Raw genomic sequence first — 111,402 nt, 5'->3', positions numbered from 1 at the left:
ATGTCAATATTGGGTGATAAGTTTCGAAGTCTAGTAGACACAAACAGGCTAAAGCAGCTGCCACACAGTACAAATACAAACACTATGAAAGACGAGAAGAAATATGACCCCAACCAAAAGAAAAACATAGACACATATCCACACACATGCAGAGGGCGCAGAGACTTGTTTTTGCGAGGCTATATGGAAAAACACATTTATCACACACACAAGTAGGGACCGAGTAAATATACACACACATAATTACAAAAACAGACAGATAGGCAAACACACAAAGAAACCCAGAAGCAGTCACCCAGCCATACACACCACACACCTAACCACTGATAATCCCCTAGACACAGGAACACACACACTCACACACACACTGAGCATCATTATGTTTATCACTGTGAACCAGCCCACCGACACCCATCACTCTAATTCCATTTGTCTGTTTAGATTCGTTTTGCTTTAATCCTCCCTTGTTTGTGCACATCTGCAAGCACTGCAATAGTACAACCACAGCAAGAGCGGGAAATGAGAGGGAGAGAGACAGAAGGAAAGAGACAGAGTAAAAGAGAGAAAGAGAGAGAGAGAGAAGGGGAGAGAGAGAGAGAGCTCACAGGGAGCAGTCTCCCTCCTGACATCCTGGTCCCTGTAGCTCCAGCAGAAGGGGCAGACAGGCGTATCTCCTTGCCCAGGGAGAAGCTCCCTGTCCCAGCCACGGAGCCGCCGCCAGGCCCGCAGGCCCCTGTAATCACTGCAAACAGTCAAACATCCAGTCACACAGGCTCTTACACCAACACAACATTACAGGCTTTTTACACAGTATTACACCACATCTTATTATCCCATTCAAGTCCCTCTATTAGCTCAATTGGATGGTGGGATTTTCATTTGTAAATTGGGGGATTTTAGATTAGCTTGTCTGTCAGCGATGAAATGCCCCCTGAGACTGTGAATTATGTGACCAATCACATATGAATCAACGCTTACGCATGCTGTAGTGCATGAATGGATGTGTCAGCAAGAGGAAATGAAACAACTTTAGCCTACATTATTTACTGTATGTATTTGGGATCACAGATTGTATCAGTGTAAGAATCACAATTGTATTGCTACATGGTCACAGATTAGATCCACCATGGTCTTAAACTCCTAAAGATGTTAAATAAGGACGTGAATTAGTCCTAATGTATCAACAAAATGGGAATGACACCGTTTCTGAATAGCCTACAATAAGCAGTGTTAGCTTTTATATGGCAAATAATATTCAGGTCTAATAGAGAATTATTAAGGAGATAAATATTAGCTGCTATACACACCTAGAAGCAACATTATGCAGAACTGAAGCGGGTTGGTTGAAAGGAGGCGAATGAATTACCCCTCTTCCTCCCCAGGCCTTCCATTCAGACACGGAGTGAGAGAGAGAGGGAGGAGAGAGAAGAAAAAAGGCACCCCGAGCTAGTCGAGAGACCCGGCAAATTATGAAAATGCCTCTCTGTGTCCTAAATGGAGGCCGAGCTCTTTAATGTGGCACAAAATTAGAACCTGGGGGAGGAAGTGTGGCCCGCTTGATTGGCGAAACCCCTCCTGGCCCCCCCCACCCGCCAAAGCACACAGAGATATTATCCTATGCCTGGTGGCGCTCTCTTGTATTGGGGAAACTCAAGGACCCCAGAGAGAGCCCAGGGGCGTCCATAAAGGTGCCTAATTTGTCAGTTTACTCCTCAATTATTTAAATAGATCTAAGAAGGGAGCGGAGAATGGGGCTTTTTCTGCCTCTTCGCAGTCAAGCAGAGAGAGACCTTTCTCCACGGTAGCCATTTTCAATTACGCTCTGCACTGCTGTCTTTGATATACAGAAGTGCTGTAGTGGAGAGGGGCTGTATCAAATAAACAAATGTGTGTACACAAGATAACAACGGGAACTTGGGGATAATATTCAGTTTGCTCTGAAGAACTCAAAGTTATTTCACATTTACAAATTTACAGATTAAAACTAACTTTACGGATGTGCGCGCACACAAAGTACACATGCAAACATCAACAATAACTACTAAGTCATACATGTGCAAATATACACAGACACACACACGCGCACACACATCTATCACTGCGGATTACAGAGTGAGGACTCATTGTTACCTGTCCCTCTGCTCTTCCATACATCCAGAATATCAGATTATAACCCCCTACCCCCTGCATTCACACTTTACTATCAGCACCCCACACCCAGCAGCAACACCAGCTCACACCGCCTGGCAATGCCAGCTCTCATCCAGAAAGACCACTGGAGGTATGCGGGGCCTGGGGCCAGAGATTACCAACTGGGTAAAGATTGATCCTGGAAATGGAGATGTCACATTCCCCAACCCTCTGACCTCTAATCCTCACATATCTATCTCTATTGTTTGGTTTGCTTTACTAGAGGGGTGAGGCTGTAGGGGGCTGAGGAGGATGAGGATGCTGTGAAGATGAAGGGGGTCCACACAGGGTCCTAAGGTGACCTTATCTCATGCAGGCGGCTGGTGGAGGCAGGTAAAAGGCCCACTCTATGTCTGAATGCTTTGCTGCAGACCCCTGTTGAGATGAACTCTCATCTGTGCAAGAACAATCACTTGCAGTAAGCTCCATATCAGCAGCAATGCCAGCGTTGGGTCCAGTGGTAGTACAATAGTCTGGGTACGCCTACACAAAGATGTGAGCTCCAAGACAATGGCGTAGTCCTTTAAATAAAGGAAAGACACTTCCAAACAGCAAAAACACTTTGTCCATTTTGGCACAATTGACGCAAAGCAACACAAACACGAACACAATGGAGAGCACTACAAACACCTGTACAAATACACTCAGTAAACATACTGTAACTACACGACACACACAAACAGTGGCCGCCACACACTGAGAAACACACACATCAAGAGTGATGACAAACAAAAACATGAGACAAGTCAATCATGACATCCTGTCAACACAGACTGACATTAATGGGCCTAATTCTACCCAATACACATGAGTTAAGAGGGAAATATTTAAGTTAGCCAAAATAACAACAGCTTTAAAAATGCTACGAAACAGTTAAGACACCACTGGGAAGTGAATTTACTGCTATCTAAGAGGTTACAGTCAACCAACTGACAAGAGTTACCCGTTTCAGATAAACCTGCAACTTAGTACACTACAATAACAACAATCCCAAGCTAAAAATATGTGTGGAGTTCGGTACAAGGCATTGGCAACCTTGACAAAGATGGGTGGCACCTCGTAAACATCCTTGAAACAGGTTTCTCATGCTTAGGAAAGGGATCTGCAGGCAAAGTTTTTCAGAGTGTAAGATTCTGCAAAATCTGTGGCCAGCTCAGTATATCATGCCTCTCACACCCTCTATTCTCTTCCCAAACACTAACCAACACACCCCAACCCTCCGCCTCCCTCCACTCCAAGCTTCCATCCAGCCAGAGAGAGGAGAGGAGATAGGCCCAGTTGCTAAAGCTGTCTTTTCAGCCCCTGCTCCCGCTCGGTCTATCTGAGATACACAGCAAGCGGAGGTGTCGCTTTTCCGCTGGCATTTCGGACAGTATCTACTTATAGACGGGAGAAAAAGAGAAAAGAAAAACAGAAGGGGTATTATCAGGGAGGGATGAGAGCAGCAAAGGCATTTTGTCTTTTTATTCCCCTCCTAAGCCCTGGGCTTTGCTCCCAATCCGATTGGTCGATACGGCCAGGGATGTAAATGAAATGCAAAGAGGAATAAGGCTGGCTTCCCATCTCCAGTGTGTGCCCCCCTAAGTCCCCCACCCCTTTCTCTGTCTCACTCTGTCTTGCTATCTGGCTGTTTATGGTGTTGTGTTTCTGTCTCCCCATTCACAGACTTGATGCTCTCCCTGTTTCCGTCTCACCCTCACTCTGCCTCGTCCTCTTACACCACCACACACCCCAAGCTCCCCCCCTCCCTCCCTCCCGCCTCTCCTCTCTCGCTCCATCCCTCCCCTCTCCCTGGCTGGGCTCACAGCTCTTATCTCCTCAGACGCCCCACATTCCAGCGTTGCCGTGGCTCCCTGCCTGCATCCCTGGTCACGGCGATTCCATGGGTTCCCACAATCCTCGCAGCTTGCTGATTTAGGGTGGGCAACTGACTCTCAGAGACAGGGGAGAGGAGAGGAACAGAGGGGTTAGGGGAAGACAGGGTGAGAGGGGATGAGAGGCAGAGAGGGTGAGAGACAAGAGGGGGATGACAAAGGGGAGGACAGGAAGAAAGTAAAGTAGAAACATAAAGAGGGCACGAGACAAGAGACTGAAAACGACTGATGTAAACATGCAAATAGCAACATATGTAACTTAAAACAAAAATGCTTTAATAACAAGGAACTGTGACAGAAACTATTCTGTTATTAAATTTGTGACAGAGAATACTTTGTTTACTTTGAAAACAATGGTCCAAAATGTTTTTAAAAAACCCAGAATCTTTTATTGAAGTATTTAAATGGTAGAAAGCAGAGTGACAGTTCTTCCCTTTCTTTTCTAAGAAACTGAACCATCTGTATTACAGGTCGACTCTCATCATCCAGCCAGCTGACAGCCACTAACCAGGCCTGCAAACAGAGGGCAGATTACATTCTGAGAAAACTAGACATGCACTTACTGTCCTCTGCTTTCTAGCATCTCGAACAGCCGGCTCCTCCACCAGTGCTTCATAAAGCTTTTGACATCACACTGATTTGACCTCTGATTAATACATTTCATGGCACAACGCTCAATAAAATCAGCACTTTGTAACTGAGCTGTCAGATCCTGAGAACATGTCAGACATAAAAGGTAGTGTTCAAGTAACTCTGGTGTCACATTGTCTTTCCAGAAACCCTCACATGGCTAAAAGTCCATTTTCCTGGAAGCTGGTGGTTTCGTGTGTCCCTGCAGTTTGCATGACTTTGTGCTTGTCTGATGATCAAAGCACTTTGCTTTTCCGTGTGCCAATCTGTTTATTGACTATGTTTATATGTGGTTCCGGCAGGGCTTGGGAAGAGATTTAAGCATGTTCACACACACGCGCGCGCAGACATGCAAACACAAATCAACACACATGCACACAGAAACGAACCTCTAAAAGGGTCTCTGGCATTGTGACATTTCACATTTCATTTAAATCCATGAGGGATTACAGCCCTCCCGTTAGGAAGGAAGAGAGAGAGAGAGAGAAAAAACACTCATGAATCCATTAGTTTTAAACATTTAAAGGACTATCTAAGATAGACTGATGGATGGATAGAGTGGTGGGTGTGTAGTGCTGGTGATGTGGAGTGAGGACTGTGTGGCACAGCACAAGTCTGTCCTAGATTAAACGACGGCTCTAATCCCCCATTTCGGCCCCCTAAATTGGGTTTCCCTCAATCTCTGCCTTGCCAACCTAATGTGAGAAAAAGAGAACTAGAGCAGCGGCTGAGGCAAAATAATCAGCACGTTAAAGCTGTGAGAGCAGAAGAGGACAAAAAAAAAAGGAAAAGAAAGAGATGTAATGATAAAGCAATCGAATGGCTGAGTTTAAGGGGAGCACGCACAGCTTGATTGGGGTCAGTCAAGGCTTCCTGAAGTCAAGCTCTGTCCCTGGTCAACTGTAAACATTCATCCACTGAAGCATGGCTCAGTACTTTTAACTCCATCCTTAGCGCAGAGTTCTGTACAGACCAGTACTTCTGCATCTGATTTCCCCCTTCAGTCAAACTCCCAACTCGGAAGTCAAATTTGGCTAGTTAGCCAAAACCTTAAAGACCACTCCATCATTCCGCATTGTTCTGGAGCACCACCTTCTAAGCCTCAAAAGAGGCCTTAGACTTCGTCCCCTTCACCTCACACTTCGACTGAGCTCGTGGCACACTCTCAGGGTGCCAGCTCCCTGTAGGTCTCCCTGGATGTTGTCACGGGGTTTGCCTCCGGCCCTGGCGGAGCTTGTCTCTCTCTTTGAGCAGGTGAGTAACAGCCAAGCGTATGGCATCTGCCTGGGGATCCGTGGGTTCCTTCTCTAAGTAGAGACTAAAGTGCTGGGTGCTGCAGGTCAGCAGGCTGTCTGGACTGTAGCCCCGGTGACCTGAGCGGAGCAGCCTCTCACAGGCCAGTGCCAAGTTCTTGTCCCAGTTTGTAGGGTAGTCTGAGTGGGCCTCCACAATCTCCTTATACAGCTGCCCAGCAAACACACACAGACACATGCACAAAGACAGATAAAGACACACAATTATAAAAGCAGATGTTACCAAAAATAACATCAATAAAGCCGCTGAATATGCCATACTTTGCCTTGTGCTGCACTTTAATCTGCCCCATTATTATAAATGACAGTATTGCTGCATGTTTGTTAAGGTCAGACTCACAGTGTAAGACAGCTCAAAAAGGCGAGCTTTCCCCTCTCCCTGCATCCCTTCTGCCAGGTCAAACAGAAAGAAAGCCGTCTTCATCCTAAAACAAAGCACGCAGGCTCAGGGCTAAGTGCTGGATGGATGAGCCATGCAGATCCACACTCTCAGACGCACCACTCCAATGGAGTGATTTATGTAGATGCTGCCACCAAATAGAATGTACATGTAGATGCTCTACCACACAAGACTGGTTTATGGAGATGTTCTAGCGGGCTAGTATGCATCGTGACGCAGCTTTTATCTGCAAAGTACACAACCTCTCAAAAGAAGAAACCAGTGTCTCCTGTAAAAAGTTTACTGTACCTGGCTTGCCACATCTCCTCATTAGCCACATGCTCCCAGGATGCAGGATGGAAACTGTTCACACATGGGGGGAAAAAAACATTTCTTTATCTAAACAGCTTCAGGCATTCGCTTGTGCACAGCTACACTAACTATAAATGATTATTTATGTGAATATATTGTTCCACTCAACTGTGCAGGTTTTTGATACACTAAACATCAATGTTTGCTGCATAAACAGTAAATGACTGAGCAACAATACCAGCTAGCACATTAGACATGGAATAAAACCACATCTCCCTTTTTTCACTTTGTTGACTGTAAACACTTGACCTCTTCTTCAAAAGAATATTTTAGCAGGGTTCCCGAGCTAATATTTGGCTTGTGGGCATCGGCGGACACGCTTGTCGTGAGGGTGCGGGAAATAATGTCACAGTATTCAAGCCGTGGATATCTGAGTGAATGAAGGGCTGTTGGCAACAGCAACAGAATATGGAGCTTTGACTAATTCCACTTTTGACACAGTTATTGACAAAACGCAATAAGAAACTCATTATTTTTCATCTTCAGTCTCATTTCAAATGGCTGAGAGCCTAATGTCTTGCTCTGGTTGAATTCACAAAGAGCTGGATCACAGCATGGAGAACAGAGGACAACCTCACTGAGGGGAGCAATGTGAAGTCTGTGGAAGGACGACTGAAGCCTACAGAGAGAAGCGGCAGCAAGAAGATCTTTTCTGCTTTTGGTGATAAAATAACGCAGCTAGGACTCACTGGTTGGGGTTTATCATCTTTCTGTGTCAATATTTGTAGTTTTCATGCAAAGATCATGAATTGTTATAAATAAGTTGCCAAAGGATTTCATCTATTTTCTTAGCCAAAAGAAAAATCACATCTTGCCAATTTTTAACCCATTAAAATTCACTAACAGATTACAAACTCATGCTGTGCATTGTTCAAACCTCCAAGACTTCATTTCAAATTCTAGCTAAGATAATATCAATTACGATTGGCTGAAACTGAGGAAATGTTTATAAAATGATGGCCAAGACATCTACAATATTTCCATTTGAATGATTGGTGCAGCCATTTTTTTAAAGGTCAGAGTTGTGAATAATCTGACAATTCTGGTGAATAGTGGGGCATATGATTTTTAAGCCTTAAAGCTGTTTGACAGGAGAAAAATTGTTGTTTATGTGTGCACCTGTTGTGTGGCTCACTCCAGTTGTAAATGTTGCGAGTGTGTTGGGCCCACTTTTCAGGATGAAACTGCCTCTGAATGGGCACTAAGTAGTCACACACACCCAGGGGCCAGCGGGAAAAGCTACGTCCCCAGCTTGGGTCTCCATCAGACAGCCCAATGCAGGCAAACACCTCCCTCCTACAGAGAAACACAAACAAACAATCAGAGACATGCTTCATAAAGCTCCCTTTCTACAACTACCTCCCTTCCCTCTCTCACCCCTGATAACTGCTGCTGCTGAAACACATGTAGGCTAACTAAAATATATTTCCTCATCCAAACACCTTCGAGCATCCTTCAAACCATGTGCTGCTCACCAAAGGCTCAGGCCCTGAGGGTTAATCCCACAGGTCAGTGTTGCCCCGCTGAGAGACAGGCATGTTGGCCTGGCAAACACTGCCCCCTGGTGGGCTTGGTATTAACAGGTCTCCTGCCAGACTCGGTTCCTCCTGGAGGAGTGAGTGATGGGAGCAGGGAGCAGCAACGAGTGCGCTGGAGACTATTTAACCAAATCAAGCAGATTAGTCGACTTCTGTAGTTCATCAAACTCATTTTATGGCCTCAACAGTTCTATGGGCTTATCTTCTCCCTGCACTCACCGCAGTGTCGACCATTTCACTGATTTCACCTCATTAGATCACCCATTTGTTCATTTGGACCATTGTAGCTCTCTCAATTCATTCTTTCTCTCCATTTGATACCGTTTTATTTATCTGTTCAGACCATCCCTTTATTCTCTCACTGCTCTCTCCCCCTGACTCACTGTCTGTTGTGGGACAGAAACTGCTCCAGACTGAAGGTGTCTTTCCCCTCAGGGTGGAGCGGATCCCACCAGCGGCCAGGAAAGTAGACCCCAGAGTGGTGCTGCCCCAGCTTGGCCACATACCAAGTGTATGTCATCATCTAGAAAGAAGAAAGAGAACCACCAACTCCATTCAAGCCTTTGTATCCAGTGTGATTAGCAATTAGAGAATTACCACACAGTGAACAATCCAGTTAAAGAGAAGGATTTATTGACTATCTTACTAGCTTTCACACCATGTTTGACATTATAAGGGGGGTTCTGTCCTTACTTTTAAATGATTGTTTATTTTATTATTTATTACATTGATGTTGTAAAGCCTTGACACTTTGACACTTATTGTTTGCCAAACAACATGTATCATTTCCAAATTTCAGCAGGTCTTTCTTAGTTGACAAATTTCAGAGCTTATAACGTGAAAGATAAACAACATACGATTGTAATACATAGAGTACAATAATTTCACTTTAATTCTGTTTTTCTGGTTGTCCATTGATGATTCCTGGTTTTATTTTATTTTTTCATTATTTTCTTTTACTATTATTCTTTTGGCATTTAATTTCCTTTATCTGGTAGTTGAAGTAGTCAGTCATGCGTCTTTATAGGCGATTGGGCCCATTTAAACCTTTAGTTTTTACTGCTTGATCTTAACATGTTCAGAGAAAACCTTTCCTTGTAAGTAGGTTTTTGGTTCTGAAATGAACATGTTTTAATAGAGCTGGGCGATATGGACAAAATCAAATATGACAATGTTTTTGACCAAATACCTCGATATATCGATATTGCAGGGAAGACTATTGGTGCTTTCACAAAATATTTACATAATGAGAGTTTAATATAATGACTAAGTGGGTTAAAGGCAAATAATAGAACAGCTATAACAGTCTTGTTAGTTCAGAAAATAATATGACTTTACTGTAAAGCAGCCTATAAAACCAGTAAAAGACAACACCTATGTAATATCATGATATTAAGATATCCAATATCTAAGACGATATCTAGTCCCATATCACGATATCGATATAATATTGGTATATTGCCCAGCCCTATGTTCTAAACAAGACATCATTCTTAGATTTGCTTTCTAGTAACATCAAAACCTAACCACCACTGTTCTGAACCCAACATAACAAGACATCAGAGAAATCAAAGCTCTGACCTCCTGATCGACCAGGCATACATCGGGCCTCATATCCTGGCAGTAGTGTAGGTAGCGGAGGGAGTTTCCTGGCAGATCTCCTCTGGTCAGGATGATCGAGTCTTTTGGGATCGAAGCTAAAAGCTCACTGCCGAACCTCTCCACCACACTGTTTTTGCTCTGATCACATTCCCTAGGATCATCAGCACACACACTGTCACACTGTGCAGCATCATCAAAACAGCAGTTGTGTTTACTTGCTTTTAGAAGGGGTTGAGTGGATCCTTACCTTTGCTCAGAAGTGTGTGTGATGTGTTTAACTGTGCACATGTAAGTGTGTCCCTGTTTGTAGGTATGCTTTCAAGGTGCTCTGAGGCTAAGTTGTCAGTGCCCCCACTCCTTCCCCTCTGCAGAGCGCTCTGGCTGCCTATCTAATCGTGGGGAGACAGGTGTGATGGGTCTGACAGCACAGGCCATGCTCTCTCCTTGATCAAAGCTGCTCAGTGATGGCTGTCTGGCACTCCCTGGCACTACGCTGGTGTAATCTGCCTTCTCGGACAGCTAACATCTCAGACTGAGCTCTGTGAGTGGAATCTATGTGCTAACCGTGCCTCTCTTTAGCCCCTACCATGGGGTGAGCAGAGTAAAAACCTGACATGTGGAGTTCAGACCTGCGGTATGAAGCGCAGAGGAGAAACAAATCGGGTTGACTCAGGGAATACTTATGCATGGGGATTTGAGAGGGAACTAGAATGAGAAGAGTTTTTATTTCACTTTAACTTTTCTACACTGAAGTAACTTGGAATATAGGAGTACTGTAAAGTAAATGTTGATCAAATTCATAATCAACTAACCTCCAGCAAGTATTTACACTGTTTGTACACAAAGTGGCAGCTTTTTTGAGAGGGCCACCACAAAAAACACAAAACAAACAAAACAAAATCTACAAAAGATTAATTTGAGTTGAGAAACTGATGATAAACATGTTTTGCATGTTTCCTCTGCCAGGCTGAGTGTTCTGTGATTACAGTCTGATGTTGTTGCATCTCTCTGCTTGGTGTTACAAAACTAAAGTTATGTTTTTTAACTTTTAACTCAATTTACTGACTCAACTTCATGATTTTTTAAAAATCACATCCTAAACCAAGTACACTAACTTTGTGTGTTGCCCACCTGTGATTGGTGTGCACCATATGCGCCAACAGAGTCATGGTGAGGACCCAGCCTGTGGTCTTCCACAGCCTCCCGTGGCCCAGCCTCCTCTCCAGCCCAGTGTGTGTCCTGCTCAAGCCGAGGCCTGCCAGCACACACACTGCAGCATCACTCTGGAGCCAGAAACGCTCAACCTGCAGGAAGTGAGCACACACACACAAGTGATTCCTGCAGCTTTTTTCTCAACCCAGTCCCAGGTTCACTCATGGATCCATTCCAGGATTAGCTACAGTAGGTACTAGTGATTAAGTACTCTAATTTCTGAAGGTCTGTTCTGCCTGTATGGATGTCTCATAAACAGAAAATTGTGCTGCGATTGCATCTATAACTCAGTCTATAAACACATGTTTACATGACTACAGGTAAATGAAAACAACAAAGCAGAGAGAAAATGGCAAAAAGAGTTAAATTTAATAATCTCACCACTCCAAGCAGTAGAGGTCTATTGATGTCCAGGTTGGCTCTCCAAGCAAAAAATAGTGAGTAGACCAACATCATGGCGGTGAACAGCCAGGACACTGAGCAACACGTCCTGGGACAGGAAAGTTATTCACATACTGCATTAAAATAATACAGTACTTTCATTATCAGCATACAAATATTGTAGATAGTTATGTCCATAATGTTAGTCTCTATCTGGTAACTTAAAAACATAAAAAATATTTGTTCAGCATACAAATATAAACGCAGGGATGGAGATCACAAGCCTGAGAGCAAATGTATACAGGAGCCAGCTAAGAGGTGCATGATTGATTTTCTAATGCAGACTGAGTCATTATGAGCTGGTGCCAAGCACTGAATCACGTACTCATTACAGTACAGCTGTAAAATGTACTTATACACTAAAAAGAAAACACGCTACCCTTGTGGCAATAACAAATCATCATCTGAACCTGAAGAGACACTTCCAAGTCAGAGAAAAATACTTTAGATTTTCCTGCCAACAGATTGATCTGCTGGCTGGCCACTGACGCTCTGTCAAGCTTCCCTTTATTTTTGTTCCTCTCACATTAAGCACAATAGCTTAAAAGGAAATGCTTTCATTTTGGCATCCTATAAAATGACCTTGCTCTTTTTCATCTGTGTGTTTTTATAGCCACGTTTATCAAAGTGTGCCCCAGGAGAGGAGGGAAGCGGGGGGTGGCCGATGCCCATACAGAGCCCCAGGGTTTCACTAGGCTTTATCAACTCCACCCCACAGACCCCAGCAAAGGTACCAGTGTAATGAATGACTGGATCACACTGCCACATGCAGATACATACAAGAAGCGATTTACTTGTACACACAAACATGTTTTTGAAAATCCAAAATACACATCAGCCCTTCTTGATTTGACTGTGGAGCGTCACGACAGCTTGACAGTAAGGTGCCTCAGTGTTTTTTTGTATTTTTTTTTCTAAGATCAGCATTTTGTCAGTGGTTTTGTTCGCTGTCTTTTACTGCAGGGGATTAGATTTGTGGTTGCTGAGATGTGAGTGTGACAGAGTTTTGATGTGTTGCATCCTCATCCTACCTATCCCAAGAAGAGAGGAGGAGGCCTGTTCCTGCCAGCACCAGAACAGGAAGGGAAAGGTCTGCCAGGCAGTGGTCCAACTGGGCCCTGCGCAGACACAAGCACACATATAAATATATATGATGGACACCAAAGACAAGCTCAATTACTCTCCCTGCTACTGAACTCAAGGACACCAATTATTAAATGCCCTCCATCCCTTATCAAAACAAACTCCTTGGACTCTGCGCTCCTCCTTTCAATCGGATTGACAGATACGAATGACTGTGTCATCCACCCCCCGCTGCCCCATCCTCCCCTAACAGCGCCTGTCAGTCACAGAGCACTTGCTCAGAGCACAGAGATAGTTTCCTGCCTCTTCCTTAATACCCATCTCTATTTGACAGCTTATTGAGTCTCTATATCTCCCAATGTACACTATGTGTGAATGTGCTCGCGAGTGTGTGTTTGTGAGTGTGTGCGTCAGCTTCTCCAGCGGGTTTACGTCTCCAGTGCGACATGCCTGTCATGTTCGCCTCTCTTCCCGATCTTGAAGGTGTGCTTGTCCATCAAGCAGCAGGGGTGATGGGAAGTGGTGGGTGCCAGGCGGAGGGGGGGCTGGTAGTGGGGGGTCTTAAGACGCACATGCACCCCCCATCCCGTCAGCTGGTGAAAGATACCACGAGTGGGATGACTGCAGTGGTGGTGGTAGCGGGGAAGCAGGGGAGAGAATCGGGTGGAGGAAGTGGGTGGGTGGGGTGCTGGAGTGGAAAAATACAATTTCTCCAGCTCTATTGCAGTGTCTGTCATCACAGCTTGTCACGCTTAAACACCAGAGCTGAGTGATCATTTCAAACTGCTGGAGAAACAGAACACAGCGATTTGGCCCTCTAAGCAGGTTCAGTTCTGCTTTGATGGGAGAGTGGAATGGGTAGAACAAAAGCTGCTGGAGAGAGAGGGGAGAGAGAGAGAGAGAGAGGGAGACAGAGAGGGAGAGAGAGAGAGAGAGTGAGAGTGAGAGTGAGAGTGAGAGTGAGAGTGAGAGTGAGAGTGAGAGTGAGAGTGAGAGTGAGAGTGAGAATGAGAGAGAGAGAGAGGGAGAGAGAGAGGGAGAGAGAGTGAGAGTGAGAGTGAGAGTGAGAGTGAGAGTGAGAGTGAGAGTGAGAGAGAGAGACACAGACACAGACACAGACACAGATTGGTGTCTTTGGTTAAACTGGCTGTGTAAAACACCAGAACCAGCATGAAGAGTGGGTTGGGTCCTCCATCTCTCTAACCACATGCTCTCACTACACCTCAGATCAAACCCCAACATTTGTCTCCAGTGTTTCGTACTACTTACTGTTTCTATTACATCTTAGAATCAACAGTCTTCATAGTTACAAAACACCACCAAGGGCAAATAAAATGCCCAAAATCAATCATGCTAGTGCTAAAACAAGGAATCAATTAATTGATGAGTCAACCAACTTACAGACATTGAAAATGAATCAACAATTTTGATAATCAATTAATTGTATAAAAAGTTGTATAAAAAGTCATACATCAAGCAAAATTTAAACACATGCTATTTTCAGGTTCTTAGATGTGGTTTATATTATAATTATATTGTGTTTATCTCTAGGTTTTGGACTGCAAAACAAGCAATTTGAAGACTTTACTTTGGACTATAGCAAACTGTAATGGCCTTTTTTTAATTTAATTTAATTTTGATAGACTAAACAAATTGATAACTTCAATAAATAGTCAAAAGATAAATCAATAATTTAATTATTGTTGCAGTTCTAAAAAACAAAGACAGTTTTATTCTCAAATTCAATGTGGGATATGCAGACCAAGGAGATGAAATTCAACTTCAAAGAAATGTGATTCAATTATAAATACAGCAAAGTATCAACTAAGTACATGCAATGAAAAAGTTTTGTTCAGTATTTCAAAGTTCAGTGTTCAGTTAAAAAGACAGATAAAAAAAAACAGAAAGAAGGCCTCACAAACTCACTTTAACATTGTGGTCAGGTTCACAGAGATATCCGTCTTGGCCTGCAAACACAAAAAGAGAAGACAGAAAGGAATGAATATTAATGACATATTACAAAGAACTACCGAGTGTTTACATAGTAGTAAGCGGCACGTACCAGACTGAACGTGCCATATTCAGCCCTCAGCAGGTGGGTCAGCAGGCCTGACAGGGTGGTTTGGTCCCCCCAGCTCCAGCGAGCTGTGTTGAGGTAGGAGGAGATGGGCAGGTAGATGTACGGCAGAAAACCCAGCAGGAAACACACTCCCAGAGACACAAGGCTACGCAAAGACAGCTCCTGTTGAGATAACACGGATTACACTTTCCCCAAATTTATGTAACATTGATCAACATTCAACAAAGCTGCATCTTCTTTGAACATATCTCTGTCAGACACTACTCCCAGGTTTCATTTTCTTGGACAAACCATTTTCGTTCATACAGGTACACATGTATCTAGAAGTATTTCTACTTTACAGTCTGTAAAGTCATGTGTCAAAATGAATACATGGAATCTGTGATTATTGATTGTATGTAGCTGAGCTTACGATTGATAAATGCCAGTTTTATTGCCTTTAAAATGTGTGTCTATTTGAGCTTCTATAAATAAAGCCCTAGTACTTACCCTGTGAGAGTGGAGTCTGTGAAGGACCCAGGGAATGACGACCAACACATACAACACTAGGGTGTGCTGGTTACATAGGCCCAAACCACAGCACAGCGCCCCCCAATGTGAAATCTGACAAGGGCAAACAGTCCAGTACAGCACTGTGAGTTCAATCTGAAGTTATCTTAGCGAATCATATGAGGAACAATCAGAGGAAAAATGAAATGATACAAGTCCCTAGTTACCTTCCTCCTCTGAGTGGTGTTTTCAGCAGAGTGAAAGCTGGCCGTCAAGAAGAAGAGCAGACTAACAAAAAGGTTGTTGAGAGTGAAAACCTCCGCAACCATGGACCACTGCCAGCTCAGCCTGGACACAGCAAAGAGTCCTCCAGCCAGTACTGCGCCAGGGCCTGGACCTGCCAATCTGACAGTGATGGAGGAGAAGACCACATTATTATATTATCATAAAGATCTGTGGCTTTGCACACAAATCCTGCAGTATCCTAAGTTTATTTTAAATCACATATCTGGTTCTAACCAAACTACAGATTCAGGCACAGCCTGGTCACCTGAAAGGCTGTTTTACTTTAACAACTCAACAATATTCTGTCTAAGAGGTCACTGCCATCATCAAAATCATTTGAGCTAAAATGAATCGGGAAAACATTTTAAAATATTGAAATATACAGATCCTAGTCTAATTTTTGTTTTGTTTTTAGTAGATTTTAAAGTGTTTTTTTCAGCATTGTATTTGGCCTAACTTAAACTGCAGTGACACAAAAAACAACAAAGTCAGCAGCTTCACACAAAATTAAAATACTGCAGTCAAAAAAGCCACCGCTTCCCCCAGACTAATTTGGGGACCCATTATAATCTCCCTGCAACCCAAGTTTACTTCCCGGACAAGACCTTGAAAAACACTCTCGGTGAATTGGGCCATTCACATATCATGAGAAGTCCCTCCCCAGCAGCCGGTTGATCTCGAGCAGACTGGCACAGAAACCATCATGGTAGAGATAGCACTTTATCCTCAGCTTCTTAAATATAATGTGTGCACAAAAGTTTTCCCCCTTCCTCCTCTCCTGTACTGTCTCCATCTCCTTTGCGGTAATTGAAGCAAACTTGGGATAATCTGTCATACGCTAAGACCCACCACTTACTAAAATGAGAGACAGAGGGGGAGAGAGAGAGAGAGGCGACAAATGATGGGGAGAAGGGAAAGAAAAGAAAAATAGTGCAGAGAAGTGTGCGTTAAAGGGGTGAGACAGTGTGCGGGATGAAGGATGAAATATAGAAAAGGGAAGAAAAAAGTTCAAGAAGAGAGAGGGGAAAAAAGAGAAAAGGGAGAAAAAAAGCAGCCCAGTCCCCGGCATGCTGGCTCTGAAATATGAGCAGGCTCGACAATTAGGGAAGTCAGGCAGTATGGCCCTTTCCGCCATTGTGTGGAGTGGCTTAGAGTCCTCATCAGCCTATCAGCTAACTGACAGGCAGAGAGCTGCTCTATTCAGCACCGCAGATACAAGCTGCAGGCCAAACGGCTGCCAGGTCCCTTATGACCCCACAATCCCTTGCCGGTGACAGCTTCAAGCTCCATAGCAAATTAGGCGCTCTCACATTACAATCGCAGAAGACAGATTCCATTAACGGTATCTGAAATTGAGTAGAGAGCAGGCCCGTTATCAGACCTGACTCATAAGCACCACCATTAATCACAAGGCATGATACCATTTATACATTTCCAGCTCTCTGCCTGCCGCTGTGATAGTCAGCCACAAAAGGCCTGATGAGACTTAGGCTAGGGGAACAATGGAGCTTTCTGAGGAAAGCGCGGTAAATCAGGAAAAAAAGGAGAGGGAGAGCGAGAGGAGGGTAGAAAAAAAACTCTTGCTTGCTGACTACTTCCCCCTTTTTTTCTTGGGTTTTCTCTCTCCTTCTCTCCACTATTTTTCCTCTGTGTTCACTGTAAGGCGAGCTTGGTGAATGAGTATGTATATAAGTGTGTGCGTACACTTAAAAGAGGGGGGCGGAGTGGGGCGGCTGTGTTGATGGGGCGTCTAGGAGTGGGTCTTAATAAGAGATAGCAGCGTCTTTCTCGCTGCACCGCTCCAGGAATTAGTTGTAACTTGAAGGAGGGATGAAGAAGGGTGGGGGCAAATGGGGACTTTTGTTGAGGTGCAGAGACCCCCCGCACCCATAATTTTACCTCCCTGCATGACAATTAACCCATAGCTCACACACCTAGCAGGGGGGCTGGTTTTGAGGTAGCACAGGGAGCAGAGCAGTCATGGGGGTCCACGGACAGGGTTATTACACCAAGTCTGTTCTGCCTTCTGAAGCCCCGCCTGATAGTCAGGCAGCACTAGTCACATATTCAGACACACACACACACACACTCTTCTTCTCTGACTTCTTTATTCTCCCTGAGTGGCTGACAAATCTCTCTGTTAGAGCTTGTCAGTCCGTAAGAGCCCAGTGATGTGTGTACAGTGCGGCTGTAAATGACCTGTCTGTCTGCATGGGACCACCTGGGTCCTAGTCAGCCTCTCTCAGCCTCTCCGCAGCTCATTCTCCTGGCTGGCTGCTCCCAGGGCGCACAGATAAAGCAGGACACATTCTGACACCAGTGTGGCCGTGTTCCCTCTTATCACCACTCAATGCGGGTGCAGGATGCTGCTGTGCTGAAATGTTGTGGCTCAGCGACAATGGCCCGGTTGAGACGTGGTAGGAGTGTAACACAGCTGACAACGAAACTATTCTACCCTGAACTGATACAACCCTGCCAAAATGTCTATGTCATCACTTGGGTAATTAACTGAATGACAAATATTACACATAAAGTCTGAAATGAGGCACAAACTTGGAAATACTGTGACTTAGAAAATTACCAATGAGTCAACTTTTTTTTCTTAGCTAAAAGTATACATAAGGAAGAAAAATTTGAAATTAGTAAAAAAAAAAATAAAAAAAATAGAACATTTTAAAACAATGTTACACACAGGTTGAAAGGGAAAGATTAAAGGTAAAAAAAGTATAAATGACAATGATACAACAGGCTCTGGTAAGCAGTGTCCCATTCAAGGACACAACAAAAGCTCAGTACAATCACTTTGAAGTGTCAAAATGGGACCTGCCTCATTTACACTCTCAGCTCTACAGTACAGGCCAGAGACGTGCCAGCACCAGTCGCCTGTGCTAAATAACAGCACACAAAAAGCCTACACCAGCACTCTGCACTGAATGAGGCTTCACAATGGCGCTGGCCAAGGGAGCCACTGTCACACACCACCCCGGGGACTAGACAATACCACAGCTGTGCCATCGCGGATCAGCACTGTACTGTTTTCTAACCGAGTGGTGGTTTGGGGGAGCTGCGTTGGAAGAGAATCACACATTCCTGAAGAGGGTAGAGAGCCCGTAGAGGAGGTGGCCTGCTCGAGCTGAGGCTGAGGTTTCCAGCTGGCCCTCGATGACACCCTAGGGCTCTCCTCTGGCCAGGACACCAGGCAGGGTACTTAGTAGCTATTATACGACAGTGGTAACTCTCTGATGCATTGCTTTGAAATTTCAAAGCCAAGCAGCAATTGATATACAAATTCAAGCATTTAAATTATACAAGATGTACAGTATGCCAGGAAATCATAAAACCTGCTAAATCAAATACTTCAACAGGTTTTAAAGTTAGTTAATGTGGATTTACAGCTGTGCAAATATTTTTTTATTATTGTTTATCAACTTTTGGTGGAAATATATCATCACAATACAATCATGTTGTGTTATTATTTTAAAGAATGCTTTAATAAGTGGCACTTCGAAAAATGTAGTTCAGGATAGTTCAGTTCACAGTTATATAATGTAGTCTGAAACAAACTGGAGGCATGCAGTTGGAAGTTGGAAACTGATATTTACTAGACAGGAAAGACTTAACAAAAGCTGCTATTGAGTTGCATTATGGGAAATGTAGGATGCAGTGTACACTTGACACTAAAAGTCAGGATATCGCTACCTTAGCTGCTTTGATTTCGATGGTTCTTTATGTATGCATGTATCCTGTGTGAGTCCCCAATGTTGTGTAGCTGCATTACTAAATACCTGAAGTGTTCCTTTAAATCAGTTATTTCTAGCAAATATCAATTAAAGACTAACATCATTATACTACGTTATCAAGGTTTTTATTATAAAGTGAAGAGCACAACAGTGAAACATAATTTCAATGATATTGATTTCAGCCATATCACCCATCCTTTTAATGGATATATTACTAATATCAGATCATATAGATCATATGATCTTGAACTTTTTAGGGTGATCAGTAAATCGAATTCCTTTTTTTTTTTCGTGTGTGTGTGTGTGAAATAATCCTCAGAAAGAACCAACAATAATCACTAAATTAATATTGCATTATCAATATTAAAGGTAAAACAAATATAAAATAACCTTTGATTGTTTTCAGTATTGAATCAGCATCTTTTTTTAACTAACTGACTTTCAAAAACTATACATCTGAACCTGGGATGCCACAGCCTAATTTTAGCCCAATCACATAACCAGGCACTTCACCGTCTTCCCCGCCTTATCCGGAATGTGTAGAAGGATACTGTCAGTACGAACAGAGAGGAGGGTAATAAGGGTCCCAGCTCTGCTGCTTAGACACCCCTCCTCCAGGAAGCGCTCCAGTGCTCCAAGTGCGTGTAAAATTAATCACCACAATTCTGCTCAAACAATGCAGCCACTGACATGACAATTTCTCCCAGAATGCCATCTTAATCTCCACCCAACACACAAAAAATTACAGGAAGAGGAAAAAAAAAAAAACAATTTACAAAAACCCTGTGTTTATGCAATTCACTGAATGCCATTTTTATTGCTGCTTTTTCCAACAAAGTCATTAGGCACACACCAGTGATACATAAATGTTGCTGTATAGATTCCATTAACTAATTCTGGCTGAATTGTAATTGCCGAGTCTGATCCGTCTCTGTGCCTGGTGCCTTATTAAGACTGCCTGTGGTGGGTGAGGAATGTAATATTGACGTCCGAGGCAGACACAATCTCAGGCCCACGGGCGAAAGGAATATTAAACTGGTACTGTATTCTGCTGTCTATCTAGCCCTCCTCCCTCCTCCTCTCTATCCACATCCCGTAGCCAGTAATGAAGAAATAACATCTTCATTAGACATCTGTTTAACTGTATTAGAGGATGAGTCCTGGGGGAACCATTGGTCATGCTGAGAATGGGGGAAGTAAAAGGGGTCTGTTGGACTACAATATGACGGGTGAGATACTGCGGAAATGGAACAAAAAGTCCAGAGATTGGGGCCTTTTAAATAGACAACCCTAAAATTGTCTTCTGCATTTTCAGAAGAAAACAGCAATGGGTGCATTCTTTATTGCCACTTAGGAGGAAGATTTTATCTGACCATAGCAGATGTGAAAGGGAGGGGCAGTCTTGCCACCTGCAGGGAGAGGCGAGTACATTATCCAACAAAACTGCTCACCTGTTTCCAAGATCACAAATCATGCTAAAAAAAAACCATGCAAGTGGCTGCAAAAAAGCAATCCACCCCACACATTGCTCCTGCCATGACCCCAAAAAGATAAATGCAACCCCACCCCTGTGGAAAAACAACCCGCCTGAATGGGCAGAGTGAGGAGGAAGAGGGAAAGTGCCATCAGCACCATATGGTGGAGGTCCTTATAAGGAGCTGAAGACACAGCACAAGGCAGGGGATGGCACCATGCCCACCCTCCGGTAAACTGAGGTATCAGTAGACCACAAGGGCCAGCTCCTGATGGGGGAGCCTCTCGCAGGTGTGTATTTTGTTTCGAAGGCCGCCAGAGAAAGGGGAGGCCAGACACGTTTGGTGTGATTCAACTGTCCCGTTATGTTATCATGTGATCAAACTAAAAGTGCTGATGACTGAGCGTTGTGCAGATGTTTTTCTGCTCTGATAGCTGTCATCACGCTAACGTGTCTGTTCCTGGTTTCTTGGGATAAGCTCGGAAATAGAGAGAGATTCCTCTCAGGTAGCAGAGATTCAGAGCAGCTTTAGTAGATAAACTGAAACGAGAGAGCACAGAATACCGAGCTGTCTGGATTATCCTGCTATGAAGGGTGCCTTCCTGTAGAGACTCATGGCTGAGGCCTTTAGCATTCCACGGGCCAAACGTTTCTTTCTGACAACCTCCAAGTGCAATCGATAGTAATTATCATTACGTCCACCATCCTCAAAGGCTTGTCAGGCCATGGTGTGAAAACATAACAAGACATGCAATTTGGCCATCAAACCATATGATCAAGCCAAGAGAACTGTAATCGACAAATCAAAGGGAGGCCAAGTGCTACATTTAAACTTATGCAAGAGAGAGAAGTGGCTTCCAAGCCTATCAACTTACATTCCCCCACATTAAACACGGCAATCTGGCCGACTAATTTAAATTGATACATCAAAGGCTTGCCATGTTGGGTATATTCCAGATGAATTTCAAGGTCTTACAATTTACTATTTGAGAGAAACTGCCTTCAAGTACCCGTATTAACTTCAATATATTTTATCATCTGAAAATAATGATACAAAGCGATGATTTGTTTGGGGGGAAAAAGTCTACTTCTTAGCTGACGCAAACCTCCAAATAAGAAGTAGCGAAAAAGTTTATGTGGGCCTCAAAGCGACACAAGTTTTTAAAAAAGACATTAATTATGTTTGGGAAAAGACGGCAAACTGGTGTCACTGCAAGGGTAGAGCAGGTATGAATATGTGTTAAATGGTCAGTTTTGGCATTTCATCTGAGGGACTGGCCTACTCAGAGAATCCCTGCCAGGTTCTTGGTGTGGTAAAAGCACCCAATGTCATCCATGCCATAGCTGAGAAGGAGGTCTTGACATCTGGAAACCATCTACCCCTGTCCTCATCTTTTAGCTCTCTCCACTCACTGGGCCAACTCTGCCAGCTGATCCAACAGCTACAGGCTCATTCCAAACTAGGCCCTGTACCGATAATAACAAAAACCTTTTATGCTTATTTTTCAAATTGAAAGCATAGATTATACATTTATACTTAAGAGCTTATGTGGTGTGACTGTGTACTCTGGCTGAAGTCCTTGCTACCCATCAGACCTTGTTGGTTGGATGGGTGGGGCTGGAGGTCCTCATAATGACTTTTGATTTGACCATAATCCAAAATTGGATCTAAATCCCCAGAGATTACAAACAGGGCTACAGTTAACATGCACACTGTGAGCCAAATATCACCCAGACTGCATGGATATTTTCTGGCCTCAAAATAGCTGTCTGTATATGTCTGGCCAAGAGCTGAGTCCAATCCTCCAATTGCAAATGCATTAGGACCAGAGGGGGTCAAAAGGGAGATAAAACGCTTTCTTCCACTCCTCTCTTTATTCTTTTCCTCTCCACTGTCCTGTCCTTTTCTGGGCAGTGTGGTGGTAGCTGGCAGGTTTTGATTCACTTCTGAGGATCAGTAAGGTAGGGTATGGTCTAAGGCTGATGAAGTCTGGGCTTAAGGCCAGTCCCCAGGGGAGCCCTTCCTGCACAGTCCCTGCCCTACTCCAGCAGAGCTGACCCTGTACCCTGACCTTCTCTGGACCACCTGCCACCTAGTACAAACTGGCCAAGCACAGGAAGTAGGCCCTGTACTGTGCACCTGGGAACACACACACACACACGTAACTCCTTTTTCACCTGTTTCCCTCATCACTATCAATGAGTCCACATAGCCTGCCAAAGAGTACAGCAGGAAGAAATTACATCATATTCAACAATTCCTATTCTAGGAGAGTAAATTCGAAATGCCCCAGTATGCATAAACAGTGACAAAGAGAAAAAATGTTGACACTAAGCTGCCACCAACAAAGCCATGTGGAAAATTACTAAGATCAGCAAAAGGGTGATGTAAGGTAGTCCAGCCATCCACGCGAGATAAACACACACAAAGAGGAAAGGGGTAAAATACTCCTTACATGATGGGGTCAGCAGCAGGCAAAACTGCAGGGTGGTACACAGCAATGCAGAGACCGTAACCTGTGCTCATGACTGAGCGAGGGGAGAGGTGGTTGAAGAGAGGAGAGAGGGAGGAGCGGAGTTAGTGATCCTGTTCCCCTCAGACCCAGGAGGCAAGAAGGGGGAGATTAGAAATCGTGCTATGTCAGGATTGGGAGCATGCTGGGCAATGGGGGGGCCGGGGGAACGGGGATGTCGGGGTGGGGGTTGGAGGGTGCGATAATTGTGATATACATACACACACACGCGCACTCACAACGGGTGGCTGATGGGTAAACAGGCAGGGCAGGGTGGTGGGAGGGAGGACGGCTGCTAGGCTCTGCTCCTGAATACTGAATAGAGGATCAGGGACGCCACTGCCAATCAGTCAGGACCCAAAAATACCATCCTCTGTTCCAGACAGCATCAAGATGCAAAAAGTCAGTAGGGGAATTTTGAAAGACCTCCTCCACTTAAAAAATGTCTCCTAATATTACTCCACTTGGATGATCGACTTTTACTACACAAATTGATTAGAGTGTGCTCACGAGAAATTTTTTCATTTCATTTTCTATTCAAGCATGTTCCCTAAAGTCAAAGCACAGTGATGGCAGAGCAGAAGAATTACACAAATACTCTACATGGCAATATTTTCATGTGCATACCTGCAGACAGTAAAGCAGAGGGCACCACAAGCTGCAGCCCCCAGCAGGCTACTCATCAAGTTGGCGCTGTGGGCTGGCGAGAGTGAGGGCAGAAGACACATAACCAGCCGAGCTAGTAGTGTGAAGAGGGGGTATCCTGGAGGATGGGCCACCTAAACACACAATGACAAAGAAATAAATCTAAATCCAAAGACACAGTAAGAGATCAATCACAGCACGTAAACCAGGTATGATTCACTGAAAATGTGCTTCAGCAGGCAGCAAGCAAAGAGGGCAGAAAGTGCAGATGTTGTACTTATTTTTTAAACGATATAGTGAGCGTATAGAGAGTGTAAGGAACTTGGGACAAATCCAAGACAGACTTTATATGAGGTGACCACTGAGCGAGAGTGAAACACATGGTGTAAGGGTGTGTTATTTTCACTCGTCCTCAGTGACTGAGTGGCAAATCTAGCTGCTATTCTGCCTTCAGTGAGTACCAGTAGTGGTGTGCTATAGACCTGCAGTAATGGAGGAGAGTCAGACACATCCGCCTGGTCTGACCGCAAACTGACTCTGCTATGATACAAGAGCCCTCTTCCCTCTTATTCTCTGTCTCTCTTCGTCTTCTCACTACTTTTCCTCTGGCCTCTTCCCAAGGACAGTGCAGCTCCCTAGAGTCTGTGTTAGATCACGTGGTGCTCGCCAGCCCCAACCCCCAAACCACCTCCGAGCCACAGTCATTCTCGCCTGGGGGATCTCGGCAATCACAGCAATTAGCCGCTAAGTCTCCTTCACCCAGATAAGGGCTCAGTCATTAAACACAGACTCATTCCCTGGCACTGATAACACGAGCCATGCAAGCAGGGAGAAGGGGCAGCTCTTCAAATGAAGACAGAGCTGAAAGGTGAGTGTGTGACTACCTCACCGGTCACCTCAAATGCAGCAAATGCTCCTTGGCTACATTCAAACACACAAAAAACTTATCTGAGGGAGGGGTTTTGGAGTAGAACATGTAGGTCAGGAGAGGCTGAGGAGTAAAAGAGAAGAAGCAGAGAATAAGAGAAAGAATAAAAAGCTCAGCAGGCAGCTTGGTGAACTCGGTGGTAGCATCAGATTGGCAGGTAACTCCACCAACATAAGAATGAGTTATAAGTGCATGCAGGACGGACTGTATGGCTGACAAGAGTGGACAGACACACAACTAAAGGACAGCTGAGGGACAACGGCCAAAGGGAGGAAAGGGAGGCAAAACTCTAGAGCTCTGGGGATCAGAAAGGGGGGGCCAGCAGCCTGGGGCCCAGGGACGGCCTGCAAGGCCCTGGGGAGGCCTGAAAGGCAGACGGGTAGGCCACACGGACTGCAGCACTAACGGCAGGATTACTGGCATAGTGACACCGACACAGCCTCCCTAAAAGGATCACAGCGGCGTAATAAACTTTATTAAATAATAAAACTTATTATAACTGTTAACCCGATTTAGTTCATTCTTCGCGGCTTACACACACACACAAAAAAGAGGGGTGGATATAATAAGCCTTATACCGTACATAAGGCAAAGCCTACAAAAGCCATCGCCTTACCATTGACTTTAATTGGATTTGAAAAACGGGTTGCAAATTATAGCATTCTCTACTTGCAACTTAGTAAAATAAGTGTATAGAAAAGAAGGGGAAAAAACCTGTGGACTGAAAGTAAATTAATCTGCTTTCTGCCCATGCTTAATTAAACTTCCTTAATGCTTATAAGAGTTAATGAGTGAATTGATTAAACAATACAGCTAATACTTACCCCCAGCTCACAAGCAGTGGTGATCAGTTCTCCTGTGGAAGAGAATAGGGCAGGAAATTAATGTAAACCCAATAATTATTATTAAGAGACAAGTCTGCTCCCAAAGTTTTCCCAAATCAAATACTTGCACTGGGGTTTTGCATTAATTTGCCAGGATCAAAACCTGCAAATCTTCCCAGTGTGACATTTCCTAAGCGGCACGCTCATTCTCTTCATCTCTCGCTTCTCCCCTGATGCCTCCCTCCCCTTCTCCAGCACATACACACAGATATAAACACACGCACACAAACCATTAGACTCCCCTTCCAATGCTCTGTCACACAAAGACACACATATGCTGATCTGAGAATAATGCTCCCAGTCCCATCCTCCCCATGCATCAGGGTCCTTTCCCTTCCTCTTTCTTCTGCCGCTCTACGTGCCTCTCGCCTGCTCCCACACTCCCAGTGTCTCAGTGTCTCGTTTAGTCCGTTGGGCACAAACAGAAAGGCAACGTTGGTGACAGTCACAGAATGAGGTAAGCTGTAAAAATAAGAGCCGGTTGCACAATTTCTTGACAAGCTCTGTGTGAGGCGCAGCACAAAGTGAAAAGAAAACCCCTAAAAGCTGTTTGAAGAAGCTTTAATGTATCTGGGCACAAACCCATTTGTGCCAGAATACACCCAGAGCGTTTCAAATTATACTGATTTCTCACCCAATGTTTGCATCTCCCACTCATGAAAATTGGAATTTGGTTCAGATTAAAAGACATTGATAAATGTTTGGGTTCAAGACAGCTCCCTCTACTGGTAGTAGGTGGGTAGTCCTACATCTCCTCCATCCAACAGAGCCAGAGGAACAGTGGCCTCGTTTCCTGCATCGACACGGACAAAGATACAGTCTATTACTTTACCACCAAACAAGCTAAGCAAGATACACTACATGCAGGCAAGGAAACTAATTACATTAAATAGATAAGTAAAAGGTTTTTAAATTAACCTTTTTAGAAGCTTTGGATTAAAATAGATGGCTCTCTAGGGTTACACATCACACTGGTTCACAGCAAATCAAACATTAAAAACAGCAACTAAGTATAGCTGTTAAAATAACGAGCTGTTAGTTATTTTAGTCAGTGAGCCAGTGACTGTGAGTGTTTTCACAAATTCAGAATATACAAAGAAAAACTTACATCTGAACAGCAGGAATGCCAGGACACCAAACATTACAGAACAGAACGGCAGAGTTTCTGATGGCATTGGCTGTCTCACGTATTTTGCAACCTTGCCGATACACTGAATTATGATGCCTAAATTTCTGCCACATGAGGAGCCCTAACTCTTATCAGTTTAATGGACCATGAAGTCAGAACTCCTCCACCTGCACAGCTTAAATGTTTTCACAGCTCCATTTCACCTGGCATGAGCCGCCAGCTACCTGCCATCATTTTACATCACACTTTCTCATCCTTCATCGGTTTCTCAATTTCACTCATTTTCCCTCAGTAGTGGCACACTTTTACACCATTCAACACAGAAACTCAAACTAATACTGAGCCAAAACATCCATCTCGGTGCCACATAGATGCAGTTTCTGCAGCCCCAATACTAAAAAGGGAAAATATTGACTCAACGGGGTAGCAGCAAGGGTGCCAAGACTCTTTGTGATAGTGGAGCATGGGCACCCACACCAGTCTTCCCATAATCCCCATCATTTCCACACTCCACATTCCTAGACAACAGCGTACCCGCGGGGCTGCGCTCAAGCCTCTCCAGGGCACATCACACCTAAAGAGATTAGGACACAGAGATGGAGACCTGGAGAATTCGGAGGGTGTTCAGCTGGCACTATCAGAGCGGGCATCCTGCACCGTCCCTAAACACTGTGGAGAAGGGGCTGGCCATTTTTTCAAAAGCCTCGTTCGCTAGACAGCAGCACAAGCAGCCGGGCTACTCAGCGCTCCAATTGCCTGCTCTCTCCTCATCTCTGCTAGCTCATATCTGGCCGAGCTTTTCATACGCTCTCATTCTGCAAATGTGCATTCCCTTTTCGCAGCTCGTATGCCAGAGTAGTGCAAACCTAACAAGCAGAGCCTTCATGCCCTCAAGTCCACATTTACAAGTTTGTAACCTAGCTATCACTTCTAAACACTGTTTGTAATTGAGCAAGGCATTCCTTCATAAACTGCATTACAAGACTGTTGGAAAACACATTGGCCCACACATGTAAAGGTACTGAGTGACATGTTAGTCCACTGTTAAAACTCCTTAAAGAACAGTGAAAACTTAATTTATACAGACACACATAAAACGTTGTTTTGCATTACAAATGCATTACAAATGGTGTTTACATTGGCCCCTATGGCAGCGCAGTGAGTAAAAACAATGTGTTGGCATTTACAGTTTTACTGTTCTGTTTACAGCTTCTGAAAAGAGTGAGACTTTAGACAATGTAAATGTTCTAACAACTATATAAATGCACTTTCAATGCAGGTAAGATGCAATGCAGACTGATCATATGGACAAAATTGTCATTGTGATCATTCTCATAGCACAATCTACAATGATATGTCCTGATGTCTTTCAAACGAAGTATGTATTCGTATGTATTCGTTATAAATATTTGATCATATTTAATCCTGAAACAACAGTTTAACATTTCAAAGAAATCCATGGTCACATACTTCATGCCATGACAAGTAACACCAAATTACATCTGAAAACCTATATCTACAACATAGAAAATGAACTATAAAGTCCCATCAGGACAGAACTGGCAGAAAAGTGTCATTCTTTCAGTGAAGACATTAAACACAGTAAAAAAAATAAAGAGAGATCAAACAAATCACAAATTATTAACAATAATAACAACAAAATGTCAAAATCTCATGCTATGGTGATAGCTGTTTGTTCATTACGCATTGCACATATTCAAAAAAGACCTCTTGTATGACTTCCTGTTCACCTGATGTATTCTACAGTGTCAACAAATGTCTATTATCTCGGATGAATGTACTCTCCAGGGTAAATGCAATGCCTTTAACATATAATTCTGCCTTTGACATTTTGTCTTCTGCATTAACTAGACGGGCACACTTTCATTCACTTCATCAAACTTAATAGTTATAAACTAAATTTAAAATTATCAACATCTGACCTCAACTCACTATGAAGCTGCCTTTCCTTTAATCATTTGAAAATTGAATTTTAAAAGCTAAAGTTTGTGGGTGTTAGAGTTGTATTTCTCTGAAAGCTTAATGCTTGTCAGGTTTGCACAATTGGAGTCCTTTTTTAAAGCTGATTTACCTGCATGGCTCACAGATGTATTGAACACCAGCAGCACCACGGACAGCTACACCAGCAAGGCTCCATATGATTGGTTGTCCAGCAACACAACAAAACCACGTGACATAACGATAGCATTAGCAGGTTAGCACCAACCTGAGTCTCCACCGGGGACGGTCCTCTGCACACAGGGCACATACAGAGCGGCGACACAAGCAACCGTAGCGCCTGTCAGTATCCAGCTTTCCCTCTGCTCCGCAGACATCGTCCTTTCAAGATAAAATGAGATTTGTTTTAACACATAAGTTATGTCGACTAACTAGCGAGCTAACGTTAGCATCCATACATGTCAAGCACTGGAGAATGTAAATGTGACTCTAATCTATCACTTACCTGAAGACCGGTGTCAGACTACAGCTGAAGTGAAACTCATATGACACCAATTAATAATATAATATCCTAGAGGTTTTGTTTATGCCGGCATCACTTGAAACGCTTCTGTTCCCCCAGAAGTAATGTAAGTAACCTGATTCACGCCTACCAGCTAATCTCGCGATACTACCAAGCGCGCCGTTCTGAAGCAGCGGTTTTATATCATGGGTTCTGTTTAGTGACACTTGGTGGCATTGGTTTTTGGGATTACTTATACCCATTAAGATTTATCATTTAAATGAGACCAGGGTTATGACTAATCTAAATGGTTGAAGAACAGTAACCTTCTTTTTCGGTTATTTTCTGTTTATTTGTTCCATTTTTGTTTCTCACTATAGGCCTACAGTATTTGTACATAGTGAATGATTTATAATGCAAGTTTTACCAACTGCTGTTTCCACAGACAAAAATAAACTTTCAGTTTTAACTTTAACGTTTCAGAAGGATAATGGAGAAATGGAAATGTGATCTTTTTTATAACAGCAGCTCATTCTGCTGAGGAAAATCATGTAATCATAATTTAATCAATTATATTATGATTGTGCATTAGTGCACTGAATTGTGAAAGAACACTGTGCAATAACAATGAAGCACTATAATACCCACTGCCCCGAAAAATAATAGTTTTTCAGTCAAATACAAATGTGCAATATATTTGACTCATTACAACAGACTATACTGTACATAACTACCAACTACGTATAAATGCACAATAGGCCTCATTCAGGTTTGTACATCTTACTCAGTGGCAAAGCTCCAGATGGTGTTCACATCTGGTTTTACGGCTTGGACCTAAATGTGTGCGTCATTCTGTTTTCTATTGTTCTGCTGCTGATGCAGCCGAAAAATGTTTTCACACTGGAGCTGTGCTGCTGTTAGTAATGCTCGATGCATTACAAGGGGTTCAATACACAGGGCCAGTTAAGACTGTTGACATTCCAGGTAAACCCAAACTCAAACATAGCTGCCTGCCTTACCTGATTTGGAGCCTCGTAGCCCTCTTTAAACTCCTGGGAGTTGATGTATGATGGATGGCTTCATCTGAACTTTCTAACAGCTGTTTTATTGTGGACACCCTTTCCTAAAAACACAGAAAATGTTTTTTCTTTTTTCTTTTATAAAGCTATTTGCAAAAGGAGACACTTTCAGAGCTCCCTCTGACAAATGACATTTAGATTTTGTAGTAAGAGTATCATAATAAAGCTGTCAATGCACCTGCTGCTAATACACAATTAATTGTAGCAGGAAAGCACTAGATTATGACTGAAACAAGATACATGCACCCATAAATGTCTCACAAGTGTCCATATTTCACAGGTTGAAGGGTGACTGTAATAAAGAAATTGCCCTATTGAACTGATAATAATCCCAGCCCACTATAAATGAGTCTGATCCCTCAGTAAATTGAGCCGTTGGTGAGGTGGAGTGGTGTCAGCACCTAGCCAACTCTCAGATGGCTCTCTAATCCTCGCTTCCCTCTCACTACCACCCTCACCGTCTAATCAGTCTTGAACACACACATAACGCTCACACACCATCTAACACACGCACACACACACCAAAGTACTCACCCTTCCTCACACTTGGGCTCAGCCATCTCTTCAGTGTGATGTCACTGCTAATCCATGCTTGGTTATCCGCTGGGCTGCAGCGCTGGCAGAGGGATGTGGGGAGGAGATGGAGTGAATTTGGGGAGGTGGAGAAAAAAGGAGAGGAGTGGTGGGGTGGGGGGTAATCGGGCACGTCATGAAGTCTTCTCTCTAAAACCTCCACTTCCATTCTATTCCCTCCACCCCACCCCCCCACCCTCCATAGAAAGCCAAAGTCTTGCACCCAGCTAAACTGAACAGCATATGCAGAAACGCTCAATGGAGTGTTAATATGAACACACATTTCAGCTCTGATGGGAAAGATAAAACGCAGCTGCAAGCATATTCGCAGAGGCCTGTAGCTCCTATTTGAGGCACAGAGGAATCATTAGAGAGTCTGCTGGATTAAGCACATCCTCCAAGCCCCCCCACCCCCACCCCGTGCATCCAGAAAATGCAAGGCCTTTTTATTGACAGCTTGTCCAAAGAGAGGAATTACCCACAAGGCTGAGGCCCTGCTTCCATATGGCACCAGGCTATTAACAAACATTAGTTGGCTGTAATAGCAGTGGTATTAAATTCATTATCTTTTCAGATTGTATGTGAGGTGTGTGACTTTGCGTGCGTGTGTGTGTATGAGTGGTGTTGGACTGAATGCACACACACCCAGTGTGTGCCAGTGTGTGTGATTAGAGAGTTCTAATATTCCAGCTCTGGGGATTTGTAGCATGAGATAAGAAAGGGCATTAATGGTGAATTGTGACGGTCCAACTGAGCAAAACTCTGTTGTTTGAAATGTGTGTATGTTTTTTTAAAGTAACAATCTACATGATTTTCTCATACACACGTGCCTCACAAGTACACACAGGACAGGCATGCATGCATGAGAATGTGGTTTACAAGACCACTGAGCGAAATTCAATCTATCTGATTTTGTATTTTCCTCACTTACCACATATCTGTTTTAATCTTACCTTAAGCATCCTTGAAATGAGGTGTAATCCAGTTAAGCCCTTTTGAATCTGCTTCACAGCCATATTACACCCATTCATCGTCCTATAAACATTCTCTCTGGTAAACAGTTGAATGTCCACAAGCCAGTATTCACAAACTGCAGACGCAAAGCAAAGAATAAAAAAATCTTGTGTTATTTGCATTGGTACACTTGTGATGCAGGGATTGCAAAATAGCAACCACTCTAAATTGACTTTCCCTGGATTAACAAAGGTTAAAAAAATTAACAATATAACAACACTGCTGTCACATTATGATACAGCAGACTGTAAAAAACTTCATTTGGATTTTAAAGATGTTGTTTTACTGGCATTCATTTTTGTGATAATGTGTGTCAAGTAAATTGTGTTGTCAGTGTGAGGAAAATTAATTCTGTTAGAGGGCAATACCTCACATCATGCAAAATCCCTCTCTCCTCCATTCAGAAAACCATTTTGCATTGTAGTGGGAAAAGACTGCAAATAGGAAGCTGAAAGACACATGGCGAGTGTATAAGTATTTCAAGTCTTACATCAAATGCTGACAAAAATCAACAAAACAAGCCAATTTTCCTGAATTTCCTATGAAACATAGTGAGGCCTTGAACCAGTGAATAAGTCTTCAGAGAGATTAATTCTCCTCTGTGATCCTGTTCTCATTACAAGAAGCAGGGGACTCAAATACACGTAATAACAAGGCGGACTGCTGTTCCTTTGTAACATGTGGCTACCTAAATGATCCTAAATAAGATAGATGACAAGGATAAAGCAAATCATAATCGGCATTTTGCACAATGGAGCATAATAGTCTGAAGAGAACAAGGGACAACATATGGAGCTCCTGTTTCCATCGCCTGGAGCAGCACACCTAGTCGAGAGCAATTAAAATGAGAGGATTCAATTTTGTCAAACACCAGGAACCTAAGATAAATCTTGTATCTCATTTTCCAGCGGAGGACACTCCCTCGCGCCGGTGCTATCATGTTTGTTATGGTATTTTTAAGAAACAGCTGGCTACTGACAGAGTTGGTAAAACAACCCCCTTCCCCAATGACACTAATCCCAATCATTTCAGTGTGAGACCCAGGGGTGAGGGAGAGGGAGAGTCGGGTGAGACTGTGAATAAAAGATGGTCTCGGAGTGTGGCGTTGGAGGAAAATTTAGACAGAGCAGGAGGGGGGGTGGAAGCAAGACAGCACATCACTGCATGGTTTCCATGTGGGAGCAATCCACTTACTTGAACTGATAAAGATTTAATTAACACAAGACTCTGCAATTACTCCATAATTAAAGTAATTTGCCCCCTTGTTTGGATGAGTAGGCAAGACGCCACATGTGCGTCTGTAAGAGCAAATCGGAGAAAGAGGGCATCACGGCCTCAAAGATGTAGACACTGTCCCACTTTAATGCTTGATTTTCCCAAACCTATTTTTCCCTTCATATGTTCTAATAAAATATTTGCATCAGCTTCTCTTTAGGCCGTGTTTATTTGCCTTTTATTTGACAACTCATTTGTTATTCATTGAGAGAGTAATAAGCTGAGTAGGCTGAGTACAAAGTATCATCAAGAGCCACATGAAATAGTAAATAGGCCTGATATAATCGTAATCCTCTTCAAACTGCACTGCATACAGCTTGAATTGTGTAAAGTTACTGCTGCAAAGCTTGCCGAAAGCTAAAGCAGAAAAAACAAAATCAAATTGTCAAAAGTGAGAGTCCTGTGTGAGGTATTTGACCTTGGGCCTGGATAAAGAAAGGTGGACCCATTTTAATGCCAAATAACTGTTTAATGTATATAATTGATAAGAAATTCTCCTCAACAAATAGTGACTAACTGCACAAGACAGAAATAGTGAGGAATTAACTGCAGCGTCCAATATGTGCCATCGTGCCATGGCAGTCCAATTTGCCTGAAGATAAAGAAATCTGGCAAGTTAAAAACCAATGAGACAAATGCGTCTTGTGTTTGCTTCCGAGGGTTGTATGTGTTGTTACTTAATTTACGCGAGGGGGAAGAGCACTATCTCTTATTTACAGATGATGATCTGCATATAATTTGCCTCAGTTGCACACTGGGTAATTGAGGTAAATATCACAGCCTTCAACTTGCCAGCTAAGGTGTCCTGCTGATAGCTTGGCGCACGGCCCGCAGCCACCTGTGGCATTTCACATATTAGGTCTCAGGGCACATAGGATGCAAAGAAACATGAAACAAGGCTCAACCCTTTAAATGCAGCTACTTAAAGGTGTCAAGTGCTATGTGACAGCTTGTGAACATTATATTTCAGACTTGCTTGTTGTCAAGAGAAAAACTCCAATCTAATTCAACTTCTGAGTGACTTTCTAAAGAAATTGCCAGAGAATTATTTGACATTTGACAGACCATCTAAATAGTATTTGGGGGGTTTCATGCAGAATTTTCTCAGCTCATAAATCAGACTATGATCCTCCAAATTACATTCCTTAACTTATACTCTATATTATTCCAATATTCTAACTATATAGGTCACTGCTTATCACAATGTCCAGCTCACCTTTGTTATACTTATAATTTGTGAAAGACATATCCTTAAATAAAAAGTAACCCTAACAAATTATTCATATCAGTAGTTTACACTATGTGACAAATCATGTCTCAACACTAACATTGTTCTATAAGCAAATATTGAGGCCAAAGGTCAACGGTAAGCATTTTGTCCACCTTTTTCTGTTCCCTACTTATTAAAAAGGAAAAAAGGTGTAGTTTTGAGAAAGATGGACAGTTTAGGATGCCCTTTTTGTTTCTGGTTGTGTTTCTCCAGTATTGCTTTGATGCTGTAGGATGGGTGTTGAGGTTGTCAGGAGCCTGAGAACCGTATATCATCTCCATAAACATGAGGAATTTCATAGAGGGTACAGCCTCACCTACATGGCAATAAATCTCACATGTAAGAATTTTCGTACAATTGTAACGCAGTTGATGCAGCTGAAAATATGATCTCATAAAATTGAGTTTCATGGCTGTGAAAAGGCCTTGCAAAGCATCTGGTATAGGTTAATTGGGATCAAAAAAGGTGATGATCGGAGTGCCATTATCACCTGCGTCAATTTATTACAGAGACCAGCATCAGTACAGCTCATGAACCTCACTTTTTCATCCAGGAAGCTGGTTCAAGAGAAGAAAATATTGTATCATTCCACTTTATTTGCATAACCCTGCCCTGCTTAAGGCAGGGGAGCCACCAAGTGATCTCAAAATTAGCATGCTGTCACCTTCAGTGTCTCTTCTGTCATTCAGAAAAACAGGCAAGTGTGCAGACATATGAACCCATCTCACATCTACTGCGGAAATGTTAATTAGGAAGCATGGCATCCCACAGCTCCATTCCTCACTAAATGCCTAACTGACATGTTATGTATTTAAATCCCTTTCATGTGCCCTTATTATAGCGGAGATGAAGTCACATGCCAATGATGGAAAATGTCATTATCATCGTGCAAAATATATATATATATATTTTTTTTTTTAAATATATACACACATATATATATATATATATATATATATATATATATATATATATATATATATATATATATATATATATATATATACTGTGCATATTTGTCAACCCTGTCTTATTATGATGCAGGATTTTAATCTGAAATAAATCTGAGAACCGTATAATTAATTTGAAAAAGTACAAAGGCAAACACATATTGAGGAGTGTAGATTAATCAGCATCTGTCCAACTAAACAGCCTACATACATCTTTTCTGGTAGCATAATTACACATACAGAGGATTTTCAGGCATCCATAGGCGTGCTTATTTAGTTAATTCAATTTCTGTAGTGTCATATGTGTTTGTGATGTATTTCCACTGAGTCTTCCTCATAATAAACATCAAACTTGTATTTCTTTGCTCTGTGTTTTTGGCTACTGGAAGCTGCAGGCTCACTTGTGTGTTGGGCATATTGCCAACATCTCTATTGTTGAGGAGGTAGTGCCCTCCTGTGGCTTAAGGAGGAAACTACACACCCTACTGAACACCGAGAATGTTGCTCATACATTCATTTTCTATGGTAAATATTAAGATGTGGCTGATAGCATATAATATGAAATGTGAATAAAACAGACTTCAAGAAAAATGTTGGGACCTTATCTTGAAAATGCTCTTTGATAGAGTGATCAAAATCCAGAGCTGTTTTGGCTACTGAGATAGCTTGTACAGAGGAATGATGAAACACATATGTAACTGTGTGATTACTGCTATGTTGTGTGAACACAGCTGAGACATCTGGAGTTCAAAGGCAGTATCCACAATACAAGGAACAAATCTTCATCCCCTAAGCGTACCTTTTTAAAATCACTGAATCGCTCTCGGTGATGCAGTGCTTTATCTATGACAAGTAGAAAATGTTACTCGACAGTCAGGCCTACAATCTGAAACACCACCACTTCACTCTGAGTTATTTTTAAAAAATATTTTATTCTTTGCAAAGGAGGCATTGGGATCATCAGTGCGTTCTATGGCTTGTGTACAGAGTTCCTGTTGGAGACAAAATCATAGAACAAGCCCTTGGGTGAACTGAGGGCCCCACCCATGTTTACCAAGGAGGAATGTTTGAGGCAGCTACTCTGCAGCTGTTAACAGAACACGGTCTTAAGCAACGGGCACAGTGTTTGAGCTGAAAGTGTTAGAGAGGAATGCTACTGTACGGTATGTGGTTTAGTACTTGACCCCGTGCTGTTACATAAAATCTGAAGAAATAAAGAGATTCAGAAACGCTCTGACCTGTGAGCTGAGTGTAATGCTGCTGATACTTTTAAGAATGTTAAGTATGTTTTCTCTTAGGAAGGAACCAAAAAGGAAACACAATTGCTGTTGAGATGATATCTTTCTTTTAGAGCCCCTCAGCAATAATTCTGAATTGTATTCAGAATTCTGCAAAATGAAAATGTGTATACTATTAATAGAAATCACTCTCAACATCTCATAAGTTTAATGCTCAGTTTTTGATAAACTAGTGGCAGAATTAATGCCTTTGACTACACTCTAGCTACATATGGGCACAGTCTGATGAGCGAACATCACAGAAGAATGCACTGATTTGTCCCAGATTCTTTAGTTTTCGATTCATCTGCTAGTTTTCTTCCCAACTTGACTCATCCACACACAATAGAACTTACCAAATTTGGCATTGTGTGTGATAATATCATTATTCCCATGAAGCTGGTGCGTGCAACTGAGCAGCCTTGACTGTAATCCAGAGCTGTCAACATTCCACCAGAGCAGCAGTTTGGGTTTAGGGATTGTTTAGAGAAACACTTTGGGCTGGAGAGAGTGGTCGTTACATCTTGCATGTAGAGAGACAAACAGCTCCTCCTTATATTTGGTATAATCTCTGGATGCTGCTGAGACTGTGCCCAGGTTTGACGGCGTACAAATCATTGGATCAGACCCAGCATGGGATAAAGCTAACAACAGTGCAGATTGAATACAGTACGTGTGTGGGACAGAGACACAGGTGTGATTGATGCAAATGGTTGTGCAGTTCCAATAGTCTTTAACTGCGAATAGGCCTTATCTATACCTTTAAACAGCACAGTCATGGAGAAAGTGAATGTTATAATAGAAGGGTAAAGCACCACCAGTGAGTTGATGTATTTCAGTACATTCATTGTCAAACCCTGCAAGGTTGGTTTAATTAATGTGTTCTCTCTGGTAGTGTTTTTGGGTGGTGGGTGGAGATCTTAGCATAGGGGATTGGGGGGTGAAATGATGCAGGGCGATTTAAACAAAAGCCCAAGGGCACCCACACAGTCCAACCCACACACACACAATACACACACACACACAAACACACACACGCACGCACGCACACAAACACACACACAATCACACATGCACGCACACCCACACTCAAAACATTCTCACACACATTATTTATGCAGGAGAAAAATATATTAACATTTGCATTACAAAACAGTACAAGGGCCTCAGTGTAGTAAAATATGTCTTCTGTCAGATAAAAACGTGGAGACGAATCCATGTGGGTTGTCATTTCCTTACATCTGTATGCAAAACTATCTCTCCCTTTGCCTTCAACAAAATATCTTTCATCTATTAAAAACAATCCCAAAATTGAATGGGATTTGAGGCACTGGATTATATCTCTGTACACACACACAAAAAAAGTCTTTTTCCCCCTCCCTCAAGGTTTGTTCAGCAAATGGAAGCCCCCCCTGGAGAGCTACATGATCTTGATGTCATTAGGGGTTAAGGGGCCGAAAGGCCAATGGGGAGCACTTAAGTAGTTTAGGCATTAGACGCCAAGTTTCTCCTGGCTTTTCTCCCAGCCAACAGTCCAGCTGTCTGGCTCTGTAAAAACTCTCAGATCCACCAGGAACTAGACTATAAACCCTCCCCCTCTTTCTCCTTCCCAAAAGACTCAAACTACACCTGCTCATTGTTACCTGGTTCAGTCTATTTCATGAGAGTAAAAACAATTAATTCATTCTACAACCTTAATCTTACAGCCCTCTGATCGAAAACCAGCAGCCATTGTGGTTAAAACAGCCCTGCGCTGGAGTCTTGTTTAAAGCGGTTGGTTGGCAGGACAGCTGAAACAGTATTTCATTCTGGAGGAGCCAGGCATCTGTGGTCCAGTGTGCTGCACATCTCTGTATCCCACTGTTGCCATCCAGACAGCTAAGGTCCTGAACAATCTTTAATGGCCCTCTGTTGTGTGGAATCCAGAGTATATGACCAGAGTTTGAGAAGACTGACTCCTTCCCACAGCTGGCGTACATGAACAAAAGAAAGCACAAAATAATCTGAACAGTTTCACAGCATATTGGCATTCTGGTCTAATCTGTCCGCCAGAGCAGGAACCTTCAGCTCAGTCCACTGGGCCCTGGAAGATTAGCTTGGAACAGCCCTGAGTGAGGCTGAGCTGGGTGGCACAGAAGGGACAGGCGGCGTGAAAGGCGTGGGTGCCATGGGGCAGAGGGATCTCCGCCCAGTACTTGACTGACTTCTCAGAGCACACGTGTCCACATGGAACAAAGGCATGCGTCGGTGCACCTGTGTCCACGTAGAAGGCCGGCTCACAGCCCAGCCAGAGTGGCACGTAGGGCCCGACCACCCGGCACATGGGACACTCTCGCTGAGCGTTATGCTCCTGCTCTGCACGGTGGCCCCAGTTGTGGTAACCATGCACATGGCCACACGCTAAGTAGACCCAAGGTTGCTTGTCCTCCAGAGAGGAGAGGGCGCGGCTGCGCTGCATGCTGGGGAAGGCGAGTGTGTTGAGGCCTACAGGACACTGGGGCCGTGCCGCATTGATCTCCTGCCTGAGAGCCTCCAGATGCTTTTGGGTGGGAGTGTGAAAGAGGCCTTCTGCAGTGCGCCACAGCAAAGTGGCTCCACATAGATCCACCAGGGAGCCGTCCTGCAGTATATTACTCTCAATTTCCACCTGAAGAGGACGTAACAGACATTAACTTCACTCTGTGCATGTAACCATCACAACCACATTGCATTATTAAACATCTTCTTAATAATCTGCAATTCTTCAATGACATCACAGTGTCACTACAGTATGTGTACACTGTATGTACGGAGCTACTGACCAGTTTGCCTGGGGTCTGTGCTGAGCGGGTTTCTCTCAGAGTATAAACATCCCCACAAACAGAGATCTCTCTCCATACGCCAGGCTTGGACTCCTCCGTGAACCCGCCCTTAGGGTGCATTACCAGTACGCCATTGGTTGTCAGGCCGTCCATGTGACCGTCAGGGTTCTTCCATTTTGCAGCTTTTTCCTGTAGGCGACACAGAGCAGATGATGATGCAAACCGATGTGCTGTTTGGCTTTTTTACATACTTTTATATAACACTGCCAATGACAGAAATTACTTATGTTTATCTGATTACAAGTTATAAATTTAAAGAAACAAACTAGAAAGAGAGCAGAGTAAATAGAGATACTGTACATCTTTCGTGGTAAACAAACTAGTAATTACCCCGAGGAATATGTTCTTGGAAGAGTCAAACCCGGCTGCATAGATACGAGCAGTGAAGGGCGGGTTGCGCTCACAGACAACTCGGCAGGCAAAACGGGAGATGGTGCTCTGTGTGATGGGAGTCTCCTCTCCCTCCTGACCTCCTGCTATTGTGTCGGTCACCACAAAGTCTATGGGACTCTCAGTGGAACGCCCAATCTAAAAAAGCAACACAGTAATTACATTGTTGTCGACAAATGCAACAAATAATTGATATGCTGAATCAGTGCATGGTTTCTTGTCTCCTCTCGGCAATACACGGGCATGGATGCAGGCGTATGAACTTTTCAGCTTTCTGGCCATTTTGTGGTGGTTTGAGATTCAAATAATGGCACACCAGTTCTTATTTCTGTGTGTTTGTGTGGTAACAAAAAGACTTTACGTTACAAGACGTTACACACTTTGGTACACCGCATTTCAGACAGAAGCAAGTTGGATTAACTTCAACGATGCACTGATAAAACAAGTTTCTGTTTTTACAAAAAATAATATTTCAGGCTTATTTTAAGCAGATTGAGGAGTTCAACAATGTCCAAACAGTTCTCAAGCTGAACAAACAGAGGTAAAAATAAGCGTTTCCCCCTTTCATTTCCTCTTTTTTTCCTCATCTGAAATAGTCCTGAAAATTCCTTTTTTTTTTTTTGAAAGGTCTCTCCCTTCTCTGCTGCGCCTGTGTTTCCATTTATTCTGTGTTGTTCATAGACACATGGACACAATAAAAGAGCTGAATGTGAAGCACGTGTCTGCAGTGTTCACTTCCCTCCAGTCATCATCTCCTTGCTGTACATTCAGATTAACGCTACGGACAGAACAGTTGACAGCACACATAAAAGTAAAGTTTAGGAAGGGGGGAAAAAACTGAACTGGCTTTTACCTGAAACATGTCCGTGTCTTTGTCATGGCTGTACTCCACCACTACCGTGTGGTTCCTGGATAGTGTGTACGAGATGCTGTGCTGGCCTTTACAGTTCACAGCCTGAAATATAACAAATGAGCAACTTAATACACACACACACACACACACACACACACACACACACACACACACACACACACACACACACACACACACACACACACACACACACACACACACACACACACACACACACACACACACACACACACACACACACACACAGGAACGCTACATGTTCTATTATCATATGAAACACATACACACAAAAAAACACAGACTTTTAACGATTAAGTAAGCACACAAACAACAAAGGAGTGTTTTTATTGTTTTGCGTCACGGTGAAGTCAGAAGAAAGCCTTTTGATATCTGGGTTTGTGGCTTTAACACTGGATCTGAGAGTGCTAAAGGTTCACAAACAGGAAATACTCAACCAAATGCCTTATGCAATCATTGCATCGGTTTGCTGAGATTAAATTACACACCAGGGCAAAAGCAACACCACTATTAAAATGCATGGCATTCAATTGATGAGTCACATCCTCAGATACAACAACAAGTACTGTGCTAGTTGGAACAAAATGTATTTGTCTTCCTTTTCACCCTGTTATTTACAACTTATTTTTTCTCAGGCAAAAGACTTCATTATACTAAGTGACAGTAAAGATCTGGGGGCAGGAGTTTCTGGAAGAGGAACAATAAAGAGTGTGTGAAGTAACACTCCTATGACAGTGACCATAAACTGCCCACTGGACTCAGCTAACACAACCTCGCCTATCAGCTGATCTCCCTCAGTGCAGTGAGGGAGGGAGGGTGGGTTAAAGCCACTCAGGCCCAGCTCCCATCAATACTTTACCACATGCCACTATCATCCTGCTTTAATCTGCGAATTCTATTTCCCAAACACCCAACCCCCCTCCACCCCCCTCGCCTTTTGTCACATGCATGAGGGAAAGAGGGAGAGAGAAAGAGAAAGTGGGTCATCAGTGCTGCCACATTGCTGTAACATCAGAGACAGACGGGAACAAATGTCATCATCACATGCAGTCTTGTCTCGACTGCGCCACTACAAACAAATGGTGCTCCACCTGTTCCGACGGCTAAAACAAGTTTGTACACACTCCAAAACAGAAAGATATATTTTTACAAGCACAACACCACCTTAAAAATATCACACACACACACACGCCCTCCCCTCCGTTGAAGGAGTAAAAATAAAAATGCCCCAAATGTCCAACCCCCGAAAGGAAAGTCAGTGCAAACAATCAGAAATGCATAAACGCAGTAATTGAGATCAAGTGGGGAGATTAGAGATCAGGGGCAGGATTTCAATAGGAGGCAGGCAGTGGCATCACGGGAGCTCCTCATTATCTGTCATGAACACCAGAGTGTGCACAGACACGTGAGCTTTCCCTCTCTGCATTCTCGGTTTATTTGTATGAGACTGCTACACTGTGAGGGAACAAAGTAGGCTAGGGGACTGCTGTAGAAAATAAAAATACATATATATATGTAAAGGGTAGATGACTTTGTTCACTTGACTGCTTACGCAAAAGGAAGGCCTTCCTCTAATTAAGCTCACCGCCCTCCTTGTTTCTTAAGGAATGGCTATTTTTGACCATGTGTACAGCTGGGAGTGGAGGGTCAGCCAACTGCAGCAACTTCCTCCTCAGCTCACCCTCCTTATCCCGGGGCTTGGTAACATGGTGGCAGAGAGGAACAGTGGCAAAAGGGGAAGAAGGTCAGAGTGGTTCTCATCTCTGAAACGGACTTGTTGTGTAAAAATAGGCGGCCTTTGCTTTGTTGTGCTGTGCAGTTAAAAAAAACACACAAAAAAACAGTGTGGGGCAGTAGAAACATTTAGCTGTAGCTTGATAGAGCACCGCAGTTCAAACTGAAGTGATGCACAGTCGCTCCAATGAAAAAGCCTCAGTTACAGAAGAAAGTAAAACAAAAAAAACATCTATGCTGATATCAAGAGTCAAGTTCCACAAGGTGAGAGTAACCTGATCCAGGGGGAGGCTTCGGCCACAGGGAGCTAAACGGCCAGAAAATGTCTGGAATATTAGCCTCTGAGAGCTGCAGAGGTAAGCAGGTCCTCTGGCTTGTTTAGCAGTTTAGCTTGGGAACCACAGGCAGGAATGCAGACATGTTATACTGGATGGGGCAGTTTCTGGCAGGCAAGCTGGTGCAAAGAAAAGCTATGAGGCCCGGCTAAGAACTACAGTTATTGTACTGGAAATGTCAACATTAGGGTCTGCCAACAATAATGTAAAGGGGGTTTACAGCGAGTTCCACGAGCTACTGAAATCATTGAGTAAACAGTCTGCTGCTCTCAAAAAGTTTGTTTTATGTTGTTTTTTTCCTCTGGATTCTTCTTCAACTGAGGCACCGCTATCTTCAGTCACAATATCAACCCTACTGACTACAGTCCAAACGACACATGTAGAAAAATTAGTCGTCAATTCATGTGCATACGTATAATGAATATTTTTTCTAAAATATACACATCAAAAGACAAGAATGCAATTGTTTGTCCCTGCTGAGTCATGCAGTAATCATTCATTCATCCTCTGATCTGCTCTGTACCTTGCTGGCCTGGGGTGTGTTGAGGATGTGAACAGTGCTTGGCTTCACACCATTGGCTTTGGTCCTCTTGTATAGCGCAAATCTGCTTTTCCGTCTACCCCGATCTCCATTGGGCAGGGAGCCATTATACCTGTCACAGAGGGGGGTAGAAGGGTGGGGGAAAGCAAATTCACAGTTGAATTTTTTTTTTGTAAAGAAAAAGCAAACGTTTTTTGTAGAAGCAATAGGATGCGTCTAATGAGATTTACAGGCAAAATTCTCGTAATCATACAACAAGTAAACATGGAGAATTAGAAACATTCATGTGTTGAAAAGGAGCTTTGCCACGCATTACATCACTGGCAATCTAATGCACCCTATTAGCAATCTAAGCGTTACCTTGGATAATGTCTATTATTACATAATACACTCTGGTACTTCTATTTCAGTGAGCCAGCCCTGAGTAAACTGCAGCTGTTCTTTTTTGCCCCGTGTCCCAGGCAGGAGCAGCTTTTAAGATGCACGTCAGGTTTTGCTACCTCTCTGGGAAAGCAGAGTCTGGCTGGAGAAGTGACTCGCATGACTAAAACACATTCTCTCGTAGCTGTGTGTTTTTTACGACGACGTGGAAAGCTTTAACCCACTCAATTTAAAAAGCCTCAGCATGACTGGAGGAGCTTCTGACAGTGTGCTGTTTTCACTTCTCAATACCAGATTCCACTTTTTGCGCTGCGAGGCGCCTAGCCTAGGCTGCTCCTTGTGAATGAAGAAGCTCCTTCCGGTAAGACTGGTCCTCTCCCCACCCACCAGCTGGTTCCTACAGCTGGGACACCCCATGCTCTACTCCCATCCAACACACAGACCTTCTGTTGCACACTCCCACGTAACCACAGTGTGCTGAACAGACACTTTGCTCAGAGGAAATATCTGTATTAAAAGCCTCAGAATTTGCATCAACTCTGCCAATCACTACGCAACATACAATTTCTCCTCTTTGTTTCCACACAAACGTAACGGTAGAAAACAAGAGCCTCCTTCTACTCCTTCCAACCTCCCCTCCCAAGCTAGCCCACCTGTCCCATGTCTCCACACGGCTGGCCAGGCTTGGAAACACATGGTCCCAGTCAGCATAGTGCATAAAGCTGGCCTGTAGGACAAGCCACCCACAGAGAGCTCGAGAGGCACTGTGGACAAAACTACAACCAATGCTCTGACGGCAGGAGGACAAAATGACAAAATGGAAGTACAAAGATTGTGCTAATATTGTAAAAATGTTCAATCATTCACCACTGCAAAGAGAATCCAGCTATTCATTGTTTTCACATGTTACTCTCAAAAAACATCAGGTGCAGGACAGAGGGCACATCAAAATGAAAAAAACATTTGCTATGAAACTTTTGATCCTGATGTAGATGCGTATGGGATAAATATATAGATCATTTCACATTAATGAAGCTATTACAGTGTGCCGACTCTATACTCCAATTTCAACGAACTTGTCCTAGAAACTTTCCACCTAAATAAAGCGCAGTGAGGCCGATATATTTTCAACATTTCTACCTACTTTAGAAGGCCAATCTGCTGGATACAAGTGTATTTATGGTGCCTGTGCATGGATGTCCCACATATAGTACACAAACAGATGATACGCTCTCTGCAGCTCAGCATTTATGCCATGATGAATTCTAAATGCAGACTACAACCCTGAATCAGTGAAGAAATGACACACATGCCTTCTTTTATTCATCATTACAGAGAGGAACAATATTCTGTCACTTAGGAACCGGCACCGTCACATCGGCTTGGACAGGCTCTTTAATGCTGCGCTCCCACTAATTGTGTTAGCTTTCCCTTTTGACCTGTGCCAGGCAGACAGCGGATTTACCTTCCAATATTTAGGAGCAGGGATTAGAGACTCTGGCGTATCACCTATCCGCCAGGGTTGCACTAATGAGCCAACAGCACCTCCTACCTCTTACGCTAACATGAAAGGCTGGTGTTCACAGAATGAGGAGGAGATATGTTTAGTAGTTTTAACTCTCATCGCCGTGTCAGAGAGGCAAGGTGAGGCTTTAAAGGGTCACAGAGGTCAGATTATGCTGCACTGAAGACTGCAGCCTGTGCAAGTACATTAGAGCTGCACCATCAGCTGATTATTCAACAGACAGACAATTAATCAGCAACTATTTATATAATAGATAAAAATGCTAAATATTTGCTTATTGCAGCTTCTCAAATGAAAGAATTTTAAGCATTTCTGGGTCTTAATTAAAAAAGTGAATTAACTGAATATGTTTGGATTTTGGACGAGACATTTGAAAACATCACCATAAAATTACATTCATTTTCCACTATTATCTGACATTCTATAGACAAAACTATTCACAGATTAATCAAGAAAATTAGGGCCGCAAACTAAAGAATATTTTCATCATTATTTAATCTCTTTGTTCCATAAAATGTCAGAGAAAGTCAGAAATAGTGAAAAATGTTGATGACAAATTTTCACAAAGCCCAACATGACATCCTCAAAATGTTTTGTTTTGCTCACAAATCAAAGATCAGAATCAGAAACAGATTGACCGCCACATACAAGGAATTAGCCTTGATGTTGTGGTCCATAATAATCAAAAAATAGAAGGTAAGAGAGATTAAAAATAACTCCATGAAGTAAGGAAAAATACAACTACTGGTACCTCAAAAGACAGGTATATAATATATAGACAACATTTATAATTACAAAATTAAGATATAGAAAACATAGTAAAAAGAGTTTTAAAATACAAGATATTCAGTTTATTGTCATAGAAGACTAAAGAAACCAGAAAATATTCTCATTAGAGAAGCTGTAATGAAGGATAAATATTATTTTTTTAATGACTCCAATCAATGAATCGGTTATCAAAATAGTTGGTGATTAAGTCTAAAGTTGATATTTAATTGAAAAATAGACTAATTATTGCAGCTCAGGAGAAAATAATTGGCAGATGAATCAATAACTCAACTAACTGTAAGTGCAGCCCTCAAGTACATCTCTGGGATATTATCACTACATAGGAGGCAGCCAAATGGCACAGTGAGTGAGATGAGCAACAGTCAAATGACTCAGATTCAAGCTGCCATAGCTCCAAATCTCTGTCTGACTGATACGACTGCACACACAATACACTGACACAGCAGCAGCTCATCCTACACTCCGACCTTGTTGTGGAGACCAGAAAGGCGACTCTTCACTTTCTTGGATGAATAGAGTTACCATTAAAAAAAACATCTCGACAATCAGTGTCAGTTAGTACCAAAGATGTCCCCAAGTTGATTTGTACACTTCCTATCAAGCGGTTCTTTAGGGAGAAATGTACAAAGTTCAATCAATAGGCCCAGTCTCCAAGCCACAATGGACAGAGGAAGCTGAGGAGAAGCAAAGGCTGGGTCCTGATCAATCCATCCTTTCATTTCCAGGATACCCATGCAGCCGCCACCCTCCCTTCCCCTCCCTTCCCCTCCCATCCCTCCACACTGACCAGCAACAAGCCAATCTGTCCAGGCAGAGATGGGGTGCAGCTATGCAAGTAATAAAAGCCACCATGGTCATGGCAGCAAACCAGTGAGGGGACTGCTGCTCCAACCAGCTTTGTTCCATGCTGTCAGCTATCTTGTCTACCATCAGTTTTATCAATGGGATGTGATGTCACAGCAGTGATTATACACCCTATCACATCTGATTCAAATGTGTCGTTATGCCAAGAGAGAGAACAAAAGTATCGACTTCAAACATGCCACATGTTCAGCCCGGGGTAATAAGCAGTCAGCATTTTTTGTCCCTTGTAATAAGCAGTATGACTGTGAGTGTATGGGTGGAGGGCAAGGGACAAAAACCACAGTCCTCCATGGCTCTGTGTGCAGCCTTCATAAGCATCTCATTTCAAGTGCTTCAAACAAATGCTGTATTCTCACAGCACAAACATCTCAACATGCTCATTAGAAGTCCGCTGCACCGTTGGCCAAACTCTAATCACGGATGACACAACAGGTGTTTTCCATCATCTGTTGTGGCCGTTGCTCATGACTGCTTATCAGTATAAACATGATTATTTTTAAATGATAACTGGCTGCAGTTCCTGCTTAATAAATCTAGCAACAAAAAAAAAAAACAAAAAAAAAACTAGTGGCTTTGAAAAAGTTCTGACAGAAACGAAGAAAAAAACAGCAGTTTTTACTCAGTGACAGGATGAGATAAGTATACTAACGTGACTAACATGTTTTTGTTAATCATGAACAGATAAAGGCTGGGTATCGCTTGGAATTTTTGATACTACTGCCAATATCATACCACTTTCAGTATTGATACCAAAATCAAATCAATACCTTTGTAAATTTTAACAAAAACACACCTGTCTAAACACAAGCTTTTCCTAAATTAAGTAAAATCTAAAACTCACAAAAGTTAGATGAGGATCTATCAATCAAAATATACATCATTAATCTGACCAGACAATTGCTGCCAAGACGTGGTACTCGACTGATTTTGTGTGCTACTGTTGTGTACCAAAAAAAAAAACCAAACTCTGGTGGTGTTGTAACATAAAATACTAAAACCTGTGACAAAAAGACAAGATGTAAATGTCACCACAGGGCCTTATGGTCACTACTTTACAGGAAAAAGTACCGTGTCAAAAAATTATATGAAAGAAAACTGCTCTCACAGTCCGTAAGATGATATAAAATTAGTCAAAGTTTGAGATAGTTACTTAAATGTATTGTGGCAAATAAGCCAATGAACATTTTATATGTTTTTGAACCTATGTGATAAATTACCTTCTCTTTTTTTGGGCTAGCTGGCTATGAAAACACAACATTTTCACAAATTAATTCACCATATCACCATAAACACTGATATTACAAAAGAATTTTATTCATATCCCCTTCATGTACTACTAGGTTGATGTTCCTCTTTGGTGGTCCCAAAGCTTGGCAGCAACAGATCATGAGTCATACTTTAAAGACATCTGAGGAAATCGACCATGTGTTTTGGGATTTGTAGGGCTGATCTACAAATTCAGCATCTTTAAATGTGCAGAGGCCCTCAGAAGACGTGTATCTCGCAGATGTAAAGTTGAGCTACAGATAGCTTCTTTCTTTTTTTTAAGAAAAAAAAAAGGAAGAACCCTGGGGGTTGGGGGGAGGGGACCATATACACTTCCGAATTCCTAAAACCCCATGAATCCAACTTTAAGGTAGGACAGGGCGCCCTGGTCAGAGCTGCTGAGTGTGGGATTCATTTTCAGCAGGGTTGCTAAAGTTGTCCTGAACGTGTATATTTGGTGATACGTCGGTATGTTCACATGTAGCAAGCCTGCTGAGCTTTCATATGAGGTTATCAGTAAAGGAAACATCGCCACCAACTCTGGAAACGAAAACGTACACATTTCTGATTGCGCACGTGTCCCATTGGTGGAGTAACGTGAGCGCGTGAATTTCCCCACTGGGCTTGACGTTTTTTCTTTTCTAAATACAAAGTGTCGTCTATAAATATCGTCTTCCACCTTTGAGTAACACCAACATTTCTGAAAATTTACAAGTCATTACGAAAACGTAGCTATGTAAGTGTCCCCCCTTGTGAAACTTCCTCAAGATAAACACTCGCTTTAACCGTGTACACACACACACACACAGCAGCTTACAAAAGTAATATCATCCCAAAATATAAGCCAAAAAAAGGCTCAACTCACCCTAGGACCACCAGCTCCCCGTATTTAACTGGGTCTTTGGACGGGGCGCAGTGCTCCTCTTGGCTTAACGAAAACATGAGGCTTCTGGCTTTACTGTGTAAACGTTAGCTATACAGTAATAACAGCAGCTGAAAAATAAATCAGGGAACTGCCTTTAAAAAACACAACAACATACGAACACGCTGTCAGTTCATATCACAGATCCAGCGGCATATCTACGTGCCCACATAAATCCAGTTTTCTGTAGATAAACTGCTCTCAAACTTCTTTAGCGTGACATTGCAAAATGTAACTTAGTTGGCGGTTGAATCCGCTCTGAAGCAGATACAAAAACAGCCAGCAGCAGGGCCGGGACGTACCACTCCGTTGTTCTCCACTTGGTACAGGGGGGTGTCTCCTTAACAACTCTGTTTTTAAACCAGTGTTTTTCACTTTTTTGTGTTGCATATAGTTATGTAAAGTTATTTAATAAACCAGGTGAACATATTTTGAGGTTAATTTCCTCGTGGGGAAACAAAGAATTCAGATTTTAGACAACATTCTTCCTCTTTTACCACCTCACATGGTTCATGGATCGCACCTTGTGTTATGTAAACAAAGAGTACAATCTGGGAATTCTTAAAGGGATCATACTTTTACTGATATGTTTTCAAAGTGTCCAGTTTCCCAAACATGACGAGAATAATAACTCTTATTTCGTCCTGGTATCCCTCTGAATGTGCACACAACAGGGATCACCTCTATTTCAGCAACACTGTTTTAAAAAAACACCTCATTTTCTTAGATATGACTACTTTGTATAATGTTACACAAGCTCCAGCTGAGCTTACTGAAGGTGGGGTAGTAATAGTGGGAAACACATGATGAACACAATCATCCTGATACATTTCCTGACTGAGATAACTCGCAGAGTGAAAGCAAATCGGATTGGTTTATTTTCTGGGTGACCCCTGGGGCCCTTTCAAGAACTTTATTTGATTATGACTTTATTGCAGTTGGCTAATGCATGTGATTGATTATGCAACCTAATGAGTGCACCTTTTATCTGTATGCTGGGAAGTTTTATTTTCACATTACCATTGCTTGTTTTGATCATTTTCATTCTGTTGTCTAGTTTCTTATTCCCAACATTGCTTTTGTTGCTTGCAGGCTCACAAGTAGATGATTATTTCTGTCTGTAATATCTTATTAGTCACGTTGCTGGTGACTAGCACAATTTCTTCTTCTGAGAATGACTCACAGAGTCTCTATTGTCAATCAAATGTCCACACCTTAAGTGAGAATGTAAGTATGCCAAGAACTTCTCAAACCTGGACTCAAAGTCTCAAATGTCACCCCTTTCAGTCTCTCACATGTCCAGTTGTTCTCACGCCTTGCTGATGAATGTGCCACTTCACTTTTGTCTGGTGGTCTCATCAACACTTTACTGCCTCTGTCTTGTTTTCACAAGAATCTGTATGGCTGGAGGTGCCCTCACTGCTTTAGACCCCTTCATTGGTTCTATGGCCTCTGTAAGTATGGCCTTCTGTATGAACTGGTGTTCAGTTTCAAAGTGCAATAACGCTCAACACAAAAACAAAAGGTAGTAGGGGGTCACTGGGTCCCATGAAGCTTTAACTCTTCCAGGGTACAACAAGACACAACACTGATGTACTTTTTTCATTTTGAAGCAACTCTGTCTCAGATTAAACCTTGGCATTTGTTGGTTCGCTCATAGCTGCAAATATTTGTCCATTAATAGTACAGAGGAGTGAACTTCTTCAGCAGTTGTGCACAAGGATCAAGGTGGTTTAGGCCTTTAACTACAGGCCTAGGGGCAGGGCCTTAAAGCTGTGGGTATAATGAATGTTTACTGCTCTTTTGTGTCACTGTCTCTTTCCGCTTGCTTTCATCCACTGGGCATTGTCTGTGTAAAAGAGCACTACAGTCCTTTCTGTGTCTGTCTGACTCACCATCCCGCATACACTCATACTCACACACACACACACACACACACACACACACACACACACACACACACACACACACACACACACACACACACACACACACACACACACAGAATAGAGTTGTGAGGGTGGGGGGTGGGGGGGATCAAAGGCTCTCTAGCACATACCACACTGATGGAGAGCAGATGCAGGGAGTGGGCTGCTTTGCTGAATTTGTGCTGGCGTAGTGTGAGTGCAAATCTATGTTTAGGAGGAGGAGTCAAATGTTACCAGGCAAGAAGCATGCATAGCAGAGGCCTACTGCAACCAGTGAAATTGCGCAATTGTGACTAACAGCGTGAGCAATGATGACATAGGAAAGACAAAGCCCCTATTTCCTCACTGCTCTTTGGCAGGCCTCACACTCTAGACTCCTTATGGAAGTCATGAGACTATCTAAAAGTGTCTGACACAGTATATCCTCAAGCAGAATTTATTGCTGGTTGTCTCCCACGTCTAATCCTTTTCTTTTAAAAGAACTAAGTGCCTGACATCTAAATATGTCAGTTTAAGAGATTAAACAATAAAATGTAATGTAAATAACATTTTATGCAGAAGAAACAGGACCTTTAAATACATTGCTGTGAATTGAGAATTAGCCACTTTGCAGGAATTGCCTCCAGCTGCAGGTAGTGAAAGGCGCTCTCTGTGTGATCCAGTTAACGATGAGTGATGTTATGTTGAAGATGCAGTGGCGCCTGTGTCTTCGCGTGTTTTCCATGAAGGTAAAAGCCAGATCTCCAATCAGCTGACTGCAGCATGACAATGTGGGAGAATGTGAGGAATGTGCTGATCCCATGTTGCTTGCGCCCCTGACCTGACCCCCTCTACAGCCAACACAACAGTACTGTTGTTGGAAAGGGACTTAAAACATGCAAAAGATGAGGGCAAGAGCTTTCTCTGCAGATATGTCATGTTGGGTCCAGCCACACTGAACAAGTATTTATTCCTTTGATAAACTAGACATCTGCAAGTGGTTAAGATACATTTAAATATTAAAGTAACACATTTCCTCCTTTCTTACATGTATATACAAGTGACCACAACAGAGTGATGTTTTCCAATATTACAGCCAAAGCAGCAGATGTCCTTTGTAAGCTTTAAATTATTTCAGCTACCACTAACATACTTCATTTCACATCCTCCTAATGATGTAAATGTTTGTGTAAAACCTTGTGCTGGTGCTGAGAACAGAATCTCCTGCCCCGAGAGATTATACAGCATGTTACCATCACAGGAAACTGGTCACACCCCAAATGTTCCATAATTGAGGCTGCACAGTGTCAGTCTCTCTCTGGTCATACAAAACACTTACCGACAATGCCACCACCACTCCATGACAAACATGTTTATTGCGTACTGGGACGTCAGATAAATATTTTGCCTGGTTGAATATACCTGCTGGCAAAAGATACATAACCAGTAGCCCTTTCTTGTGCACATTCCGGTTTTTATTGAAGGTTATGTCGCCCCATAGTGCCAAAGAGAAAGAAGTGCAGTGAAAAAAAAAAGAAGCAACACAGAAAGCTGGGCAGATTTATCAAGCATCCCTTTTATTAACATCACCTGTTACAAAAAGAACAAAATCTTCAGTGTTAATGAACTTAGCAACATTATAGCAAGTGTTGATTACAGATGATATGGTACACTTACTCCTAGAGTAGTTGCAGTAGGATTAAAAACCTTTACACTGCTGACCTGGCCCTCTCCTTCCACAGCCAGGGTCACAGACTCCCTTCTCTTTGGAGCTGCAGTACAGACTTAGGTACAATATGTCCACGCATCCCCATAGTTACAGTCACGTAGTGACCCATCTGATATGATGAGACCCCTTCTGATCTCCCTTCTCCCACCCAATACTGAGCCAAAGTATGCATGGAGTTATGTATTCATGAATGCACGATGATACACAGGATGTGATAGTTTTCTGGTTGGGAGGCAAACAGATCAACAACATGGTGTATTTCAGCAGGACCTAACTGGTACATTTAAACAATACATATTTTTTAAGTTAAGAAAAAAGAAGGATTGAAAACCCAAAAGTTTATTTAGTTGAGTTGGAAATTTGTATCACTGCCCTCTTGAGACAAGAAACAACAAAAACTACTGCAGTATTCAAAAGGATTTCATTGAAAAATACAGGTGTTCTAAACAGAGGAATGGTTGCCACGCAGTTTGAATTATGCTGAATGTCATTTAAGATTATAATAAAAATTAACTGGTGATGCAGCTGAAGAAGAGGAATGTGGTGGGGGTGGAGAAGTGTTTCTTTTGGTACAGTGTCTGGAGTGTTTTAGAATTAACAGTAACCTCTGCCTGCTCCCTTGTGGCCAACAGTGAGTCTGGGAGTGGTTGGCCGGGGCCTTGGCTAGAGTCAGTTTGAGGCTGCCTATGGCACAGGTGAGGTGACAGAGACTGGAAGGGAAGTGGCTGGGTGTGACAGTATGGTGTGATGGTGGTAGTGAAGAGACCGAAGGTCAAGGGTGGTCTTTGTAGTGCAGTCCGAGTGGCTGCGTGGGCGCCTGTCCTCCTCTCACTATACCTTGGGCAGATCTTTGTCAGCCTCCTGGAAGAAAGCACACATGCCGATAGATCAGACTCCATAGTCAAATACAACAGCAGAGAAACCGGTAAAAACAGCACAGAAACAGATCATACCCCCTCCTGTCCCTTGGTGAGTTGCCGGCTGACACCTTGTAGCAGCTGCTGTAGTTCTCTGACTGTTTGGTTTAGTCCTGCAGTCATCTTCTCCTTTCTGTCAATCTCCTCCTGCCAGAGACAGAATAACAGGTTTACACCTCATAAATGCCACACATACTAAAACATACTGCACACATCCAACTGTTTCAACTCTCCCAACTCCCCCAGACTCTTACTCTCTGTGACGACAGACTGCTATTCTCTATCAGGTCATCTGCGTTGTCGATCACTTGTGAGAGCTCTCCCTGGATCAGATCAAGAGACTGCTGGGCCTGAGTGGTTCAGGATTAGAAAGATCCATTTTTAACAGAGTGGCAACATAATGCACGCTTATCAGCAATGCATACATGTGAGTCATTAAAGCATTCTTACCTTATACAGGTCACCAGCCACCCTTTGCCTCTCATTCTCTTCTGTCTCCAACTTGGACAGAGTCACAGTGAGCTGGGTTTTCAGCTGGAATCAAAAGACACACTTAGCACATGTAAAACCATCAGCTTCCTAATGACACCAATCAATCACATTTATAATTTGGCATTGCATGTTAAAAAAAACAAAAACTTTAAGTGCTCAACATTTTCACAGATTAAACTGCTTTTGCTTGTCCTACTTAGCTCAAAAATAGCACAGTTACACAAAACGAAAATTAAAAAAAATCAAGGGACTGTATAGTTGACAGCATGTTGCTACAGGTACGAGTGAGGAGTTGAATCACGATATGGAAAGTCTAGTTTGACGTATCCCTGTATCCATATTCAAGCCTTATCAGATGTCCTAATACTACACTGAGGTTTATGATGCTTTGAAACAGGTTATGACAACTTTGGAAAGTCATCACCACTGCAGTCATTTTTCCCCACCTCTGTCTCAGAGATCGGAAGATAAACAGTATAATTACACTATTCACCTAGAAAATTTAAAAAACCAAGGGACTGTATTGTTGACAGCATGTTGCTACAGGTACGAGTGAGGAGTTGAATCACGATATGGAAAGTCTAGTTTGACGTATCCCTGTATCCATATTTAAGCCTTATCAGATGTCCTAATACTACACTGAGGTTCATGATGCTTTGAAACAGGATATGACAACTTTGGAAAGTCATCACCACTGCAGTCATTTTCTCCCCACCTCTGTCTCAGAGATCGGAAGATAAACAGTATAATTACACCTTACATATTATGCAATATGTCGGCTGTATGCAGACTGACAACACTTGATGAAGACAACAGAAAAATCCCCAGTGTTACTAAGGCAAGGCAAGGCAAGACAAAGACAATGAGACAGACGAACAAAAAGACAAGGTTGATATTAAGCCTGAAGACAGAAAGGTGCGGCACTGACGTTAGAGAAACTGAGCATAGTTCTGCCCGCTGCCGAAGTTGACTAGTAAGCTATTGGTTAGACACCAGACCAAGAAAGCGTTAGTCTTGTAAGTAACACTGATTATGAATGTGAGTCATCATTCGCAGCCTCTGACTCTTAATACACTTAGAAAATGTATGTGTAAAATATGCTTTTAGGTACAAGTAATCATGTTTAGTGAGGTGATGAATGATGACCAACAGTTCTGCAGAAAGTAAAGAACCCCATTCTGTGGCAGTCAGTGTAAAGCCAGTGCTGAATGCAATGGGAATAGGTTTTAAAAAGCAGCTCTAGCTAGGAGGGTGAGTAACGCTTACCAAATTCAGCTCCTCATTCTGTCTGATAGCCTCTGTATATGAGCCATCAAGTCTGGTCTGCAATTCAGTCAACAGATCTTTGAGCTGAAATTAAGTTTGAGATGCTGCGTTTAATGAGAGTCTGTGGGAGTCGGTCCAGGACAGCACGACTAAAATGATATCAGCTGATCAGACCAACACAAAGTGAATGGCCTCACTATTCCACTATCACCAAAGTCAGTCTATTAGAAGTTAGTCCAGTGAGTGTACTTTCAGTTCAACAATATTCAAATGTTTGTGTTTTGTGGATTTTATAAGCCCCAAACAAAAAGTGTACAGGGTGTAACAGAAAAAAACAAAAAAATAAAAACACACACACACACCATGAACATGAAAAGAACACACAGCAGAGCTTCTCCTTTTGCCACAGAATGCTGTGAAATGACTGAGGATCACAGGCAACTCTGGGTGAAGAAGCCCAGATTCTGCTTACCTCTCTGACCTCCGTCACATAGGTGGCACTCTCACGCTCCGCTCTCTCCAACTCAGACTCCAAGTGCTGCTTTTCTCTTCTCAGCTACAAACGGTCAGAGAAACATTTGATTAAGACAAACACAAGTGAAAATGGCAGTGTGAATTCCAAAAGAATGTAACTTTAAATGTGCTTTAAAAAGGACTGACATTTTCCAACTCTGCTCCATCAGTTAGTCTCTCAACCTCTTGCTCCAGAGCTGTGACTTTCTGGCTCATCTAAGGTAACAGAAAGAATAATGGTTCAATGGGTTCAATGAAAAGAACAAACTGTGCAATAATATATCTGGGTTTCGTTTCTGGCTAAACCTGAACACATACCTCTTTCAGCTCTCCCTGCGATAGCTCCACCTTCACCCTCCAGCGAGACTCTTCCTGCTCCACGCTGTTCTGGAGGCGCTGCAGGATGCCCTCCTGTGGACACAACAGGAGTGACAGCTCAGTTTTTGCAAGATAGATACAAGTGTGTCCAAACTTTTGAATGGCACTGTTTATTCCATTGTTCGTGTAACCATGAACATGAACACAAAAAAAATTATCTCACCGTCTCTGCCAAAACCTTCTTGTATGTCTCACAGTCTTTTTGTAGAATCCTTTGGGTTTCCTCTGCTTCCTTCAGCTTCTCAGCCAGTCCCTGGTAACAGAAAATTATGTGTTGGTGTTGTCTCAGTGTAAGGAATAATGTTCAGCTGTAAATTCCTGATTTTTATTTACCACTGAGTCCCCTGATACAGGGGTGGATTGTGCAGCTGAGCTTTCAGCTACTGCTCTCTCAAAACTGTGGAGCCACTCCTGATGGTTCTAGTATAAAGAGGAGGTGAAGAGAAAAAAGGCACGAGTGAACATGTGGGAGCATCAATAGACAAGAAGGCTGTTGCCGGTAAACACAGGGTGCATAGTCCAGTATTATTCATACCTGCTCATTGGGCAGAGGCACATGGGGCAGAAGTCTGTGCAGAACATCTCGACACTCAGCCTGATACGATGCCAGTGCCACCTGGTTCTCCTACAAGGTGATTTGAGGGAGCACATGGAGATGGAGGGGGGAAAAAAAGGGGGGGATTGAGCTCTCACTGTATAAATGATTTGATTGCTGCGAGGATGAGGTTCAGTAGTCATCTGATCAGATAAGACCACAACCTTTTTTCTTCTTCCTCACAATAGTCTCCATTATCTTGTTTTAAACCACGTCATCAAGTCATCCATCAGGCCGCTCCAGTCAATGACACAGGAGTGATTCTTTTAAGATCATCCTCAATTATACCTTAAGGGAATTAGGATAAACACTGTCTCACTCCCACTTCCAATTACCCTAAGCTTACATCATCTCCTCTCAACAGGCAACACCTACGACAAGTCCCAGATTCAGAGCACCTTACATGCTTCATTTCAACTTACAAAATCTACAAACAAACAAAAAAACAAAACAAAACACATCAATCCACCTTCCTGACATTTTAAAAACCATGAGTCTCTTTAATAAATAGAAAAGGTAGCTATCAGTCCTCCCACAATAGGCCAGTATTGTGCACTGTCACTCTGAGGCCTGAAGGGAGAACGTATGCCAAGCACTAGCCAGCTGGCACTCTTAACCACTATTCACATTAATGCACTTTGTCACAAGGCAGCTCTGACACAAGTGTAGAGTTGAATACAACCAGCGTGCGTTGACGGTACACAACAGCTGCCAAGGAACTCCCTGGCTGAGCCCTGAGAAGGTGCTTTCTACTGTACTCAGATGGCAGAAGAGCAGCTGCTGTGCTGATAGTTCAGCATGTACCCTTCCCTGCTGTAAGGGGGGCGGGGAGGACAGCAAAAATATGCACACATCACTGCAACTGTTAATAGAACAGCTTACAGTGAGCAGGTTCTGCTTTACATGTTCTTCATATTGGGAAACAAAAACATTTCCGTAGTGATCACAGAGCATTGAGAAACAGGGACATATTGCATGTTCAGTAACAGTTGTCAAACTTCCTTTAAGATTAAAATCAAAGTGAGTTAAAATATTTTTTTGACTGATTATTTGGTGTTATTTGACAGTACGGTTGTCACAAAGCAGAATGAGGGGGAAAACATGCTAGAAATGAGTCACATGACAGAAAGACAGGAAGCTGCAAAATGATTACCATGAATCTCAATCTAATGACAACTAGTGACATAATTTCTAGCTCACTGCACACTCGTTTCCAAGCATCAGCCTGAGCTTTGGGCAGGAGAGAAAAAATGTCATATTTCTGAGCTTCAAGGTAAAATATATCCACTAAATAAACAAATAATTGTTTCTGAGATTCCCAGGAAGCATAGCATAGTTTCACCAGCTCAACACACAGCCAATTGAAAACTTGAGGCCAAACAACAGAGGGGAGGGGCGAGAGTCAGGTAAATGAGTATGCAGCTTACTTATGGATGATGGTGGAAAAAAAGAAATCTCATTGGATCAATTATGGCAAAACAACTGCATTTTGGGGGGATGCATCAGATTGGAACTAGAGTAGAGCAGACTGAGGTGGGGTGTCGAACCTTGACGGCTTTGCTGAGTTTCCCTTGAAGCATGGACTCGGTGGCTGACAGAGCGTCCATTGCACTCCAGTTTTTCTCCCGAAGCTCCTGTTTTGGTCAGTTCCAGAGAGATACTACTTTCAGTTCAGCCTCAGGGAAAATGCATTCAGTGACCCTCAAATACAGACTGATAAGAGTAACAGAACAAACCGGACAAATTTCTCATTTTAAAAATAACTGCACCCTGCTTTTCACCCATGCTCCAACCGCTAAAAATAAGTATGAACAAATAGCCTCAAGAGTCCCAGTCTCACGCCTCATGTGGGTAAAAACAACATGCACAATACGCAAGATATATATAGTAACAATGTTTTGTGGTTACTTTCTATTTAAATTAAGGTAATGCTGTCCAGAACTGCATAGATATGAAAATGAAAATAAATAAATAAATAAAAATAAATAAACAAATTCCACATAAATATGCTTTTCAAATCAAATATGCCCCTCTGGAAAATAAAAAGGTAGGCGAGTTTCTAATGCTCTGAATCACCCACAAGCACAGACAAGCTTGCTGAAACACAATCGTGGCCAACAGCGAGCATAACAAGAGTAGGCTGGAAGCCCTGTTATGCAACGCTCAGCTTAAGCAATCCAAATCAAAACAGACATCTGTACTGATGTGTATAATCATGTTGCAAACAATGTTAGCTAAAGAAAGCTTTCTTTTTAGTTCAAAACAACAAATAATTGCGATTAACAAAAAAACAAAAACAAAAAAGAACAAAAAACAATACAAGTGGAACTATGTGGTAGTGGACAACAGGAAGTATGGATGTATGTAGTGTACAACTGCACTGTGAGGGGAGTGTTTTGGGGTACCACACAAGGAGGGATGAGTTCTCGCAGGGCTAGACCAGAGCTGCCAGATGTATTTATTATATAATTCGGGTCATATCTGGAGGAAACCTACGTTGTTCTTCTTCCTATGAAGCTCCATGGAGTCCCTCAGCTCTGCCAGCTCACCCTGCAGATCTGAGACCTGCTTCTCTTTCTCTGACAACCTGATAGATGACAACAGAACCACCCAATATGAACATCATTATCTTCATAATCATCATCATCATCATCACACATAGTAAAGGCTCCTTTAAAATGAACAAAAGTATGTGACAAATATAAAGAATATGATGATTTAGCATGCAACTTTACTCACGCTGTAAGAAGTTCTGGGCTTGGCACTGCTGTGTGGGACTGAGGAGGGGAAAATTACCTTATTACTTGATACTGAATGAGAACTTTATCCCCTATACCCCTTATGAGAGACACGAATACATTTTTTTTTAAAAAGAAGAAAATTAATATGTCTGACTGTCATTAACAATTCCTGAGTCAAGAGATCCAGCCCCTGTAGCTTCATTTGTTCTCTCATGGTAAAATGACCTTCCTCACCTGTTGAAGTACCTGCTCCATTTTCTCACTCAGCTCCTTTGTCTTTGCCTCCAACTGAGCCTGCAGCATCTGGATCTCCTGGTCCTTCGCCGCTACCCTGCAGGTCAGATGTGCCCTTATTAGTCTGATTTGTAAAGGGCTACCACAGAGAAACTGCATTGTGATAATTGGGAAGGTTAACCTACTGAGCCTGGAGGTCTTGGAGCTGGGTACCAGAACTGGTCAGCTCTTCTTTCATCTCCTTCTGTCTCAGCTGCTCCATCTCTACCTGCAGGGCGGCCAACTGCTGCTCCAGAGCCTGGAAGACAAAAACTGCTTCAGACAAGAGCTCAAACTAGGACAATGGGACACTATTTCTAGTCTCCTGAAACCTGTAAACAAACTATTTCATTAATAAAGAGGAAACAAAGAAATGATAAGAACATCATATCATTAAATCCCACACCTCAACTGTCTTCTCTCTGGAAGTGCTGATGTCTTGTGCTGCCTGTAGACTCTCCCCCATTGATTTTAGCGTCACATCGTTCTCTTGGATCCTATAAAAGCACAATGAAATGCTCATTACACATGACAAGACACGTGTTAAGTCTATAAAAACAAAATATCTACTGATATGTTCATAATAATATGCATTTATAGAATATAAAACTGGCATGGTCTGTGTTCTGTTCCCAAATAAGGTACCTTTTTCTTTCGCTCATGTTGGTAGAGCTGTTGGGGACTGAATCTTAGAGGGCTATGTCTATATTCAGAATATGGGGTCTATAAATATAGACCTCCATCTTCATTCTCTGGGATAAGTGAAACTGGATGTGGTCAATGCCCCACCGGACCACCAGAGTCCACAAGCATTAACACACACCTGTTAACAAGCACCATGAGTGCACAATAAAGATACAATTACATGAGCTGTAACGTGGCTCTCTCCTGTTCCAGGCCCTGTGTGAATGGTCAGAGTGAAAGCAAGACACATCATTCACGTAACACACCTGCTGCTGTGAGAGAGCAGGGATGATAATTACACACTATCCCACGTCCAAAATGCAAGCAGAGCAGGAACATGGGGGCAAATTAACTCACTAATACACAATGATGCGAGTAGAGGAGGATACCACATGGCACTCACAGGAGCACCGAGCAAACACACAGTAAACTTATGTTGGGAGAGCAGGCAGGGATGGTCATTACACACTGTGGCCACACTAGAGACGTGTACAAATAAGTCAAAAGAGAGCTTGAGTATATGACAGCTTGTAGTGAATATAATGGCTTTCCACCAAGATGACTGTATGTGCCTAACGTGCCCAGAGCTGACAGTGTGTCGTTGGATGCCAAGGATGTTCGACACTGAGTTAGAGAAACTATCACACAGATAGAAGCGTATAAAAGGACACAGTGAAGCCCCTGATGCAACTGCACAAATGTCTGCCACTGAGATTCCTCTGAGGAGAGCTGTGGAGGAGGACAAAACCCTTGTAGAGGGTGCATGAATACCCAGCGGGGAGTCTTCCCCTGTTACAGCTTCACAGAGCCAGTGGGCCAAGCACTGTTTCATCAGGGGCTTACCCTGAGAATGTTCTCTGTAATGCACAAACAGCTGCTGTGACTGAGGCCTGCTCTGTGTGTCATATAATGAGACAACACACGCACTGGGCAAAGGCAGTGTGATGTTTCCTCTCCCTCATTCCTATGACAATGAGGAAAGAAACCTTTCAGAGAATTAACTCTTGAACGAAAAGAGCTGGTTATGACTTTGGGCATGAATGTCGGATTCGGCCTCGGAGTGACCTCCCATCATCTCGGATAATGAGGCAAGAAGGAGAGACTGAGAGCTCACATATATCACTTACTTTTTTTGCGCAAGTCATGGCTAAGAGAAGTGCCGTCTTTAAGGACTGTAGTTGAGAGGGACTTGTGACCTAATGGTTCAAAAGAGGGTTTTCCCAAGCGCATAACACCAGGGTTAATCTTACTGCCGTGACAAGGAGTGCATGACAGGTCACCGTTTCTGACTCCTTGTAAGAAGCGCTTAACCAGCTGAGGCGCAAAGACAAATCTCTCTCCATAGCCTTTATGGCACGAATGAAATGGCTCCAGCATATGTTTAATGTTAGATAGAGCCAAGGGAAATTAACACAAGATAAAGGGCACGATGTAGGGTCTGTGCCCCTCTCCACACACCAGTGCTGAAAAAGCAGACCATTTCGCTGTGTAAGATACAAACTTAATCTTTCGAACTGCTCCCGTTCAGGGGCCAAACCCAAATCCAGCTGTGAGAGCGCATCTCTGCTTCATGGAGTTTGCCATGGTATCCCCAACAGCAGCTGTATCGTTGTCAGTAAAAACATGGATTTGTGCAGAAGGTAAAGGAGAGTTCTGGACCATGGCTGGGGAGAGAAGGCATCCACGCCTAGAGGAGGAACGTCTCATGCTCTCATAGAAAACTACGCCATTTTCTTATGTGGCTAACAAATCCACTTCTGCTCCCCCAAACCTGTGTCATGATGCTCAAATACGTCTGTGATTCAAGCTGCATTCGTTTTGAGATGGACGTCCGTGTGACATCAGATCTGCAGCTCTGTTCTGTCTGCCTGGGCTATAGACTGCTCTGATGAAGGGGAGATTTGTGTGAGCCACACAGCAGGAGGCTTCTGGTAATTTCCAGAGGCCAAGCTGAGGTAACACCACACTGGTCATTTGTCTAAGCTGCTGCTGTCTTGTTGTCTGTCTTCATCACCACGTTTGTCTTTCAACAATGGAGCAAGTATTTCAGCACTCTGGACAGCTCCAGGTAGTTTATGTGGCCACATTTCTTCCACAACTTGAGACTGACACATTCCTTCTAAAGAGAGATGCGTCTGTGTACACTGATATGTGTAAACACACCTCACTTCTAGTGAACTTATACTGGGAAAGGCAGCAGGGATGGTCGTTACACACTGTGACAGTCCCAAAATTCAAACATACAAATAAGTTAGAAGAGGGCTTGAGTATATAACATTTTGTACTGCATATAGCGCCTCACACATATATGACTGTGTGAGGGTAATGTGCCCAGAGGTGACAGTACGACACAGCTCTCCCAAGAGGAGTCCTGGCCAAAAGAACATGAGGGGTTTTCCAAATATGTCAGGTCTCAGAGAGAAAGGCACAGTTATCATGTCCCTTTGTGTGACGTTTTGGGTCCAGGGTTTCTTCAATGGCAAAGCTAACTTTTAGCCCAGCCACAATCATTATATCACCATCCTGCAGGATGGTGAAGGGACTGTTTGCCACAGTTTCTCTGTCACAGGCAGGCCTGCACTATAGGAGCACGTGGCCCAGGAGTGAATGCCAGCCTGGCATGTCCGGAATCGAGGCATGTCTTGCAGCAAGCGTGGCGGTAATTCGTGATGTGACCAGCTTGGCAGGAAAGACACAAACAGACTTTGCAGGCAGAATGATAAGTATAAGTCACATTTTCTTACATGATAGAACTAAAGTAAGCCATTTCCATCTAACAGTGTGTTTATGTTTTTGTTGACCACTAACACGATTCCTAAAAGGCAAAGTCAATTCAATTGATCTTACTTGCTCTGGAGTTCTTCCACTATTGACTCTGATGATGTCTGTGATTAGGGGAGAAATTGCAACACAAATGAATACAAAATGAGGTTGAAAAAACAAACAAAACCGTAACTCCTATTTATTACAGATTTTAGACCAGCTCACCTGTTCTGCCATCTTTATATTCATGGTCTCCATTTCTTGCTTCAGTGTCACGTTCTCTTCTCTTACAGCCTGCATCGGGGAAAGAAATTAAGGACTTTTTCCCCCATTAGGGAAAGTGATTACAAGGCAGACAGTGAAATGCAGTCACTTGAGGTGTGCTGATGTCAGTCAAATGTGGATGTATGTGTGGGCATGTGAGGCTCTGCTACCCTCAGCTATCTTTTTCTAAAATCAGAGAAAACAGACACCTTGAGCTTCTCCTCTTTGTTGGCCACCTCAATCAGCCCCTTCTCCAGCAGGCCCTCTATGGTTTTCATGTTCTCCTCTTTCTCCTGGACACTGGATAGGAAGAAATGTTTAATAAAAAGGTCATTCACTGACTGATCATGGATTATTATTAACAGTATAGATTGAATAACAAGCCTAACTAGCTGATCCTTCAAAAATATATATATATTCAGAGATGAGATTCACTTTTCACAAACCTCTTCTGGATCTGGTCCAAAGCAAGCTGGGAGGCAGTCTGCGTGGGGAGAATTGAAGGCAGATAGAAAGATAGAAAGGTTGTGTGTCAAACAGAAGAACACAAACTCACAGAAGCTTCTTTCATTTTGGAAAATCAATCAAGTTGCAAAGCTGACCTGATCAGAAATCTGTGCCTGCAGATTCTGAATCTCTGCCTTCAGCGACATGTTCTCATTGTGCAAGGCCTGATAGAAACAGGAAAGAGAGTTGGATGAAGACCATTTAGCATCTGAAATGTGCACTGACATGTTCTATTTCCTACAGGGTGGTGTACATTGTCTTCAGCCGTTGGGCACAATGAGAGGCCTACAACAAATTCCTGCTGACTAATGAACCAATGCAATGTTAGCATAAGAAGAAGCTGTAGATGATGTAGTGCTTATACCTGCATGTTAGTTTCTCTAGTGGCCCCACTACTCCTCTCAGCATTCAGAGAATCCTCCAGACTCTTCCTCTGCAACTCTTTCTCAGCCAGCCTGGACAGACCAGGGAAGAGTTGGGAGAACACACAAATCAGCACTGAAAATGGTATCACTCTAAATAAAATCATTATGTTTGACTTTTTTTTTTTTTTTTTTAAAGGTTCTTCCTTCCTTACAGCTTTTGTAGCTCCTCAATGTGAGAGACATGGGTGACCTTAATGAGAAAAAACAATCTAATTAGCAAATATATTCTCACAGATATGTGTTACATTACATACATTATACACCAACAAAGCTTGAGTTTGTGAGGTTGACCCATATACCTGTGAGGAGATCTGGACCTGTAGGCTTTCATTCTGGACTTGCAGTGTCTCATTCTGGACCTGAAGACCTGTGTTTTCATTCATAAGTTCCTGTTAAAAGCAGAATGTATTAGTGAGTACTAAGAATGTGTGTTGCACTGCATCTAGATGTGGAAACACTTAAGTTTACTATGAAACAATCAATATAACTGGATTCTATCACAGTACAATTCAGCTCAATTTGATCCAATTCCATATAATTGCATTCAATAAAGTACAACCTGTGTCATTTTTCACCTTCTATAGGGTTGATGTTGCATACAACAAGACAAATGGACAGCAACAAGACAAAAATAAACTGACTCATGATGCTGTGGTGCCTCACCTGAGCCCGGGCTTGCAGAGAGTCATCAGGCATACTGTGCTGGGACGCCTCCAGAAGCTCCATCACTCTTTGCTCAAGCCGCTCCTTGGAGACCATGGCTTCAGTCAGGCTGTTATGTAGGTTCTGGATCTCCTTGTTCTTGTTGTTCATCTCTGTCTCCGCTGCCAGCAGCTGGCTGTGGATCTCTGCACCCACACATGAACAATTCTGAATGTCACCTGAATCAACTATTTAAAAAGATCACATTATAAGTGTCATATCATGTTTAATCACCTTGCTTAGAGGCCTGAAGTTTCTCTCTCTCCGCATTGACGTTGTGGAGGAAGTTTTGCAGTTCTTCCCAGCGTCGCTTAGCATCTTGTAGTTGGGCCTGAGAATTGAGAAATTCATCCAACTTGGTTAACATATTTTACTATATATAACTTACTTTATATTGGAAATATAAAATTTTTAGTATGGGTGGGGAATTAACAGGAAATTGATTATCTAAGCCTGGTAGTGTTGGAGGCACATTACACCTGTTGTACTTTTGTAATTTTGATCAATTTTTTTCTCAACTGTGCAATACCCTTGAATGTTTGATGTGGCTCTGAGGTTCTTTACGGAGACCCGTTTATGTCAAGCCAGCGACTGAAATTTCAATCTTTGATCATGGCCAATGCAAGGAATGCAAGACAGGAAAGATTGATGTGGGTGTCTAGCAGGAAAGTGTTGTTTATAAAAACAGCACAAACCCTCCACATTCCAGCTTCCAAAGCCAACACGGTCCTCCCGACCTAGGTTCTATTTCCCCACACCCATCCCCAGGACATCCACTATAACCTCCTCCCATTTCCCTGGTAAAGCTGCCCCACCCACCAACCAGATTTGAAGCGGTGCGGCATGCCTAGGTTTTGTACAGCTCAGTTCATTTTTGTCTCAGCTAGGGAAACTGAAGCCCAGGCTAAATAAACACAATGTGCATCTGGATTAACGCACCTCCAGCTGGGACACGTTCTGTTTGTAGCTGACCTCCAGCGACTTCCTCTGGTGCTCCTCCTGCTGCAGCTTGCTGTTGTTGTCTGCCAGCTCTTTCATCAGACCGGCGTACTCTGAACGCAGCTTGTTCAGCTCTGCTGAATTCCTGTCGAGTAACGTACACACATAAGCACAAATGATTTTTTTATAGAGGGAGGCTGTTGACAAACCAAACTGCAAATAGGCCTTACAGGGATTTTCACATTGTGTAACTGCATAATGTGAGCAACACTGGATCATGTTAAGGTAGAAAGTGCAAAGACTATGACCTGAAATTCTAATATGAACTGAATGACTGTTTTACCAAGCTGAGCAGACAAGACATGTATGAAACTCTAGACTGCATGATTAGTTATTCTTATCTCCTGCAGTGCTGCACTGACTTGCTTTCCATCTGGTTGGTGGCAGAGCTGACTGCGTCCCTCAGGATGCCGTTCTCCTGCTGCAGTCGAGTGATCTGGCTCTCCAGCTGCTCCCTCACCTGCTGGAACTACACATGAATTGTGGGAATCAGTCTTGATTGCCATAAATCATTGAGGTGAATGCCAATGGAAACTAAAACAGGGTTTTTAAAATATTTATGAATTGTATTTGATGAATGTTTTCTGATACAATACAACTATACTGATGATAAAACAATGTAATTGGAAAGAAATGCATACTATTTTCACCTTTATCTGCATGCCCTGGAGCTCCTGGTAGCTGCCTTTTGCATTGGCTTGCATGCTTCCCATTTCTTTCTCCATGGCTGCAACTTGCTCTCTCATCACAGCTTCCACCCGGCCAGTCTTTTGCTTTTCAACCTGAAGCTCCTGAAGTAAAGAGGCAAAGCAAAGTATAAGAAGCCTTTCAGGAATGTATAATTATCAATATCATGTCATTCATGGCAATCTGGACCTGGCCAAGCTGTTTCACTTTGTCCTTGGCAATAGAGGCCTCCTCTTGCAGAGTTACTAGGAGTCGCTCTCGTTCCTGGGCAGCTGGGTCTGGTCTGGCTGCAGACTAGTTGTGAGAGACATGAAATGATACAAATATTGTAAAATCAACCTAAAATTCTGGGTCTCTTGCCAAATGCAAATTACACCTAATTGACGTTTTTCACTTATTCATCTCTCACTTTGTGCCAAGCATCCAAGGCACTAGGGCTCTTCTCTCGGAGGAGAGCAATCACACTGACAGCCTCTGCCTCTGACAGAGCCAGGCTGGACAGACCAGACAGGAGCTCCTTCAGCTTCACCTCTGTGTTCTCTGTTAAAACACACAACATGGGAGATGCAATTAAGCAGGTTATTTTATAAATAATATTATTAAGGCTTTTAAAATCTAGTTTTCTTTTCTCACCTTTGTCCGTCTCATTCTTCTGTTTCTTTCCACTCCCTTTGGATGGTATATCATCATTATTGGCTGCCTGGTGGTTGGCAGAAGCTGCTGAGTCAGCCATAACATGGGATTCATCTACTGGATTTGAGGAAAAACTGGTTAATTACAAGGTGACAAGTTCAGGATTCAGTTTCAGCACTGTTAATAGATTCAGATATAGTTTCACATGTGGGATCAAAGCATCATCACTACCAGGCTCGGTCTTCTGCTTCTTGGCATGGTTCTTCTTCTTGCCGCTGGTAGCACTTGGAGCTGCACCATCCAGAACTTTGGTTTCAGCCCCAATAGGAGCTTCCTTCTTGACTGGTGCTGGAGCTTGCTCTGCTTTAACCTCTGGCTGCTGGTCATCCACTGAAAAGAGACAGCCAGGGGGAATTTTGTCTGTGAGAGGATATTCAATCATCATTTAAGCCATTTCAACAATTTCCATGTACTCTTGGATACTCACTGGGCTCAGTTTTTTGTTTCTTCTTGTTTCTCTTCCCAGAGATCTGGGGAGGTGTCTGAGCTTGAGCAGGAGCCGAGGCAGCCTGGACCTGGATCTGGACTTCAAGCTGGGGAGAGGGTGGGCTGGACTGTTTGGTAGCAGCTAGAGGGACTTCTGTCTTACGGCTGACTGGCTTTGAACCGTTCACTTCTGGCTCCTCAGAAGGGGAAGTTGGAGCTGGAGCTGCAGCTGCAGCTGCTGCGGCGGCGGCGGCAGCAGCAGCAGCCTTGGCTGCCTTCTTCTCCTTCTTCTTTCTCTCCCTCAGACCAGCAGGAGCCTCCGTTGACACTGAAACAGGCACATAGGGAGTTGGTGTTGGTGGAGCAGGAGCTGGTGAAGCCACTGGTTCGGGTTCCTCCTCAATCTCCAAAGCGGAACTGTTGGCACCATCGGCTAAATCAAAGTCCCTCATGTCCTCTTCAGACTCTCCTCCACCTCCGCCGCCGCCACCACCACCTCCTCCGCTAGCACTCTCCTTCTTCTTGCTCTTCTTTTTGTCATTTTTCTTACGGGTGTCTGGCTTGGACGGCGGTAGCTTGAGGTCGCGTTTCTGTCGGGCCAGCACCTCATCATAGGAGGTTTCTTTCATGAAGAGCCAGAAGAAGAGGAACATGAGGGCGATGACCAGGGAAGGGGCCAGGATGAGCAGATACTGAGAGTCGTAGATATCCACCGCCATTCTGCAGAAAAGGAGGAAGACATGAGGGGAAGAAAAAAAGGTGTTTAGTTATGATTATGATAACAGATTTCTACTTACAAAGACAACAAAACTGTCAAGGCCCACTCAATTCCAGTGATGTCAGGAATATAACAGCCTCTGATTTCAGCTTACTGGTCATGATTCTGCTGCCCTTGGTTGAGTTTCTCAGAGAGTATTAATGTGCAACCACTGCTACAAGCCAGGAGAGCTAGTCTGTGATGTGTGAAGTGGTATGAGTATGAGATATGGGGGAGTGGAGGTGAGAGGGTTGTCACACCCCGTCCTCTCTTAGCGATATTATCCAATTAGACAACACTAAACCAGCAACACTTCTTAGCATTTTCCTGACCTTTCCTTATGTTCCTGGCGAGGATTATGAAAGCCAAATAAGAAAACAATAGAAGAGAATAATGACTTCACTCACATTGGCTTATAAAGGAGACAAACTAGGTTAAGAACATCAGAGAGACAACTAGGCTAAAGAGAAGATGGCTCACTGGCTCATTTAGTCGGTTTCCTCCTGCAGCCCTCACAGGGACAACATGGTGATATTCTTAACTCATATCAGGGTGGATTTGCAAGAGGCAAAAATACACCCACGTGCAAGTGTCACCCAGTGAGGTCTGCTGCAGCTGCAGTTTGGCCCCTGCTTGCTTATAGCAAAAAAGGCATTGCAGGGAAAGTTTACATAGTCAAGAAGTCCTGAGACTAAATCGGTTTTATATCTGCCAAAGACATTCTTATGAACTATTGGTTGCCTCCTCAAGGCTACGTAGTGAGAATGAATTGGGGTGGAATAAATGCGGATAAAGCGGTAATAATTTTCATCTTATAGCTCATTTAAAGCCATTACAAACCACTAGTGCTGTCTGGGGATTTGTCATTTCTCAGGATAAACAACATTGAGGAAATGCCTGCATGACGGCTATAGAGACAGAGTAGGCTCATTTGTGACATAGCAACAGTTTCTCAAATATTTTATACATATGTGCGTCATCAATTAATGCAGATTTTTCAGCCAAGCAATTTTCCAACAGTGCCAACTATTTCAAACAAACACCAAGCTGCTTGGTAAAAAATATTTCATCTTTATGCCAGCTGTTGGGGTAGGCAGGGAGTGTGCAGTCAGTGCCAACGTTTCTGATCAAAAAAATGGAAAACCATCTCAAACATTATCGCATCTGGGCTGCATCACTTTTCGAAATCAGGATCTCACTCAGGAAAGCGTGTCTTGCAAACTAACACACAACAAGGCCTTGTGCAAACCTGTGCGCTTATTACAAAAATAAAAAAAACCACAGTATTTCGAAAATGGAGACAAGTTGACCTGGGTTGACGACAGCAGCATCATGTTGTCAACAATGCGGCACAAACCTGAAGTGCTGCACAAACCCCATCCTATACCCAAGATCTGTGGCGGTAATGTAGCGTGGGAGTCAGTGTTGTAGGCCAGGCCTCTTTAGACTTTGGATTAAGCAGATTAAGCCATGATAATACATTTAAGAATAACTTCCACTGCAGACCTTCCTGAGGACTGACAAGCTTAGGCCTTTAGTGTAATGTTGACTCTGTTTCGCACCCACCTCAAAAACCTTTCATTACGTCACAAAAACACACGACACACACAACCGGTCATGTCTCATATTTGACTTATTTCTTATCCTAAACAAATAATTTGCTGTTCAACCACCAAGTGCTTACTATAAACATAAACTACAACAAACCCCTCCTTATATAATATCAAGAACTTTTAAAAACTGTTTTCATTACATAATATTTTTTAAAGATCTTTGACTCTGACTAAACACATCTGACAGGTTTTGCCTCACAGTTGATTTGTACATTCAGTACCTATCCACTTAAATTCCTTGTGTGTGTTTGTATGGCATCTGTGTCAAAGAGCACACATTCCTCCACACTCGACAGGCTACAGCTGGAGGCAAATTCATAACAATATATGTTAACTGTGAGCAGAGAAATGGCTGTTGGTTTAGAGCGCACTGTGCAACCAACAGAGTTAACAATCCATACCATAATTTAAAAAAAAAACCAAAACATTAGCCTGTACTTGAGATTTTTTTCATTCCCTGCTCACCTGTGTAGATAAATATAGTCTCATCTCTGACCTCATTAGAAGATGAGTCATTCATTTTGGACAGCATGATGTTAGCACAGAATCCATGAACTCAGGCTACTAGGCAGCATGCAATGGTCAAAGACTTTCTGTGGCCTGGAGGATATTATTGTCAAAAACTTCGACATGAACTGTATATGCACAGTACATAATGTACATACACAGCATGGGTGAAGTAAGGAACAAGGTTTAGATTGAGATACAACTCACTTTCAGTAGCTACCAAATCAGGAAATGTTTTTTTTTTGTAAATGTCACATCAATTGTATGTTCCAGGAAACTCCCATGTCCAGACCAATTGAAGCTGCGAAATAACTCTTAAAGCAACATTGCCTCTTGGCATGTAAAGTGAGGGTGGAGTAAGTGGTGTGAAAGTTTGAGGCCTGCTTGCTTTCTTTCAGTCCAACACTTCAGAGTGGAAGGCGCATGATTCTTCTTGCTCAGATCTGAGCCTTGTCCCAGCATCAAAATGAGCCCAGAGGACAAAGCCCTCTCGGGCCGTTGGCTCCCCGGAATCTAGCCACTTGGCTGGCTGGCCCTCCTGATTTGGCAGACTTGGAGACAGAGGAACTCCTGATGACTATCGGGCCCAAAAAGCGACGCAGATAGTTCTTGAAAACCAGGCCAAGTAGCACTTTACACATAATATCTTTAAGATGGTAACCATTTACTGAACAGCATATCTGTTGTCCAGCAGAGCACAGAAACATACAGGTACTCAAGGGCACAATTCCTCTCAGAGGTATTATGCACAGACCACAAGTGCAATTTACTACATGAAAATCGAACACAAATCAAACTGCTACTATTTATTTGGTTGGCATATTTGCAATCATTTTACAACCCTTATCCACTAATGGCTAATCTTTTATTCGTTAAGTTTCAATAATCACAGGTAATTAAAACACACTAGTTTGGAGTGATAGGTAGGACAACTGAGCAGTAAGGAAGACACACTGATATATCACCGTTATCAGTATTCTGGTAATAAACTAAACTACAAGTGGCAAAGTACAAAGTGAGTTTGAAGTGGAAAACATTAACACATGAGTGGGTAATAGTCAGAAATAGTCTTCCTGGTAAGGATGCAACAAGGAACTTAAGGGTATTATACTATTGAACTGTGTGGAACTGAAGACACCCATGATAAGCAGATACACCTTAAGTTAATACACCGGAGGTGTCAGATAGGAGATGTCTACAAGATGGTTATGCTAACGACATAAGGGTAGAGAGGAGAAGTGGACTCTGCTCCGAAGTTTCACAAAGTGGAGACAAGTAGTCCGTGAAGGATTTCCAGGAATCTCCAGAAAAGTACTTAAGTTAAGAGTTTATTTTGGATTACAATCAATTTACCAGACTATACAGATCTGGGAGTAACTAGTACATAGTGTAACAGCCATTCATAGCCATGTCTTAAACTCAATCATCCCCTTATTGTACATGTAAGTTTAACACCCATGCCGTTAATTTTCAATACCAGAAATAAGTCTCAACATCTCGACTTGTCCTTAAGACATGATGATGTCCACAAAGCCACCTGACCGTTCAACAAGGGCAGATCACAAAGGCAGAGTACCAAATGTCCCAGCATGCTAAGTCATGTGTAATCGTCGGCCTTGTAACGTTACAGACTAGTGAACCAAGACACGTAATGGCAGCTGTTCTTAAAGCAATACCAATGCCGGTTACAGATACATGAAAAGACCAGAACTGATCTCATCTTGTAAGCTAAGTTGTCCTAGTCTGCTCGTGAATCACACGTTATAATCAAACGAGCCGTGAAAGCGACAGAGGAGGCACACATGTGCACGGCAGGCACGACAGGCTCCCTCCTCCTCCACCATGACTAACAGTGGAGGCTCATTCCGGCTGGCCTGGACATTGCTACAAGTAGTTGCTGTAATAGTTGAGTCCTTACAGGAAAAGGAGCTCGTCACACCTCGATGAATGAGCTAGCTAACATCACGTTAAACGCTAGCCAACTAACGTGAGCCGGCCAATCCAATTATTAGTATAGAGGAAGTCTTTAGCGACATAAGTGACCAGGAAAAACGCGTTCAGCGACACCCAAGTTTGTTTCTGCTTTCAAAGACAGGAGGAGGCGTGGATACTGCCCCACGGGCCTCGCCTGGCTGGTGTCCCAGCCCCCGTCTCTCCTGAAATCTCTGACCCGGTCTGCTGCTCCTTTCTTCCGTTTCAGTCCTGAGGGCCGTTCCCAGGCCCCGCGTAAAGAGCTTAGCAGCGCTAACACCGGGATAAGCGGCTATTTAACACGAAATTCACGTTATATCGGAAGAAACGAGTGTGAAAACACTTACATGTAGCTTCAAATTGAGTTCCCTTAGATAGTATTGAAATGGCGTTGCTCTGCGTTGACTCAGGCAGACTCCTGACTTCCCAGGTTAGCTCCAGCCTGGCTTTCTTCTGCGCTATCCGGACCGTCACACTATCTGCCGTTTCTGGTTCGCGGGGGCGGGTCATAGTGAGGCTGCTGGGGGACGCTTGATTTGTGACTCGGAGTACACCAAGCGGTGCCGCTGTTACATTAAGGCATAATCATTTAACCCCGTCCTTTCGAGACGTCCCGCGTTCTTAAATCACAAGGACGACAAAAGCAAAGAGGGGAGTGGTCTTATCATTTTCTCAAAATCCATAAGCCACATGAGTACAAGAAAAGCACTTGGATATCAGCTTAAATATTTCAGTATTTTTTATATATATATATATATATTTAAAATGTATATGTTGTCCAAAAATATGTGAATTTATATATATTACTACCTTTTATGTTTTGTTTTATTATATTTATATATCAGCCAATTTCACACAATTGTACTTGAATAACTGCAGTCACAATAAACACCTTGATCTGTGTATTTAGTTAACTGACCACACTTTACATTTTTAAATCTCCTAAGGTATAGGAATTCAAATCTATATTTTCCATTTCTTACAATACATTAAAAGTAACACACAGTTTCATATTATTTTAAATAGCTAATATGGCCAAAAAAGAACCCATAACCACCGGAATTCAAACAAAGGCATTTAATGTGAGAAATAAGCAAATCCATGGACACAAAATGCTTACTAATGATTATCAGACCCTAATGATCATCGTCACTTTCATTTTCTGCAAGTGTTTCACTACCCCTCCCTACAAGGCTGAGTCAGTCATTCCTCCTCAGTGTTTATGGATGCTGGCAGCGCCGCGGCCTGCAGCTCTGCCTCATACTGCTTCCTCAGGCCCTTCAGATACATACGCAGGCTGTCAGGGTCTAGTCTGGAGTTTCTGGCAGTCTGCAGGAGACGGGTGGCCAGGTGGTATACAGCTCTCTGTCTCTTTGTTTCCGGATCACTGTGATGTTTAGCCTAGAGAACAATAACAAAACACCTTGAGTATTGTGTTTTTTATCCAGCACTCATCTGATATATAATATTATGTAAGGAACACCAAAATATTTGTGATATTTGTCATCAAATGCCACAGCATGACATTTTTCTCTGGCAAACTCTAACACTGGTTTACTTCACTTCTTCTGCTGTTGCACACAATGTTGAATGTTATAAAAGCTGAGTCACTAAAAACCGTAGCACCAAAAAGATGCTAAATCAGATCTTCATGAGCCATACCAAAAGCTGCTGGCTGACTTTGGAGGCAATTGTCTTTGCCTCTTGAATTATGCTCGAAGGAAGTGACGTCATTCCTGCTGCTCTCAGACCTAGAAAAGCAAAAATAAGCTCTGTAACCATTTTTCATGACCAATTTTACCAAGATTTCACTGTCTCTGTACCATAATGTCTTTCTTCAGAGCATCCCCGACTCAGTAGGTGTGTATACACCACACATTCAGCACCGGTGTCATCACAGCGTGTGTGCTGAACCTCCATGTGCTGGTTCTCCACATTGGGATAAAGAGACTCTAGTTGGCACAGCTCAAGATAGTGTGTGGCAAACAGGGTGAACGCCTGTGAACAACAGAGACACAGCAAACACCTTAGAGATTATAACAATGGATAGCACACGTTATTCCAGTATTTATTTTACTGCTTTAGTGTTGATTTAAGAGGTGTACTGGAAAAGACAACAGTAAGTACAATGTTTAATATAGCCGGTAGTAATCTGATAGATGTGGTTTTCATTATAGACAAAGGTGTGGCAGTGCAGGACTGTATTAGTGCACACTCTACCTTTAGGCTAAGGAGGAACTCACAAACTGCATGACAGATACCAGTGCCTTCCTCAGCACTGGTACCACGCCCCAACTCATCTATGATGATGAGGGATCTGTCACTTACGTTGTGGATTATATAAGAGATCTTCGGGGAAGAAAGATACAGTCAATCATAATTCAATGATTTCTTTTAAACCCAAATGTAATTAAAATTAGAAATGCAAACAGCTGTAGCATGAATGAAACATACCTCCTTCATTTCTAACATGAAGGTGGAAGAGTTAGTTTCAAAATCGTCATCCACACCAATTCTGGTGAAAATCTGATCAGCAACACGGAAAGAGGCATACTCGGCAGGGACAAAAGAGCCTGGAAAAATAATGGGATTTACTCAAAACTCAAATCAATGCACAACACTGTGCAGCTTTACATTCCAAAATTCACGTGAGGTTGAAAGTTTCTTGCTGCTGACCTATCTGGGCCATGATCTGACACAGTGCCACCTGTTTGAGATAGGTGGATTTTCCACTCATGTTGGGCCCAGTGATAATGACAAAGTTGCTGCCCTCGGAGATGTAGCTATTGTTCGACACAGGCTGCTGTCCAGCCAGTCGCTCCAGAACGGGGTGACGACCCTGCTTGATAGCCAGTGTGTCTGTGAACTCTGGACGCACTGGCAGACACAGCAGAAAAGAAGCAACAACAATCAAAAATACCTTGATTTGTTAGTATTTTGCTTATATGAATTCCTACATCTATATTGTATGAGGCAGTGTTTGGAAAATCTATACAACCAGTTAACTGTGACTCAGTTATTTGTGTACTATATTTCAAATTAAAATTATATTGTTTCACTAAATTTCTTATATAATAGATTGTTTGCCGGGGAACAGAGGGTGTATCACATAAAATCAAAACTGACTTCTAAGAGAGTTGTGTGCAGTGGTTAGTCATCTATCTCCTCTGGTGGGGAGAATTGTCTTGGTAGATACAGCACACCAGTACACACTTATGTAACAAGGGTAATCTGAGTACAAGCTGGCTGGGATAGATGGGGCAGGCAGTCAGCACGTGTCTATGGAGCGATGCTTTCAGACAGCTGAGGGCCAGTGCTCACCACCCACGTGGCTGATTGGGCTGGTGATGCCCATGGCCCACACAAAAAAGAACTGAGGCTAGCAGAGATGCCAGCTCAGGGGAACACTTTCTGGCTTTCATGTGTGACGCTGGCTGGGTGCTGCCTTAAGTGCTCACAGCGCCACCTCAGACGACAGATCAAATCAGAGATTCAAGGTTGATTTGACAGCCTGACTGACTCGTGGATGTAAATCAAAAGTGATTCATACTTACTTACCATAGTCTGAGAGGGTGCATGCATTTGCCAGCGACAGCAACATGTCCAGCATAGACACAGCATCAGATAGTTTGTAAAGGCAGTGAATGTGCTCATGGACAGTGCTCAGAAGTTGACATATCACCCTGTATGAAGACAGATTAGGTGTTGCAAGGACAAAACAGGAGGAAAACTATATGTAACAGCACCCTCTAGTGGACAAACAAAAGTAAATAAATAGCTGAAAATAAGCAGGTAATAAGATTAAAACTTGCTTAGAAAGAGTCTATACAATACAAATTAGTTAACTCATTGGTTGTTAAGGTCCACTACTAAGGTCTAGATTTATGTTTGTGGTCAGTTAAAGGATAATCATGACAGTAGTATGACAAGTCACATATCTGTCAGCTTCAAATTGAACAAAATTGTCTATGGAGGAAAAATAAAATAAGATAAACAATTTTATGGATTAAAGCAACTAATAAAATACTATGATTGTTAAACTTAGAAATTCTTTAGAAAAGGACATTAACATTGTACAAAGCAATCTTTCTTTTACCATTAAGTAAGAAAGAATGAAATTCGTCTAGTATATTAATGTGCTGGTTTTATGCCATAGGATTATGATGTACTCACACATAGGACATGTGAAAGATCTCCCTCAGGGCCTCATCACAGCGGTCATTCATCTTCATCACATCTGCGGTAGTGAAGCCATAGTTGTCCTTGTGCTTGGTTACCTGAGTTGACAACGTTCACACATATGCACAGTAACACAAAAAAATTAAAATTATTACATCTTTTAGATTTCAAGATACAACAAATTATTTCATGTTTGCACAAAATCAGTTTAATAAAACATTAGAACAAAATGATTGAAGTACATTAAAATATTTGAAATGGTTTCCTTAGTTCTAGCCTGGCACTGAGTTATCTTGTGTCCCTCTCTATTCTTTATCTGTCTGTTAGTTCCTGTCTTTAGTGGACTATACCTTGATGAACTCTACGGGGAGTTTCCCTTCAGGTAAGACAACTCCTTCAAGCTTCATCTGAATAAAGAAACCTCGAGCTGTGCTGAAGCTGGTACGCAGCGGAAAACCATATTTCTCCCCCATCTGGTTCACTAGTCCTGTGCAGCACAGCAACATTCACTAAAACTTTAATAAGAACACTTCATACAAACATTATAAACTGAAGATATGAACTGAACAGACAGAACAAACACCTGCAATGTCGTCCACAATCTCAGTGTAAGCTCTCCGAGCAATGTCTAGGAACTCATTGATGTTGGGGCGTACGGCATAACACTTCTGGGTGCGCATGTTCAGACTCCCCTTCAGGTAAGTAGCGTCCTCATTAATTACTGTCTTGATCTGCTCTAAGATCATGTCGAATCTGAGGGTGCAAATATAGCGGATTAAGTCTGTAAAAAGCAAACTGTGGTACATTTATTTCCACAAAAGAGAATACATTTGATTTGGCACAAGGTTTAATACCTGTTGTCTTCCAGTGAGGTGCTGTATGCCTTGAGCAGAGCTGTGTTGCAGTTTTTCAGCACCATCTGCTCATAAAGAGTAATGCTTAAATGTTTATCAATTGCATTTTAATGAACTATTAGTATTAGTATCATTATTAATATATAATATGTTTTTGAGGAGAAAAAAATCAGTTTTTGCTCATTTATTTATGACTGTAGGATAATTTGAACAAGTTTCATATACACCAAAAGACATGCACCCTTAACCGTGGCACCAGATCCAATGTGTGTTTGAGCTGGATGATGTGTGTAATCTTTGCTTCGGCAACCTGAACCTAAAGAAATAAAGCAACAGTACTAAAAAGTGCACAAAGTAAGAAGGAACTAATATTTCACACGTGAGCAGTTATAGGCATTTGAAAATACACACAAATGATACTCACTAACATAAGGCCTTTCCAAATCAATACAATCATAGCATATATCATAATCATAAGTCATAAAAATACTTTAAATACCGTTTCCTGTTTTGGGATTTGGACAAGAACAGAGAGCAGCTGGTCGATGTCAAGGAAATGACCTATGGCTAAATGGGGCAAAAGAACAAATACTGTCATGTTATGTCTCGCTGTTAACGTCAGTAATGACAATATTCAGTCTGATTTGCTCCTCACCATTCTTCAAGCCAAAGAAGAGTTCCTCGTCCTGTAGCAGCTCTTGTATTGTGTCCAAACGTATGTTGATGGTGTCCACATCAACCAGTGGCTCCAGAATATTAGAGCGCAACCTTCTCGCACCGCCAGGTGTTTTAGTGTGGTTGAGTACTCCTAAAAGAGTGTGCTCGCTCCTGTGTGAAAAGACAGATACACCGAACACATCCATGATTATGCAAGTGCCACATACAAAGATGGTGCTTTCAATTACTTACCTGTGATCTCTATTATTGACCACCAGCTCCATGTTAGTGGCAGATGCTGAGTCAATCATTGCTGTCTGTTCACTGCCTTTAAAGCTCACTTTGAGAGACTTGGCAGCGTAGACAGAGCTCTGAATGAACTCTAAGTACTTCAGCAAAGCAGCCGCAGCTGCTAGGCAATAATACCTAAACAAATCATGGCATTTTATGATAAAAAACTGTACAGTGTTGCAGCATATCTATTTATATATATCATTGTACTCAGAGGCATACTTAGATTGAACTTCCATGAGGACGGTGCCAAATTCTGGAGCACACAGTTGCTGAATGTACTCCAGTCCTTTCCTCTCATTAAAATACTTCCTTTGGATTGCAGTGAATGCTACACCCTGAAAAAATTATGAAAGATGCAAATATTATCTCACACTATCAGTTGACAAGGACACCTGTCAATTGCTAACAAAGAGGAAGGGGAGTAAGTGAGGGAGTTTTCTGCCTTTAAAATGTCTGTTTGAAGGATATGTGTGTTTTACAGCTATTTCTGAATTAGTACCAAGAAGTTCTCAGTGATGAGGTTGAACAGCTTTGTCCCTTTCCCCTTCTCACTGGCTGTGTCTGGCATCAGTATTTCCATTGGCACCAAGATATGAACCTTGGTAATGACCTTCAGAAGTGTAGAACATGACTAAGACATGAGTTTCCATTATATCAGTCTTGTATAAATGTAACAAGTATTAAGAGCCATTTATAGCTTTTGACAATCCCTTGGTTACCTTGGCGTAAGTCCCAGTGTCTGCAAACTGAGAGAGTACAAGCTCTGGGTATTTCAAGTTGAGACTGGCCATACCAATCTCTCCCCTGGCCAAACCACGCCCTTCGACCACTGCCACAATCACAGATGCACCAGAAGCCGAAGTTACAGAGGAGCAAGTTGTTCCTGCAAAAACAGACAAATCAGAATAAAAGAATCTGCCTCAGCTGTTTTTACACCTTATCATCATCTTAGGCTGAAATACCGGTGTGATCAGTCAGTGGTGTCCGTGCAGGATGTGTGCCTGTGGCTCCTGCAGACCCAGGGGTCCTTCTGAGTCTCGGTGTTCCTCCACGGGCACGGAAGCTGGAGCTGTTTGAAGAGGTGAGGAGTGATGCATTTGTCTTGCTTGACCTGAAGCTGTGGTGGAACTGACCTACAGTAAGTCAACACAAAATATGAGGAGTGTCTTTGCCATTATATGATACTAATCAAAGCCTATTATGCTGTAGGGGGCATTTTGCTGGTATGGTTTACGTCTCCTTGTCCCCTTAGAAGGAAGGGTCACTGCAAATCAATAGAAAGTTGTTCTGAGTGATCACCTTTATCCTATGATTAAACATGTCTATTCTGAGTGGTCTCTTCCAGGATGACAATAGTCCATCCACAAGGTACCAGGTGTTACTGAATGGTATGATGAGTATAAAAATAATGTGAATCATATGCTATGTCCTTCACAGTCTCCAGATCTCAGCCCAATTAAACACACATGGGAGATTCTGGACTGATGTGGTAAATAATGCTTTCCACCACCACCATTAAAAACACCAAATGAGGGAATATTTTATAGACGAATGGCGTTAATCCCTCTAGTGGAGTGTAGTATCGATGCCAAGGCACTAACTTCATTGCATGTGGCTCCACTCAGCTGGAGACAGTAAAAGGCCGCTGAGGTTATCTTAAACTACTTTGTATATCCATAAAATCACCTGAGGCTGCTCGGGGTAGTGTTAGACATGTCGGGCCCTGGCTGGAGCTCGTGCTGCCTTCATCTAAACTTTGGCGGGATGAGTTTGAAGAAGCTGACGCTGGACCGAACGAGGTGGTGTCGTTGAGTCCGCTTCTGTCAACTGGCGTCCAGCTTTGTCCACACTGAGAGGTACTGTCGGTGGTTACCTCCTCTGTGCTGCTACGAAACATTTTTAAAACCTCGCACCTATCACCCAGCCCAAGTGACCAGCTTTAAAATCCCTTAATATGCTAATAACGACAGCGGTACGACCCCTCTAGCTGCTGACTCATTTATTTAAGTACTGCTAGCTACAGCAGATCGCAACTGCGCATGTCAGAGCGCCAAATGTCATCAACTGGTGCGCATTTTACGTATATTTATTACTGACCTGTTAATTGATTGGTCTCAAAAATGAAAGTAATTGTGGTACTCAATAAAAAAACGGAGCTAATAGAGCTAAATGTGTAGGCTCAGGGGCGCAACTACCTACTTTCTGAGGGGTATGCAGATACATTGCAGGCGCCCCGCACCCCCGCCTGAATTTTTTTTAATGACCCTTTAAGGGTTAAGACGACACCACATTATGACTGGATTTATTAGTATTATTACATACATCTCATTCTTAATTGTTTCATTTACATTTGACTGACAAATATGTAGCACATAAAGTTTATTGGCCTGTTTATGTTAAATCTAAGTAATTCAAATGGATGGAAATTTTATATGCAATTGAAATACATAAATCTTATGAATTATTTCTGTGAGTTTACCTGATGTCATCACTGGTCTTTTCTATAGCAGATGTCATCACCGACCTCATGTCTGTCTCCTTCACCCCTTGCCTGTGTTCTTCTCCACTAAGTCATATTGTCAAACAAGCATTATTTAATAGCTTTGAATAAATTACACATCTTGCTAATGCAATTTTTCAATATAAATAATATTTAGAAATTAATCACTTGGTATCAAGTGGCTGTCCCTAATATTAGACCAACCTGTCGCCTTCTCCTGTGTGTCCTGATTCTTTCTTTCCATCCTCACACCTGAATGACATGAACTTTGTGTTAAGGAGGTTTCAAAAATACAGCAGTCAAACCACATATAAAAAACATGAAATTTTAATTTTAAATGATATCCTTATTGGATATCAGTTACTGATTGGACGCTGCATCTGATCAGACTTATCAGATACATCGCAACAGCACGGTAGTGTTATATCCGAGTGAAGACATTAAACTCAAGTGTATCACTCCCAAGTTCTATAATTTATCTGTTTTATGATTCACCATGTAGTTAAAAAAAATGATAACTGTCTGAACAACAAAGTAACCACAAACAAGTTCCTTTATTTTTCTTGTCATGATCTGTTATATTGTAAATACTGATCAGTACACAGTTGCAAGACAACAGTAACCTGTGATTTTACAAGTAGCTTTAGCTAACCTGAATATTTACAAGCCTCCTCTTGATACACTGACATAACTTAACTACTGTCTTTCAACCACTTTGAAAAACTTTTTTTCATCCCTACGAAATCGTTCTCTTTCTCCCTATTCTGTTTTCTGTTTTGTGCCCCCGAGAGCTTTATTTTCTGCCTCTCCATGCGCGTGCTCGACGGGGCGCGCACCGGAGCGCTTATAGTGTGGAGAGGGGGGGGGGAGAGGTGAATGGAGGGGAGGCGATTAGCGGAGGGGCGGGGGAGGGAGGCGCGCCTAATCAGTGACATGCCTCTGTTATTGATCATATCATTTACTACACATGCACAAACGCTGTTAAATACAGAAAATGCTGACTCGAAATAATTTCCCCCCCATCGCTTTGGCGCCCCCTCAATTGTGGCGCCCCTATGCGCCGCATATAGTGCATACCCACTTTTTGCGCCACTGTGTAGGCTATAGGCAGGGTTGCGAGGGTTAGGGGAAACCAGGGTAGGTTGTCACAGTGCTTATTACAGCTAAACTAGAGGGCGCTGTGACATGATGTTGATATCAGATAGTTAGCCTAACATCCTGCCCATTTTGCACTGGTCCTTCATGTTGGGTTGTTTTTGTATTAAAAGCTTAGTCATTTAAAAATCAAACACTTATTAAAAAGCCAAAGGTAGGTTTGATTTGAGTCCATTTTAAGCTAGTAAGCTAAAGCCATGCGGTAGCTAAATTAAAATGTTTGTCAAGAAGTCACTCAGAGTTAGCAATTGTAACTTCCGATCTGCAAAACTGCAAAAAACAAATTGCAAGTGTAATTCACAACTTATGAAAGCACGTCTTAGAGTTTGCAGTTGTAACTTCTGATCTGCAAAACAGGATTTGCATTTTAACCTTCCTATTTGCCCGCTCAGTTCTGTCATCCTTCTCATGTGATTTTTGGCACGATTCTCCCAAATGGAGTGTGTCAAAGCAATTCGCATTCAAGAGAACGTAAGCTGTGCCTGTTCTACCACATGTTTCCAGTAGGTGGCAGTGAGGCTTTGGCTGGTCCAAACTGAGCTGACCCACAGCAGCACATGTTGAACCGCGATGTGTAAAAGTGCACTGCTAACTTTGTCGTTTTTTCAAATAATACTGTAGAACAAAGTTCCAGCATCTTTTTTATAATAGACAAACCTCTCCAAGAAAATAACCTCTGGGTGTCATTCTGCTCGAGATTACAGCACGTCAGTCTGTGGTAATTGTCCAGGCAATTGTCCAGTGAACCCGCGGGAACATCTCAACCGGAAAGTACGCTAACTCCAAGGCAACAGCCTACAGTTCAATAGGAAATGACCAGGTTGGACCTTAAAAAATATATTGACTAAGATAAACTATTTTACAGGTGAGGGGGGAAAAAAGAAACAACATCCTGTTTGTGCCCATGCCCCTGTCCCTCTCTTGTAACACTCTCTTGTGATATTTACGGCATTAGGAATTGCTAACTGATGATGGGTGACCTTGGGTTTTGTGACTTTGGTTTTCTGAGACTCAGCTGAACTTTGAATCCTCAAATGAAATTTGAATAGGTTCTCTTGTTATTGCATCAGGCAAAGTGCAAGTTCTATCACATTTTGAGTAAATTGGGAGCTGCAGTGCTTCAACACTTAAGGTGATTCGCTTATCATTAGATTCAATAGAAATATTAGTGACTAGACTACACTTGCAACATAGGTTTCCTGAGTCAAGACATTGGTGCATTTCTTTTTTTTCTTAGTGTAGTATGGTGCTATGGTGATGATGAGTGTGTTATTGGGGGGTTTTTGTTTGGGTTTTTTTCAGGTCATTTCCTGGATTATTCCAACGTGGGCAAAGGGGTAGGAAGATGCCATGTTCTGGAGCAAGGCCAAACGTGTCAGTCTCCAAGACATGTGCTTGCAGTTTCTACCTACTCCCAAAATCTATGACCCAGACACCACAGCCATCTGATGAAGTCTCTTACTTGATGGCAGGGCTTGGCCGGAGGCATCTCAGTATGCCGGAAGACAGTGACCATACTCAACTCAACTAATTGACAGCTGATCTAGTATTAGCATTTCAGCCTGTACCACAGGCTGAAATGCCTGTGGTACAAGCCTCTCTGTCTTGGGCTTAAGTTTTATCTCCTGCTAGATCACATCACTGCTAATGAAGAAGTTCCCCAAAATGGAGAGTTTAACTGGGGGATGGCTCCTCTACAAAACAACCAGTAGCATTTTACTGAACAAAACCTCAAGTTATTTAATTCAGATAAAATTATTACGAAATAATAATTAAATAAAGTTCAATGTGTTTGGATAATGTAAACCATTGTGTGTGTTTTGTTTTTCGTTTTTTTATAGGAGGGAGTGGACAACGACAATTGGGCTTAGTTCCTTCTGAAGCGGAGGGATATTCTACAGAGCAATTGAAAAGTGTTTCAAACTGCAGCAAAAACACCTTTATTCACAATGCCTCTACGAGAAGAGATTGACACCACTCCCCTCCCAAAAGATGACATTTTTTTCTCCAAAATGCCCAAAGGTGACTGTAAAAAATGTGGGTCAAGCATGCCGGTACATGTTCTGCTAGTCCACCTGGAGGAATGTCAAGGGGCACAACAGGATCACTAATTTACTGACAAACCTATAATAATAACAAAAAAAATATATTATTACTTAGTTTTGTTTACAAAGCATCCATAGGCCTGCCTCATGACCAGGTATAAATGATTTCCTGAATCTTTCGGTTTTACTTTTTAATGTTAGGAATCTGTTACTTATGTTGCCCCAGTAACTAAAAATATAATACGAATATAATATTTTCTTACTTCCATTATCATAAAACTTATGAAGTATCTAAAGTAGTTTTCTTTCCAGTGTAGATTGTCTTTCAATGATGATGGCAAGATATTTGTGAAGACTTATATTTGTAAAGCTAGAATGGTGCTACTGGCCTTCTAGATCATTCTCTCTTTGGTTGTGTTTCTCAACTTTCTGGAATTTTGTAATTAATATAAAGTGTACGTGGTTATTTTGTTAACAATTTCTTTCCAAATTCAGGCCTCTGAAGCATGTGATGAAATGCCAGAAGACAATGCAATATGTCCAGTGTGCTTGGGGGTATTCTCTCTCTATTCTATTCAGACATGATTGAATGACGCTTCATTTGACTGCAAAATTTCACTAGCATTAATGCTGATGTTTTCTCTGAGTGAACATTATATGGACTGTCAGATATGTGTGAGCGGAGCAAGGAGAAGGTTACTTCAGCGGTAGCACGGACGGACATTTGGCTAACGTTAGCTAACAGTCATGTCAAGTGCATTTAGAAGTAGATGAACATTAGTCAAAGACATGTAAGATGACCACTGGTGTTTCAGCAAAACTCGAAACATTTTCCGACTAGCCTAGTAAATGCACAGACAATATTTTGACTTGTCACAGCACGAAAAAAACAGGGGACTTAATAACAGTGATGGTTCTGTTCCATTAAGTGTTCACGTTACGGTGAACCAGCACATACAATAGCAGACCTCTCTTAAGTGGAATGCTCAATCATTAATACACTTGTCAGTTTCCTGTTATGACATGTCAAAATGTTTTCTGTATCCATCCAGTGGTATGAACAGTCACTTCATAAAGTATGCAGACCTCTTCTGCATACTTTATAGTGTTATAGTGTAAATTTAATTTTGAATAAAGGAAATTGCCATTTTCTCCATCAATCTACACTCAATAATAAGCCATACTGACAAAGTGAAAACAAATCACAACAGATATTTTTGTAAATGTATTAAAAATATTTTTCTCTTGACACATTTGCATACATTTCTGAAAATGTGTTCACTTTTTCACTATAGGTAATTAACCTAACCATGAATATTGATGTCAAAACATTGTCAATTTTATACATTTTAATTAATTTTAACACGAACCACATTTATAACATTTCCTTTGTTTTCTTCAACCAGAGGGCTGCTAATGTGGAGCAGAGCATCAGAGGGATTACAGTGGGCCTTCTGGAGCTGCTGGAGGAGCAGACAAACCCTGGAACAGTGCAGTAGGTTTTTTGTTTTCTGTTACCTTTTTAAATGGTTGGACTGAGCTGGATTTTTGTTGTATTGTGTTCTTTAAAGACACACTTTTTTTAATGAGGGATGTTGCTGTAATTATAAACAGTTTTGAAAAAATAAAGTTTTTAAAATGAGATGCTTGTGTGTTTAATTGTTGTGGTGATAACTGTGTTAGGCCAAGTTACTTTCAGAGAAAATCAATGAGTAGGAACAATAAATGTAAATGGTTGAGCTAATTTAATATTGTGATTAGAAGAAAAATTGGGCCAACTTAACCCAAGAGAGAAATAATTATTTGACCCAACAACATAATGGTTTGAGCTAACTTAATATTTTAGTTTGTACAGAAGTTGGGCCAACTTGCTCTAAGAGAAGGCATATATATATTTTACAGTGTATAGGACTTATCCATGGCTATGGATAACACACTATAAAAGACGCACCAAAGGCCTCAATAATTTAATTAGAAATGCAGTAGCCTTACCATATATAATCAGAATCTGTTTTATTAGAAAAGTATGCATACAGAGAATGTGTCTTGGTGTTTTCTCCCACAACATAGAAGAACTAAGACTAGGGAAACACTAAGGAAGGCAAAATATCACAACTTTTCATTGTCAGATCTCTTGGTTTAAAAAAACAAAACAAAAAAGCAAGCAAGATATAGCCTACTGTGACATTATAACGTTTTAAAAGGAAACTGATGAATCTCGAGGATTTCTTTCCTTCCCGTCCAGTTGGTGGCGGTAGTGCGCCTCTAAGCTGGTTTGCAGCCAATAAACACCCTAAAGAAGAAGTAGAAGCACTAGGAACATGGCGGCGGATGGTGACCAGAGTGATTATTTTGTGAGAGAAATTGAGAAAAACGACGGTTTTACCTTGAAAGTGAATCAGTGCTACATGGGAGATGTTGGCTGTGTGGTTTGGGACGCAGCCATCGTTCTTGCAAAGTATTTAGAGACAAAACAGTTTTATGAGCCATCCACAGGAATGAACCTGTGGGCTGACAGGAGAGTGGTGGAGTTAGGAGCTGGGACAGGAGCAGCTGGTTTAATGGCAGCGACACTAGGGTGAGTTGACTGTGCCTCTTACTTCAGGATTAATATGCATGAATTTGTTGCATGACCAAAGTTTTCCAGTTGACCTGAACTGATGTAGTAAAAACACATTTCCATTACTGTGGATTCAATCTCTCAGAGCTCAAGTTACTGTGACAGATCTGGAGGATTTGCAGACCCTGATGAGAGTGAACATCAAAGACAACCAAAAACTCATCAGCAGTGGATCCATAACTGCCAAGGTACTGAAATGGTTTGTACTTATATTTTCTATTAAATGTTTGATGGTGTATATAGACACACACACACACAGTGGGGTCCAAAAGTGTGAGACCACATTGAAAATCTCTAATATTTTCAAATAAACATGGAAATAGTCAGAAAGAAAGAGGATGCAGAAACATTTAATAACCCAAAAAGTTACGTTAAATGATGAAGAAATATTTAAGATTGTGCACCATTTATAGGTAAGCAATTATATTTAAGCAAATTTATGGTATTGACCAACTTAACTTTTTTGTATAAAAAAATCAGATTTCCTTGAGTTGCATCCCTTTCATTGAAATAGATGACGCTCAAGTAGATGAGTAGATGATGTTAGACTAGATATACATGTAAAATCCTGTAATCTTATATTTGCACATCTGTGATCTTTGATCTAACATGGCGCATTACATTAACGCAACTTGTATTATTATTAGTAGTGATAGTAATTGTAGACTGCATATACTGTTTACCCCTTGTCAATATGTTGTACTTTTATCTTCTTTCTCTTCAATTTGAAATTAAAACCATTAGCAGCTCCTCCTAAGTAGAATATGTTCTGTGCATTATTTTAAATGTTTCTTTTATTTTTTTGCATGACTTAACACTAGTTAATATTGTGTATATTTTTGAATGTTATGCACCACAACAACAAGGCAAATTCCTTGTATGTGCAAACCTACTTGGCAATAAACCTGAATCTGATTCTGTTATATGATTAGCACATCGTAAAACTCCACATAGTAACTATCTGGTTTCCTCTTTTTTTGTAAAGGGGTGAAGATGTGTCTGACTTCCTCCCACCTCCACACTACGTCCTTATGGCAGACTGTATCTATTATGAGCAGGTATTGTACTAACACTCTATTTAGAGGTTTCAGTCTAAACTGACCATTTGCAACATTGTCATTGTGGTAAAACCGCTCAAACCAGGAGTTCAATACTGTATTTATCATTGAGACTTATTACTTACTTCCACACAGTCTATTGCTCCACTGGTGGAGACTTTGAAACTCCTCGCAGGACCAGAGACCTGCATTATTTGCTGCTATGAGCAACGCACTGAGGGCGTCAACCCAGAAGTGGAAAGGAAGTTTTTTAAGGTGAGAACTTAACGATGGGTTCTGTAAATGCTAACAAATTAATAAGTAAAGACGTTTGTGAAGAAGCTGAGGTACCCGGTGTCCCCTCTCCGTGAGTCACTGTGGTTTTTTATGTTATCTTTTAGTTGCTGGAGCAAAACTTCAGCTGTGAAGAGATCCCTTCAAGCAAACAAGACCCAGAGTTTAACAGTCCAGACATCCACATCCTGCACATCAGAAGAAAAGTTTGAGTTTGTGTGATGAACTATGTGCCAACCTAATACCCCACGAAAATGAGACTGTGGAATAGAAATGTTAAAAGTCTGTACTGGCATTTGTAGAATATCGAATACATTGTATTGCTGTCTTTTTAAAAAAAAACATTTTTTAAAGAAAATTATTTCCTAATGTATCACTGAACATTGTTTTTTATGTGTGATCAGAATAAATGTATTTATAAAAAGGTGAAACTAGTTTGAAATGTGTTTTTTCATACACTATTCCAAGTTTAGGTGTTCTCAGTAGTGTCGGCTATGACGAGGTATTAGAATTTGTGAGTTTATTTCTGGCAATATTCCCTCCTCCCTCCTCCAGGTCAGTATTTTTCTAATATATATATTTTTTTACATATATGGCCCTAATAAGCCGTTGTAGTTGGCTGTTGGTGTAATTGTAGGCTGTGAAGCTAGATGGCAGACATGCACCAGCACAGACATGACAGCTGTGAACGCAAGAGGGGTCACACACAGAGACAAGGAAGTGATGGAACAGTTGTTTTTTCATGTTCATTTGGATGTTTAAGTTTGAGGATTAGTTTTGTAAATATTGGGCTTTTTTTTTTTTATAATGCAAAAACATATTTAAACAAATGTGAATGTTTGGAGTTTACAGCCCAGTGAACTGCAAAAATGTACAAACATGAAACTTGCATCTGCTCATAAGCACTGCCCTTTTTCTGTTGTGCATGATTTAATGAACACTGTAGGGTTATTACATTATAACAATAAACACAATTACATATTGGATAAAACAAATGTCAACATGTTATCTCTTTAGAGCATACTGCAGATGTGAGCACCTACTGTGTGCCATTAGCGTGTCAGAAAGCTTCCCACTGTAATTTACTGTATTTCCTCTGATTGTGAATGAAGTATATAAATGACATTGCCTGTTTGTAACACTAGGGGGCACAGACACAATTGCTCAGGAAAACAAACAAAAACAACAACTATTAATTATGCATAAACATTAAGTCTGTGCAATTACCTAATTAATCTAAGGGTGTAACTGATTATCACAGAACTAAATATTACTTGTGCTGTAACAACTGTTAAAACTTACTACAATCAGAGAGGTGGAAAAATAAAGCGTGACTGAAATTCACAATCCATATGTTTATGTAGCTCACCCAATTTTTAAAACTAAAGCCAACACAGTAATACCAGCTCTCCCAAAAGTGTTTCCCCTCTATGTGAGGGGAATTCCACACCAAGCCCCAGATTAGGTGGAAGATTACGGCTCTTTTTCAAGCATAAACCATGAAGTACGCCCTATACTCCCACAGGCATGCAGGGGCCCCTCATGGCCTTTCATGCTGCTCTCTGTTTACACAGTGGAGCTCTAGTGTAATGAGCAGGGTGGCCAAATAAAAATGCTAATGCTAAAGTTGATGGGATGGGGTTAACAGTAAAGTTTCCATTAAATATTCAAATCACTTAATAGAAGCAAGTTTGATTATGTAGCTCATGCTAGTGTGACTGCATAAGGATCCAGGAGTTCAACCTGTTCACCTGAAATCTGATACTGTAAGTACACTCATGAGTCAGTGTACACACTCATGAGTCAGACACTGACTCATGAGTGTTCCTGAGTTCAGCCTCAAATTCTTGATTAGATTTTTAAAAACTGGATATATAAAATATATATATATATATATATATATATATATAAATATAAATATATATATATATATATATATAAATATATATATATATATATATATAAATATATATAAATATATATATATATATATATATATATATATATAAATATATATATATATAAATATATATATATATATATATATATAAATATATATAAATATATATATATATATATATATATATATATAAATATATATATATATATATATATATATATATATAAATATATATATATATATATATATATATATATATATATATATATATATATATATATATATATATACATACTCCGTTTTTAATTACATATTATAACATTATGTGTTTACTCTTCTAAAAACACACACTCATGTACAAATATGTTTCTTTCTAACTAGTAGATTCATTATTAACCAATATCCCAACAATGATTTTGAATGTTTGAAACGTGTGTGTAATGGAGAAAGTCAGAGGTGTGTTTGGGTTAAATTGTAGTTTAACAAACTGACCCCTGAATCCCTGTAGGCCTTGGTATTTTATATAATTTATAAATATTACAAATTAAATAAGAATACTACTTTTCTGACATCTCTCTTGTGCTTTTAGCAGCTGGACTGTAAAAGACAAAACCGGGCCACTCTTCAGGCTTCCTTCGGCTTTGACCAAGATAAGTCCAGCTAATTAATTTGACTCACAGCTGGTAGTAAGTCTATGCCCCCCAGTGTGGTGGAGCCAGGCCCCAGAGGGGTTATGGGAAGGATTAGAGGAGCTCCACTACTCTGTGTCAACATCTCACCCCCTCTGGCCACCCATAGCTCTCCCAGTCAAATCATTTAGAATCTATTTTCCAGTATCTCTGGTGTTCCCAAAAAAAAATAAAAAATTCAATAGTGTAGTCATACACTTCTTGTAGTTGACAAATTAGGCTAGCACTACAGGGGAATACAGAGAAGCTCACAATACAATGAGGGCAACCCACAATGAAGCACTGGTGTCTTTGTAATCTGTCATCATATACATGTTACAGCTGATTCTGGTGACCGTAAACATTCATTACTGAACATGTGGCGTACATGCTGCATGCACCGAGACAGAATGAGGGCAGTTTCTGCCAACAGATGGTGCTATTAGTAGAAAAAAACTCTTAGCTGTGCAGAAAAAGTGCACCAAGGAAAAACAGTTAAAGTCCTCATAAATAACTGAATAAACCTATAAAGTGCATGGTTAAATAGTGACTGTTCATTAATTATGGTATAGATGATAAAATTGTCTTTTGTGACTGATTAATGTGCAATGCAACCTTGGGCCAGTCTACACGTGGAGTATACTGAAAAACATCTGCATGAGCTCCGTAATCCACACACCCTTGAACTGAGATAGCATGAGGGAGCAGTACAGCGCCCCTCCACACCAGATGGGTGGAGGAGAGTCCGACTCCCGCGCCTGTGTGCTGTTCTTCACTCTGCTGCATCACAGCCAATTGACACAGAGAAGCCTTTGTGTCACCATCATCATCATCACGCTGCCTGGAGCCAACAGACACTGTTCCAGAAAGGGAGACTCATTTTCTGACTAACTATCAGGGAGTGGCTCAAGAATAGACATCAAACTGGGCTGATTAAAAATAGAAAAGGCTGCCTAAATGTGTCCTCTCATTCTTACACACACACACACACACACACACACACACACACACACACACACACACACACACACAAAGACACACACACACACACACACACACACACACACACACACACACACACACACACACACACACACACACACACACACACACACACCTCTTTCTCATGACAAAAAGTGAGTCTGAAGTGAAGTTCTACTGAACTTCACTTCAGACTCTCACAAACACCACAAACAGATAACAGGCCAGAGCTTCATTCCAAAACAGAGCATGTGATCAGTGCTGTTTTTCAGCATCTAGAATAATGAGGCGCAACAATTTTGATAATTTGTAGCACTCTTGCTCAGTGGATTTGAGAGCAAAGAGGTGGTACAATGACATCCAATGACATCTAAGCAAAGGCATGACAAGACAACTGTTGCCCCCCCCCCCCCCCCCCCCAGCAGGGAAACAGGGGAAGGGTGGGGGTGCTGTTAAGACAGCTGTGCTGCAGTTTACACAAACCCAAAACTGTGAAAATATTGTGCACACTTGCCTTCTTCTACTATTCCTAACAATGCAGTAATGCCAGCACTGTGACCTGCCTATGATTTTCTATATATAATCAGAAGTGTGCGCGCTTTTAAAAACTGTTAATTAATTGATATTTGCTATTTGGTTTGATGTTATTGATATATACTGAGTCACTGAGTTCAAACACAGCATCAGTAAAAATGTAATAGTGTATTGATCCATTGCTTGAAATACTACAGGTTTTGTTGGGACTTGACTTCCTGTGTCCCTACAGCATACTAGTGCAATGATGTATTTGTCATCATTAGGATGTGTGGCGGCCCAGCACTGTGGGGAAAACTGCAGAGGGGAGGGAGGGAGCAGCATGTATGTGTGTGTGTGTGTGTGTGTGTGTGTGTGTGTGTGTGTGTGTTTGTAGCATTTCCCTGAGTCATTACCTCTCAGTAGCCTAAATCTGGACTGTGTGTGTGTATGTGTGAGTAGCAGTGCCTGACTTGCCAAAAATCTGAGATTTCCTCCAAGCCCAAACTGCTGTCTAATACAGATGCAATGTCACTCGAAACACTGACTCGTCTGTAATTACAGCAATCTTGTCAAACATACAGATGTAGTCAGTCATGGAGCATGACAGTGTGGTGGCAAGCTGCTGAAGGAAGCCTTTGAGGTTGCTTTGCATGGATCTCCATCATTCTGTCAGTTAGCCTGTGGGAGCCGTGAGTGAATACATGTGGCTGGTGGATACTGTCGGGTGAATGGCTCCCGTCTACACTGCTGCACACTTTGATGTTTAAATTGTCCACTCAGAGTGTTGAGGAGGTTATGTAAAGCCAAATTACAGATGCTGCATGGCAGAGGTCACTGCCCTGTGTACTGTATGAATAAGCACTGGGCAAATACATTAAACAAACACATAATTTCATTTTTGTTTCAGGAAAAGATGCACTTTGGACCTGCCCTTCCTTTTTTGTACTGTAGTGTTGCTTACATCTGAATGCAATATGTTGAACCCTCAGCTATGATCCACTTTACTCCCTGTCTGTTACAGCTGGGAAAACACAGCTTATGAGTCCGGGGACAAATTGGTTCACACTCTCTCACAGCTGTGTTAGACATTCTGCAATTCTCAAGAGGAACCATGTGGACAAATTTCAGGTTTTCACATAATGGAATATAAATAGAAAGCCTGAGGCTTCAAAAATGTAATGTGACTTAGATTGGATGTTTTTTTTTAAAGTGGATGGAAAGAACATGATTATAGGCTGGTGAAACTGTACCAACTAAACTGTATGGTTAGTGGCTTAAATTATGTAGTTAATGCTTGTATGAGCACTGTGTCCATCCATTAAAAGACAAATTGGACATGTCATGTGGACTTCCAACACTTCATGATAATTTTCTGCTCCTCTGAATTTGTAATTTCACCACAGCAAGTAACCTTAAGCTGCAGATATGACTGGAATGTATTTTGGACCAATGCCCAGAGTGCACCTTGGACTTCGCAACCTCCCATTTTCAAACTTATTTTGCTTTCTTATACCACAGTTAAGATTGTTAGATTATTTGGGAGTAAAACCTGCACTCAGACACCTGCAGTCAAACCACAGTATGAACAGCAAATGATGCATCTGTGCACGCTTACACTTTTTTACAAGGCAACCAAAGGCTTGCATTTGCCTTGGCATTCAAGAACGTTAACCTCAGCAGGAAACCTGAAACAACTTTGAGGCACTTCCGGACCCGTTTTAAAAAGTGAGCCCTGCATGAGTTCATTATTAACAGCTTAGAGGCTACCGAAGGTGCGCTTGAATTATAAGAGGCTGTTTGACTGTCCTTGAGGATAAGCAGCTGCAGAACAAAGCTGAGTGAACTGTGGCTTAGAGTAGGTGTTCCCTCCTACCATTTGGAAGATAAATAAACCTTTTTAATAACGGTGTTCACCTCTGTGCGTAAGAATATGTCTGTGTCTGCATGCATCACAAATCCTACAGTGATTATCCAGCTGGGTGTGGCTGTTGAACAGTAGGCCAACATTAAAGACAGCAATGACTACATTCGAGCTCTCAGTCAGAAATGTGTATGAGTGTTACCTCCACTAGTGTTATTCTGAGTTGAGAGGAAGTGAAGACAAGTGAGGATGGCAAACCACACCCCTGAAAACCACAAAAATTATATCAGGCGAGGTCTGTAGGCATGGCAGTAATGCAGCTTTAACAAAATCACCAGTTATTTCTGAGTCGAGTGAGAAAGGGCGAATTGTCGTCGCAACCGAGAGTGAAAGGTGTTCAAAGATTGCAGAACTTGGAAAACAGGGTCAGTTTCGACCTATTCCCACTCTTCCTCTTTCCATGTTGTAATAGAGGAACTCCCTGGTAACAGTCAGCCACCTATGCAACACCAAAACCACCAGGCCGCACTGGCAGACATCCCATCAGAGTGTTGTTATAGTAACTGCTCTAACAAAAAGGCATTTTGGCTGCCTTAGGCAAACCTGTCGCACACAATTGTTGTGCAAGGCAGTGGAAGGAAGGAAGTGTTTAGGCAAATTTGCCCTCTTATTTTGCATACAATGAAACCTGTGAATTATGGTTATCAAGAGCTCAACATCTCGTCGGTTTCAGTGGTGAGATGCTTCAAGAACCTGTCAAATGCAGGCCTGTTCTGACACTTCATAAGCAAGAGGAATGGGGCTCATTATGTGCAGCACCTATAACTGAACTTCTTTTTTGTGACCTGAAACCTATTCCTAACCTTTCCTTTTAGGAAATGTAAGGAATTCCAGCCGGCCACAGAGGGAGTTGACAAAAAGGCCAGGAGGTCTCATCTTCACAGAGGAAAGGCCGTAAAAATGCTTGCTTACAGTATCTGTACTTGCCTCGGGGGCCCCGGTGTTGCCAATAAAGCTGTGAGGATCATATGGTTGTAATGAAGTGGTGGGAACCAAAGTGGCCATTAGAGCCCAATTAAACTGCCATCAGCTTCTAATGGAGGCCCTTGACCAAGCCCTCACTGAAAGAGAAGAGTATTTACAAATACCATTGGAAGCTAGGATAGTGGCTCAATTTGCAGCTCACGTTTGCTGCTGCTGATTTCAAATAATGCTTCTCTTTTAATTGAGGCTTTAAAATCGCAGTTGCATGAGGTGCACGTGGGTTGTGTGAAACATCTGTAGTAGAGGAGTCATATCTGTCTATGTCACCTGACCTGTCTGACGGAAACCTCCGTGGTTCTAAAGAAAACATCCTGAGGCCTCCACAGCAACTTGCTAAAGACCAGATTTTCCACACAGCGACTGCCACCTTGATTATACAGCTAAAAGTCTGTGGACGCAGATGCATGTATACACAGAGATACAGTGTCTGATTGTTAGTGAACACTGCAAATCCTCTGCTCGTCCGCTTGAGAGGCAGAGGGCGTGCAGCCCGTTCTTGTAAATGCAAACTCAGCTTACACAGTGCCAGTTTTTATGTAGATGTGTAAAAATGCTGGGAAAGAAAGTGGCCTTCGGAATGTTGAGAAAAAAACAGATCCTGAGGAGTAATACCAACTAATCTTTTGTAGCCCTAAACAGTGGTTAAAGCATTTGTCACCATCTTTGTCAGGAATGAAAACTTTTTAATCAGCTTTAACAGAAACTAAAACATTACTTCAGGTGACTCAGCAGTGTCTGTCTTTCATACTCTACTGGAATTCTGCTCGATATTTAAAGCAGAATTTACGAAAATATCTAATATGTGCCCCAAATCCTTCTTCTGCCATGAAAATGTGATGCAGTTATGTAAACTTAAACTGGGAAAGAATGACTATTCAGCAGCAGCAAGAATTTAATGAGGTCAGTATTTCAGCAGTGGAATAGAGACCCCAAAGGATGTGGACCTCATCTTTCTACCCTTCTGCCAGGTACTGACATTGTGGGGTGTTAGAAGTTCACCATTCATCTTAGATTGTAAGGGGATCACATTATCACAGATTATTTATAGTAGTAATAACGTTACACACTTGCTACACTTGTAATTATGTGGAAAAGGGACAATATATGGTTGTGACTGGTCTTATTAAATGTTATTAGCATTACTCATTAAGATTTAAAAAAAACTAACATACTGTTTTTTCCTCTCAGTTTCTCAACAGCAGCCCTGGATCTGTCAACTTGAACATAAATCATTCCCACTGAATTAAAAACAACCGGGACTAGCTTTTTAATGCCAGTCCCAGTCAAAAGCAAACTCAGGAAGTTACAGCTGACAGCTCAGCATCAACTCAAATGTGGCTCGCGACCAACACGCAACATTCAAAAAGAATTCACAGTTCAGCTGTATATCTTCACTGACCCTCCAACTGTCATGCAAACTATCATGTGGCTCTGTTGTTGTTCCAGAAAGACCAGCAGTAGGACTTCCTGTTTTGTACATTTTCCCCCTTTTACTGGCAAGGGCACTGAGGCCAACGACTTAGTTTGAGGGCTAAGAGAGTCCTTATAAAGATCCAGCCCAATAGCACTAGAAACCAGAGGAATTTAAACACTGTAGACTTGTAAAAAGGCATTTTTAGTCTTTCTTGTGTTTTCTGATCACTGATCATGTCACTCTGCTACTTCCATATAAATACATAACAAAGGTTGGAGCACTTACAGACCTACTCCTCGAAAAAACAGAGACATAACAGATTTAAAATCACTTTTTTAATAAGACATTACAATGACATTGTTCTGTACATGGTTCCCCCAGTCAAAAGAGGAGTAAGAGCTGCACCACAAGGTGTCTTCAACATTTCACCAGCAAGCAGCTCCCTCTGACTGCACGACAGATGGACTCTGATGGAGGGTTACTGTACTTTCGTACTCATGCTACAGATATAGGCTATCATATAATGTCCCATTACTGAGACTAATCAACTGTGGTATCAGATTGAGAGAGCTCAGAGCTGAACGACATTCCTTTGGAGAGATTGAGTCGACTGACTACGTGTTACCCAAAATTAAAAATGCATCCTGACAAGCATGTTCAAGAGTTACTGGAGGCCTATTTGTTGAATATTCAGCACAATTAGGTATCAAGACATGACACAAAAGGTCAATCAGTTAACTATATAGCCCACATATGGGGGATTGGGAGAGGGATAACAAAACATGTCTGAAGTCTTTTTTTCTTCTCTGATGTCAAGACTGATGACAATGAAATGTGAGCAGTGACAATTCCTTTTTTTCCCCCCTTGCAGCAGTCAATACCATTCAGAAGAAACACTTTTCATCACAGTACTGTGTTAAAACAAATGTCAAAGTCCTTCAAAGTAGGTTGCTTGACATTAAAGATCTCACCTTTAAAAGAAAATAAAAAGAAAGAAAAAACCAAAAGATCCAAGTTCAATGCAACAAAGATTGAAGACCCTTGAAACCAGCTTTAGTCCAAGAATGAAGATAAAAACTCCAGCTCCATTAGAAAAATTATATAAAACAGGAAAAACAACAGGCAAAGGTGGTGATCTCTGTGGCTTTAACAATAGGACCAATTCATTCAATATTCATCAAGCAAGCTCCCCTAAAAATGAATGTGATATAGGCCTGCTACACAGTACAAGCAAACTTTAAGCCAGCAAACCCATTTTAAGATAAATTAGTCATGGGGTAAACGCAGTATTAAAAATAAATGGGGGATAATCAACTTTTTCTTAACCATACTCATTTGAGAAGTTATTTGTTATTTGCAACTTTATTATAGTTTTGACCTAAAACAGTCAGCACTCAATCATTAAGATTTGTAATTTGAGGTTAGCCATGTCAAGCCCTCATACAGTCCATCACCTGTGGTCGCACAGGAGGGCTGAACATACCAATTCCTATCTCTGATGCGGGTCAATCCGAGCTTCTCTTGGATTTCATGTGGCTTCATGGCATCCGGAAGGTCTTGCTTATTGGCGAATATCAAGATGATGGCATCCCTCATCTCCCGGTCATTAATGATGCGGTGAAGTTCCTGCCTTGCCTCGTCGATGCGATCCCTGTCCGCGCAATCCACCACGAAAATTAACCCTTGGGTGCCTGTGTAGTAGTGTCGCCACAGGGGACGAATCTTATCTTGGCCTCCAACATCCCACACGTTGAACTTGACGTTTTTGTAGGTGACAGTCTCCACATTGAAGCCGACTGTGGGGATTGTGGTTACGGACTGTCCGAGTTTCAGTTTGTAAAGGATTGTTGTCTTTCCAGCAGCGTCAAGTCCAAGCATTAATATTCTCATCTCCTTGTTTCCAAATATCTTTGAGAGCATTTTCCCCATGTTGAAATCTTGTGCATAAATACTCGGTTCGTAAAGAGAGAAACAGCAAATAGCACACCGATTATTATTTTCACTTGGATTATATCTTCAGTTTGATTATGAGCTTACTTGTGAAAACATGACTCAACGAAGAGCATATGTGTGTGGGGGAGCAAAAAGTCAAAAATACACGCTCATTTTCAGTCTAGGAAACAGTACTTGGACTTTTTTTTACTTGCGAGTCTGTGCGTCAGGATCCTGTGAGATGCAGGGACATTTATGTTCAGAGTACCACTATGCTTGCAGGGCCTATACACACACCATGGCACGGTTAGTCTAAAAACTTGGCAGCAGCTGTTGCAGGACGTTCATTGTGTAGCCCAAATCAACATAAAACTGCATCAACAAAACTGACCGTGGCTTATAAAATTCGCTCAGGGCAGATACGGCATGTATATAAGGCCCAAAAGAAAGCCGCGGTACTTGTAGGGTCCCTCTGGTGTTTGTGTCTGGCGGTCCTCCTAGCCGGGTGCGCCCTTCTTCTCTTCAGCACTACCGGGGGAGAAAAGCAGCTTTCTGCAGCTAGTCCATCAAAGCTTCGTGCCGGTTACCTTCACCTCGCTGGGGGGACGTCTTCTGGGGGGGGGGGGGGGGAAATCCTCAGCGATTCAGCAACACTAGTATTCACTCACGAAACTCCACTTCTCGTCCCCCTGAAAGAGATTTAGGAGGAGGGTCAGACATCCCAAATTAGCTGGCTACTGCCCGTGGCTGCTAATGACGGCAAGCATTAGCTAGCTTGTTGCCTCGCAAGCTAACAAGCTAACGGCGGTTAGCTGTAGCAAACTAATCATATCTGGACATAAAATACGTACGACAGTGACAAAACGTTTGCCTCTACTCTCTCTGAATATAACTGTTAATTGAAATATAAGTCATTTACCTCCTATCTCTCCCCTCCTCTTTGGATAAATACACCCAGCTCTCGTCTTTCTCCTTTAAGCCGAGCTGGTCGGAGTGCTGCTACACCGGAAAGGTGTGGAGCTGCATTAAGCGCCACTTCCTCCCGTCGACTTCACTCAGCTGCTGCCTCTCACTGTCTGGAGCGAGTCATGAGATCAATCAACTATACCTGATTTTAAATAAAACTTCGTTTTCTAAGTACTTATGTAGTTATTATTAGATGTAGCACAACTTGACAGCGATTACTGTGAGACTGTAACTTGAATGCTTTATTGTAACGTTGTTGGTGCCGCTTGGTTTTGATCTTCCCGGTCACTATGTTGCGTTAGCTGATTAGTGAATAGTAGAACATTTCTGTCAGGACAATGAAAATATACTGCATTTTTCAATAACAATTTAATGGCATTAGTTTAGTGACTCTGACTATACAGGCTTATGTAAAGGGTAATGTCACCACCTTGTGGTAGCCAGAGGCTATAGCTGCAGTCAGTCAGCCTCGTGTCTATTAACAGTCACTGAGCATTTTGTCTGTCTTTGCCTTGTCAAACCTCTGGCGATCGATCTCACTTAGCTGATTTGTTAAATTCGTAGGTCCTATTTACAAATAAACAAATCATTACCAATTCCGACTCACCCCACACGTTGTTAATGAAGACAAAAGGCATTAGTCCTGCTATGGCTTTATTTTCACGTTTTGTTATTTTGACAGTTTGTTTTCAAAAATAGCCTAAGACAAAGGCAAACATGGTGCGTTAAAGGCGCCGGCCTAAAATTGGTGCGCTGGAGATAAGACAAGGCAAGGCAGCTTTATTTATATAGCGCATTTCATACACAATGGCAACTCAATGTGCTTTACATAAAACAAACATTTCACAGTAAGAATCGCAAATAAAAAAAAACATAAAAACAAGCAGTTTGAGAAATATAAATAAAACCCAATAATAGTAAACACATGGAAACATTAAAACATACAATAACCCCCCCCCCAACACACACACACACACACACACACACACACACACACACACACACACACACACACACACACACACACACACACACAAACTAATAATAAAAACAAAGTACAAAAAAATAGAAAGAAAGAGAAATAAGATTAACATTTAAAGTGCTTTGAAAGAGCTCAATCATAAGCACTGGAGAGGAAAAGTGTTTTTTACCTGGATTTAAAAATGTAAAAATGTAGCATAACAGCTAAAAGCTGCTTCACCATGTTTAGTCTGAACTCTGGGCTCAGATCTCAGATCTCAGAGCCCTACTGGGTTTATATTCTACTAACATGTCATTCATGTATTCTGGACCTAAACCAAAGAAAAAAGAAAGAAAGATAGATTTTTTTAACGGAAGCTGTATTGCGTATTGCTGCCACACCAGAAAAACAAACAAACATCAGTATCACGTTATAAGTTTCACGTTAAAACGTGAAGTGTCAGTATCACGTTATAATGTGATAGCCTACTCATATTTGAATGAGGAAACGTGTGCAGAAAACGTGTAGGATACGTGTCTCGTGTCTAGGAATGCGTTTCATTTACACAAATGAAGTTGAACTTCATGCTTGGGGAAAAAATCCTTTACAAATGTAATAACTGGAGCCACGTAATAATAACTATAGGCCTACTAATATCACTTGATTTAAGTTTCATTTATTGGATATGAAGTGTCACTCTTCCACGGCACTTAGTCTTACTATTGTATCCTTCAAATTTGTTTAAATAGGCTACCTGACCACACATACAAACCCTTAAAGTAGTCAGACTACAACCTGTGCGCTCCTTAATGTGTGTGTATGTGCTTGTGAACTGAGGTGGCTCCTCTTACGTCAGATCAACAAGTAGCCTACACAGACCCATGCATTTTTAAATCCTTTTCAGTGTAACATATTTATCACAGTATCAGTAGGCTATCATCCACTGTGATCAATAACAGCAGGATCTCGTCATGTCTCACTCTCAACCCAAACATGAAGCCTCACTCTCAACAGCTGACTCCTTTTAAGGTGCACACAGACAGATCTCTCCGTAGCATTCATGGTAGGATGAAATGGCCGCAGCATGTTTTAACCACATATAGAGCCTCACTTAACAGCTGAAGGAAAAGAATAACATCAGATAAAGGGTAGGTGATGTGTGCCCCTCTCCACACACCATCGGCGGACCATTTCATGACGCCGTGGTACACGGAGAAAGTATAGGAGTAATTCACAGGGAGTCTGTGCTTGAGACCAACTATGACTTTCACGTTATAATGTGATAAGTTTCGTGTTATAATATGATTAGTTTCACGTTATAACGTGATTAGTCAGCTCTGATGTTTTTTTCTTTTTCTGGCGTGACAGAAATACGTTTCCGTAAATTAGGACCAGCAACAGTATAACCTACTGTTACTTGCAGGTGGGAACTTCTCGCAGGATTTTGAAGAAAATACTCCGAAGATTTTTTTTTATTTTTTATTTAAAAAAACCCCCCCTTTTTTTTTTTTTTACCAAAAAAAGGTTTTTTTTTTTGTTTTTTTTACCAGGGCAATAACGTAATAACATATTACGTTACTGGTATGCATTTACGTAGGCCTATATCACAGGTAGTCCACCTGTGCTTGAGACCAATTATGACTTTCACGTTATAACGTGATAAGTTTCACGTTAACTATAGGCCTACTGAAGCTTTTTTTTTAATCTTCAGTAATACGTTTCCATAAAACAAAGAAAAAGAAAGCAAAAAGAGAATACTGAATGAAGACATCTCTCCAAAAAACAAATTTGACATTTTAAATTGAAGTGTATTTGTTATCTACAACTGCTTTTACATAACATGAAATCCCTTTTCCCTCTGTTGGTTAAACACCTATATATAGTCAGTTGATGGCAGCAGCTTCCATGTAACCTGGTGAATCGTGCCGCTCCAAAGCGCAGTGCCATTACGCACGATGACCCAATCTAGTTACCTTGTTTGAACCATAAAGAACCATTTTGTCACTCGTCACTAATCCGTTCTAATTACATTTATATGCAGGATCAACGAAATGCAACCCTTGCAATTAAACTTTAAAAGCCAGAACACCGGCGTTTAATTGCTGATTTATGCCGCTGCATGTATGTTCAGGCCAATCTGAAAAACAAATATTTCCACGTTGAGAGTGTTGATTTGTTCTCTTCTTACTTTTAATTTGATTTATTGGGAGCACAACGATAAAAAGAAAACCAACAAAACAAGAATGAAAGTGTTGAAAAGGAGTGGGAAGAAATAGGCCTATATACTTAGAAATTCATGGCCCCTTTTCACCACTCAACACTAACAACCATCCCAAATTTATTTACAACCTAATATTCACAACCCAACAAAAAACAACAAACCTATTAACAGCTCCTCCTCATCCATTCATCTCTTAAAATAGTCTATAGTTTTTTTTTTTTTTATGTTTCAAATTCATCCAACAGCTTGAGATAGACATGCTGTTGAACAAACACAATGCTTTTTAGATTAAACTATTTTTTCCCCCTGTAGGCTAACAAAAGTTAATTATTTTTTGATTTAAACATAAGTTGTGCAACATAAGTTGTGTGTCTTAAATTTGTGTAGATCCATGAACTTTAAAGCATGTGACTTTAAAAACAGTGTGTTTGTGTGTTCACAGTATCATACATTGTTTACTATTCTAATTGCTCTTTTTTGTAGTATGCATAACGGTATTAAGTTGCTTTGTGTTAATCCATACTTCCACACATTAATTCAGATATGGTATAAGTGAACAATACAGAGTGCACAGTGAATTATGACTCAAGATCTTGTTCTTACAAAATGTATGTGAGGTTTCTGGCACATTTTGTGGTTTACTATCACACCCAGAAACGTTTTTTCATACACTTTTCAGTATTAACATTGTTTCTGGACAAATCACTAAATCTGCCCCCTTTCCTCAGACCTTCCACAGAACTTTAACTTCCTCTTCAAGTCAATATTTCATAATATTAAACATTGCTTCACTTAAACATTGATTCCATCAACATATTGTAACCCACTTGGACATATATATAATTATATATATTATTATTTAACGTAATCTATCCCATCGGCATGGAGTAGAGCTGTAACCACCTTCATCCCAAAAGAGAAAGAGTCCCGTAACGTAACTCAGTTTTGAGGCATTGCCTTGCTCAATGTGGAAGGGAAGAGTTTGACCTGGGAACAAATCCAGACATCCAAACGCACAAAACTACACCAAAGATACATACCTTCATCAAAATGATGCCATATCATTGAGCAAATGTTCATATGTGTCACAATACTGGCAATATCAGTGCAACATCTTAAGAAGAGGATGATCACACACTAGGCGTGAATTATTGTATTACAAATGTCTCAACCACACAGTAACTTTCACAAGTGTCAGACAAAAGCCTATACATACATCACCTGGTAGCAATCTGCAATGAGTGACATTACCAACAGACCCTACATACATTTGGACTTGTCACAGCAGTAAAAGTGCAGGTGGAACTTATGCTTTTAACAGTGGCGTGCACAGATAGACACCAGGTGGTTCTATAGCACCTGCCCTTTGCCCTCTGGACCAAGCAAGTGCCCTTTTGAAAGTTTTTTTTTTTTTTTTTTTTTAACAGTGTACTGTAAGTGGCCCATGTTGACATGATCATCTATAAATACTCGACGATTAAAAGCCTGTGATAAATAATAATGCCCCAATATACGCCCTCCCTCCTCCTTCTCCTTCCTCCTCCGCACACACCTCTCTTCCTTTGTCAACGTGAACGCGCAGAGCGGACACAAACGGAGGTGCGTTGCAGCAGCAGTGCACAGCTGCAGCCCCCACACACACCTCCTCCCCTGCCCCACCAGCCAGGTAACACATAAATGAATCGAGTCGAGTGTATTGTTTGCCCCCTAAGCCTCAGTTACCAAGCTATTGCGACGCTATCCCAAATTCATAATAGATATGACGAGATGACCACCACACAACTAATGTCGGTAGAGTTTGCCGTTGGTACAGCAAGTGAATCTATCAGTATACTTAAGCTGAATATTTAGTCTTGTGTAGGTTTACATTAGGCTAGATCATTAACACTTGCAGTAGCCTAATTTATTTGCTAAATTACAAACAAGCAATTCCCAATTTCCTGCAGAAAAAGTAGCCTTCTGCCTTGTTGTAATGTCACCAAACAGTCTTATTCATACTTTTGGTCTCTTTTTATTTACTAATTGCAGCATAATGCCTAGAAAGGAGAGGGTAAGAAAGGAAAAAGAAAGGGAGCTACAGCAGGCTGCCCAGGGAAGCAGCTCTCTGCTCTCCTGGATAAAAGCATCCACCAGCAGCAAGGAGGAAGAGGAAGATGAAGATGAAAGGTCAGAGTCAAGACCAGAGTCATGTTAACTGTTTAGGGCCTTTTAAAGCTCAGATTTTAAAGTTGAACAGTTCCTCTAATTCTATTGAAATATCTTAAAAGCTGTCCACATTTTATTTTAACTACACAAAGTGGTTTGTCGGTACTAAATCAGGCATGAAGCTATATTAGCTAATTATATTATTAAGTTATTTCTATGTTACAAGACTTGCAATAATCTTGTATTTACCTTAATAGGCTATTATTAAAACTTAAAAAATAGGCTATTATTAAAACTATTATTATTCTATTCTAGGCAGCTACAGCAGGGAAGCAGCTCTACTAGCATGGAAGATGAGGTAGATAAATCTCACACTGTTATAATAAGGCAGCCGGCAGTTCCACATGCCGCACAAAGTGCCCTTATTTTTCACTGAGCACCTGCCGCCCAAATTGTCTGTGCACGCCACTGGCTTTTAATAATGGCTCTGTTCCAGTTGAGTGTCCCTGACCACTTCAGTTTGAATGGTTGTCACTCATTCTGCCCCTCTGTCCCCCATGCAGTTACTGCTCACTTTTCCCTGGTCCCTGTCTTTCTAAGGAACATTTAATTCCAGCCATTCATTATTTTCCCTTAATCAGTCTATACCAGCCAGTTTTTCTCCAATCTGTTGTCAGATTGTCAAAGTTAAATGCCTTTGAGTTCCAGCTGCTTCTTTCTGAACCTGTTCCTGTACCTGCCTGCAGCCATTATGAATATTATTACACATGTGCTTTTTCTGCAATCACATGTTGAAACACATGCTGTAAAAAAAGGCCTATCTGCTGTTTAAAGGCCCTGTCACCTTAATGTAATACCGAATGCTGCTGTAATCATGCATTTTATTGCTGATCCTGATGTGTATGAAGTTGCTGATTACAGCTTAAACTGTTTTTTTTTACTTCCGGTTGTCTACACAGCTTTTTTTTAGTAGAGACCAAATTAAACATTATGGGAATTCAGACTAAGTCAGAAAAAGGAAATACAGTTCCAAAATGTTTGTTAAAAAATGAACTTGAGGTCATCTAACTTATGGTAAGAGAATAGGGAAACGCCCTTGAAAGACCAACTGAGCAGTTGCTTCAGGATGTTTGGTTGACTGGCAGAATTACTGCGAATTAAGAAATCAGATGACAAAGTTGAACAGAAAGAAAAAGAAAATCTATTTTCAAACAAAAATAAACTAAATTAAAAATGACAGTAAGATGGATAAATACAATACAATACAATACAATACAATATACTTTATTGTCCCGCTTAGGGAAATTTGTCTTGGACTCAGCAACTGCGCCATAAATGCCTTGACAGCCAAAATGACAACAAACAAAACATCACCAGCCATACCATCCCAACAACAATTACATAACAGTATTGCACATATCCCATAACATTGCACACAACACATACATACACCAATGGGAAAAACACATGCTAAAAGATCGCCATAATAAAAGCACTATAAAATTATTGCACAATCTTCGGCCTTAAGCAGCATTGTTTAGGAATTTGATGGAGGTTGTGACAAATGAATTCTTAAAACGGTTGAGTTTGCAGTTAAGGACTATTTATTGTCTGCCCGAGGGTAGGAGCTCATATTGTAAATGAAGAATATGGGATGGCTCAGTCACTATACTCTGGGCTTGCCTAAGAACAGTTTGTTCCTAAATAGACTGCAAGGTCTGATAGTCACTTCTTCCTATCACCTTCATTGCCGTGTGCACCAGACGAGTGAGTTTAGTTTTCAGTTTTGCAGTAAGGTTGCCATACCAGGCTGACATCCCATATCGGACTAAGCTCTCTAGTACCGCCTGGTAAAATAAAAATATGATGCTTTTGTCCACACCATACACTCTCAGTCTGCGCAAAAATACAGTCTTTGCTGTAAATGGGAACACAGACTTTCAACATGGACATTCCAACTAAAAGTGTCATCTAAGTTAACTCCCCGATACTTGTATGAGCTTACCTGCTCAATGGGTGAGTCATGTATGACAACAGGACTATAGTCCCCTACTGATCTCGAGTCTAAGACCATCTCTTTTGTTTTTTTGACATTCAAAATGAGATGATGAGCATTAGCGCTTCTTAGTAGTATTCATATTTGTAATGGCTTTCATAGAGTCCCACAGCTTTTTTGAATCCATTGACATAAAAGTCTGCTCTATAGTGTCCTTGTGATGCTTTCTGGCTTCCCTCAGCCTCTGGTTGAGTTCTCTTTGCACCATTTTCAGTCCTGCTCTATCATTATTTTTTAAAAGCTAGCTTTTTCCTATTAATACAAGTAGTAGTAGTACTAGTGACCACATTGTCTGCACAGAAATGTATGTAGTCTGTTATTACTTCAGTGGCCTCGTCAATCTCTCAATTAGAAAATATGTCCCAGTCTGTGCAGAGGACGGATCCTCTTATTTTATACATCTTATTTTTTACTAGTAAAGTAAACCAAAAAAAGAAATGTGTTTTGATAATGTGCAGTGTTTTTCTTATACATTGGGCAGAATAATGAAAGAAAGAATATGTAGTTCGAGTTTAGTCCACTCGAAACAGTGGATGTTGTGAATCTCCTACTTTCCATCAAGACTGAGAAACCTTCAGGCCTAGATGACCTGGATGGGAGATTACTGAAATCTGCAGCTCATCAGCTGGTCAGTCCCATTGCTAATATCTTTAATCAGAGCCTAAAATGTGGTATATGCCCACAAGAGTGGAGGGCAGCCAAGATCATACCATTACCTAAAAATGCAAAAACTAAGTTCACAGGTGAAAACAGTCGCCCAATAAGTACTCTGCCTTCTATACCACAAATTATGGAGAAAATGTTTTTTTTAATCAAATATAGAACTAGTTTTCTGAAAATCGATTTCTTTGTAGACTCTCAACATGCTTATAGTGATGGATATACAACATGTACTGCCCTTTCACAGATTATAGACAATTGCCTAATGGACATTGACCATAAGAGACTTCTAGGATCTGTAATGTTGGATTTCAGTGCAGCATTTGATATTATAGATCACAGATTTTTGTTAGAGAAACTCAAGTGTTATGGCTTCTCATCCTCTGCAGTGGCTTAGATGAGTAGCTACTTATCCGGCTGATCACAGAGAGTTTTCTTTAATGGGGGACTTTCTAACTCAATAAAAGTATAGTCTGGAATACCACAAGGGAGCTGTCTAGGGCTGCTACTATTTACATTATTCACAAATGACCAACCTTTGGCTTTAAACAGAGCAAATGTGTCGATGTATGCTGATGACACATTATTATAAATGTCAGCAACTTCTGTAGATGACCTCCTCTGAAGCTTTGAAGAAACAGTTAGAACTCGTGTCTACAGGGGTCTTGAATAATAAAATGGTTTTAAACACATTTCAAAGACAAAATGTATTGTACTAGGCTCCCAAAGTATGTTACAGTCAAAGCTCAATTATAAAAGGCATAGTGATTGAACAGGTAAAAGAAACGAAACTGCTTGATGTCATATCGGCTAATCGGCTGTCATGGTCAATTCACATAAACAGTATAATCAAAAAAATGGGAAGAGGACTATCTGTTCTTAATAGATGTGCAGCGTTCTTGACATCAGAATCGGTACATAGACTATCAGGAAGTTTTATTATTTTTTTTAGGAATATCTGTATCAACATAAAACCTAATTGTCTATATGAGCTAATTCATTACATTAATAACAAGCATAATTACTCTACAGATAGGTGGTAAAGGGAAGGTTTACAATGCTGATACCCAAATCTAATGCAATGAAAAAAACTGAGCCATGTCGAAATGGAATTTGTCATACTAAACTAAACTAAACTAAACTAAACTAAATAGTTTAAATAGTATAACTTAGAATTTTACCATTTTCTAATTTCCCATTTTTACAGGCTATTAAAAACTGGACTTGATGTTTAAAATCATTTAACTTCTGTGTCTTAAAGTATGGGTTAAAAATGTTTCAATCTATCTTAAAACATTACTGACATGCCCAATTGGCATAGAAGGAGTTGATCAATGTAAGTGTTCCTCCTCTCCATGCTCTTAGGGATTCCCTCTAAGCCAATCTTTTTTTTGTGCAAAAATTAATTCTAATTCTTCCAGTTCATCTGAAGCTAATATAAGGTTTCTGACAAATCAAGTTGGTATCTTCCAAAGTTGCAGTCTTATTAGTACTCCTTTTGAGATAATGTCCTTCAGCAAAGAACAACTGTCTCAGGGAGCACAAAGGCCAAATTGCATTCTAAAAAAACTGCAATTTTAGAAAAAAACTACTTTGTCTAACTTAAAATGCTGAAACCCTTTTTTGTGCAACTTTTATAGTGACCAATAACCCCTCTTTGTACATATGAGCATACCAGTTTTATTTTAGGATAAACCTGAACAAATGTGAACCTCTTTTACATGCAGCTGTCTCTTCTCCACTTTTATACTTGTCTGCATATTATGTCCGTATTTTGGGGGGAAATAGACAACCTTGTTCTCAAATACACACAATGTCCCAAACCACTTCTTTTTACTTGCCAGTGAACTCTCATATCCTATTACACAGAAAGTCAGAAGATACTCTTACTCTGTATGACTCTTGTGTAATTTTTCTTTGAAATTGGGTGTGGGCCTCCACAGCGTTCACTCCCAAAACAAAAAAGTAACTCTCACTTCTTCTTTTAGTGTAATAATAGCATATATTATTAAACATCTCATCTGTTTCTTGGAAACTATTCTGTTGTATACTGTATTTTTTGTCTTTTTTTTTTTAAATCTGTGTTTTTATGTGTTTTATCAGTTGCAGAACTCCCAATTTTGTTTTGTAGGTGACATAAAAATGACAATAAAGGCTATCTTATCTTAAATCATTTGCTTCATCCATTATTATCACAATCCCCCTAGTTTCTTTTGTAGCATCAAAGTTTATTAATAATCAACTAAGTCATATTATTTAATCTACTATGACAGATTACACATCTTTACTGTCATACTCATAGTCAGTATATTTCTACCATTGTGTTTTTTTATGGAAAAATCTACTTTAACAAAATGTCATGTAAAACAGATATGTGTCATATATCATGATCACCCTGCTCTACCCTTGCAAAGATCCTTTAATGTCTTGTTGACAGGTAACTACACTATGTGCTTATTTAGGCTATAACTGTATTCTCCACAGCTATCAGGTTTTAGACCGCAACATAGTACATTTACTGCCACTAAACAATATCAAACATTCACTGGACATCAAACAGCATTGTGCTGCATTGATTTTTCTAAGGCTTTGATACTGTTGACCACTGCATTTTACTCAACAAATCAAGTCTTGATTAGGATGTTTCTGATCAGAACTGGTTTCATGGATAATGGTCTGACAAAACACCACAGGCGATCTGAACCGATGGCCTAAAAACCACCTCTCTTGGGATATATTAGGTACTACTACAAGGGCCTGTGCTGGGTCCTCAATATCCAACAAAGACTTATAATGTCCATTTTTATGTGTAAGAGTATTTTATGCAGGCTCCTCTTCGGGTCAAACTATATCTAGATTACAATTGACCAATATTCTAAATACCTGGGAATATGGCTTGATAGCAGTGTCATATTTAAACAGCACATGGAGCAACTGGAACAGAAACTTAAGATAGAACATGTGTCTGCCTTTAGGTCAGGAACATGATTGTACAGTCAGCCATCATGTCTGAACTTGACTATGCAGATATACTTCATTCCCCTGCTTATATATATATATATATATATATATATATATATATATATATATCATTGTGCTTTGTGTTTCATAACAAGAGATAACTATAATACACATCACTTACATGAAAAAGTAGGCCGGTCAAGTAGGCAAGAAGAGAACATTCTATTCTATTCTATTGTTTTTATTGATACATTTCTCCTGCTTCCTCACTTCTCATTGTACAGCTAAATCACACAACATCAATGAGTTAGTCCAGCATAATTAATTATAATCTATACAGTAAGATTATGCTACTTTTAATAAAGTAATAAAATAATTCTTCCACTCCTGTTAATTAAAACCTCACTTGAAGCGGTTGTATAAAAAACTGCCATTGTTTTATTTCATTAATACAATTCAAATATAACGTTGC

At 41.5% G+C, this 111,402-nt stretch overlaps 6 protein-coding genes across 11 annotated transcripts; 1 reads left to right on the top strand and 5 right to left on the bottom strand.

Annotated features, from left to right (window-relative positions):
* Positions 1-4,448: 4,448 nt before the first annotated feature.
* tmem260 (transmembrane protein 260) lies at positions 4,449-29,402 on the bottom strand. 3 transcript variants are annotated; one of them, XM_062440206.1, is made up of 17 exons: positions 29,266-29,402; positions 29,029-29,141; positions 25,613-25,644; positions 23,843-23,994; positions 15,431-15,608; positions 15,204-15,317; positions 14,697-14,876; positions 14,561-14,601; positions 12,583-12,669; positions 11,492-11,600; positions 11,030-11,202; positions 9,878-10,049; positions 8,680-8,819; positions 7,878-8,054; positions 6,696-6,749; positions 6,348-6,432; positions 4,449-6,158 (listed from the first exon to the last, which is right to left on the bottom strand). In XM_062440206.1, the coding sequence occupies exons 2-17, from the start codon at positions 29,135-29,137 to the stop codon at positions 5,898-5,900; spliced, it is 2,064 nt and encodes a 687-aa protein (XP_062296190.1). In that variant the 5' UTR covers positions 29,138-29,141; positions 29,266-29,402; the 3' UTR covers positions 4,449-5,897. The 3 variants fall into 3 exon arrangements, with proteins under 3 accessions (XP_062296190.1, XP_062296191.1, XP_062296192.1); XM_062440207.1 differs by lacking the exons at positions 23,843-23,994; positions 29,266-29,402 and having other exon boundaries at positions 29,029-29,100; XM_062440208.1 differs by lacking the exons at positions 23,843-23,994; positions 25,613-25,644; positions 29,029-29,141; positions 29,266-29,402 and adding an exon at positions 23,159-23,189.
* A 6,933-nt stretch (positions 29,403-36,335) lies between these two features.
* On the bottom strand, positions 36,336-49,430 carry peli2 (pellino E3 ubiquitin protein ligase family member 2). The gene is made up of 6 exons (XM_062440265.1): positions 49,144-49,430; positions 43,436-43,565; positions 40,805-40,906; positions 39,892-40,089; positions 39,502-39,690; positions 36,336-39,347 (listed from the first exon to the last, which is right to left on the bottom strand). Exons 1-6 carry the CDS (start codon positions 49,218-49,220, stop codon positions 38,769-38,771), a joined length of 1,275 nt encoding a protein of 424 aa, XP_062296249.1. The 5' UTR covers positions 49,221-49,430; the 3' UTR covers positions 36,336-38,768.
* Positions 49,431-52,663: 3,233 nt separating this feature from the next.
* Positions 52,664-73,494, bottom strand: ktn1 (kinectin 1). Of its 4 annotated transcripts, none has more exons than XM_062439884.1 (36): positions 73,357-73,494; positions 68,163-68,881; positions 67,907-68,065; positions 67,676-67,792; positions 67,452-67,582; positions 67,232-67,336; positions 67,006-67,146; positions 66,718-66,824; positions 66,296-66,440; positions 65,591-65,687; positions 65,318-65,502; positions 64,954-65,043; positions 64,807-64,844; positions 64,594-64,684; positions 64,325-64,393; positions 64,169-64,206; positions 63,932-64,022; positions 63,684-63,752; positions 63,543-63,580; positions 60,418-60,508; positions 60,158-60,270; positions 59,973-60,069; positions 59,737-59,774; positions 59,494-59,584; positions 58,545-58,631; positions 56,938-57,027; positions 56,736-56,822; positions 56,566-56,655; positions 56,343-56,435; positions 56,172-56,240; positions 55,984-56,067; positions 55,512-55,595; positions 54,204-54,287; positions 54,008-54,103; positions 53,790-53,900; positions 52,664-53,697 (listed from the first exon to the last, which is right to left on the bottom strand). In XM_062439884.1, the coding sequence occupies exons 2-36, from the start codon at positions 68,878-68,880 to the stop codon at positions 53,668-53,670; spliced, it is 3,864 nt and encodes a 1,287-aa protein (XP_062295868.1). In that variant the 5' UTR covers position 68,881; positions 73,357-73,494; the 3' UTR covers positions 52,664-53,667. The 4 variants fall into 4 exon arrangements, with proteins under 4 accessions (XP_062295868.1, XP_062295869.1, XP_062295870.1 ...); XM_062439885.1 differs by having other exon boundaries at positions 67,676-67,789; XM_062439886.1 differs by lacking the exon at positions 55,512-55,595.
* A 718-nt stretch (positions 73,495-74,212) lies between these two features.
* msh4 (mutS homolog 4) lies at positions 74,213-80,890 on the bottom strand. Its single transcript, XM_062439769.1, has 20 exons — positions 80,680-80,890; positions 79,956-80,126; positions 79,713-79,876; positions 79,493-79,603; positions 79,213-79,328; positions 78,952-79,125; positions 78,698-78,870; positions 78,542-78,609; positions 78,284-78,358; positions 78,043-78,107; positions 77,772-77,941; positions 77,539-77,675; positions 77,183-77,286; positions 76,568-76,692; positions 75,686-75,886; positions 75,464-75,582; positions 75,230-75,358; positions 74,833-75,007; positions 74,672-74,760; positions 74,213-74,410 (listed from the first exon to the last, which is right to left on the bottom strand). Exons 1-20 carry the CDS (start codon positions 80,888-80,890, stop codon positions 74,213-74,215), a joined length of 2,775 nt encoding a protein of 924 aa, XP_062295753.1.
* A 6,124-nt stretch (positions 80,891-87,014) lies between these two features.
* Positions 87,015-88,932, top strand: vcpkmt (valosin containing protein lysine (K) methyltransferase). The gene is made up of 5 exons (XM_062439883.1): positions 87,015-87,271; positions 87,399-87,512; positions 88,299-88,371; positions 88,507-88,626; positions 88,752-88,932. The coding sequence occupies exons 1-5, from the start codon at positions 87,015-87,017 to the stop codon at positions 88,854-88,856; spliced, it is 669 nt and encodes a 222-aa protein (XP_062295867.1). The 3' UTR covers positions 88,857-88,932.
* An 8,420-nt stretch (positions 88,933-97,352) lies between these two features.
* Positions 97,353-99,978, bottom strand: LOC134000800 (ADP-ribosylation factor 6). The gene is made up of 2 exons (XM_062440285.1): positions 99,880-99,978; positions 97,353-99,649 (listed from the first exon to the last, which is right to left on the bottom strand). The coding sequence occupies exon 2, from the start codon at positions 98,955-98,957 to the stop codon at positions 98,430-98,432; it is 528 nt and encodes a 175-aa protein (XP_062296269.1). The 5' UTR covers positions 98,958-99,649; positions 99,880-99,978; the 3' UTR covers positions 97,353-98,429.
* Between the last annotated feature and the right edge of the window lie 11,424 nt (positions 99,979-111,402).

The sequence above is a fragment of the Scomber scombrus genome, chromosome 19 (assembly GCF_963691925.1).
Source record: "Scomber scombrus chromosome 19, fScoSco1.1, whole genome shotgun sequence".
Lineage (NCBI taxonomy): Eukaryota > Metazoa > Chordata > Actinopteri > Scombriformes > Scombridae > Scomber > Scomber scombrus.
This window is presented reverse-complemented; position numbering and strand designations above follow the sequence as displayed.

Bases quoted from the DNA above. Each gene is read 5' to 3' on its own strand.
- msh4 (XM_062439769.1), bottom strand. From the start codon at position 80,890: ATGTTTCGTAGCAGCACAGAGGAGGTAACCACCGACAGTACCTCTCAG. The intron at 80,127-80,679 runs GTGATTTTATGG...GACTTACTGTAG, and splicing joins ACTACCCCGAGCAGCCTCAG to GTCAGTTCCACCACAGCTTC. The intron at 78,108-78,283 runs GTGCATGTCTTT...CTTTATGAGCAG, and splicing joins ATCTGGTGCCACGGTTAAGG to ATGGTGCTGAAAAACTGCAA.
- tmem260 (XM_062440206.1), bottom strand. From the start codon at position 29,137: ATGTCTGCGGAGCAGAGGGAAAGCTGGATACTGACAGGCGCTACGGTT. The intron at 15,318-15,430 runs GTAACTAGGGAC...TGCCCTTGTCAG, and splicing joins ACACCACTCAGAGGAGGAAG to ATTTCACATTGGGGGGCGCT. The intron at 11,203-11,491 runs GTGAGATTATTA...CACTTCCTGCAG, and splicing joins GACCTCTACTGCTTGGAGTG to GTTGAGCGTTTCTGGCTCCA.
- LOC134000800 (XM_062440285.1), bottom strand. From the start codon at position 98,957: ATGGGGAAAATGCTCTCAAAGATATTTGGAAACAAGGAGATGAGAATA.
- peli2 (XM_062440265.1), bottom strand. From the start codon at position 49,220: ATGTTTTCGTTAAGCCAAGAGGAGCACTGCGCCCCGTCCAAAGACCCA. The intron at 40,907-43,435 runs GTACAGAGCAGA...GTTATATTTCAG, and splicing joins ACACACCCCAGGCCAGCAAG to GCTGTGAACTGTAAAGGCCA. The intron at 39,691-39,891 runs GTAATTACTAGT...TGTCGCCTACAG, and splicing joins CCAAGAACATATTCCTCGGG to GAAAAAGCTGCAAAATGGAA.
- ktn1 (XM_062439884.1), bottom strand. From the start codon at position 68,880: ATGGCGGTGGATATCTACGACTCTCAGTATCTGCTCATCCTGGCCCCT. The intron at 67,583-67,675 runs GTGAGAAAAGAA...GTGTTTTAACAG, and splicing joins GAAGAATGAGACGGACAAAG to AGAACACAGAGGTGAAGCTG. The intron at 56,656-56,735 runs GTAAATAAAAAT...TTCTGTTACCAG, and splicing joins CTGTATCAGGGGACTCAGTG to GGACTGGCTGAGAAGCTGAA.
- vcpkmt (XM_062439883.1), top strand. From the start codon at position 87,015: ATGGCGGCGGATGGTGACCAGAGTGATTATTTTGTGAGAGAAATTGAG. The intron at 87,272-87,398 runs GTGAGTTGACTG...TCAATCTCTCAG, and splicing joins TTAATGGCAGCGACACTAGG to AGCTCAAGTTACTGTGACAG. The intron at 88,372-88,506 runs GTATTGTACTAA...ACTTCCACACAG, and splicing joins ACTGTATCTATTATGAGCAG to TCTATTGCTCCACTGGTGGA.